Here is a 144,179-nt window from a genome sequence, read left to right on the forward strand (position 1 = left end):
ATTGTGTGTTAATTCGTCAATGTGAGGGAGCGAGGGATGCAGTAAAGGAGGAATAATGCATCGGAAAAGAGATACTCGGAACCCCAAATAAATCCTATCGTTTCCGTAGAAACGTATCTCGATTTAGAAGGACAATGCAGGGAATCCAGAGTATTTCATATGGACGCAAATTGTGTGTAAATTCGTCAATGTGAGTTAGCGAGGGATGCAGTAAAGGAGGAGTAATGCATCGGAAAAGAGATACTCGGAACCCCAAAGAAAATCCTGTCGTTTCCGTTGAAACGTATCTCGATTTAGAAGGACAATGGAGGGAATCCAGAGTATTTCATATGGACGCAAATTGTGTGTTAATTTGTCAATGTGAGGAAGCGAGGGATGCAGTAAAGGAGGAATAATACATCGGAAAAGAGATACTCGGAACCCCAAAGAAAATCCTATCGTTTCCGTAGAAACGTATCTCGATTTAGAAGGGCAATGCAGGGAATCCAGAGTATTGCATATGGACGCAAATTGTGTGTTAATTCGTCAATGTGAGGGAGCGAGGGATACAGTAAAGGATGAATAATGCATCGGAAAAGAGATACTCGGAACCCCAAAGAAAATCCTATCGTTTCCGTAGAAACGTATCTCGATATAGAAGGACAATGCAGGGAATCCGGAGTATATCATATGGACGCAAATTGTGTGTTAATTCGTCAATGTGAGGGAGCGAGGGATGCAGTAAAGGAGGAATAGATGCAGTAAAGGAGGAATAATGTATCGGAAAAGAGATACTCGGAACCCCAAAGGAAATCCTATCGTTTCCGTAGAAACGTATCTTGATTTAGAAGGACAATGCAGGGAATCCAGAGTATTTCATGTGGACGCAAATTGTGTGTTAATTCGTCAATGTGAGGGAGCGAGGGATGCAGTAAAGGAGGAAAATTCATCGGAAAAGAGATACTCGGAACCCCAAAGAAGATCCTATCGTTTCCGTAGAAACGTATCTCGATTTAGAAGGACAATGCAGGGAATCCAGAGTATTTCATATGGACGCAAATTGTGTGTTAATTCGTCAATGTGAGGGAGCGAGGGATGCAGTAAAGGAGGAATATTGCATCGGAAAAGAGATACTCGGAACCCAAAAGAAAATCCTATCGTTTCCGTAGAAACGTATCTTGATTTAGAAGGACAATGCAGGGAATCCAGAGTATTTCATGTGGACGCAAATTGTGTGTTAATTCGTCAATGTGAGGGAGCGAGGGATGCAGTAAAGGAGGAAAATTCATCGGAAAAGAGATACTCGGAACCCCAAAGAAGATCCTATCGTTTCCGTAGAAACGTATCTCGATTTAGAAGCACAATGCAGGGAATCCAGAGTATTTCATATGGACGCAAATTGTGTGTTAATTCGTCAATGTGAGGGAGCGAGCAATGCAGTAAAGGAGGAATAATGCATCGGAAAAGAGATACTCGGAACCCAAATGAAAATCCTATCGTTTCCGTAGAAACGTATCTCGATTTAGAAAGATAATGCAGGGAACCCAGAGTATTTCATATGGACACAATTTGTGTGTTAATTCGGCAATGTGAGGGAGCGAGGGATGCAGTAAAGGAGGAATAATGCATCGGAAAAGAGATACTCGGAACCCCAAAGAAAATCCTGTCGTTTCCGTAGAAACGAATCCCGATTTAGAAGGACAATGCAGGGAATCCAGAGTATTTCATATGGACGCAAATTGTGTGTTAATTCGTCAATGTGAGGGAGCGAGGGTTGCAGTAAAGGAGGAATAATGCATCGGAAAAGAGATACTCGGAACCCCAAAGAAAATGCTATCGTTTCCGTAGAAACGTATCTCGATTTAGAAGGACAATGCAGGGAATCCAGAGTATATCATATGGACGCAAATTGTGTTTAATTCGTGAATGTGAGGGAGCGAGGGATGCAGTAAAGGAGGAATAATGCATCGGAAAAGAGATACTCGGAACCCCAAAGAAAAACCTTTCGTTTCCGTAGAAACGTATCTCGATTTACAAGGACAATGCAGGGAATCCAGAGTATTTCATATGGACGCAAATTGTGTGTTAATTCGTCAATGTGAGGGAGCGAGGGATGCAGTAAAGGAGGAATAATGCATCGGAAAAGAGATACTCGGAACCCCGAAGAAAATCCTATCGTTTCCGTAGAAGCGTATCTCGATTTAGAAGGACAATGCAGGGAATCCAGAGTATTTCATAGGGACGCAAATTGTGTGTTAATTCGTCAATGTGAGGAAGCGAGGGATGCAGTAAAGGAGGAATAATGCATCGGAAAAGAGATACGCGGAACCCCAAAGAAAATCCTATCGTTTCCGTAGAAACGTATCTCGATTTAGAAGGACAATGCAGGGAATCCAGAGTATTTCATATGGACGCAAATTGTGTGTTAATTCGTCAATGTGAGGGAGCGAGGGATGCAGTAAAGGAGGAATATTGCATCGGAAAAGAGATACTCGGAACCCAAAAGAAAATCCTATCGTTTCCGTAGAAACGTATCTTGATTTAGAAGGACAATGCAGGGAATCCAGAGTATTTCATGTGGACGCAAATTGTGTGTTAATTCGTCAATGTGAGGGAGCGAGGGATGCAGTAAAGGAGGAAAATTCATCGGAAAAGAGATACTCGGAACCCCAAAGAAGATCCTATCGTTTCCGTAGAAACGTATCTCGATTTAGAAAGACAATGCAAGGAATCCAGAGTATTTCATATGGACGCAAATTGTGTGTTAATTCGTCAATGTGAGGGAGCGAGCAATGCAGTAAAGGAGCAATAATGCATCGGAAAAGAGATACTCGGAACGCAAAAGATAATCCTATCGTTTCCGTAGAAACGTATCTCGATTTAGAAAGATAATGAAGGGAACCCAGAGTATTTCATATGGACACAATTTGTGTGTTAATTCGGCAATGTGAGGGAGCGAGGGATGCAGTAAAGGAGGAATAATGCATCGGAAAAGAGATACTCGGAACCCCAAAGAAAATCCTGTCGTTTCCGTAGAAACGAATCCCGATTTAGAAGGACAATGCAGGGAATCCAGAGTATTTCATATGGACGCAAATTGTGTGTTAATTCGTCAATGTGAGGGAGCGAGGGATGCAGTAAAGGAGGAATATTGCATCGGAAAAGAGATACTCGGAACCCAAAAGAAAATCCTATCGTTTCCGTAGAAACGTATCTTGATTTAGAAGGACAATGCAGGGAATCCAGAGTATTTCATGTGGACGCAAATTGTGTGTTAATTCGTCAATGTGAGGGAGCGAGGGATGCAGTAAAGGAGGAAAATTCATCGGAAAAGAGATACTCGGAACCCCAAAGAAGATCCTATCGTTTCCGTAGAAACGTATCTCGATTTAGTAGGACAATGCAGGGAATCCAGAGTATTTCATATGGACGCAAATTGTGTGTTAATTCGTCAATGTGAGGGAGCGAGCAATGCAGTAAAGGAGGAATAATGCATCGGAAAAGAGATACTCGGAACCCAAATGAAAATCCTATCGTTTCCGTAGAAACGTATCTCGATTTAGAAAGATAATGCAGGGAACCCAGAGTATTTCATATGGACACAATTTGTGTGTTAATACGGCAATGTGAGGGAGCGAGGGATGCAGTAAAGGAGGAATAATGCATCGGAAAAGAGATACTCGGAACCCCAAAGAAAATCCTGTCGTTTCCGTAGAAACGAATCCCGATTTAGAAGGACAATGCAGGGAATCCAGAGTATTTCATATGGACGCAAATTGTGTGTTAATTCGTCAATGTGAGGGAGCGAGGGTTGCAGTAAAGGAGGAATAATGCATCGGAAAAGAGATACTCCGAACCCCAAAGAGAATGCTATCGTTTCCGTAGAAACGTATCTCGATTTAGAAGGACAATGCAGGGAATCCAGAGTATATCATATGGACGCAAATTGTGTTTAATTCGTGAATGTGAGGGAGCGAGGGGTGCAGTAAAGGAGGAATAATGCATCGGAAAAGAGATACTCGGAACCCCAAAGAAAAACCTTTCGTTTCCGTAGAAACGTATCTCGATTTACAAGGACAATGCAGGGAATCCAGAGTATTTCATATGGACGCAAATTGTGTGTTAATTCGTCAATGTGAGGGAGCGAGGGATGCAGTAAAGGAGGAATAATGCATCGGAAAAGAGATACTCGGAACCCCAAAGAAAATCCTATCGTTTCCGTAGAAGCGTATCTCGATTTAGAAGGACAATGCAGGGAATCCAGAGTATTTCATAGGGACGCAAATTGTGTGTTTATTCGTCAATGTGAGGAAGCGAGGAATGCAGTAAAGGAGGAATAATGCATCGGAAAAGAGATACGCGGAACCCCAAAGAAAATCCTATCGTTTCCGTAGAAACGTATCTCGATTTAGAAGGACAATGCAGGGAATCCAGAGTATTTCATATGGACGCAAATTGTGTGTTAATTCGTCAATGTGAGGGAGCGAGGGATGCAGTAAAGGAGGAATATTGCATCGGAAAAGAGATACTCGGAACCCAAAAGAAAATCCTATCGTTTCCGTAGAAACGTATCTTGATTTAGAAGGACAATGCAGGGAATCCAGAGTATTTCATGTGGACGCAAATTGTGTGTTAATCCGTCAATGTGAGGGAGCGAGGGATGCAGTAAAGGAGGAAAATTCATCGGAAAAGAGATACTCGGAACCCCAAAGAAGATCCTATCGTTTCCGTAGAAACGTATCTTGATTTAGAAGGACAATGCAGGGAATCCAGAGTATTTCATATGGACGCAAATTGTGTGTTAATTCGTCAGTGTGAGGGAGCACGCAATGCAGTAAAGGAGGAATAATGCATCGGAAAAGAGATACTCGGAACCCAAAAGATAATCCTATCGTTTCCGTAGAAACGTATCTCGATTTAGAAAGATAATGCAGGGAACCCAGAGTATTTCATATGGACACAATTTGTGTGTTAATTCGGCAATGTGAGGGAGCGAGGGATGCAGTAAAGGAGGAGTAATGCATCGGAAAAGAGATACTCGGAACCCCAAAGAAAATCCTGTCGTTTCCGTTGAAACGTATCTCGATTTAGAAGGACAACGGAGGGAATCCAGAGTATTTCATATGGACGCAAATTGTGTGTTAATTCGTCAATGTGAGGAAGCGAGGGATGCAGTAAAGGAGGAATAATGCATCGGAAAAGAGATACTCGGAACCCCAAAGAAAATCCTATCGTATCCGTAGAAATGTATCTCGATTTAGAAGGGCAATGCAGGGAATCCAGAGTATTGCATATGGACGCAAATTGTGTGTTAATTCGTCAATGTGAGGGAGCGAGGGATACAGTAAAGGATGAATAATGCATCGGAAAAGAGATACTCGGAACCCCAAAGAAAATCCTATCGTTTCCGTAGAAACGTATCTCGATATAGAAGGACAATGCAGGGAATCCGGAGTATATCATATGGACGCAAATTGTGTGTTAATTCGTCAATGTGAGGGAGCGAGGGATGCAGTAAAGGAGGAATAGATGCAGTAAAGGAGGAATAATGTATCGGAAAAGAGATACTCGGAACCCCAAAGAAAATCCTATCGTTTCCGTAGAAACGTATCTTGATTTAGAAGGACAATGCAGGGAATCCAGAGTATTTCATGTGGACGCAAATTGTGTGTTAATTCGTCAATGTGAGGGAGCGAGGGATGCAGTAAAGGAGGAAAATTCATCGGAAAAGAGATACTCGGAACCCCAAAGAAGATCCTATCGTTTCCGTAGAAACGTATCTCGATTTAGAAGGACAACGCAGGGAATCCAGAGTATTTCATATGGACGCAAATTGTGTGTTAATTCGTCAATGTGAGGGAGCGAGGGATGCAGTAAAGGAGGAATATTGCATCGGAAAAGAGATACTCGGAACCCAAAAGAAAATCCTATCGTTTCCGTAGAAACGTATCTTGATTTAGAAGGACAATGCAGGGAATCCAGAGTATTTCATGTGGACGCAAATTGTGTGTTAATTCGTCAATGTGAGGGAGCGAGGGATGCAGTAAAGGAGGAAAATTCATCGGAAAAGAGATACTCGGAACCCCAAAGAAGATCCTATCGTTTCCGTAGAAACGTATCTCGATTTAGTAGGACAATGCAGGGAATCCAGAGTATTTCATATGGACGCAAATTGTGTGTTAATTCGTCAATGTGAGGGAGCGAGCAATGCAGTAAAGGAGGAATAATGCATCGGAAAAGAGATACTCGGAACCCAAATGAAAATCCTATCGTTTCCGTAGGAACGTATCTCTATTTAGAAAGATAATGCAGGGAACCCAGAGTATTTCATATGGACACAATTTGTGTGTTAATTCGGCAATGTGAGGGAGCGAGGGATGCAGTAAAGGAGGAATAATGCATCGGAAAAGAGATACTCGGAACCCCAAAGAAAATCCTGTCGTTTCCGTAGAAACGAATCCCGATTTAGAAGGACAATGCAGGGAATCCAGAGTATTTCATATGGACGCAAATTGTGTGTTAATTCGTCAATGTGAGGGAGCGAGGGTTGCAGTAAAGGAGGAATAATGCATCGGAAAAGAGATACTCGGAACCCCAAAGAAAATGCTATCGTTTCCGTAGAAACGTATCTCGATTTAGAAGGACAATGCAGGGAATCCAGAGTATATCATATGGACGCAAATTGTGTTTAATTCGTGAATGTGAGGGAGCGAGGGATGCAGTAAAGGAGGAATAATGCATCGGAAAAGAGATACTCGGAACCCCAAAGAAAAACCTTTCGTTTCCGTAGAAACGTATCTCCATTTACAAGGATATGCAGGGAATCCAGAGTATTTCATATGGACGCAAATTGTGTGTTAATTCGTCAATGTGAGGGAGCGAGGGATGCAGTAAAGGAGGAATAATGCATCGGAAAAGAGATACTCGGAACCCCAAAGAAAATCCTATCGTTTCCGTAGAAGCGTATCTCGATTTAGAAGGACAATGCAGGGAATCCAGAGTATTTCATAGGGACGCAAATTGTGTGTTAATTCGTCAATGTGAGGAAGCGAGTTATGCAGTAAAGGAGGAATAATGCATCGGAAAAGAGATACGCGGAACCCCAAAGAAAATCCTATCGTTTCCGTAGAAACGTATCTCGATTTAGAAGGACCATGCAGGGAATCCAGAGTATTTCATATGGACGCAAATTGTGTGTTAATTCGTCAATGTGAGGGAGCGAGGGATGCAGTAAAGGAGGAATATTGCATCGGAAAAGAGATACTCGGAATCCAAAAGAAAATCCTATCGTTTCCGTAGAAACGTATCTTGATTTAGAAGGACAATGCAGGGAATCCAGAGTATTTCATGTGGACGCAAGTTGTGTGTTAATTCATCAATGTGAGGGAGCGAGGGATGCAGTAAAGGAGGAAAATTCATCGGAAAAGAGATACTCGGAACCCCAAAGAAGATCCTATCGTTTCCGTAGAAACGTACCTCGATTTAGAAGGACAATGCAGGGAATCCAGAGTATTTCATATGGACGCAAATTGTGTGTTAATTCGTCAATGTGAGGGAGCGAGCAATGCAGTAAAGGAGGAATAATGCATCGGAAAAGAGATACTCGGAACCCAAAAGATAATCCTATCGTTTCCGTAGAAACGTATCTTGATTTAGAAGGACAATGCAGGGAATCCAGAGTATTTCATGTGGACGCAAGTTGTGTGTTAATTCGTCAATGTGAGGGAGCGAGGGATGCAGTAAAGGAGGAATATTGCATCGGAAAAGAGATACTCGGAACCCAAAAGAAAATCCTATCGTTTCCGTAGAAGCGTATCTCGATTTAGAAGGACAATGCAGGGAATCCAGAGTATTTCATAGGGACGCAAATTGTGTGTTAATTCGTCAATGTGAGGAAGCGAGGGATGCAGTAAAGGAGGAATAATGCATCGGAAAAGAGATACGCGGAACCCCAAAGAAAATCCTATCGTTTCCGTAGAAACGTATCTCGATTTAGAAAGATAATGCAGGGAACCCAGAGTATTTCATATGGACACAATTTGTGTGTTAATTCGGCAATGTGAGGGAGCGAGGGATGCAGTAAAGGAGGAATAATGCATCGGAAAAGAGATACTCGGAACCCCAAAGAAAATCCTGTCGTTTCCGTAGAAACGAATCCCGATTTAGAAGGACAATGCAGGGAATCCAGAGTATTTCATATGGACGCAAATTGTGTGTTAATTCGTCAATGTGAGGGAGCGAGGGTTGCAGTAAAGGAGGAATAATGCATCGGAAAAGAGATACTCCGAACCCCAAAGAAAATGCTATCGTTTCCGTAGAAACGTATCTCGATTTAGAAGGACAATGCAGGGAATCCAGAGTATTTCATAGGGACGCAAATTGTGTGTTAATTCGTCAATGTGAGGAAGCGAGGGATGCAGTAAAGGAGGAATAATGCATCGGAAAAGAGATACGCGGAACCCCAAAGAAAATCCTATCGTTTCCGTAGAAACGAATCCCGATTTAGAAGGACAATGCAGGGAATCCAGAGTATTTCATGTGGACGCAAATTGTGTGTTAATCCGTCAATGTGAGGGAGCGAGGGATGCAGTAAAGGAGGAAAATTCATCGGAAAAGAGATACTCGGAACCCCAAAGAAGATCCTATCGTTTCCGTAGAAACGTATCTTGATTTAGAAGGACAATGCAGGGAATCCAGAGTATTTCATATGGACGCAAATTGTGTGTTAATTCGTCAGTGTGAGGGAGCGAGCAATGCAGTAAAGGAGGAATAATGCATCGGAAAAGAGATACTCGGAACCCAAAAGATAATCCTATCGTTTCCGTAGAAACGTATCTCGATTTAGAAAGATAATGCAGGGAACCCAGAGTATTTCATATGGACACAATTTGTGTGTTAATTCGGCAATGTGAGGGAGCGAGGGATGCAGTAAAGGAGGAGTAATGCATCGGAAAAGAGATACTCGGAACCCCAAAGAAAATCCTGTCGTTTCCGTTGAAACGTATCTCGATTTAGAAGGACAACGGAGGGAATCCAGAGTATTTCATATGGACGCAAATTGTGTGTTAATTCGTCAATGTGAGGAAGCGAGGGATGCAGTAAAGGAGGAATAATGCATCGGAAAAGAGATACTCGGAACCCCAAAGAAAATCCTATCGTATCCGTAGAAACGTATCTCGATTTAGAAGGGCAATGCAGGGAATCCAGAGTATTGCATATGGACGCAAATTGTGTGTTAATTCGTCAATGTGAGGGAGCGAGGGATACAGTAAAGGATGAATAATGCATCGGAAAAGAGATACTCGGAACCCCAAAGAAAATCCTATCGTTTCCGTAGAAACGTATCTCGATATAGAAGGACAATGCAGGGAATCCGGAGTATATCATATGGACGCAAATTGTGTGTTAATTCGTCAATGTGAGGGAGCGAGGGATGCAGTAAAGGAGGAATAGATGCAGTAAAGGAGGAATAATGTATCGGAAAAGAGATACTCGGAACCCCAAAGAAAATCCTATCGTTTCCGTAGAAACGTATCTTGATTTAGAAGGACAATGCAGGGAATCCAGAGTATTTCATGTGGACGCAAATTGTGTGTTAATTCGTCAATGTGAGGGAGCGAGGGATGCAGTAAAGGAGGAAAATTCATCGGAAAAGAGATACTCGGAACCCCAAAGAAGATCCTATCGTTTCCGTAGAAACGTATCTCGATTTAGAAGGACAACGCAGGGAATCCAGAGTATTTCATATGGACGCAAATTGTGCGTTAATTCGTCAATGTGAGGGAGCGAGGGATGCAGTAAAGGAGGAATATTGCATCGGAAAAGAGATACTCGGAACCCAAAAGAAAATCCTATCGTTTCCGTAGAAACGTATCTTGATTTAGAAGGACAATGCAGGGAATCCAGAGTATTTCATGTGGACGCAAATTGTGTGTTAATTCGTCAATGTGAGGGAGCGAGGGATGCAGTAAAGGAGGAAAATTCATCGGAAAAGAGATACTCGGAACCCCAAAGAAGATCCTATCGTTTCCGTAGAAACGTATCTCGATTTAGTAGGACAATGCAGGGAATCCAGAGTATTTCATATGGACGCAAATTGTGTGTTAATTCGTCAATGTGAGGGAGCGAGCAATGCAGTAAAGGAGGAATAATGCATCGGAAAAGAGATACTCGGAACCCAAATGAAAATCCTATCGTTTCCGTAGGAACGTATCTCTATTTAGAAAGATAATGCAGGGAACCCAGAGTATTTCATATGGACACAATTTGTGTGTTAATTCGGCAATGTGAGGGAGCGAGGGATGCAGTAAAGGAGGAATAATGCATCGGAAAAGAGATACTCGGAACCCCAAAGAAAATCCTGTCGTTTCCGTAGAAACGAATCCCGATTTAGAAGGACAATGCAGGGAATCCAGAGTATTTCATATGGACGCAAATTGTGTGTTAATTCGTCAATGTGAGGGAGCGAGGGTTGCAGTAAAGGAGGAATAATGCATCGGAAAAGAGATACTCGGAACCCCAAAGAAAATGCTATCGTTTCCGTAGAAACGTATCTCGATTTAGAAGGACAATGCAGGGAATCCAGAGTATATCATATGGACGCAAATTGTGTTTAATTCGTGAATGTGAGGGAGCGAGGGATGCAGTAAAGGAGGAATAATGCATCGGAAAAGAGATACTCGGAACCCCAAAGAAAAACCTTTCGTTTCCGTAGAAACGTATCTCGATTTACAAGGATATGCAGGGAATCCAGAGTATTTCATATGGACGCAAATTGTGTGTTAATTCGTCAATGTGAGGGAGCGAGGGATGCAGTAAAGGAGGAATAATGCATCGGAAAAGAGATACTCGGAACCCCAAAGAAAATCCTATCGTTTCCGTAGAAGCGTATCTCGATTTAGAAGGACAATGCAGGGAATCCAGAGTATTTCATAGGGACGCAAATTGTGTGTTAATTCGTCAATGTGAGGAAGCGAGGGATGCAGTAAAGGAGGAATAATGCATCGGAAAAGAGACACGAGGAACCCCAAAGAAAATCCTATCGTTTCCGTAGAAACGTATCTCGATTTAGAAGGACAATGCAGGGAATCCAGAGTATTTCATATGGACGCAAATTGTGTGTTAATTCGTCAATGTGAGGGAGCGAGGGATGCAGTAAAGGAGGAATATTGCATCGGAAAAGAGATACTCGGAATCCAAAAGAAAATCCTATCGTTTCCGTAGAAACGTATCTCGATTTAGTAGGACAATGCAGGGAATCCAGAGTATTTCATATGGACGCAAATTGTGTGTTAATTCGTCAATGTGAGGGAGCGAGCAATGCAGTAAAGGAGGAATAATGCATCGGAAAAGAGATACTCGGAACCCAAATGAAAATCCTATCGTTTCCGTAGGAACGTATCTCTATTTAGAAAGATAATGCAGGGAACCCAGAGTATTTCATATGGACACAATTTGTGTGTTAATTCGGCAATGTGAGGGAGCGAGGGATGCAGTAAAGGAGGAATAATGCATCGGAAAAGAGATACTCGGAACCCCAAAGAAAATCCTGTCGTTTCCGTAGAAACGAATCCCGATTTAGAAGGACAATGCAGGGAATCCAGAGTATTTCATATGGACGCAAATTGTGTGTTAATTCGTCAATGTGAGGGAGCGAGGGTTGCAGTAAAGGAGGAATAATGCATCGGAAAAGAGATACTCGGAACCCCAAAGAAAATGCTATCGTTTCCGTAGAAACGTATCTCGATTTAGAAGGACAATGCAGGGAATCCAGAGTATATCATATGGACGCAAATTGTGTTTAATTCGTGAATGTGAGGGAGCGAGGGATGCAGTAAAGGAGGAATAATGCATCGGAAAAGAGATACTCGGAACCCCAAAGAAAAACCTTTCGTTTCCGTAGAAACGTATCTCGATTTACAAGGATATGCAGGGAATCCAGAGTATTTCATATGGACGCAAATTGTGTGTTAATTCGTCAATGTGAGGGAGCGAGGGATGCAGTAAAGGAGGAATAATGCATCGGAAAAGAGATACTCGGAACCCCAAAGAAAATCCTATCGTTTCCGTAGAAGCGTATCTCGATTTAGAAGGACAATGCAGGGAATCCAGAGTATTTCATAGGGACGCAAATTGTGTGTTAATTCGTCAATGTGAGGAAGCGAGGGATGCAGTAAAGGAGGAATAATGCATCGGAAAAGAGACACGAGGAACCCCAAAGAAAATCCTATCGTTTCCGTAGAAACGTATCTCGATTTAGAAGGACAATGCAGGGAATCCAGAGTATTTCATATGGACGCAAATTGTGTGTTAATTCGTCAATGTGAGGGAGCGAGGGATGCAGTAAAGGAGGAATATTGCATCGGAAAAGAGATACTCGGAATCCAAAAGAAAATCCTATCGTTTCCGTAGAAACGTATCTTGATTTAGAAGGACAATGCAGGGAATCCAGAGTATTTCATGTGGACGCAAGTTGTGTGTTAATTCGTCAATGTGAGGGAGCGAGGGATGCAGTAAAGGAGGAAAATTCATCGGAAAAGAGATACTCGGAACCCCAAAGAAGATCCTATCGTTTCCGTAGAAACGTACCTCGATTTAGAAGGACAATGCAGGGAATCCAGAGTATTTCATATGGACGCAAATTGTGTGTTAATTCGTCAATGTGAGGGAGCGAGCAATGCAGTAAAGAAGGAATAATGCATCGGAAAAGAGATACTCGGAACCCAAAAGATAATCCTATCGTTTCCGTAGAAACGTATCTCGATTTAGAAAGATAATGCAGGGAACCCAGAGTATTTCATATGGACACAATTTGTGTGTTAATTCGGCAATGTGAGGGAGCGAGGGATGCTGTATAGGAGGAATACTGCATCGGAAAAGAGATACTCGGAACCCCAAAGAAAATCCTGTCGTTTCCGTAGAAACGAATCCCTATTTAGAAGGACAATGCAGGGAATCCAGAGTATTTCATATGGACGCAAATTGTGTGTTAATTCATCAATGTGAGGGAGCGAGGGATGCAGTAAAGGAGGAATATTGCATCGGAAAAGAGATACTCGGAACCCAAAAGAAAATCCTATCGTTTCCGTAGAAACGTATCTTGATTTAGAAGGACAATGCAGGGAATCCAGGGTATTTCATGTGGACGCAAATTGTGTGTTAATTCGTCAATGTGAGGGAGCGAGGGATGCAGTAAAGTAGGAAAATTCATCGGAAAAGAGATACTCGGAACCCCAAAGAAGATCCTATCGTTTCCGTAGAAACGTATCTCGATTTAGTAGGACAATGCAGGGAATCCAGAGTATTTCATATGGACGCAAATTGTGTGTTAATTCGTCAATGTGAGGGAGCGAGCAATGCAGTAAAGGAGGAATAATGCATCGGAAAAGAGATACTCGGAACCCAAATGAAAATCCTATCGTTTCCGTAGAAACGTATCTCGATGTAGAAAGATAATGCAGGGAACCCAGAGTATTTCATATGGACACAATTTGTGTGTTAATTCGGCAATGTGAGGGAGCGAGGGATGCAGTAAAGGAGGAATAATGCATCGGAAAAGAGATACTCGGAACCCCAAAGAAAATCCTGTCGTTTCCGTAGAAACGAATCCCGATTTAGAAGGACAATGCAGGGAATCCAGAGTATTTCATATGGACGCAAATTGTGTGTTAATTCGTCAATGTGAGGGAGCGAGGGTTGCAGTAAAGGAGGAATAATGCATCGGAAAAGAGATACTCGGAACCCCAAAGAAAATGCTATCGTTTCCGTAGAAACGTATCTCGATTTAGAAGGACAATGCAGGGAATCCAGAGTATTTCATATGGACGCAAATTGTGTGTTAATTCGTCAATGTGAGGGAGCGAGGAATGCAGTAAAGGAGGAATAATGCATCGGAAAAGAGATACTCGGAACCCCAAATAAATCCTATCGTTTCCGTAGAAACGTATCTCGATTTAGAAGGACAATGCAGGGAATCCAGAGTATTTCATATGGACGCAAATTGTGTGTTAATTCGTCAATGTGAGTTAGCGAGGGATGCAGTAAAGGAGGAGTAATGCATCGGAAAAGAGATACTCGGAACCCCAAAGAAAATCCTGTCGTTTCCGTTGAAACGTATCTCGATTTAGAAGGACAATGGAGGGAATCCAGAGTATTTCATATGGACGCAAATTGTGTGTTAATTCGTCAATGTGAGGAAGCGAGGGATGCAGTAAAGGAGGAATAATGCATCGGAAAAGAGATACTCGGAACCCCAAAGAAAATCCTATCGTTTCCATAGAAACGTATCTCGATTTAGAAGGGCAATGCAGGGAATCCAGAGTATTGCATATGGACGCAAATTGTGTGTTAATTCGTCAATGTGAGGGAGCGAGGGATACAGTAAAGGATGAATAATGCATCGCAAAAGAGATACTCGGAACCCCAAAGAAAATCCTATCGTTTCCGTAGAAACGTATCTCGATATAGAAGGACAATGCAGGTAATCCGGAGTATATCATATGGACGCAAATTGTGTGTTAATTCGTCAATGTGAGGGGGCGAGGGATGCAGTAAAGGAGGAATAGATGCAGTAAAGGAGGAATAATGTATCGGAAAAGAGATACTCGGAACCCCAAAGAAAATCCTATCGTTTCCGTAGAAACGTATCTTGATTTAGAAGGACAATGCAGGGAATCCAGAGTATTTCATGTGGACGCAAATTGTGTGTTAATTCGTCAATGTGAGGGAGCGAGGGATGCAGTAAAGGAGGAAAATTCATCGGAAAAGTGATACTCGGAACCCCAAAGAAGATCCTATCGTTTCCGTAGAAACGTATCTCGATTTAGAAGGACAATGCAGGGAATCCAGAGTATTTCATATGGACGCAAATTGTGTGTTAATTCGTCAATGTGAGGGAGCGAGGGATGCAGTAAAGGAGGAATATTGCATCGGAAAAGAGATACTCGGAACCCTAAAGAAAATCCTATCGTTTCCGTAGAAACGTATCTTGATTTAGAAGGACAATGCAGGGAATCCAGAGTATTTCATGTGGACGCAAATTGTGTGTTAATTCGTCAATGTGAGGGAGCGAGGGATGCAGTAAAGGAGGAAAATTCATCGGAAAAGAGATACTCGGAACCCCAAAGAAGATCCTATCGTTTCCGTAGAAACGTATCTCGATTTAGAAGCACAATGCAGGGAATCCAGTGTATTTCATATGGACGCAAATTGTGTGTTAATTCGTCAATGTGAGGGAGCGAGCAATGCAGTAAAGGAGGAATAATGCATCGGAAAAGAGATACTCGGAACCCAAATGAAAATCCTATCGTTTCCGTAGAAACGTATCTCGATTTAGAAAGATAATGCAGGGAACCCAGAGTATTTCATATGGACACAATTTGTGTGTTAATTCGGCAATGTGAGGGAGCGAGGGATGCAGTAAAGGAGGAATAATGCATCGGAAAAGAGATACTCGGAACCCAAAAGATAATCCTATCGTTTCCGTAGAAACGTATCTCGATTTAGAAAGATAATGCAGGGAACCCAGAGTATTTCATATGGACACAATTTGTGTGTTAATTCGGCAATGTGAGTTAGCGAGGGATGCAGTAAAGGAGGAATAATGCATCGGAAAAGAGACACTCGCAACCCCAAAGAAAATCCTATCGTTTCCGTAAAAACGTATCTCGATTTAGAAGGACAATGCAGGGAATCCTGAGTATTTCATATGGACGCAAATTGTGTGTTAATTCGTCAATGTGAGGGAGCGAGGGATGCAGTAAAGGAGGAATAATGCATCGGAAAAGAGATACTCGGAACCCCAAAGAAAATCCTATCGTTTCCGTAGAAACGTATCTCGATTTTGGAGGACAATGCAGGGAATCCAGAGTATTTCATATGGACGCAAATTGTGTGTTAATTCGTCAATGTGAGGGAGCGAGGGATGCAGTAAAGGAGGAATAATGCATCGGAAAGGAGATACTCGGAACCCCAAAGAAAATCCTATCGTTTCCGTAGAAACGTATCTCGATTTAGAAGGACAATGAAGGGAATCCAGTGTATTTCATATGGACGCAAATTGTGTGTTAATTCGTCAATGTGAGGGAGCGAGGGATGCAGTATAGGAGGAATAATGCATCGGAAAAGAGATACTCGACTCCCAAAAGAAAATCCTATCGTTTCCGTACAAACGTATCTCGATTTAGAAAGCTAATGCAGGGAACCCAGAGTATTTCATATGGACGCAATTTGTGTGTTAATTCGGCAATGTGAGGGAGCGAGGGATGCAGTAAAGGAGGAATAATGCATCGAAAAGAGATACTCGGAACCCCAAAGAAAATCCTATCGTTTCCGTAGAAACGTATCCCGATTTAGAAAGACATTGCAGGGAATCGAGAGTATTTCATATGGACGCAAATTGTGTGTTAATTCGTCAATGTGAGGGAGCGAGGGATGCAGTGAAGGAGGAATAATGCATCGGAAAAGAGATACTCGGAACCCCAAAGAAAATCCTATCGTTTCCGTAGAAACGTATCTCGATTTAGAAGGAAAATGCAGGGAATCCAGAGTATTTCATATGGACGCAAATTGTGTGTTAATTCGTCAATGTGAGGGACCGAGGGATGCAGTAAAGGAGGAATAATGAATCGGAAAAGAGATACTCGGAACCCCAAAGAAACTCCTATCGTTTCCGTAGAAACGTATCTCGATTTAGAAGGACAATGCAGGGAATCCATAGTATTTCATATGGACGCAAATTGTGTGTTAATTCGTCAATGTGAGGGAGCGAGGGATGCAGTAAAGGAGGAATAATGCATCGAAAAGAGATACTCGGAACCCCAAAAAAAATCCTATCCCTTCCATAGAAACATTACTCGATTTAGAAGGACAATCCAGGGAATCCAGAATATTTCATATGGACGCAAATTGTGTGTTAATTCGTCAATGTGATTGAGCGAGGGATGCAGTAAAGGAGGAATAATGCATCGGAAAAGAGAATCTCGGAACCCAAAAGATAATCCTATCGTTTCCGTAGAAACGTATCTCGATTTAGAAGGACAATGCAGGGAATCCAGAGTATTTCATATGGACGCAAATTGTGTGTTAATTCGTCAATGTGAGGGAGCGAGGGATGCAGTAAAGGAGGAATAATGCATCGGAAAAGAGATACTCGGAACCCCAAAGAAAATCCTATCGTTTCCGTAGAAACGAATCCCGATTTAGAAGGACAATGCCGGGAACCCAGAGTATTTCATATGGACGCAATATGTGTGTTAATTCGTAAATGTGAGGGAGCGAGGGATGCAGTATAGGAGGAATAATGCATCGGAAAAGAGATACTCGGAACCCCAAAGAAAATCCTATCGTTTCCATAGAAACGTATCTCGATTTAGAAGGACAATCCAGGGAATCCAGAGTATTTCATATGGACGCAAATTGTGTGTTATTTCGTCATGTGAGGGAGCGAGAGATGCAGTAAAGGAGGAATAATGCATCGGAAAAGAGAATCTCGGAACCCCAAAGAAAATCCTATCGTTTCCGAGGAAACATATCTCGATTTAGAAGGACAATGCAGGGAATCCAGAGTATTTCATATGGACGCAAATTGTGTGTTAATTTGTCAATCTGAGGGAGCGAGGGATGCAGTAAAGGAGGAATAATGCATCGGAAAAGAGATACTCGGAACCCCAAAGAAAATCCTATCGTTTCCGTAGAAACGAATCCCGATTTAGAAGGACAATGCAGGGAACACAGAGTATTTCATATGGACGCAATATGTGTGTTAATTCGTAAATGTGAGGGAGCGAGGGATGCAGTATAGGAGGAATAATGCATCGGAAAAGAGATACTCGGAACCCCAAAGAAAATCCTATCCCTTCCATAGAAACATTACTCGATTTAGAAGGACAATCCAGGGAATCCAGAATATTTCATATGGACGCAAATTGTGTGTTAATTCGTCAATGTGATTGAGCGAGGGATGCAGTAAAGGAGGAATAATGCATCGGAAAAGAGAATCTCGGAACCCCAAAGAAAATCCTATCGTTTCCATAGAAACGTATCTCGATTTAGAAGGACAATGCAGGGAATCCAGAGTATTTCATATGGACGCAAATTGTGTGTTAATTCGTCAATGTGAGGGAGTGAGGGATGCAGTGAAGGAGGAATAATGCATCGGAAAAGAGATACTCGGAACCCCAAAGAAAATCCTATCGTTTCCGTAGAAACGTATCTCGATTTAGAAGGACAATGCAGGGAATCCAGAGTATTTCATATGGACGCAAATTGTGTGTTAATTCGTCAATGTGAGGGAGCGAGGGATGCAGTAAAGGAGGAATAATGCATCGGAAAAGAGATACTCGGAACCCCAAAGAAAATCCTATCGTTTCCGTAGAAACGTATCTCCATTTAGAAGGACAATGCAGGGAATCCAGAGTATTTCATATGGACGCAAATTGTGTGTTAATTCGTCAATGTGAGGGAGCGAGGGATGCAGTAAAGGAGGCATAATGCATCGAAAAGAGATACTCGGAACCCCAAAGAAAATCCTATCGTTTCCGTGGAAACGTATCTCGATGTAGAAGGACAATGCAGGGAATCCAGAGTATTTCATATGGACGCAAATTGTGTGTTAATTCGTCAATGTGAGGGAGCGAGGTATGCAGTAAAGGGGGAATGATGCATCGGAAAAGAGATACTCGGAACCCCTAAGAAAATCCTATCGTTTCCGTAGAAACGTAACTCGATTTAGGAGGACAATGCAGGGAATCCAGAGTATTCCAAATGGACGCAAATTGTGTGTTAATTCGTCAATGTGAGGGAGCAAGGGATGCAATAAAGGAGGAATAATGCATCGGATAAAAGATACACGGAACCCCAAAGAAAATTTATCGTTTCCGTAGAAACGTATCTCGATTTAGAAGGACAAAGCAGGGAATCCAGAGTATTTCATATGGACGCAAATTGTGTGTTAATTCGTCAATGCGAGGGAGCGAGAAATGCATTAAAGGAGGAATAATGCATTGGAAAAGAGATACTCGGAACCCCAAAGAAAATCCTATCGTTTACGTAGAAACGTATCTCGATTTAGAAAGACAATGCAGGGAATCCAGAGTATTTCATATGGACGCAAATTGTGTGTTAATTCGTCAATGTGAGGGAGCGAGGGATGCACTAAAGGAGGAATAATGCATCGGAAAAGAGATACTCGACTCCCAAAAGAAAATCCTATCGTTTCCGTAGAAACGTATCTCGTTTTAGAAAGATAATGCAGGGAACCCAGGGTATTTCATATGGACGCAAATTGTGTGTTAATTCGTTAATGTGAGGGAGCGAGGGATGCAGTAAAGGAGGAATAATGCATCGGAAAAGAGATACCCGGAACCCCAAAGAAAATCCTATCGTTTCCGTAGAAACGTATCTATATTTAGAAGGACAATGCAAGGAATCCAGAGTATTTCATATGGACGCAAATTGTGTGTTAATTCGTCAATGTGAGGGGGCGAGGGATGCAGTAAAGGAGGAATAATGCATCGGAAAAGAGATACTCGGAACCCCAAAGAAAATCCTATCGTTTCCGTAGAAACGTATCTCGATTTAGAAGGACAATGCAGGGAATCCAGAGTATTTCATATGGACGCAAATTGTGTGTTAATTCGTCAATGTGAGGGAGCGAGGGATGCAGTAAAGGAGGAATAATGCATCGGAAAAGAGATACTCGGAACCCCAAAGAAAATCCTATCGTTTCCGTAGAAACGTATCTCGAATTAGAAGGACAATGCAGGGAATCCAGAGTATTTCATATGGACGCAAATTGTGTGTTAATTCGTCAATGTGAGGGAGCGAGGGATGCAGTAAAGGATGAATAATGCATCGGAAAAGAGATACTCGGAACCCCAAGGAAAATCCTACCGTTTCCGTAGAAATGTATCTCGATTTAGAAGGACAATGCAGGGAATCCAGAGTATTTCATATAGAGGCAAATTGTGTGTTAATTCTGCAATGTGAGAGAGCGAGGGATGCAGTAAAGGAGGAATAATGCATCGGAAAAGAGATACTCGGAACCCCAAAGAAAATCCTATCGTTTCCGTAGAAACGTAACTCGATTTAGAAGGACAATGCAGGGAATCCAGAGTATTTCATATGGACGCTAAATGTGTGTTAATTCGTCAATGTGTGGGAGCGAGGGATGCAGTAAAGGAGGAATAATGCATCGGAAAAGAGATACTCGGAACCCCAAAGAACATCCTATCCATTCCGTAGAAACGAATCTATATTTAGAAGGACAATGCAGGGAATCCAGAGAATTTCATATGGACGCAAAATGTGTGTTATTTTGTCAATGTGAGGGAGCGAGGTATGCAGTAAAGGAGGAATAATGCATCAGAAAAGAGATACTCGGAACCCCAAAGAAAATCCTATCGTTTCCGTAGAAACATATCTCGATTTAGAAGGACAATGCAGGGAATCCAGAGTATTTCATATGGACGCAAATTGTGTGTTAATTGGTCAATGTGAGGGAGCGAGGGATGCAGTAAAGGAGGAATAATGCATCGAAAAAGAGATACTTGGAACCCCAAAGAAAATCCTATCGTTTCCGTAGAAACGTATCTCGATTTAGAAGGACAATGCAGGGAATCCAGAGTATTTCATATGGACGCAAATTGTGTGTTAATTCGTCAATGTGAGGGAGCGAGGGATGCAGTAATGGAGGAATAATGCATCGGAAAAGAGATACTCGGAACCCCAAAGAAAATCCTATCGTTTCCGTAGAAACATATCTCGATTTAGAAGGACAATGCAGGGAATCCGGAGTATTTCATATGGACGCAAATTGTGTGTTAATTTGTCAATGTGAGGGAGCGAGGGATGCAGTAAAGGAGGAATAATGCATCGGAAAAGAGATACTCGGAACCCCAAAGAAAATCCTATCGTTTCCGTAGAAACGTATCTCGATTTAGAAGGACAATGCAGGGAATCCAGAGTATTTCATATGGACGCAAATTGTGTGTTAATTCGTCAATGTGAGGGAGCGAGGGATGCAGTAAAGGAGGAATAATGCATCGGAAAAGAGATACTCGGAACCCCAAAGAAAATCCTATCGTTTCCGTAGAAACGTATCTCGAATTAGAAGGACAATGCAGGGAATCCAGAGTATTTCATATGGACGCAAATTGTGTGTTAATTCGTCAATGTGAGGGAGCGAGGGATGCAGTAAAGGAGGAATAATGCATCGGAAAAGAGGTACTCGGAACCCCAAGGAAAATCCTACCGTTTCCGTAGAAACGTATCTCGATTTAGAAGGACAATGCAGGGAATCCAGAGTATTTCATATAGACGCAAATTGTGTGTTAATTCTGCAATGTGAGGGAGCGAGGGATGCAGTAAAGGAGGAATAATGCATCGGAAAAGAGATACTCGGAACCCCAAAGAAAATCCTATCGTTTCCGTAGAAACGTAACTCGATTTAGAAGGACAATGCAGGGAATCCAGAGTATTTCATATGGTCGCAAATTGTGTGTTAATTCGTCAATGTGTGGGAGCGAGGGATGCAGTAATGGAGGAATAATGCATCGGAAAAGAGATACTCGGAACCCCAAAGAAAATCCTATCGTTTCCGTAGAAACGAATCTATATTTAGAAGGACAATGCAGGGAATCCAGAGAATTTCATATGGACGCAAAATGTGTGTTATTTTGTCAATGTAAGGGAGCGAGGTATGCAGTAAAGGAGGAATAATGCATCAGAAAAGAGATACTCGGAACCCCAAAGAAAATCCTATCGTTTCCGTAGAAACATATCTCGATTTAGAAGGACAATGCAGGGAATCCAGAGTATTTCATATGGACGCAAATTGTGTGTTAATTCGTCAATGTGAGGGAGCGAGGGATGCAGTAAAGGAGGAATAATGCATCGGAAAAGAGATACTTGGACCCCAAAGAAAATCCTATCGTTTCCGTAGAAACGTATCTCGATTTAGAAGGACAATGCAGGGAATCCAGAGTATTTCATATGGACGCAAATTGTGTGTTAATTTGTCAATGTGAGGGAGCGAGGGATGCAGTAAAGGAGGAATAATGCATCGGAAAAGAGATACTCGGAACCCCAAAGAAAATCCTATCGTTTCCGTAGAAACGAATCCCGATTTAGAAGGACAATGCAGGGAACCCAGAGTATTTCATATGGACGCAATATGTGTGTTAATTCGTCAATGTGAGGGAGCGAGGGATGCAGTATAGGAGGAATAATGCATCGGAAAAGAGATACTCGGAACCCCAAAGAAAATCCTATCGTTTCCATAGAAACGTATCTCGATTTAGAAGGACAATCCAGGGAATCCAGAGTATTTCATATGGACGCAAATTGTGTGTTAATTCGTTAATGTGAGGGAGCGAGGGATGCAGTAAAGGAGGAATAATGCATCGGAAAAGAGAATCTCGGAACCCCAAAGAAAATCCTATCGTTTCCGTAGAAACGTATCTCGATTTAGAAGGACAATGCAGGGAATCCAGAGTATTTCATATGGACGCAAATTGTGTGTTAATTCGTCAATGTGAGGGAGCGAGGGATGCGGTGAAGGAGGAATAATGCATCGGAAAAGAGATACTCGGAACCCCAAAGAAAATCCTATCGTTTCCGTAGAAACGTATCTCGATTTAGAAGGACAATGCAGGGAATCCAGAGTATTTCATATGGACGCAAATTGTGTGTTAATTCGTCAATGTGAGGGAGCGAGGGATGCAGTAAAGGAGGAATAATGGATCGGAAAAGAGATACTCGGAACCCCAAAGAAAATCCTATCGTTTCCGTAGAAACGTATCTCGAATTAGAAGGACAATGCAGGGAATCCAGAGTATTTCATATGGACGCAAATTGTGTGTTAATTCGTCAATGTGAGGGAGCGAGGGATGCAGTAAAGGAGGAATAATGCATCGGAAAAGAGATACTCGGAACCCCAAGGAAAATCCTACCGTTTCCGTAGAAACGTATCTCGATTTAGAAGGACAATGCAGGGAATCCAGAGTATTTCATATAGACGCAAATTGTGTGTTAATTCTGCAATGTGAGGGAGCGAGGGATGCAGTAAAGGGGGAATAATGCATCGGAAAAGAGATACTCGGAACCCCAAAGAAAATCCTATCGTTTCCGTAGAAACGTAACTCGATTTAGAAGGACAATGCAGGGAATCCAGATTATTTCATATGGACGCTAATTGTGTGTCAATTCGTCAATGTGTGGGAGGGAGGGATGCAGTAATGGAGGAATAATGCATCGGAAAAGAGATACTCGGAACCCCAAAGAAAATCCTATCGTTTCCGTAGAAACGTATCTATATTTAGAAGGACAATGCAGGGAATCCAGAGAATTTCATATGGACGCAAAATGTGTGTTAATTCGTCAATGTGAGGGAGCGAGGTATGCAGTAATGGGGGAATAATGCATCGGAAAAGAGATACTCGGAACCCCAAAGAAAATCCTATCGTTTCCGTAGAAACGTATCTCGATTTAGGAGGACAATGCAGGGAATCCAGAGTATTCCAAATGGACGCAAATTGTGTGTTAATTCGTCAATGTGAGGGAGCAAGGGATGCAATAAGGGAGGAATAATGCATCGGATAAGCGATACACGGAACCCCAAAGAAAATCCTATCGTTTCCGTAGAAACGTATCTCGATTTAGAAGGACAATGCAGGGAATCCAGAGTATTTCATATGGACGCAAATTGTGTGTTAATTCGTCAATGCGTGGGAGCGAGGGATGCAGTAAAGGAGGAATAATGCATCGGAAAAGAGAATCTCGGAACCCCAAAGAAAATCCTATCGTTTCCGTAGAAACATATCTCGATTTAGAAGGACAATGCAGGGAATCCAGAGTATTTCATATGGACGCAAATTGTGTGTTAATTTGTCAATCTGAGGGAGCGAGGGATGCAGTAAAGGAGGAATAATGCATCGGAAAAGAGATACTCGGAACCCCAAAGAAAATCCTATCGTTTCCGTAGAAACGAATCCCGATTTAGAAGGACAATGCAGGGAACCCAGAGTATTTCATATGGACGCAATATGTGTGTTAATTCGTAAATGTGAGGGAGCGAGGGATGCAGTATAGGAGGAATAATGCATCGGAAAAGAGATACTCGGAACCCCAAAGAAAATCCTATCGTTTCCATAGAAACATATCTCGATTTAGAAGGACAATCCCGGGAATCCAGAGTATTTCATATGGACGCAAATTGTGTGTTAATTCGTCAATGTGAGGGAGCGAGGGATGCAGTAAAGGAGGAATAATGCATCGGAAAAGAGAATCTCGGAACCCCAAAGAAAATCCTATCGTTTCCGTAGAAACGTATCTCGATTTAGAAGGACAATGCAGGGAATCCAGAGTATTTCATATGGACGCAAATTGTGTGTTGATTCGTCAATGTGAGGGAGCGAGGGATGCAGTGAAGGAGGAATAATGCATCGGAAAAGAGATACTCGGAACCCCAAAGAAAATCCTATCGTTTCCGTAGAAACGTATCTCGATTTAGAAGGACAATGCAGGGAATCCAGAGTATTTCATATGGACGCAAATTGTGTGTTAATTCGTCAATGTGAGGGACCGAGGGATGCAGTAAAGGAGGAATAATGCATCGGAAAAGAGATACTCGGAACCCCAAAGAAAATCCTATCGTTTCCGTAGAAACGTATCTCGATTTAGAACGACAATGCAGGGAATCTAGAGTAAATCATATAGACGCAAATTGTGTGTTAATTCGTTAATGTGAGGGAGCGAGGGATGCAGTAAAGGAGGAATAATGCATCGGAAAAGAGATACTCGACTCCCAAAAGAAAATCCTATCGTTTCCGTAGAAACGTATCTCGTTTTAGAAAAATAATGCAGGGAACCCAGGGTATTTCATATGGACGCAAATTGTGTGTTAATTCGGCAATGTGAGGGAGCGAGGGATGCAGTAAAGGAGGAATAATGCATCGGAAAAGAGATACTCGGAACCCCAAAGAAAATCCTATCGTTTCCGTAGAAACATATCTATATTTAGAAGGACAATGAAAGGAATCCAGAGTATTTCATATGGACGCAAATTGTGTGTTAATTCGTCAATGTGAGGGAGCGAGGGATGCAGTAAAGGAGGAATAATGCATCGGAAAAGAGATACTCGGAACCCCAAAGAAAATCCTATTGTTTCCATAGAAACGTATCTCGATTTAGAAGGACAATGCAGGGAATCCAGAGTAATTCATATGGACGCAAATTGTGTGTTAATTCGTCTATGTGAGGGAGCGAGGGATGCAGTAAAGGAGGAATAAAGCATCGGAAAAGAGATACTCGGAACCACAAAGAAAATCCTATCATTTCCGTAGAAACGTATCTCGAATTAGAAGGACAATGCAGGGAATCCAGAGTATTTCATATGGACGCAAATTGTGTGTTAATTCGTCAATGTGAGGGAGCGAGGGATGCAGTAAAGGAGGAATAATGCATCGGAAAAGAGATACTCGGAACCCCAAGGAAAATCCTACCGTTTCCGTAGAAACGTATCTCGATTTAGAAGGACAATGCAGGGAATCCAGAGTATTTCATATAGACGCAAATTGTGTTTTAATTCTGCAATGTGAGGGAGCGAGGGATGCAGTAAAGGAGGAATAATGCATCGGAAAAGAGATACTCGGAACCCCAAAGAAAATCCTATCGTTTCCGTAGAAACGTAACTCGATTTAGAAGGACAATGCAGGGAATCCAGACTATATCATATGGACGCTAATTGTGTGTTGATTCGTCAATGTGTGGGAGCGAGGGATGCAGTAAAGGAGGAATAATGCGTCGGAAAAGAGATACTCGGAACCCCAAAGAAAATCCTATCGTTTCCGTAGAAACGAATCTATATTTAGAAGGACAATGCAGGGAATCCAGAGTATTTCATATCGACGCAAATTGTGTGTTAATTCGTCAATGTGAGGGAGCGAGGGATGCAGTAAAGGAGGAATAATGCATCGGAAAAGATATACTCGGAACCCCAAAGAAAATCCTATTGTTTCCGTAGAAACGTATCTCGATTTAGAAGGACAATGCAGGGAATCCAGAGTATTTCATATGGACGCAAATTGTGTGTTAATTCGTCAATGTGAGGGAGCGAGGGATGCAGTAAAGGAGGAATAATGCATCGGAAAAGAGATACTCGGAACCCCAAAGAAAATCCTATCGTTTCCGTAGAAACGTATCTCGAATTAGAAGGACAATGCAGGGAATCCAGAGTATTTCATATGGACGCAAATTGTGTGTTAATTCGTCAATGTGAGGGAGCGAGGGATGCAGTTAAGGAGGAATAATGCATCGGAAAAGAGATACTCGGAACCCCAAGGAAAATCCTACCGTTTCCGTAGAAACGTATCTCGATTTAGAAGGACAATGCAGGGAATCCAGAGTATTTCATATGGACGCAAATTGTGTTTTAATTCTGCAATGTGAGGGAGCGAGGGATGCAGTAAAGGAGGAATAACGCATCGGAAAAGAGATACTCGGAACCCCAAAGAAAATCCTATCGTTTCCGTAGAAACGTATCTCGATTTAGGAGGACAATGCAGGGAATCCAGAGTATTCCAAATGGACGCAAATTGTGTGTTAATTCGTCAATGTGAGGGAGCAAGGGATGCAATAAAGGAGGAATAATGCATCAGAAAAGAGAATCTCGGAACCCCAAAGAAAATCCTATCGTTTCCGTAGAAACATATCTCGATTTAGAAGGACAATGCAGGGAATCCAGAGTATTTCATATGGACGCAAATTGTGTGTTAATTTGTCAATCTGAGGGAGCGAGGGATGCAGTAAAGGAGGAATAATGCATCGGAAAAGAGATACTCGGAACCCCAAAGAAAATCCTATCGTTTCCGTAGAAACGAATCCCGATTTAGAAGGACAATGCAGGGAACCCAGAGTATTTCATATCGACGCAATATGTGTGTTAATTCGTAAATGTGAGGGAGCGAGGGATGCAGTATAGGAGGAATAATGCATCGGAAAAGAGATACTCGGAACCCCAAAGAAAATCCTATCGTTTCCATAGAAACATACCTCGATTTAGAAGGACAATCCCGGGAATCCAGAGTATTTCATATGGACGCAAATTGTGTGTTAATTCGTCAATGTGAGGGAGCGAGGGATGCAGTAAAGGAGGAATAATGCATCGGAAAAGAGAATCTCGGAACCCCAAAGAAAATCCTATCGTTTCCGTAGAAACGTATCTCGATTTAGAAGGACAATGCAGGGAATCCAGAGTATTTCATATGGACGCAAATTGTGTGTTGATTCGTCAATGTGAGGGAGCGAGGGATGCAGTGAAGGAGGAATAATGCATCGGAAAAGAGATACTCGGAACCCCAAAGAAAATCCTATCGTTTCCGTAGAAACGTATTTCGATTTAGAAAAACAATGCAGGGAATCCAGAGTATTTCATATGGACGCAAATTGTGTGTTAATTCGTCAATGTGAGGGAGCGAGGGATGCAGTAAAGGAGGAATAATGCATCGGAAAACAGATACTCGGAACCCCAAAAAAAATCCTATCGTTTCCGTAGAAACGTATCTCGATTTAGAACGACAATGCAGGGAATCCAGAGTAAATCATATGGACGCAAATTGTGTGTTAATTCGTTAATGTGAGGGAGCGAGGGATGCAGTAAAGGAGGAATAATGCATCGGAAAAGAGATACTCGACTCCCAAAAGAAAATCCTATCGTTTCCGTAGAAACGTATCTCGTTTTAGAAAGATAATGCAGGGAACCCAGGGTATTTCATATGGACGCAAATTGTGTGTTAATTCGGTAATGTGAGGGAGCGAGGGATGCAGTAAAGGAGGAATAATGCATCGGAAAAGAGATACTCGGAACCCCAAAGAAAATCCTATCATTTCCGTAGAAACGTATCTATATTTTGAAGGACAATGAAAGGAATCCAGAGTATTTCATATGGACGCAAATTGTGTGTTAATTCGTCAATGTGAGGGAGCGAGGGATGCAGTAAAGGAGGAATAATGCATCGGAAAAGAGATACTCGGAACCCCAAAGAAAATCCTATTGTTTCCGTAGAAACGTATCTCGATTTAGAAGGACAATGCAGGGAATCCAGAGTATTTCATATGGACGCAAATTGTGTGTTAATTAGTCAATGTCAGGGAGCGAGGGATGCAGTAAAGGAGGAATAATGCATCGGAAAAGAGATACTCGGAACCCCAAAGAAAATCCTATCGTTTCCGTAGAAACGTATCTCGAATTAGAAGGACAATGCAGGGAATCCAGAGTATTTCATATGGACGCAAATTGTGTGTTAATTCGTCAATGTGAGGGAGCGAGGGATGCAGTAAAGGAGGAATAATGCATCGGAAAAGAGATACTCGGAATCCCAAGGAAAATCCTACCGTTTCCGTAGAAACATATCTCGATTTAGAAGGACAATCCAGGGAATCCAGAGTATTTCATATAGACGCAAATTGTGTTTTAATTCTGCAATGTGAGGGAGCGAGGGATGCAGTAAAGGAGGAATAATGCATCGGAAAAGAGATACTCGGAACCCCAAAGAAAATCCTATCGTTTCCATAGAAACGTAACTCGATTTAGAAGGACAATGCAGGGAATCCAGAGTATTTCATATGGACGCTAATTGTGTGTTAATTCGTCAATGTGTGGGAGCGAGGGATGCAGTAAAGGAGGAATAATGCATCGGAAAAGAGATACTCGGAACCCCAAAGAAAATCCTATCGTTTCCGTAGAAACGAATCCCGATTTAGAAGGACAATGCAGGGAACCCAGAGTATTTCATATGGACGCAATATGTGTGTTAATTCGTAAATGTGAGGGAGCGAGGGATGCAGTATAGGAGGAATAATGCATCGGAAAAGAGATACTCGGAACCCCAAAGAAAATCCTATCGTTTCCATAGAAACATACCTCGATTTAGAAGGACAATCCCGGGAATCCAGAGTATTTCATATGGACGCAAATTGTGTGTTAATTCGTCAATGTGAGGGAGCGAGGGATGCAGTAAAGGAGGAATAATGCATCGGAAAAGAGAATCTCGGAACCCCAAAGAAAATCCTATCGTTTCCGTAGAAACGTATCTCGATTTAGAAGGACAATGCAGGGAATCCAGAGTATTTCATATGGACGCAAATTGTGTGTTGATTCGTCAATGTGAGGGAGCGAGGGATGCAGTGAAGGAGGAATAATGCATCGGAAAAGAGATACTCGGAACCCCAAAGAAAATCCTATCGTTTCCGTAGAAACGTATTTCGATTTAGAAAAACAATGCAGGGAATCCAGAGTATTTCATATGGACGCAAATTGTGTGTTAATTCGTCAATGTGAGGGAGCGAGGGATGCAGTAAAGGAGGAATAATGCATCGGAAAACAGATACTCGGAACCCCAAAAAAAATCCTATCGTTTCCGTAGAAACGTATCTCGATTTAGAACGACAATGCAGGGAATCCAGAGTAAATCATATGGACGCAAATTGTGTGTTAATTCGTTAATGTGAGGGAGCGAGGGATGCAGTAAAGGAGGAATAATGCATCGGAAAAGAGATACTCGACTCCCAAAAGAAAATCCTATCGTTTCCGTAGAAACGTATCTCGTTTTAGAAAGATAATGCAGGGAACCCAGGGTATTTCATATGGACGCAAATTGTGTGTTAATTCGGTAATGTGAGGGAGCGAGGGATGCAGTAAAGGAGGAATAATGCATCGGAAAAGAGATACTCGGAACCCCAAAGAAAATCCTATCATTTCCGTAGAAACGTATCTATATTTTGAAGGACAATGAAAGGAATCCAGAGTATTTCATATGGACGCAAATTGTGTGTTAATTCGTCAATGTGAGGGAGCGAGGGATGCAGTAAAGGAGGAATAATGCATCGGAAAAGAGATACTCGGAACCCCAAAGAAAATCCTATTGTTTCCGTAGAAACGTATCTCGATTTAGAAGGACAATGCAGGGAATCCAGAGTATTTCATATGGACGCAAATTGTGTGTTAATTAGTCAATGTCAGGGAGCGAGGGATGCAGTAAAGGAGGAATAATGCATCGGAAAAGAGATACTCGGAACCCCAAAGAAAATCCTATCGTTTCCGTAGAAACGTATCTCGAATTAGAAGGACAATGCAGGGAATCCAGAGTATTTCATATGGACGCAAATTGTGTGTTAATTCGTCAATGTGAGGGAGCGAGGGATGCAGTAAAGGAGGAATAATGCATCGGAAAAGAGATACTCGGAACCCCAAGGAAAATCCTACCGTTTCCGTAGAAACATATCTCGATTTAGAAGGACAATGCAGGGAATCCAGAGTATTTCATATAGACGCAAATTGTGTTTTAATTCTGCAATGTGAGGGAGCGAGGGATGCAGTAAAGGAGGAATAATGCATCGGAAAAGAGATACTCGGAACCCCAAAGAAAATCCTATCGTTTCCATAGAAACGTAACTCGATTTAGAAGGACAATGCAGGGAATCCAGAGTATTTCATATGGACGCTAATTGTGTGTTAATTCGTCAATGTGTGGGAGCGAGGGATGCAGTAAAGGAGGAATAATGCATCGGAAAAGAGATACTCGGAACCCCAAAGAAAATCCTATCGTTTCCGTAGAAACGAATCCCGATTTAGAAGGACAATGCAGGGAACCCAGAGTATTTCATATGGACGCAATATGTGTGTTAATTCGTAAATGTGAGGGAGCGAGGGATGCAGTATAGGAGGAATAATGCATCGGAAAAGAGATACTCGGAACCCCAAAGAAAATCCTATCGTTTCCATAGAAACATACCTCGATTTAGAAGGACAATCCCGGGAATCCAGAGTATTTCATATGGACGCAAATTGTGTGTTAATTCGTCAATGTGAGGGAGCGAGGGATGCAGTAAAGGAGGAATAATGCATCGGAAAAGAGAATCTCGGAACCCCAAAGAAAATCCTATCGTTTCCGTAGAAACGTATCTCGATTTAGAAGGACAATGCAGGGAATCCAGAGTATTTCATATGGACGCAAATTGTGTGTTGATTCGTCAATGTGAGGGAGCGAGGGATGCAGTGAAGGAGGAATAATGCATCGGAAAAGAGATACTCGGAACCCCAAAGAAAATCCTATCGTTTCCGTAGAAACGTATTTCGATTTAGAAAAACAATGCAGGGAATCCAGAGTATTTCATATGGACGCAAATTGTGTGTTAATTCGTCAATGTGAGGGAGCGAGGGATGCAGTAAAGGAGGAATAATGCATCGGAAAACAGATACTCGGAACCCCAAAAGAAATCCTATCGTTTCCGTAGAAACGTATCTCGATTTAGAACGACAATGCAGGGAATCCAGAGTAAATCATATGGACGCAAATTGTGTGTTAATTCGTTAATGTGAGGGAGCGAGGGATGCAGTAAAGGAGGAATAATGCATCGGAAAAGAGATACTCGACTCCCAAAAGAAAATCCTATCGTTTCCGTAGAAACGTATCTCGTTTTAGAAAGATAATGCAGGGAACCCAGGGTATTTCATATGGACGCAAATTGTGTGTTAATTCGGCAATGTGAGGGAGCGAGGGATGCAGTAAAGGAGGAATAATGCATCGGAAAAGAGATACTCGGAACCCCAAAGAAAATCCTATCGTTTCCGTAGAAACGTATCTATATTTTGAAGGACAATGAAAGGAATCCAGAGTATTTCATATGGACGCAAATTGTGTGTTAATTCGTCAATGTGAGGGAGCGAGGGATACAGTAATGGAGGAATAATGCATCGGAAAAGAGATACTCGGAACCCCAAAGAAAATCCTATTGTTTCCGTAGAAACGTATCTCGATTTAGAGGGACAATGCAGGGAAATCAGGGTATTTCATATGGACGCAAATTGTGTGTTACTTCGTCAATGTCAGGGAGCGAGGGATGCAGTAAAGGAGGAATAATGCATCGGAAAAGAGATACTCGGAACCCCAAAGAAAATCCTATCGTTTCCGTAGAAACGTATCTCGAATTAGAAGGACAATGCAGGGAATCCAGAGTATTCATATGGACGCAAATTGTGTGTTAATTCGTCAATGTGAGGGAGCGAGGGATGCAGTAAAGGAGGAATAATGCATCGGAAAAGAGATACTCGGAACCCCAAGGAAAATCCTACCGTTTCCGTAGAAACATATCTCGATTTAGAAGGACAATGCAGGGAATCCAGAGTATTTCATATAGACGCAAATTGTGTTTTAATTCTGCAATGTGAGGGAGCGAGGGATGCAGTAAAGGAGGAATAATGCATCGGAAAAGAGATACTCGGAACCCCAAAGAAAATCCTATCGTTTCCGTAGAAACGTAACTCGATTTAGAAGGACAATGCAGGGAATCCAGAGTATTTCATATGGACGCTAATTGTGTGTTAATTCGTCAATGTGTGGGAGCGAGGGATGCAGTAAAGGAGGAATAATGCATCGGAAAAGAGATACTCGGAACCCCAAAGAAAATCCTATCGTTTCCGTAGAAACGTATCTCGATTTAGAAGTACAGTGCAGGGAATCCAGAGTATTTCATATGGACGCAAATTGTGTGTTAATTCGGCAATGTGAGGGAGCGAGGGATGCAGTAAAGGAGGAATAATGTATCGGAAAAGAGATACATGGAACCCCAAAGAAAATCCTATCGTTTCCGTAGAAACGTATCTCGATTTAGAAGGACAATGCAGGGAATCCAGAGTATTTCATATGGACGCAAATTGTGTGTTAATTCGTCAATGTGAGGGAGCGAGGGATGCAGTAAAGGAGGAATAAAGCATCGGAAAAGAGATACTCGGAACCCCAAAGAAAATCCTATCATTTCCGTAGAAACGTATCTCGAATTAGAAGGACAATGCAGGGAATCCAGAGTATTTCATATGGACGCAAATTGTGTGTTAATTCGTCAATGTGAGGGAGCGAGGGATGCAGTAAAGGAGGAATAATGCATCGGAAAAGAGATACTCGGAACCCCAAGGAAAATCCTACCGTTTCCGTAGAAACGTATCTCGATTTAGAAGGACAATGCAGGGAATCCAGAGTATTTCATATAGACGCAAATTGTGTTTTAATTCTGCAATGTGAGGGAGCGAGGGATGCAGTAAAGGAGGAATAATGCATCGGAAAAGAGATACTCGGAACCCCAAAGAAAATCCTATCGTTTCCGTAGAAACGTAACTCGATTTAGAAGGACAATGCAGGGAATCCAGACTATATCATATGGACGCTAATTGTGTTTTAATTCGTCAATGTGTGGGAGCGAGGGATGCAGTAAAGGAGGAATAATGCATCGGAAAAGAGATACTCGGAACCCCAAAGAAAATCCTATCGTTTCCGTAGAAACGAATCTATATTTAGAAGGACAATGCAGGGAATCCAGAGTATTTCATATGGACGCAAATTGTGTGTTAATTCGTCAATGTGAGGGAGCGAGGGATGCAGTAAAGGAGGAATAATGCATCGGAAAAGAGATACTCGGAACCCCAAAGAAAATCCTATTGTTTCCGTAGAAACGTATCTCGATTTAGAAGGACAATGCAGGGAATCCAGAGTATTTCATATGGACGCAAATTGTGTGTTAATTCGTCAATGTGAGGGAGCGAGGGATGCAGTAAAGGAGGAATAATGCATCGGAAAAGAGATACTCGGAACCCCAAAGAAAATCCTATCGTTTCCGTAGAAACGTATCTCGAATTAGAAGGACAATGCAGGGAATCCAGAGTATTTCATATGGACGCAAATTGTGTGTTAATTCGTCAATGTGAGGGAGCGAGGGATGCAGTTAAGGAGGAATAATGCATCGGAAAAGAGATACTCGGAACCCCAAGGAAAATCCTACCGTTTCCGTAGAAACGTATCTCGATTTAGAAGGACAATGCAGGGAATCCAGAGTATTTCATATAGACGCAAATTGTGTTTTAATTCTGCAATGTGAGGGAGCGAGGGATGCAGTAAAGGAGGAATAATGCATCGGAAAAGAGATACTCGGAACCCCAAAGAAAATCCTATCGTTTCCATAGAAACGTAACTCGATTTAGAAGGACAATGCAGGGAATCCAGAGTATATCATATGGACGCTAATTGTGTGTTAATTCGTCAATGTGTGGGAGCGAGGGATGCAGTAAAGGAGGAATAATGCATCGGAAAAGAGATACTCGGAACCCCAAAGAAAATCCTATCGTTTCCGTAGAAACGTATCTCGATTTAGAAGGACAATGCAGGGAATCCAGAGTATTTCATATGGACGCAAATTGTGTGTTAATTCGTCAATGTGAGGGAGCGAGGGATGCAGTAATGGAGGAATAATGCATCGGAAAAGAGATACTCGGAACCCCAAAGAAAATCCTATCGTTTCCGTAGAAACGTATCTCGATTTAGAAGGACAAAGCAGGGAATCCAGAGTATTTCATATGGACGCAAATTGTGTGTTAATTCGTCAATGTGAGGGAGCGAGGTATGCAGTAAAGGGGGAATAATGCATCGGAAAAGAGATACTCGGGACCCCAAAGAAAATCCTATCGTTTCCGTAGAAACGTATCTCGATTTAGGAGGACAATGCAGGGAATCCAGAGTATTCCAAATGGACGCAAATTGTGTGTTAATTCGTCAATGTGAGGGAGCAAGGGATGCAATAAAGGAGGAATAATGCATCGGAAAAGAGAATCTCGGAACCCCAAAGAAAATCCTATCGTTTCCGTAGAAACATATCTCGATTTAGAAGGACAATGCAGGGAATCCAGAGTATTTCATATGGACGCAAATTGTGTGTTAATTTGTCAATCTGAGGGAGCGAGGGATGCAGTAAAGGAGGAATAATGCATCGGAAAAGAGATACTCGGAACCCCAAAGAAAATCCTATCGTTTTCGTAGAAACGAATCCCGATTTAGAAGGACAATGCAGGGAACCCAGAGTATTTCATATGGACGCAATATGTGTGTTAATTCGTAAATGTGAGGGAGCGAGGGATGCAGTATAGGAGGAATAATGCATCGGAAAAGAGATACTCGGAACCCCAAAGAAAATCCTATCGTTTCCATAGAAACATACCTCGATTTAGAAGGACAATCCCGGGAATCCAGAGTATTTCATATGGACGCAAATTGTGTGTTAATTCGTCAATGTGAGGGAGCGAGGGATGCAGTAAAGGAGGAATAATGGATCGGAAAAGAGAATCTCGGAACCCCAAAGAAAATCCTATCGTTTCCGTAGAAACGTATCTCGATTTAGAAGGACAATGCAGGGAATCCAGAGTATTTCATATGGACGCAAATTGTGTGTTGATTCGTCAATGTGAGGGAGCGAGGGATGCAGTGAAGGAGGAATAATGCATCGGAAAAGAGATACTCGGAACCCCAAAGAAAATCCTATCGTTTCCGTAGAAACGTATTTCGATTTAGAAAAACAATGCAGGGAATCCAGAGTATTTCATATGGACGCAAATTGTGTGTTAATTCGTCAATGTGAGGGAGCGAGGGATGCAGTAAAGGAGGAATAATGCATCGGAAAAGAGATACTCGGAACCCCAAAAAAAATCCTATCGTTTCCGTAGAAACGTATCTCGATTTAGAACGACAATGCAGGGAAACCAGAGTAAATCATATGGACGCAAATTGTGTGTTAATTCGTTAATGTGAGGGAGCGAGGGATGCAGTAAAGGAGGAATAATGCATCGGAAAAGAGATACTCGACTCCCAAAAGAAAATCCTATCGTTTCCGTAGAAACGTATCTCGTTTTAGAAAGATAATGCAGGGAACCCAGTGTATTTCATATGGACGCAAATTGTGTGTTAATTCGGCAATGTGAGGGAGCGAGGGATGCAGTAAAGGAGGAATAATGCATCGGAAAAGAGATACTCGGAACCCCAAAGAAAATCCTATCGTTTCCGTAGAAACGTATCTATATTTTGAAGGACAATGAAAGGAATCCAGAGTATTTCATATGGACGCAAATTGTGTGTTAATTCGTCAATGCGAGGGAGCGAGGGATGCAGTAAAGGAGGAATAATGCATCGGAAAAGAGATACTCGGAACCCCAAAGAAAATCCTATTGTTTCCGTAGAAACGTATCTCGATTTAGAAGGACAATGCAGGGAATCCAGAGTATTTCATATGGACGCAAATTGTGTGTTAATTTGTCAATGTCAGGGAGCGAGGGATGCAGTAAAGGAGGAATAATGCATCGGAAAAGAGATACTCGGAACCCCAAAGAAAATCCTATCGTTTCCGTAGAAACGTATCTCGAATTAGAAGGACAATGCAGGGAATCCAGAGTATTTCATATGGACGCAAATTGTGTGTTAATTCGTCAATGTGAGGGAGCGAGGGATGCAGTAAAGGAGGAATAATGCATCGGAAAAGAGATACTCGGAACCCCAAGGAAAATCCTACCGTTTCCGTAGAAACATATCTCGATTTAGAAGGACAATGCAGGGAATCCAGAGTATTTCATATAGACGCAAATTGTGTTTTAATTCTGCAATGTGAGGGAGCGAGGGATGCAGTAAAGGAGGAATAATGCATCGGAAAAGAGATACTCGGAACCCCAAAGAAAATCCTATCGTTTCCGTAGAAACGTAACTCGATTTAGAAGGACAATGCAGGGAATCCAGAGTATTTCATATGGACGCTAATTGTGTGTTAATTCGTCAATGTGTGGTAGCGAGGGATGCAGTAAAGGAGGAATAATGCATCGGAAAAGAGATACTCGGAACCCCAAAGAAAACCCTATCGTTTCCGTAGAAACGAATCTATATTTAGAAGGACAATGCAGGGAATCCAGAGAATTTCATATGGACGCAAAATGTGTGTTATTTTGTCAATGTGAGGGAGCGAGGTATGCAGTAAAGGAGGAATAATGCATCGGAAAAGAGATACCTGGAACCCCAAAGAAAATCCTATCGTTTCCGTAGAAACGTATCTCGATTTAGAAGGACAATGCAGGGAATCCAGAGTATTTCATATGGACGCAAATTGTGTGTTAATTCGTCAATGTGTGGGAGCGAGGGATGCAGTAATGGAGGAATAATGCATCGGAAAACAGATACTCGGAACCCCAAAGAAAATCCTATCGTTTCTGTAGAAACGTATCTCGATTTAGAAGGACAATGCTGGGAATCCAGAGTATTTCATATGGACGCAAATTGTGTGTTAATTCGTCAATGTGAGGGAGCGAGGGATGAAGTAAAGGAGGAATAACGCATCGAAAAGAGATACTCGGAACCCCAAAGAAAATCCTATCGTTTCCGTAGAAACGTATCTCGATTTAGAAGGACAATGCAGGGAATCCAGAGTATTTCATATGGACGCAAATTGTGTGTTAATTCGTCAATGTGAGGGAGCGAGGTATGCAGTAAAGGGGGAATAATGCATCGGAAAAGAGATACTCGGAACCCCAAAGAAAATCCTATCGTTTCCGTAGAAACGTATCTCGATTTCGGAGGACAATGAAGGGAATCCAGAGTATTCCAAATGGACGCATATTGTGTGTTAATTCGTCAATGTGAGGGAGCAAGGGATGCAATAAAGGAGGAATAATGCATCGGATAAGCGATACACGGAACCCCAAAGAAAATCCTATCGTTTCCGTAGAAACGTATCTCGATTTAGAAGGACAATGCAGGGAATCCAGAGTATTTCATATGGACGCAAATTGTGTGTTAATTCGTCAATGCGAGGGAGCGAGGGATGCAGTAAAGGAGGAATAATGCATCGGAAAAGAGATACTCGGAACCCCAAAGAAAATCCTATTGTTTCCGTAGAAACGTATCTCGATTTAGAAGGACAATGCAGGGAATCCAGAGTATTTCATATGGACGCAAATTGTGTGTTAATTTGTCAATGTCAGGGAGCGAGGGATGCAGTAAAGGAGGAATAATGCATCGGAAAAGAGATACTCGGAACCCCAAAGAAAATCCTATCGTTTCCGTAGAAACGTATCTCGAATTAGAAGGACAATGCAGGGAATCCAGAGTATTTCATATGGACGCAAATTGTGTGTTAATTCGTCAATGTGAGGGAGCGAGGGATGCAGTAAAGGAGGAATAATGCATCGGAAAAGAGATACTCGGAACCCCAAGGAAAATCCTACCGTTTCCGTAGAAACATATCTCGATTTAGAAGGACAATGCAGGGAATCCAGAGTATTTCATATAGACGCAAATTGTGTTTTAATTCTGCAATGTGAGGGAGCGAGGGATGCAGTAAAGGAGGAATAATGCATCGGAAAAGAGATACTCGGAACCCCAAAGAAAATCCTATCGTTTCCGTAGAAACGTAACTCGATTTAGAAGGACAATGCAGGGAATCCAGAGTATTTCATATGGACGCTAATTGTGTGTTAATTCGTCAATGTGTGGGAGCGAGGGATGCAGTAAAGGAGGAATAATGCATCGGAAAAGAGATACTCGGAACCCCAAAGAAAACCCTATCGTTTCCGAGAAACGAATCTATATTTAGAAGGACAATGCAGGGAATCCAGAGAATTTCATATGGACGCAAAATGTGTGTTATTTTGTCAATGTGAGGGAGCGAGGTATGCAGTAAAGGAGGAATAATGCATCGGAAAAGAGATACCTGGAACCCCAAAGAAAATCCTATCGTTTCCGTAGAAACGTATCTCGATTTAGAAGGACAATGCAGGGAATCCAGAGTATTTCATATGGACGCAAATTGTGTGTTAATTCGTCAATGTGAGGGAGCGAGGGATGCAGTAATGGAGGAATAATGCATCGGAAAAGAGATACTCGGAACCCCAAAGAAAATCCTATCGTTTCCGTAGAAACGTATCTCGATTTAGAAGGACAATGCAGGGAATCCAGAGTATTTCATATGGACGCAAATTGTGTGTTAATTCGTCAATGTGAGGGAGCGAGGGATGAAGTAAAGGAGGAATAACGCATCGAAAAGAGATACTCGGAACCCCAAAGAAAATCCTATCGTTTCCGTAGAAATGTATCTCGATTTAGAAGGACAATGCAGGGAATCCAGAGTATTTCATATGGACGCAAATTGTGTGTTAATTCGTCAATGTGAGGGAGCGAGGTATGCAGTAAAGGAGGAATAATGCAGCGGAAAAGAGATACTCGGAACCCCAAAGAAAATCCTATCGTTTCCGTAGAAACGTATCTCGATTTCGGAGGACAATGAAGGGAATCCAGAGTATTCCAAATGGACGCAAATTGTGTGTTAATTCGTCAATGTGAGGGAGCAAGGGATGCAATAAAGGAGGAATAATGCATCGGATAAGCGATACACGGAACCCCAAAGAAAATCCTATCGTTTCCGTAGAAACGTATCTCGATTTAGAAGGACAATGCAAGGAATCCAGAGTATTTCATATGGACGCAAATTGTGTGTTAATTCGTCAATGCGAGGGAGCGAGGGATGCAGTAAAGGAGGAATAATGCATCGGAAAAGAGAATCTCGGAACCCCAAAGAAAATCCTATCGTTTCCGTAGAAACATATCTCGATTTAGAAGGACAATGCAGGGAATCCAGAGTATTTCATATGGACGCAAATTGTGTGTTAATTTGTCAATCTGAGGGAGCGAGGGATGCAGTAAAGGAGGAATAATGCATCGGAAAAGAGATACTCGGAACCCCAAAAAAAATCCTATCGTTTCCGTAGAAACGAATCCGGATTTAGAAGGACAATGCAGGGAACCCAGAGTATTTCATATGGACGCAATATGTGTGTTAATTCGTAAATGTGAGGGAGCGAGGGATGCAGTATAGGAGGAATAATGCATCGGAAAAGAGATACTCGGAACCCCAAAGGAAATCCTATCGTTTCCATAGAAACATATCTCGATTTAGAAGGACAATGCAGGGAATCCAGAGTAAATCATATGGACGCAAATTGTGTGTTAATTCGTTAATGTGAGGGAGCGAGGGATGCAGTAAAGGAGGAATTATGCATCGGAAAAGAGATACTCGGAACCCCAAGGAAAATCCTACCATTTCCGTAGAAACGTATCTCGATTTAGAAGGACAATGCAGGGAATCCAGAGTATTTCATATAGACGCAAATTGTGTGTTAATTCTGCAATGTGAGGGAGCGAGGGATGCAGTAAAGGAGGAATAATGCATCGGAAAAGAGATACTCGGTACCCCAAAGAAAATCCTATCGTTTCCGTAGAAACGTAACTCGATTTAGAAGGACAATGCAGGGAATCCAGAGTATTTCATATGGACGCTAATTGTGTGTTAATTCGTCAATGTGTGGGAGCGAGGGATGCAGTAAAGGAGGAATAATGCATCGGAAAAGAGATACTCGGAACCCCAAAGAAAATCCTATCGTTTCCGTAGAAACGAATCTATATTTAGAAGGACAATGCAGGGAATCCAGAGAATTTCATATGGACGCAAAATGTGTGTTATTTTGTCAATGTGAGGGAGCGAGGTATGCAGTAAAAGAGGAATAATGCATCGGAAAAGAGATACTTGGAACCCCAAAGAAAATCCTATCATTTCCGTAGTAACGTATCTCGATTTAGAAGGACAATGCAGGGAATCCAGAGTATTTCATATGGACGCAAATTGTGTGTTAATTCGTCAATGTGAGGGAGCGAGGGATGCAGTAATGGAGGAATAATGCATCGGAAAAGAGATACTCTGAACCCCAAAGAAAATCCTATCCTTTCCGTAGAAACATATCTCGATTTAGATGGACAATGCAGGGAATCCAGAGTATTTCATATGGACGCAAATTGTGTGTTAATTTGTCAATGTGAGGGAGCGAGGGATGCAGTAAAGGAGGAATAATGCATCGGAAAAGAGATACTCGGAACCCCAAAGAAAATCCTATCGTTTCCGTAGAAACGTATCTCGATTTAGAAGGACAATGCAGGGAATCCAGAGTATTTCATATGGACGCAAATTGTGTGTTAATTCGTCAATGTGAGGGAGCGAGGGATGCAGTAAAGGAGGAATAATGCATCGGAAAAGAGATACTCGGAACCCCAAAGAAAATCCTATCGTTTCCGTTGAAACGTATCTCGATTTAGAAGGACAATGCAGGGAATCCAGAGTATTTCATATGGACGCAAATTGTGTGTTAATTTGTCAATCTGAGGGAGCGAGGGATGCAGTAAAGGAGGAATAATGCATCGGAAAAGAAATACTCGGAACCCCAAAAAAAATCCTATCGTTTCCGTAGAAACGAATCCGGATTTAGAAGGACAATGCAGGGAACCCAGAGTATTTCATATGGACGCAATATGTGTGTTAATTCGTAAATGTGAGGGAGCGAGGGATGCAGTATAGGAGGAATAATGCATCGGAAAAGAGATACTCGGAACCCCAAAGGAAATCCTATCGTTTCCATAGAAACATATCTCGATTTAGAAGGACAATGCAGGGAATCCAGAGTAAATCATATGGACGCAAATTGTGTGTTAATTCGTTAATGTGAGGGAGCGAGGGATGCAGTAAAGGAGGAATTATGCATCGGAAAAGAGATACTCGGAACCCCAAGGAATATCCTACCATTTCCGTAGAAACGTATCTCGATTTAGAAGGACAATGCAGGGAATCCAGAGTATTTCATATAAACGCAAATAGTGTGTTAATTCTGCAATGTGAGGGAGCGAGGGATGCAGTAAAGGAGGAATAATGCATCGGAAAAGAGATACTCGGTACCCCAAAGAAAATCCTATCGTTTCCGTAGAAACGTAACTCGATTTAGAAGGACAATGCAGGGAATCCAGAGTATTTCATATGGACGCTAATTGTGTGTTAATTCGTTAATGTGAGGGAGCGAGGGATGCAGTAAAGGAGGAATTATGCATCGGAAAAGAGATACTCGGAACCCCAAGGAAAATCCTACCATTTCCGTAGAAACGTATCTCGATTTAGAAGGACAATGCAGGGAATCCAGAGTATTACATATAGACGCAAATTGTGTGTTAATTCTGCAATGTGAGGGAGCGAGGGATGCAGTAAAGGAGGAATAATGCATCGGAAAAGAGATACTCGGTACCCCAAAGAAAATCCTATCGTTTCCGTAGAAACGTAACTCGATTTAGAAGGACAATGCAGGGAATCCAGAGTATTTCATATGGACGCTAATTGTGTGTTAATTCGTCAATGTGTGGGAGCGAGGGATGCAGTAAAGGAGGAATAATGCATCGGAAAAGAGATACTCGGAACCCCAAAGAAAATCCTATCGTTTCCGTAGAAACGAATCTATATTTAGAAGGACAATGCGGGGAATCCAGAGAATTTCATATGGACGCAAAATGTGTGTTATTTTGTCAATGTGAGGGAGCGAGGTATGCAGTAAAGGAGGAATAATGCATCGGAAAAGAGATACTTGGAACCCCAAAGAAAATCCTATCGTTTCCGTAGAAACGTATCTCGATTTAGAAGGACAATGCAGGGAATCCAGAGTATTTCATATGGCCGCAAATTGTGTGTTAATTCGTCAATGTGAGGGAGCGAGGGATGCAGTAATGGAGGAATAATGCATTGGAAAAGAGATACTCGGAACCCCAAAGAAAATCCTATCCTTTCCGTAGAAACATATCTCGATTTAGATGGACAATGCAGGGAATCCAGAGTATTTCATATGGACGCAAATTGTGTGTTAATTTGTCAATGTGAGGGAGCGAGGGATGCAGTAAAGGAGGAATAATGCATCGGAAAAGAGATACTCGGAACCCCAAAGAAAATCCTATCGTTTCCGTAGAAACGTATCTCGATTTAGAAGGACAATGCAGGGAATCCAGAGTATTTCATATGGACGCAAATTGTGTGTTAATTCGTCAATGTGAGGGAGCGAGGGATGCAGTAAAGGAGGAATAATGCATCGGAAAAGAGATACTCGGAACCCCAAAGAAAATCCTATCGTTTCCGTTGAAACGTATCTCGATTTAGAAGGACAATGCAGGGAATCCAGAGTATTTCATATGGACGCAAATTGTGTGTTAATTCGTCAATGTGAGGGAGCGAGGGATGCAGTAAAGGAGGAATAACGCATCGAAAAGAGATACTCGGAACCCCAAAGAAAATCCTATCGTTTCCGTAGAAACGTATCTCGATTTAGAAGGACAATGCAGGGAATCCAGAGTATTTCATATGGACGCAAATTGTGTGTTAATTCGTCAATGTGAGGGAGCGAGGTATGCAGTAAAGGGGGAATAATGCATCGGAAAAGAGATACTCGGATACCCAAAGAAAATCCTATCGTTTCCGTAGAAACGTATCTCGATTTAGGAGGACAATGCAGGGAATCCAGAGTATTCCAAATGGACGCAAATTGTGTGTTAATTCGTCAATGTGGGGGAGCAAGGGATGCAATAAAGGAGGAATAATGCATCGGAAAAGCGATACACGGAACCCCAAAGAAAATCCTATCGTTTCTGTAGAAACGTATCTCGATTTAGAAGGACAATGCAGGGAATCCAGAGTATTTCATATGGACGCAAATTGTGTGTTAATTCGTCAATGCGAGGGAGCGAGAAATGCATTAAAGGAGGATTAATGCATTGGAAAAGAGATACTCGGAACCCCAAAGAAAATCCTATCGTTTCCGTAGAAACGTATCTCGATTTAGAAGGACAATGCAGGGAATCCAGAGTAAATCATATGGACGCAAATTGTGTGTTAATCCGTCAATGTGAGGGAGCGAGGGATGCAGTAAAGGAGGAATAATGCATCGGAAAAGAGATACTCGACTCCCAAAAGAAAATCCTATCGTTTCCGTAGAAACGTATCTCGTTTTAGAAAGATAATGCAGGGAACGCAGAGTATTTCATATGGACGCAAATTGTGTGTTAATTCGGCAATGTGAGGGAGCGAGGGATGCAGTAAAGGAGGAATAATGCATCGGAAAAGAGATACTCGGAACCCCAAAGAAAATCCTATCGTTTCCATAGAAACGAATCCCGATTTAGAAGGACAATGCAGGGAACCCAGAGTATTTCATATGGACGCAATATGTGTGTTAATTCGTCAATGTGAGGGAGCGAGGGATGCAGTATAGGAGGAATAATGCATCGGAAAAGAGATACTCGGAACCCCAAAGAAAATCCTATCGTTTCCATAGAAACGTATCTCGATTTAGAAGGACAATTAAGGGAATCCAGAGTATTTCATATGGACGCAAATTGTGTGTTAATTCGTCAATGTGAGGGAGCGAGGGATGCAGTAAAGGAGGAATAATGCATCGGAAAAGAGAATCTCGGAACCCCAAAGAAAATCCTATCGTTTCCGTAGAAACGTATCTCGATTTAGAAGGACAATGCAGGGAATCCAGAGTATTTCATATGGACGCAAATTGTGTGTTAATTCGGCAATGTGAGGGAGCGAGGGATGCAGTGAAGGAGGAATAATGCATCGGAAAAGAGATACTCGGAGCCCCAAAGAAAATCCTATCGTTTCCGTAGAAACGTATCTCGATTTAGAAGGACAATGCAGGGAATCCAGAGTATTTCATATGGACGCAAATTGTGTGTTAATGCGTCAATGTGAGGGAGCGAGGTATGCAGTAAAGGGGGAATAATGCATCGGAAAAGAGATACTCGGAACCCCAAAGAAAATCATATCGTTTCCGTAGAAACGTATCTCGATTTAGGAGGACAATGCAGGGAATCCAGAGTATTCCAAATGGACGCAAATTGTGTGTTAATTCGTCAATGTGAGGGAGCAAGGGATGCAATAAAGGAGGAATAATGCATCGGATAAGCGATACACGGAACCCCAAAGAAAATCCTATCGTTTCTGTAGAAACGTATCTCGATTTAGAAGGACAATGCAGGGAATCCAGAGTATTTCATATGGACCCAAATTGTGTGTTAATTCGTCAATGCGAGGGAGCGAGAAATGCATTAAAGGAGGATTAATGCATTGGAAAAGAGATACTCGGAACCCCAAAGAAAATCCTATCGTTTCCGTAGAAACGTATCTCGATTTAGAAGGGCAATGCAGGGAATCCAGAGTATTTCATATGGACGCAAATTGTGTGTTAATTCGTCAATGTGAGGGAGCGAGGTATGCAGTAAAGGGGGAATAATGCATCGGAAAAGAGATACTCGGAACCCCAAAGAAAATCCTATCGTTTCCGTAGAAACGTATCTCGATTTAGGAGAACAATGCAGGGAATCCAGAGTATTCCAAATGGACGCAAATTGTGTGTTAATTCGTCAATGTGAGGGAGCAAGGGATGCAATAAAGGAGGAATAATGCATCGGATAAGCGATACACGGAACCCCAAAGAAAATCCTATCGTTTCTGTAGAAACGTATCTCGATTTAGAAGGACAATGCAGGGAATCCAGAGAATTTCATATGGACGCAAATTGTGTGTTATTTTGTCAATGTGAGGGAGCGAGGTATGCAGTAAAGGAGAAATAATGCATCAGAAAAGAGATACTCGGAACCCCAAAGAAAATCCTATCGTTTCCGTAGAAACATATCTCGATTTAGAAGGACAATGTAGGGAATCCAGAGTATTTCATATGGACGCAAATTGTGTGTTAATTGGTCAATGTGAGGGAGCGAGGGATGCAGTAAAGGAGGAATAATCCATCGGAAAAGAGATACTTGGAACCCCAAAGAAAATCCTATCGTTTCCGTAGAAACGTATCTCGATTTAGAAGGACAATGCAGGGAATCCAGAGTATTTCATATGGACGCAAATTGTGTGTTAATTCGTCAATGTGAGGGAGCGAGGGATGCAGTAATGGAGGAATAATGCATCGGAAAAGAGATACTCGGAACCCCAAAGAAAATCCTATCGTTTCCGTAGAAACATATCTCGATTTAGAAGGACAATGCAGGGAATCCAGAGTATTTCATATGGACGCAAATTGTGTGTTAATTTGTCAATGTGAGGGAGGTAGGGTTGCAGTAAAGGAGGAATAATGCATCGGAAAAGAGATACTCGGAACCCCATAGAAAATCCTATCGTTTCCGTAGAAACGAATCCCGATTTAGAAGGACAATGCAGGGAATCCAGAGTATTTCATATGGACGCAATATGTGTGTTAATTCGTCAATGTGAGGGAGCGAGGGATGCAGTATAGGAGGAATAATGCATCGGAAAAGAGATACTCGGAACCCCAATGAAAATCCTATCGTTTCCATAGAAACGTATCTCGATTTAGAAGGACAATCTAGGGAATCCAGAGTATTTCATATGGACGCAAATTGTGTGTTAATTCGTCAATGTGAGGGAGCGAGGGATGCAGTAAAGGAGGAATAATGCATCGGAAAAGAGAATCTCGGAACCCCAAAGAAAATCCTATCGTTTCCGTAGAAACGTATCTCGATTTAGAAGGACAATGCAGGGAATCCAGAGTATTTCATATGGACGCAAATTGTGTGTTAATTGGTCAATGTGAGGGAGCGAGATATGCAGTAAAGGAGGAATAATGCATCGGAAAAGAGATACTCGGACCCCCAAAGAAAATCCTATCGTTTCCGTAGAAACATATCTCGAGTTAGAAGGACAATGCAGGGAATCCAGAGTATTTTATATGGACGCAATATGTGTGTTAATTCGTCAATGTGAGGGAGCGAGGGATGCAGTAAAGGAGGAATAATGTGTCGGAAAAGAGATACTCGGAACCCCAAAGAAAATCCTATCGTTTCCGTAGAAACGAATCCCCATTTAGAATGACAATGCAGGGAATCCAGAGAATTTAATATGGACGCAAATTGTGTGTTATTTTGTCAATGTGAGGGAGCGAGGTATGCAGTAAAGGAGAAATAATGCATCGGAAAGAGATACTCGGAACCCCAAAGAAAATCCTATCGTTTCCATAGAAACATATCTCGATTTAGAAGGACAATGCAGGGAATCCAGAGTATTCCATATGGACGCAAATTTGCGTGTTAATTGGTCAATGTGAGGGAGCGAGGGATGCAGTAACGGAGGAATAATGCATCGGAAAAGAGATACTTGGAACCCCAAAGAAAATCCTATCGTTTCCGTAGAAACGTATCTCGATTTAAAAGGACAATGCAGGGAATCCAGAGAATTTCATATGGACGCAAAATGTGTGTTATTTTGTCAATGTGAGGGAGCGAGGTATGCAGTAAAGGAGGAATAATGCATCGGAAAAGAGATACTTGGAACCCCAAAGAAAATCCTATCGTTTCCGTAGGAACGTATCTCGATTTAGAAGGACAATGCAGGGAATCCAGAGTATTTCATATGGCCGCAAATTGTGTGTTAATTCGTCAATGTGAGGGAGCGAGGGATGCAGTAATGGAGGAATAATGCATCGGAAAAGAGATACTCGGAACCCCAAAGAAAATCCTATCCTTTCCGTAGAAACATATCTCGATTTAGATGGACAATGCAGGGAATCCAGAGTATTTCATATGGACGCAAATTGTGTGTTAATTTGTCAATGTGAGGGAGCGAGGGATGCAGTAAAGGAGGACTAATGCATCGGAAAAGAGATACTCGGAACCCCAAAGAAAATCCTATCGTTTCCGTAGAAACGTATCTCGATTTAGAAGGACAATGCAGGGAATCCAGAGTATTTCATATGGACGCAAATTGTGTGTTAATTCGTCAATGTGAGGGAGCGAGGGATGCAGTAAAGGAGGAATAATGCATCGGAAAAGAGATACTCGGAACCCCAAAGAAAATCCTATCGTTTCCATTGAAACGTATCTCGATTTAGAAGGACAATGCAGGGAATCCAGAGTATTTCATATGGACGCAAATTGTGTGTTAATTCGTCAATGTGAGGGAGCGAGGGATGCAGTAAAGGAGGAATAACGCATCGAAAAGAGATACTCGGAACCCCAAAGAAAATCCTATCGTTTCCGTAGAAACGTATCTCGATTTAGAAGGACAATGCAGGGAATCCAGAGTATTTCATATGGACGCAAATTGTGTGTTAATTCGTCAATGTGAGGGAGCGAGGTATGCAGTAAAGGGGGAATAATGCATCGGAAAAGAGATACTCGGAACCCCAAAGAAAATCCTATCGTTTCCGTAGAAACGTATCTCGATTTAGGAGGACAATGCAGGGAATCCAGAGTATTCCAAATGGACGCAAATTGTGTGTTAATTCGTCAATGTGAGGGAGCAAGGGATGCAATAAAGGAGGAATAATGCATCTGAAAAGCGATACACGGAACCCCAAAGAAAATCCTATTGTTTCTGTAGAAACGTATCTCGATTTAGAAGGACAATGCAGGGAATCCAGAGTATTTCATATGGACGCAAATTGTGTGTTAATTCGTCAATGCGAGGGAGCGAGAAATGCATTAAAGGAGGATTAATGCATTGGAAAAGAGATACTCGGAACCCCAAAGAAAATCCTATCGTTTCCGTAGAAACGTATCTCGATTTAGAAGGACAATGCAGGGAATCCAGAGTAAATCATATGGACGCAAATTGTGTGTTAATCCGTCAATGTGAGGGAGCGAGGGATGCAGTAAAGGAGGAATAATGCATCGGAAAAGAGATACTCGACTCCCAAAAGAAAATCCTATCGTTTCCGTAGAAACGTATCTCGTTTTAGAAAGATAATGCAGGGAACGCAGAGTATTTCATATGGACGCAAATTGTGTGTTAATTCGGCAATGTGAGGGAGCGAGGGATGCAGTAAAGGAGGAATAATGCATCGGAAAAGAGATACTCGGAACCCCAAAGAAAATCCTATCGTTTCCATAGAAACGAATCCCGATTTAGAAGGACAATGCAGGGAACCCATAGTATTTCATATGGACGCAATATGTGTGTTAATTCGTCAATGTGAGGGAGCGAGGGATGCAGTATGGGAGGAATAATGCATCGGAAAAGAGATACTCGGAACCCCAAAGAAAATCCTATCATTTCCATAGAAACGTATCTCGATTTAGAAGGACAATCCAGGGAATCCAGAGTATTTCATATGGACGCAAATTGTGTGTTAATTCGTCAATGTGAGGGAGCGAGGGATGCAGTAAAGGAGGAATAATGCATCGGAAAAGAGAATCTCGGAACCCCAAAGAAAATCCTATCGTTTCCGTAGAAACGTATCTCGATTTAGAAGGACAATGCAGGGAATCCAGAGTATTTCATATGGATGCAAATTGTGTGTTAATTCGGCAATGTGAGGGAGCGAGGGATGCAGTGAAGGAGGAATAATGCATCGGAAAAGAGATACTCGGAACCCCAAAGAAAATCCTATCGTTTCCGTAGAAACGTATCTCGATTTAGAAGGACAATGCAGGGAATCCAGAGTATTTCATATGGACGCAAATTGTGTGTTAATTCGTCAATGTGAGGGAGCGAGGTATGCAGTAAAGGAGGAATAATGCATCGGAAAAGAGATACTCGGAACCCCAAAGAAAATCATATCGTTTCCGTAGAAACGTATCTCGATTTAGGAGGAAAATGCAGGGAATCCAGAGTATTCCAAATGGACGCAAATTGTGTGTTAATTCGTCAATGTGAGGGAGCAAGGGATGCAATAAAGGAGGAATAATGCATCGGATAAGCGATACACGGAACCCCAAAGAAAATCCTATCGTTTCTGTAGAAACGTATCTCGATTTAGAAGGACAATGCAGGGAATCCAGAGTATTTCATATGGACGCAAATTGTGTGTTAATTCGTCAATGCGAGGGAGCGAGAAATGCATTGAAGGAGGATTAATGCATTGGAAAAGAGATACTCGGAACCCCAAAGAAAATCCTATCGTTTCCGTAGAAACGTATCTCGATTTAGAAGGGCAATGCAGGGAATCCAGAGTATTTCATATGGACGCAAATTGTGTGTTAATTCGTCAATGTGAGGGAGCGAGGTATGCAGTAAAGGGGGAATAATGCATCGGAAAAGAGATACTCGGAACCCCAAAGAAAATCCTATCGTTTCCGTAGAAACGTATCTCGATTTAGGAGGACTATGCAGGGAATCCAGAGTATTCCAAATGGACGCAAATTGTGTGTTAATTCGTCAATGTGAGGGAGCAAGGGATGCAAAAAAGGAGGAATAATGCATCGGATAAGCGATAAACGGAACCCCAAAGAAAATCCTATCGTTTCTGTAGAAACGTATCTCGATTTAGGAGGACAATGCAGGGAATCCAAAGAATTTCATATGGACGCAAATTGTGTGTTATTTTGTCAATGTGAGGGAGCGAGGTATGCAGTAAAGGAGAAATAATGCATCAGAAAAGAGATACTCGGAACCCCAAAGAAAATCCTATCGTTTCCGTAGAAACATATCTCGATTTAGAAGGACAATGTAGGGAATCCAGAGTATTTCATATGGACGCAAATTGTGTGTTAATTGGTCAATGTGAGGGAGCGAGGGATGCAGTAAAGGAGGAATAATCCATCGGAAAAGAGATACTTGGAACCCCAAAGAAAATCCTATCGTTTCCGTAGAAACATATCTCGATTTAGAAGGACAATGCAGGGAATCCAGAGTATTTCATATGGACGCAAATTGTGTGTTAATTCGTCAATGTGAGGGAGCGAGGGATGCAGTAATGGAGGAATAATGCATCGGAAAAGAGATACTCGGAACCCCAAAGAAAATCCTATCGTTTCCGTAGAAACATATCTCGATTTAGAAGGACAATGCAGGGAATCCAGAGTATTTCATATGGACGCAAATTGTGTGTTAATTTGTCAATGTGAGGGAGCTAGGGTTGCAGTAAAGGAGGAATAATGCATCGGAAAAGAGATACTCGGAACCTCATAGAAAATCCTATCGTTTCCGTAGAAACGAATCCCGATTTAGAAGGACAATGCAGGGAATCCAGAGTATTTCATATGGACGCAATATGTGTGTTAATTCGTCAATGTGAGGGAGCGAGGGATGCAGTATAGGAGGAATAATGCATCGGAAAAGAGATACTCGGAACCCCAATGAAAATCCTATCGTTTCCATAGAAACGTATCTCGATGTAGAAGGACAATCTAGGGAATCCAGAGTATTTCATATGGACGCAAATTGTGTGTTAATTCGTCAATGTGAGGGAGCGAGGGATGCAGTAAAGGAGGAATAATGCATCGGAAAAGAGAATCTCGGAACCCCAAAGAAAATCCTATCGTTTCCGTAGAAACGTATCTCGATTTAGAAGGACAATGCAGGGAATCCAGAGTATTTCATATGGACGCAAATTGTGTGTTAATTGGTCAATGTGAGGGAGCGAGATATGCAGTAAAGGAGGAATAATGCATCGGAAAAGAGATACTCGGACCCCCAAAGAAAATCCTATCGTTTCCGTAGAAACATATCTCGAGTTAGAAGGACAATGCAGGGAATCCAGAGTATTTTATATGGACGCAATATGTGTGTTAATTCGTCAATGTGAGGGAGCGAGGGATGCAGTAAAGGAGGAATAATGTGTCGGAAAAGAGATACTCGGAACGCCAAAGAAAATCCTATCGTTTCCGTAGAAACGAATCCCCATTTAGAATGACAATGCAGGGAATCCAGAGAATTTAATATGGACGCAAATTGTGTGTTATTTTGTCAATGTGAGGGAGCGAGGTATGCAGTAAAGGAGAAATAATGCATCGGAAAGAGATACTCGGAACCCCAAAGAAAATCCTATCGTTTCCATAGAAACATATCTCGATTTAGAAGGACAATGCAGGGAATCCAGAGTATTTCATATGGACGCAAATTGTGTGTTAATTGGTCAATGTGAGGGAGCGAGGGATGCAGTAAAGGAGGAATAATGCATCGGAAAAGAGATACTTGGAACCCCAAAGAAAATCCTATCGTTTCCGTAGAAACGTATCTCGATTTAAAAGGACAATGCAGGGAATCCAGAGTATATCATATGGACGCAAATTGTGTGTTAATTCGTCAATGTGAGGGAGCGAGGGATGCAGTAATGGAGGAATAATGCATCGGAAAAGAGATACTCGGAACCCCAAAGAAAATCCTATCGTTTCCGTAGGAACGTATCTCGATTTAGAAGGACAATGCAGGGAATCCAGAGTATTTCATATGGACGCAAATTGTGTGTTAATTCGTCAATGTGAGGGAGCGAGGGATGCAGTAATGGAGGAATAATGCATCGGAAAAGAGATACTCGGAACCCCAAAGAAAATCCTATCGTTTCCGTAGAAACATATCTTGATTTAGAAGGACAAAGCAGGGAATCCAGAGTATTTCATATGGACGCAAAATGTGTGTTAATTTGTCAATGTGAGGGAGCGAGGGATGCAGTAAAGGAGGAATAATGCATCGGAAAAGAGATACTCGGAACCCCAAAGAAAATCCTATCGTTTCCGTAGAAACGAATCCCGATATAGAAGGACAATGCAGGGAACCCAGAGTATTTCATATGGACGCAATATGTGTGTTAATTCGTCCATGTGAGGGAGCGAAGGATGCAGTATAGGAGGAATAATGCATCGGAAAAGAGATACTCGGAACCCCAAAGAAAATCCTATCGTTTCCATAGTAACGTATCTCGATTTAGAAGGACAATCCAGGGAATCCAGAGTATTTCATATCGACGCAAATTGTGTGTTAATTCGTCAATGTGAGGGAGCGAGGGATGCAGTAAAGGAGGAATAATGCATCGGAAAAGAGAATCTCGGAACCCCAAAGAAAATCCTATCGTTTCCGTAGAAACGTATCTCGATTTAGAAGGACAATGCAGGGAATCCAGAGTATTTCATATGGACGCAATTTGTGTGTTAATTCGTCAATGTGAGGGAGCGAGGGATGCAGTAAAGGAGGAATAATGCATCGAAAAGATATACTCGGAACCCCAAAGAAAATCCTATCGTTTCCATAGAAACATATCTCGATTTAGAAGGACAATGCAGGGAATCCAGAGTATTTCATATGGACGCAAATTGTGTGTTAATTTGTCAATCTGAGGGAGCGAGGGATGCAGTAAAGGAGGAATAATGCATCGGAAAAGAGATACTCGGAACCCCAAAGAAAATCCTATCGTTTCCGTAGAAACATATCTCGATTTAGAAGGACAATGCAGGGAATCCAGAGTATTTCATATGGACGCAAATTGTGTGTTAATTTGTCAATCTGAGGGAGCGAGGGATGCAGTAAAGGAGGAATAATGCATCGGAAAAGAGATACTCGGAACCCCAAAGAAAATCCTATCGTTTCCATAGAAACGTATCTCGTTTTAGAAGGACAATTCAGGGAATCCAGAGTATTTCATATGGACGCAAATTGTGTGTTAATTCGGCAATGTGAGGGAGCGAGGGATGCAGTAAAGGAGGAATAATGCATCGGAAAAGAGAATCTCGGAACCCCAAAGAAAGTCCAATCGTCTCCGTAGAAACGTATCTCGATTTAGAAGGACAATGCAGGGAATCCAGAGTATTTCATATGGACGCAAATTGTGTGTTAATTCATCAATGTGAGGGAGCGTGGTATGCAGTAAAGGGGGAATAATGCATCGGAAAAGAGATACTCGGAACCCCAAAGAAAATCCTATCGTTTCCGTAGAAACGTATCTCGATTTAGGAGGACAATGCAGGGAATCCAGAGTATTCCAAATGGACGCAAATTGTGTGTTATTTCGTCAATGTGAGGGAGCAAGGGATGCAATAAAGGAGGAATAATGCATCGCATAAGCGATACACGGAACCCCAAAGAAAATCCTATCGTTTCCGTAGAAACGTATCTCGATTTAGAAGGACAATGCAGGGAATCCAGAGTATTTCATATGGACGCAAATTGTGTGTTAATTCGGCAATGTGAGGGAGCGAGGGATGCAGTAAAGGAGGAATAATGCATCGGAAAAGAGATACTCGGAACCCCAAAGAAAATCCTATCGTCTCCGTAGAAACGTATCTCGATTTAGAAGGACAATGCAAGGAATCCAGAGTATTTCATATGGACGCAAATTGTGTGTTAATTCGTCAATGTGAGGGAGCGAGGGATGCGGTAAAGGAGGAATAATGCATCGGAAAAGAGATACTCGGAACCCCAAAGAAAATCCTATCGTTTCCGTAGAAACGTATCTCGATTTAGAAGGACAATGCAAGGAATCCAGAGTATTTCATATGGACGCAAATTGTGTGTTAATTCGGCAATGTGAGGGAGCGAGGGATGCAGTAAAGGAGGAATAATGCATCGGAAAAGAGATACTCGGAACCCCAAAGAAAATCCTATCGTTTCCGTAGAAACGTATCTATATTTAGAAGGACAATCCAGGGATTCCAGAGTATTTCATATGGACGCAAATTGTGTGTTACTTCGTCAATGTGAGGGAGCGAGGGATGCAGTAAAGGAGGAATAATGCATCGGAAAAGAGAATCTCGGAACCCCAAAGAAAATCCTATCGTCTCCGTAGAAACATATCTCGATTTAGAAGGACAATGCAGGGAATCCAGAGTATTTCATATGGACACAAATTGTGTGTTAATTCGTCAATGTGAGGGAGCGAGGGATGCAGTGAAGGAGGAAATATGCATCGGAAAAGAGATACTCGGAACCCCAAAGAAAATCCTATCGTTTCCGTAGAAACGTATCTCGATTTAGGAGGACAATGCAGGGAATCCAGAGTATTCCAAATGGACGCAAATTGTGTGTTAATTCGTCAATGTGAGGGAGCAAGGGATGCAATAAAGGAGGAATAATGCATCGGATAAGCGATACACGGAACCCCAAAGAAAATCCTATCGTTTCCGTAGAAACGTATCTCGATTTAGAAGGACAATGCAGGGAATCCAGAGTATTTCATATGGACGCAAATTGTGTGTTAATTCGCCAATGTGAGGGAGCGAGCGATGCAGTAAAGGAGGAATAATGCATCGGAAAAGAGATACTCGGAACCCCAAAGAAAATCCTATCGTTTCCGTAGAAACGTATCTCGATTTAGAAGGACAATGCAGGGAATCCAGAGTAAATCATATGGACGCAAATTGTGTGTTAATTCGTCAATGTGAGGGAGCGAGGGATGCAGTAAAGGAGGAATAATGCATCTGAAAAGAGATACTCGACTCCCAAAAGAAAATCCTATCGTTTCCGTAGAAACGTATCTCGTTTTAGAAAGGTAATGCAGGGAACCCAGAGTATTTCATATATACGCAAATTGTGTGTTAATTCGGCAATGTGAGGGAGCGAGGGATGCAGTAAAGGAGGAATAATGCATCGGAAAAGAGATACTCGGAACCCCAAAGAAAATCCTATCGTTTCCGTAGAAACGTATCTATATTTAGAAGGACAATGCAAGGAATCCAGAGTATTTCATATGGACGCAAATTGTGTGTTAATTCGTCAATGTGAGGGAGCGAGGGATGCGGTAAAGGAGGAATAATGCATCGGAATAGAGATACTCGGAACCCCAAAGAAAATCCTATCGTTTCCGTAGAAACGTATCTCGATTTAGAAGGACAATGCAGGGAATCCAGAGTATTTCATATGGACGCAAATTGTGTGTTAATTCGTCAATGTGAGGGAGCGAGGGATGCAGTAAAGGAGGAATAATGCATCGGAAAAGAGATACTCGGAACGCCAAAGAAAATCCTATCGTTTCCGTAGAAACGTATCTCGATTTAGAAGGACAATGCAGGGAATCCAGAGTATTTCATATGGACGCAAATTGTGTGTTAATTCGTCAATGTGAGGGAGCGAGGGATGCAGTAAAGGAGGAATAATGCATCGGAAAAGAGATACTCGACTCCCAAAAGAAACTCCTATCGTTTCCGTAGAAACATATCTCGTTTTAGAAAGATAATGCAGGGAACCCAGAGTATTTCATATGGACGCAAATTGTGTGTTAATTCGGCAATGTGAGGGAGCGAGGGATGCAGTAAAGGAGGAATAATGCATCGGAAAAGAGATACTCGGAACCCCAAAGAAAATCCTATCGTTTCCATAGAAACGAATCCCGATTTAGAAGGACAATGCAGGGAACCCAGAGTATTTCATATGGACGCAAATTGTGTGTTAATTCGTCAATGCGAGGGAGCGAGAAATGCATTAAAGGAGGATTAATGCATTGGAAAAGAGATACTCGGAACCCCAAAGAAAATCCTATCGTTTCCGTAGAAACGTATCTCGATTTAGAAGGGCAATGCAGGGAATCCAGAGTATTTCATATGGACGCAATTTGTGTGTTAATTCGTCAATGTGAGGGAGCGAGGTATGCAGTAAAGGGGGAATAATGCATCGGAAAAGAGATACTCGGAACCCCAAAGAAAATCCTATCGTTTCCGTAGAAACGTATCTCGATTTAGGAGGACAATGCAGGGAATCCAGAGTATTCCAAATGGACGCAAATTGTGTGTTAATTCGTCAATGTGAAGGAGCAAGGGATGCAATAAAGGAGGAATAATGCATCGGATAAGCGATACACGGAACCCCAAAGAAAATCCTATCGTTTCTGTAGAAACGTATCTCGATTTAGAAGGACAATGCAGGGAATCCAAAGAATTTCATATGGACGCAAATTGTGTGTTATTTTGTCAATGTGAGGGAGCGAGGTATGCAGTAAAGGAGAAATAATGCATCAGAAAAGAGATACTCGGAACCCCAAAGAAAATCCTATCGTTTCCGTAGAAACATATCTCGATTTAGAAGGACAATGTAGGGAATCCAGAGTATTTCATATGGACGCAAATTGTGTGTTAATTGGTCAATGTGAGGGAGCGAGGGATGCAGTAAAGGAGGAATAATCCATCGGAAAAGAGATACTTGGAACCCCAAAGAAAATCCTATCGTTTCCGTAGAAACGTATCTCGATTTAGAAGGACAATGCAGGGAATCCAGAGTATTTCATATGGACGCAAATTGTGTGTTAATTCGTCAATGTGAGGGAGCGAGTGATGCAGTAATGGAGGAATAATGCATCGGAAAAGAGATACTCGGAACCCCAAAGAAAATCCTATCGTTTCCGTAGAAACATATCTCGATTTAGAAGGACAATGCAGGGAATCCAGAGTATTTCATATGGACGCAAATTGTGTGTTAATTTGTCAATGTGAGGGAGCTAGGGTTGCAGTAAACGAGGAATAATGCATCGGAAAAGAGATTCTCGGAACCCCATAGAACATCCTATCGTTTCCGTAGAAACGAATCCCGATTTAGAAGGACAATGCAGGGAATCCAGAGTATTTCATATGGACGCAATATGTGTGTTAATTCGTCAATGTGAGGGAGCGAGGGATGCAGTATAGGAGGAATAATGCATCGGAAAAGAGATACTCGGAACCCCAATGAAAATCCTATCGTTTCCATAGAAACGTATCTCGATTTAGAAGGACAATCTAGGGAATCCAGAGTATTTCATATGGACGCAAATTGTGTGTTAATTCGTCAATGTGAGGGAGCGAGGGATGCAGTAAAGGAGGAATAATGCATCGGAAAAGAGAATCTCGGAACCCCAAAGAAAATCCTATCGTTTCCGTAGAAACGTATCTCGATTTAGAAGGACAATGCAGGGAATCCAGAGTATTTCATATGGACGCAAATTGTGTGTTAATTGGTCAATGTGAGGGAGCGAGATATGCAGTAAAGGAGGAATAATGCATCGGAAAAGAGATACTCGGACCCCCAAAGAAAATCCTATCGTTTCCGTAGAAACATATCTCGAGTTAGAAGGACAATGCAGGGAATCCAGTGTATTTTATATGGACGCAATATGTGTGTTAATTCGTCAATGTGAGGGAGCGAGGGATGCAGTAAAGGAGGAATAATGTGTCGGAAAAGAGATACTCGGAACCCCAAAGAAAATCCTATCGTTTCCGTAGAAACGAATCCCCATTTAGAATGACAATGCAGGGAATCCAGAGAATTTAATATGGACGCAAATTGTGTGTTATTTTGTCAATGTGAGGGAGCGAGGGATGCAGTAATGGAGGAATAATGCATCGGAAAAGAGATACTCGGAACCCCAAAGAAAATCCTATCGTTTACGTAGAAACATATCTCGATTTAGAAGGACAAAGCAGGGAATCCAGAGTATTTCATATGGACGCAAATTGTGTGTTAATTTGTCAATGTGAGGGAGCGAGGGATGCAGTAAAGGAGGAATAATGCATCGGAAAAGAGATACTCGGAACCCCAAAGAAAATCCTATCGTTTCCGTAGAAACGAATCCCGATATAGAAGGACAATGCAGGGAACCCAGAGTATTTCATATGGACGCAATATGTGTGTTAATTCGTCCATGTGAGGGAGCGAAGGATGCAGTATGGGAGGAATAATGCATCGGAAAAGAGATACTCGGAACCCCAAAGAAAATCCTATCGTTTCCATAGTAACGTATCTCGATTTAGAAGGACAATCCAGGGAATCCAGAGTATTTCATATCGACGCAAATTGTGTGTTAATTCGTCAATGTGAGGGAGCGAGGGATGCAGTAAAGGAGGAATCATGCATCGGAAAAGAGAATCTCGGAACCCCAAAGAAAATCCTTTCTTTTCCGTAGAAACGTATCTCGATTTAGAAGGACAATGCAGGGAATCCAGAGTATTTCATATGGACGCAATTTGTGTGTTAATTCGTCAATGTGAGGGAGCGAGGGATGCAGTAAAGGAGGAATAATGCATCGAAAAGATATACTCGGAACCCCAAAGAAAATCCTATCGTTTCCATAGAAACATATCTCGATTTAGAAGGACAATGCAGGGAATCCAGAGTATTTCATATGGACGCAAATTGTGTGTTAATTTGTCAATCTGAGGGAGCGAGGGATGCAGTAAAGGAGGAATAATGCATCGGAAAAGAGATACTCGGAACCCCAAAGAAAATCCTATCGTTTCCGTAGAAACATATCTCGATTTAGAAGGACAATGCAGGGAATCCAGAGTATTTCATATGGACGCAAATTGTGTGTTAATTTGTCAATCTGAGGGAGCGAGGGATGCAGTAAAGGAGGAATAATGCATCGGAAAAGAGATACTCGGAACCCCAAAGAAAATCCTATCGTTTCCATAGAAACGTATCTCGTTTTAGAAGGACAATTCAGGGAATCCAGAGTATCTCATATGGACGCAAATTGTGTGTTAATTCGGCAATGTGAGGGAGCGAGGGATGCAGTAAAGGAGGAATAATGCATCGGAAAAGAGAATCTCGGAACCCCAAAGAAAATCCAATCGTCTCCGTAGAAACGTATCTCGATTTAGAAGGACAATGCAGGGAATCCAGAGTATTTCATATGGACGCAAATTGTGTGTTAATTCATCAATGTGAGGGAGCGTGGTATGCAGTAAAGGGGGAATAATGCATCGGAAAAGAGATACTCGGAACCCCAAAGAAAATCCTATCGTTTCCGTAGAAACGTATCTCGATTTAGGAGGACAATGCAGGGAATCCAGAGTATTCCAAATGGACGCAAATTGTGTGTTAAATCGTCAATGTGAGGGAGCAAGGGATGCAATAAAGGAGGAATAATGCATCGCATAAGCGATACACGGAACCCCAAAGAAAATCCTATCGTTTCCGTAGAAACGTATCTCGATTTAGAAGGACAATGCAGGGAATCCAGAGTATTTCATATGGACGCAAATTGTGTGTTAATTCGGCAATGTGAGGGAGCGAGGGATGCAGTAAAGGAGGAATAATGCATCGGAAAAGAGATACTCGGAACCCCAAAGAAAATCCTATCGTTTCCGTAGAAACGTATCTCGATTTAGAAGGACAATGCAGGGAATCCAGAGTAAATCATATGGACGCAAATTGTGTGTTAATTCGTCAATGTGAGGGAGCGAGGGATGCAGTAAAGGAGGAATAATGCATCGGAAAAGAGATACTCGACTCCCAAAAGAAAATCCTATCGTTTCCGTAGAAACGTATCTCGTTTTAGAAAGATAATGCAGGGAACCCAGAGTATTTCATATGGACGCAAATTGTGTGTTAATTCGGCAATGTGAGGGAGCGAGGGATGCAGTAAAGGAGGAATAATGCATCGGAAAAGAGATACTCTTAACCCCAAAGAAAATCCTATCGTTTCCGTAGAAACGTATCTATATTTAGAAGGACAATGCAAGGAATCCAGAGTATTTCATATGGACGCAAATTGTGTGTTAATTCGTCAATGTGAGGGAGCGAGGGATGCGGTAAAGGAGGAATAATGCATCGGAAAAGAGATACTCGGAACCCCAAAGAAAATCCTATCCTTTCCGTAGAAACGTATCTCGATTTAGAAGGACAATGCAAGGAATCCAGAGTATTTCATATGGACGCAAATTGTGTGTTAATTCGTCAATGTGAGGGAGCGAGGGATGCAGTAAAGGAGGAATAATGCATCGGAAAAGAGATACTCGGAACCCCAAAGAAAATCCTATCGTTTCCGTAGAAACGTATCTATATTTAGAAGGACAATCCAGGGATTCCAGAGTATTTCATATGGACGCAAATTGTGTGTTACTTCGTCAATGTGAGGGAGCGAGGGATGCAGTAAAGGAGGAATAATGCATCGGAAAAGAGAATCTCGGAACCCCAAAGAAAATCCTATCGTCTCCGTAGAAACATATCTCGATTTAGAAGGACAATGCAGGGAATCCAGAGTATTTCATATGGACACAAATTGTGTGTTAATTCGTCAATGTGAGGGAGCGAGGGATGCAGTGAAGGAGGAAATATGCATCGGAAAAGAGATACTCGGAACCCCAAATAAAATCCTATCGTTTCCGTAGAAACGTATCTCGATTTAGAAGGACAATGCAGGGAATCCAGAGTATTTCATATGGACGCAAATTGTGTGTTAATTCGTCAATGTGAGGGAGCGAGGGATGCAGTAAAGGAGGAATAATGCATCGGAAAAGAGATACTCGGAACCCCAAAGAAAATCCTATCGTTTCCGTACAAACGTATCTCGATTTAGAAGGACAATGCATGGAATCCAGAGTATTTCATATGGACGCAAATTGTGTGTTAATTCGTCAATGTGAGGGAGCGAAGGATGCAGTAAAGGAGGAATAATGCATCGAAAAGAGATACTCGGAACCCCAAAGAAAATCCTATCGTTTCCGTAGAAACGTATCTCGATTTAGAAGGACAATGCAGGGAATCCAGAGTATTTCATATGGACGCAAATTGTGTGTTAATTCGTCAATGTGAGGGAGCGAGGTATGCAGTAAAGGGGGAATAATGCATCGGAAAAGAGATACTCGGAACCCCAAAGAAAATCCTATCGTTTCCGTAGAAACGTATCTCGATTTAGGAGGACAATGCAGGGAATCCAGAGTATTCCAAATGGACGCAAATTGTGTGTTAATTCGTCAATGTGAGGGAGCAAGGGATGCAATAAAGGAGGAATAATGCATCGGATAAGCGATACACGGAACCCCAAAGAAAATCCTATCGTTTCCGTAGAAACGTATCTCGATTTAGAAGGACAATGCAGGGAATCCAGAGTATTTCATATGGACGCAAATTGTGTGTTAATTCGCCAATGTGAGGGAGCGAGGGATGCAGTAAAGGAGGAATAATGCATCGGAAAAGAGATACTCGGAACCCCAAAGAAAATCCTATCGTTTCCGTAGAAACGTATCTCGATTTAGAAGGACAATGCAGGGAATCCAGAGTAAATCATATGGACGCAAATTGTGTGTTAATTCGTCAATGTGAGGGAGCGAGGGATGCAGTAAAGGAGGAATAATGCATTTGAAAAGAGATACTCGACTCCCAAAAGAAAATCCTATCGTTTCCGTAGAAACGTATCTCGTTTTAGAAAGGTAATGCAGGGAACCCAGAGTATTTCATATATACGCAAATTGTGTGTTAATTCGGCAATGTGAGGGAGCGAGGGATGCAGTAAAGGAGGAATAATGCATCGGAAAAGAGATACTCGGAACCCCAAAGAAAATCCTATCGTTTCCGTAGAAACGTATCTATATTTAGAAGGACAATGCAAGGAATCCAGAGTATTTCATATGGACGCAAATTGTGTGTTAATTCGTCAATGTGAGGGAGCGAGGGATGCGGTAAAGGAGGAATAATGCATCGGAATAGAGATACTCGGAACCCCAAAGAAAATCCTATCGTTTCCGTAGAAACGTATCTCGATTTAGAAGGACAATGCAGGGAATCCAGAGTATTTCATATGGACGCAAATTGTGTGTTAATTCGTCAATGTGAGGGAGCGAGGGATGCAGTAAAGGAGGAATAATGCATCGGAAAAGAGATACTCGGAACGCCAAGGAAATCCTATCGTTTCCGTAGAAACGTATCTCGATTTAGAAGGACAATGCAGGGAATCCAGAGTATTTCATATGGACGCAAATTGTGTGTTAATTCGTCAATGTGAGGGAGCGAGGGATGCAGTAAAGGAGGAATAATGCATCGGAAAAGAGATACTCGACTCCCAAAAGAAACTCCTATCGTTTCCGTAGAAACATATCTCGTTTTAGAAAGATAATGCAGGGAACCCAGAGTATTTCATATGGACGCAAATTGTGTGTTAATTCGGCAATGTGAGGGAGCGAGGGATGCAGTAAAGTAGGAATAATGCATCGGAAAAGAGATACTCGGAACCCCAAAGAAAATCCTATCATTTCCGTAGAAACGTATCTCGATTTAGAAGGACAATGCAAGGAATCCAGAGTATTTCATATGGACGCAAATTGTGTGTTAATTCGTCAATGTGAGGGAGCGAGGGATGCAGTAAAGGAGGAATAATGCATCGGAAAAGAGATACCCGGAACCCCAAAGAAAATCCTATCGTTTCCGTAGAAACGTATCTCGATTTAGAAGGACAATGCAGGGAATACAGAGTATTTCATATGGACGCAAATTGTGTGTTAATTCGTCAATGTGAGGGAGGGAGGGATACAGTAAAGGAGGAATAATGCATCGGAAAAGAGATACTCGGAACCCCAAAGAAAATCCTATCGTTTCCGTAGAAACGCGTCTCGATTTAGAAGGACAACGCAGGGAATCCAGAGTATTTCATATGGACGCAAATTGTGTGTTAATTCGTAAATGTGAGGGATTGAGGGATGCAGTAAAGGAGGAATAATGCATCGGAAAAGAGATACGCGGAACCCCAAAGAAAATCCTATCGTTTCCGTAGAAACGTATCTCGATTTAGAAGGACAATGCAGGGAATCCAGAGTATTTCATATGGACGCAAATTGTGTGTTAATTCGTCAATGTGAGGGAGCGAGGGATGCAGTAAAGGAGGAATAATGCATCGGAAAAGAGATACTCGGAACCCCAAAGAAAATCCTATCTCTTCCGTAGAAACGTATCTTGATTTAGAAGGACAATCCAGGGAATCCAGAGTATTTCATATGGACGCAAATTGTGTGTTAATTCGTCAATGTGAGGGAGCGAGGGATGCAGTAAGGGAGGAATAATGCATCGGAACAGGGATACTCGACTCCCATTAGAAAATCCTATCGTTTCCGTAGAAACGTATCTCGTTTTAGAAAGATAATGCAGGAAACCCGGAGTATTTCATATGGACGCAAATTGTGTGTTAATTCGTCAATGTGAGGGAGCGAGGGATGCAGTAAAGAGGGAATAATGCATCGGAACAGGGATACTCGACTCCCAATAGAAAATCCTATCGTTTCCGTAGAAACGTATCTCGTTTTAGAAAGATAATGCAAGAAACCCGGAGTATTTCATATGGACGCAATTTGTGTGTTAATTCGGCAATGTGAGGGAGCGAGGGATGCAGTAAAGGAGGAATAATGCATCGGAAAAGAGATACTCGGAACCTCAAAGAAAATCCTATCGTTTCCATAGAAACGTATCTCGATTTAGAAAGACAATTCAGGGAATCCAGAGTATTTCATATGGACGCAAATTGTGTGTTAATTCGTCAATGTGAGGGAGCGAGGGATGCAGTAAAGGAGGAATAATGCATCGGAAAAGAGATACTCGGAACCCCAAAGAAAATCCTATCGTTTCCGTAGAAACATATCTCGATTTAGAAGGACAATGCAGGGAATCCAGAGTATTTCATATGGACGCAAATTGTGTGTTAATTTGTCAATCTAAGGGAGCGAGGGATGCAGTAAAGGAGGAATAATGCATCGGAAAAGAGATACTCGAAACCATAAAGAAAATCCTATCGTTTCCGTAGAAACGAAACCCGAATTAGAAGGACAATGCAGGGAACCCAGAGTATTTCATATGGACGCAATATGTGTGTTAATTCGTAAATGTGAGGGAGCGAGGGATGCAGTATAGGAGGAATAATGCATCGGAAAAGAGATACTCGGAACCCCAAAGAAAATCCTATCGTTTCCGTAGAAACGTATCTCGATTTAGAAGGACAATGCAGGGAATCCAGAGTAAATCATATGGACGCAAATTGTGTGTTAATTCGTCAATGTGAGGGAGCGAGGGATGCAGTAAAGGAGGAATAATGCAACGGAAAAGAGATACTCGACTCCCAAAAGAAAATCCTATCGTTTCCGTAGAAACGTATCTCGTTTTAGAAAGATAATGCAGGGAACCCAGAGTATTTCATATGGACGCAAATTGTGTGTTAATTCGGCAATGTGAGGGAGCGAGGGATGCAGTAAAGGAGGAATAATGCATCGGAAAAGAGATACTCGGAACCCCAAAGAAAATCCTATCGTTTCCGTAGAAACGTATCTCGATTTAGAAGGACAATGCAGGGAATCCAGAGTATTTCATATGGACGCAAATTGTGTGTTAATTCGTCAATGTGAGGGAGCGAGGGATGCAGTAAAGGAGGAATAATGCATCGGAAAAGAGATACGCGGAACCCCAAAGAAAATCCTATCGTTTCCATAGAAACGTATCTCGATTTAGAAGGACTATGCAGGGAATCCAGAGTATATCATATGGACGCAAATTGTGTGTTAATTCGTCAATGTGAGGGAGCGAGGGATGCAGTAAAGGAGGAATAATGCATCGGAAAAGAGATACTCGGAACCCCAAAGAAAATCCTATCGTTTCCGTAGAAACGTATCTCGATTTAGAAGGACAATGCAAGGAATCCAGAGTATTTCATATGGACGCAAATTGTGTGTTAATTCGTCAATGTGAGGGAGCGAGGGATGCAGTAAAGGAGGAATAATGCATCGGAAAAGAGATACTCGGAACCCCAAAGAAAATCCTATCGTTTCCGTAGAAACGTATCTCGATTTAGAAGGACAATGCAGGGAATCCAGAGTATTTCATATGGACGCAAATTGTGTGTTAATTCGGCAATGTGAGGGAGCGAGGGATGCAGTAAAGGAGGAATAATGCATCGGAAAAGAGATACTCGGAACCCCAAAGAAAATCCTATCGTTTCCGTAGAAACGTATCTATATTTAGAAGGACAATGCAAGGAATTCAGAGTATTTCATATGGACGCAAATTGTGTGTTAATTCGTCAATGTGAGGGAGCGAGGGATGCGGTAAAGGAGGAATAATGCATCGGAATAGAGATACTCGGAACCCCAAAGAAAATCCTATCGTTTCCGTAGAAACGTATCTCGATTTAGAAGGACAATGCAGGGAATCCAGAGTATTTCATATGGACGCAAATTGTGTGTTAATTCGTCAATGTGAGGGAGCGAGGGATGCAGTAAAGGAGGAATAATGCATCGGAAAAGAGATACTCTGAACGCCAAAGAAAATCCTATCGTTTCCGTAGAAACGTATCTCGATTTAGAAGGACAATGCAGGGAATCCAGAGTATTTCATATGGACGCAAATTGTGTGTTAATTCGTCAATGTGAGGGAGCGAGGGATGCAGTAAAGGAGGAATAATGCATCGGAAAAGAGATACTCGACTCCCAAAAGAAACTCCTATCTTTTCCGTAGAAACATATCTCGTTTTAGAAAGATAATGCAGGGAACCCAGAGTATTTCATATGGACGCAAATTGTGTGTTAATTCGGCAATGTGAGGGAGCGAGGGATGCAGTAAAGGAGGAATAATGCATCGGAAAAGAGATACTCGGAACCCCAAAGAAAATCCTATCATTTCCGTAGAAACGTATCTCGATTTTGAAGGACAATGCAAGGAATCCAGAGTATTTCATATGGACGCAAATTGTGTGTTAATTCGTCAATGTGAGGGAGCGAGGGATGCAGTAAAGGAGGAATAATGCATCGGAAAAGAGATACTCGGAACCCCAAAGAAAATCCTATCGTTTCCGTAGAAACGTATCTCGATTTAGAAGGACAATGCAGGGAATACAGAGTATTTCATATGGACGCAAATTGTGTGTTAATTCGTCAATGTGAGGGAGGGAGGGATGCAGTAAAGGAGGAATAATGCATCGGAAAAGAGATACTCGGAACCCCAAAGAAAATCCTATCGTTTCCGTAGAAACGTATCTCGATTTAGAAGGACAATGCAGGGAATCCTGAGTATTTCATATGGACGCAAATTGTGTGTTAATTCGTAAATGTGAGGGATCGAGGGATGCAGTAAAGGAGGAGTAATGCATCGGAAAAGAGATACGCGGAACCCCAAAGAAAATCCTATCGTTTCCGTAGAAACGTATCGCGATTTAGAAGGACAATGCAGGGAATCCAGAGTATTTCATATGGACGCAAATTGTGTGTTAATTCGTCAATGTGAGGGAGCGAGGGATGCAGTAAAGGAGGAATAATGCATCGGAAAAGAGATACTCGGAACCCCAAAGAAAATCCTATCTCTTCCGTAGAAACGTATCTTGATTTAGAAGGACAATCCAGGGAATCCAGAGTATTTCATATGGACGCAAATTGTGTGTTAATTCGTCAATGTGAGGGAGCGAGGGATGCTGTAAAGGAGGAATAATGCATCGGAACAGGGATACTCGACTCCCAATAGAAAATCCTATCGTTTCCGTAGAAACGTATCTCGTTTTAGAAAGATAATGCAGGAAACCCGGAGTATTTCATATGGACGCAAATTGTGTGTTAATTCGTCAATGTGAGGGAGCGAGGGATGCAGTAAAGAGGGAATAATGCATCGGAACAGGGATACTCGACTCCCAATAGAAAATCCTATCGTTTCCATAGAAACGTATCTCGTTTTAGAAAGATAATGCAAGAAACCCGGAGTATTTCATATGGACGCAATTTGTGTGTTAATTCGGCAATGTGAGGGAGCGAGGGATGCAGTAAAGGAGGAATAATGCATCGGAAAAGAGATACTCGGAACCCCAAAGAAAATCCTATCGTTTCCATAGAAACGTATCTCGATTTAGAAAGACAATTCAGGGAATCCAGAGTATTTCATATGGACGCAAATTGTGTGTTAATTCGTCAATGTGAGGGAGCGAGGGATGCAGTAAAGGAGGAATAATGCATCGGAAAAGAGATACTCGGAACCCCAAAGAAAATCCTATCGTTTCCGTAGAAACATATCTCGATTTAGAAGGACAATGCAGGGAATCCAGAGAATTTCATATGGACGCAAATTGTGTGTTAATTTGTCAATCTGAGGGAGCGAGGGATGCAGTAAAGGAGGAATAATGCATCGGAAAAGAGATACTCGAAACCATAAAGAAAATCCTATCGTTTCCGTAGAAACGAAACCCGATTTAGAAGGACAATGCAGGGAACCCAGAGTATTTCATATGGACGCAATATGTGTGTTAATTCGTAAATGTGAGGGAGCGAGGGATGCAGTATAGGAGGAATAATGCATCGGAAAAGAGATACTCGGAACCCCAAAGAAAATCCTATCGTTTCCATAGAAACGTATCTCGATTTAGAAGGACAATCCAGGGAATCCAGAGTATTTCATATGGACGCAAATTGTGTGTTAATTCGTCAATGTGAGGGAGCGAGGGATGCCGTAAAGGAGGAATAATGCATCGGAAAAGAGAATCTCGGAACCCCAAAGAAAATCCTATCGTCTCCGTAGAAACGTATCTCGATTTAGAAGGACAATGCAGGGAATCCAGAGTATTTCAAATGGACGCAAATTGTGTGTTAATTCGTCCATGTGAGGGAGCGAGGGATGCAGTGAAGGAGGAATAATGCATCGGAAAGAGATACTCGGAACCCCAAAGAAAATCCTATCGTTTCCGTAGAAACGTATCTCGATTTAGAAGGACAATGCAGGGAATCCAGAGTATTTCATATGGACGCAAATTGTGTGTTAATTCGTCAATGTGAGGGAGCGAGGGATGCAGTAAAGGAGGAATAATGCATCGGAAAAGAGATACTCGGAACCCCAAAGAAAATCCTATCGTTTCCGTAGAAACGTATCTCGATTTAGATGGACAATGCAGGGAATCCAGAGTATTTCATATGGACGCAAATTGTGTGTTAATTCGGCAATGTGAGGGAGCGAGGGATGCAGTAAAGGAGGTATAATGCATCGAAAAGAGATACTCGGAACCCCAAAGAAAATCCTATTGGTTCCGTAGAAACGTATCTCGATTTAGAATTACAATGCAGGGAATCCAGAGTATTCCAAATGGACGCAAATTGTGTGTTAATTCGTCAATGTGAGGGAGCAAGGGATGCAATAAAGGAGGAATAATGCATCGGATAAGCGATACACGGAACCCCAAAGAAAATCCTATCGTTTCCGTAGAAACGTATCTCGATTTAGAAGGTCAATGCAGGGAATCCAGAAGATTTCATATGGACGCAAACTGTGTGTTAATTCGTCAATGCGAGGGAGCGAGAAATGCATTAAAGGAGGAATAATGCATTGGAAAAGAGATACTCGGAACCCCAAAGAAAATCTTATCGTTTCCGTAGAAACGTATCTATATTTAGAAGGACAATGGAAGGAATCCAGAGTATTTCATATGGACGCAAATTGTGTGTTAATTCGTCAATGTGAGGGAGCGAGGGATGCAGTAAAGGAGGAGTAATGCATCGGAAAAGAGATACTCGGAACCCCAAAGAAAATCCTATCGTTTCCGTAGAAACGTATCTCGATTTAGAAGGACAATACATGGAATCCAGAGTATTTCATATGGACGCAAATTGTGTGTTAATTCGTCAATGTGAGGGAACGAGGGATGCAGTAAAGGAGGAATAATGCATCGGAAAACAGATACTCGGAACCCCAAAGAAAATCCTATCGTCTCCGTAGAAACGTATCTCGATTTAGAAGGACAATGCAGGGAATCCAGAGTATTTCATATGGACGCAAATTGTGTGTTAATTCGTCAATGTGAGGGAGCGAGGGATGCAGTGAAGGAGGAACAATGCATCGGAAAGAGATACTCGGAACCCCAAAGAAAATCCTATCGTTTCCGTAGAAACGTATCTCGATTTAGAAGGACAATGCAGGGAATCCAGAGTAAATCATATGGACGCAAATTGTGTGTTAATTCGTCAATGTGAGGGAGCGAGGGATGCAGTAAAGGAGGAATAATGCAACGGAAAAGAGATACTCGACTCCCAAAAGAAAATCCTATCGTTTCCGTAGAAACGTATCTCGTTTTAGAAAGATAATGCAGGGAACCCAGAGTATTTCATATGGACGCAAATTGTGTGTTAATTCGGCAATGTGAGGGAGCGAGGGATGCAGTAAAGAAGGAATAATGCATCGGAAAAGAGATACTCTTAACCCCAAAGAAAATCCAATCGTTTCCGTAGAAACGTATCTATATTTAGAAGGACAATGCAAGGAATCCAGAGTATTTCATATGGACGCAAATTGTGTGTTAATTCGTCAATGTGAGGGAGCGAGGGATGCGGTAAAGGAGGAATAATGCATCGGAAAAGAGATACTCGGAACACCAAAGAAAATCCTATCGTTTCCGTAAAAACGTATCTCGATTTAGAAGGACAATGCAGGGAATCCAGAATATTTCATATGGACGCAAATTGTCTGTTAATTCGTCAATGTGAGGGAGCGAGGGATGCAGTAAAGGAGGAATAATGCATCGGAAAAGAGATACTCGGAACCCCAAAGAAAATCCTATCGTTTCCGTAGAAACGTATCTCGATTTAGAAGGACAATGCAGGGAATCCAGAGTATTTCATATGGACGCAAATTGTGTGTTAATTCGTCAATGTGAGGGAGCGAGGGATGCAGTAAAGGAGGAATAATGCATCAGAAAAGAGATACGCGGAACCCCAAAGAAAATCCTATCGTTTCCATAGAAACGTATCTCGATTTAGAAGGACTATGCAGGGAATCCAGAGTATATCATATGGACGCAAATTGTGTGTTAATTCGTCAATGTGAGGGAGCGAGGGATGCAGTAAAGGAGGAATAATGCATCGGAAAAGAGATACGCGGAACCCCAAAGAAAATCCTATCGTTTCCATAGAAACGTATCTCGATTTAGAAGGACTATGCAGGGAATCCAGAGTATATCATATGGACGCAAATTGTGTGTTAATTCGTCAATGTGAGGGAGCGAGGGATGCAGTATAGGAGGAATAATGCATCGGAAAAGAGAATCTCGGAACCCCAAAGAAAATCCTATCGTCTCCGTAGAAACGTATCTCGATTTAGAAGGACAATGCAGGGAATCCAGAGTATTTCAAATGGACGCAAATTGTGTGTTAATTCGTCCATGTGAGGGAGCGAGGGATGCAGTGAAGGAGGAATAATGCATCGGAAAGAGATACTCGGAACCCCAAAGAAAATCCTATCGTTTCCGTAGAAACGTATCTCGATTTAGAAGGACAATGCAGGGAATCCAGAGTATTTCAAATGGACGCAAATTGTGTGTTAATTCGTCAATGTGAGGGAGCGAGGGATGCAGTAAAGGAGGAATAATGCATCGAAAAGAGATACTCGGAACCCCAAAGAAAATCCTATTGGTTCCGTAGAAACGTATCTCGATTTAGAATTACAATGCAGGGAATCCAGAGTATTCCAAATGGACGCAAATTGTGTGTTAATTCGTCAATGTGAGGGAGCAAGGGATGCAATAAAGGAGGAATAATGCATCGGATAAGCGATACACGGAACCCCAAAGAAAATCCTATCGTTTCCGTAGAAACGTATCTCGATTTAGAAGGTCAATGCAGGGAATCCAGAAGATTTCATATGGACGCAAACTGTGTGTTAATTCGTCAATGCGAGGGAGCGAGAAATGCATTAAAGGAGGAATAATGCATTGGAAAACAGATACTCGGAGCCCAAAGAAAATCCTATCGTTTCCGTAGAAACGTATCTATATTTAGAAGGACAATGGAAGGAATCCAGAGTATTTCATATGGACGCAAATTGTGTGTTAATTCGTCAATGTGAGGGAGCGAGGGATGCAGTAAAGGAGGAGTAATGCATCGGAAAAGAGATACTCGGAACCCCAAAGAAAATCCTATCGTTTCCGTAGAAACGTATCTCGATTTAGAAGGACAATACATGGAATCCAGAGTATTTCATATGGACGCAAATTGTGTGTTAATTCGTCAATGTGAGGGAACGAGGGATGCAGTAAAGGAGGAATAATGCATCGGAAAACAGATACTCGGAACCCCAAAGAAAATCCTATCGTCTCCGTAGAAACGTATCTCGATTTAGAAGGACAATGCAGGGAATCCAGAGTATTTCATATGGACGCAAATTGTGTGTTAATTCGTCAATGTGAGGGAGCGAGGGATGCAGTGAAGGAGGAACAATGCATCGGAAAGAGATACTCGGAACCCCAAAGAAAATCCTATCGTTTCCGTAGAAACGTATCTCGATTTAGAAGGACAATGCAGGGAATCCAGAGTAAATCATATGGATGCAAATTGTGTGTTAATTCGTCAATGTGAGGGAGCGAGGGATGCAGTAAAGGAGGAATAATGCATCGGAAAAGAGATACTCGGAACCCCAAAGAAAATCCTATCGTTTCCGTAGAAACGTATCTCGATTTAGAAGGACAATGCAAGGAATCCAGAGTATTTCATATGGACGCAAATTGTGTGTTAATTCGTCAATGTGAGGGAGCGAGGGATGCAGTAAAGGAGGAATAATGCATCGGAAAAGAGATACTCGGAACCCCAAAGAAAATCCTATCGTTTCCGTAGAAACGTATCTCGATTTAGAAGGACAATGCAGGGAATCTAGAGTATTTTATATGGACGCAAATTGTGTGTTAATTCGGCAATGTGAGGGAGCGAGGGATGCAGTAAAGGAGGAATAATGCATCGGAAAAGAGATACTCGGAACCCCAAAGAAAATCCTATCGTTTCCGTAGAAACGTATCTATATTTAGAAGGACAATGCAAGGAATCCAGAGTATTTCATATGGACGCAAATTGTGTGTTAATTCGTCAATGTGAGGGAGCGAGGGATGCGGTAAAGGAGGAATAATGCATCGGAATAGAGATACTCGGAACCCCAAAGAAAATCCTATCGTTTCCGTAGAAACGTATCTCGATTTAGAAGGACAATGCAGGGAATCCAGAGTATTTCATATGGACGCAAATTGTGTGTTAATTCGTCAATGTGAGGGAGCGAGGGATGCAGTAAAGGAGGAATAATGCATCGGAAAAGAGATACTCTGAACGCCAAAGAAAATCCTATCGTTTCCGTAGAAACGTATCTCGATTTAGAAGGACAATGCAGGGAATCCAGAGTATTTCATATGGACGCAAATTGTGTGTTAATTCGTCAATGTGAGGGAGCGAGGGATGCAGTAAAGGAGGAATAATGCATCGGAAAAGAGATACTCGACTCCCAAAAGAAACTCCTATCGTTTCCGTAGAATCATATCTCGTTTTAGAAAGATAATGCAGGGAACCCAGAGTATTTCATATGGACGCAAATTGTGTGTTAATTCGGCAATGTGAGGGAGCGAGGGATGCAGTAAAGGAGGAATAATGCATTGGAAAAGAGATACACGGAACCCCAAAGAAAATCCTCTCATTTCCGTAGAAACGTATCTCGATTTTGAAGGACAATGCAAGGAATCCAGAGTATTTCATATGGACGCAAATTGTGTGTTAATTCGTCAATGTGAGGGAGCGAGGGATGCAGTAAAGGAGGAATAATGCATCGGAAAAGAGATACTCGGAACCCCAAAGAAAATCCTATCGTTTCCGTAGAAACGTATCTCGATTTAGAAGGACAATGCAGGGAATACAGAGTATTTCATATGGACGCAAATTGTGTGTTAATTCGTCAATGTGAGGGAGGGAGGGATGCAGTAAAGGAGGAATAATGCATCGGAAAAGAGATACTCGGAACCCCAAAGAAAATCCTATCGTTTCTGTAGAAACGTATCTCGATTTAGAAGGACAATGCAGGGAATCCAGAGTATTTCATATGGACGCAAATTGTGTGTTAATTCGTAAATGTGAGGGATCGAGGGATGCAGTAAAGGAGGAATAATGCATCGGAAAAGAGATACGCGGAACCCCAAAGAAAATCCTATCGTTTCCGTAGAAACGTATCTCGATTTAGAAGGACAATGCAGGGAATCCAGAGTATTTCATATGGACGCAAATTGTGTGTTAATTCGTCAATGTGAGGGAGCGAGGGATGCAGTAAAGGAGGAATAATGCATCGGAAAAGAGATACTCGGAACCCCAAAGAAAATCCTATCTCTTCCGTAGAAACGTATCTTGATTTAGAAGGACAATCCAGGGAATCCAGAGTATTTCATATGGACGCAAATTGTGTGTTAATTCGTCAATGTGAGGGAGCGAGGGATGCAGTAAAGGAGGAATAATGCATCGGAACAGGGATACTCGACTCCCAATAGAAAATCCTATCGTTTCCGTAGAAACGTATCTCGTTTTAGAAAGATAATGCAGGAAACCCGGAGTATTTCATATGGACGCAAATTGTGTGTTAATTCGTCAATGTGAGGGAGCGAGGGATGCAGTAAAGAGGGAATAATGCATCGGAACAGGGATACTCGACTCCCAATAGAAAATCCTATCGTTTCCGTAGAAAAGTATCTCGTTTTAGAAAGATAATGCAAGAAACCCGGAGTATTTCATATGGACGCAATTTGTGTGTTAATTCGGCAATGTGAGGGAGCGAGGGATGCAGTAAAGGAGGAATAATGCATCGGAAAAGAGATACTCGGAACCCCAAAGAAAATCCTATCGTTTCCATAGAAACGTATCTCGATTTAGAAAGACAATTCAGGGAATCCAGAGTATTTCATATGGACGCAAATTGTGTGTTAATTCGTCAATGTGAGGGAGCGAGGGATGCAGTAAAGGAGGAATAATGCATCGGAAAAGAGATACTCGGAACCCCAAAGAAAATCCTATCGTTTCCGTAGAAACATATCTCGATTTAGAAGGACAATGCAGGGAATCCAGAGTATTTCATATGGACGCAAATTGTGTGTTAATTTGTCAATCTGAGGGAGCGAGGGATGCAGTAAAGGAGGAATAATGCATCGGAAAAGAGATACTCGAAACCATAAAGAAAATCCTATCGTTTCCGTAGAAACGAAACCCGATTTAGAAGGACAATGCAGGGAACCCAGAGTATTTCATATGGACGCAATATGTGTGTTAATTCGTAAATGTGAGGGAGCGAGGGATGCAGTATAGGAGGAATAATGCATCGGAAAAGAGATACTCGGAACCCCAAAGAAAATCCTATCGTTTCCATAGAAACGTATCTCGATTTAGAAGGACAATCCAGGGAATCCAGAGTATTTCATATGGACGCAAATTGTGTGTTAATTCGTCAATGTGAGGGAGCGAGGGATGCCGTAAAGGAGGAATAATGCATCGGAAAAGAGAATCTCGGAACCCCAAAGAAAATCCTATCGTCTCCGTAGAAACGTATCTCGATTTAGAAGGACAATGCAGGGAATCCAGAGTATTTCAAATGGACGCAAATTGTGTGTTAATTCGTCCATGTGAGGGAGCGAGGGATGCAGTGAAGGAGGAATAATGCATCGGAAAGAGATACTCGGAACCCCAAAGAAAATCCTATCGTTTCCGTAGAAACGTATCTCGATTTAGAAGGACAATGCAGGGAATCCAGAGTATTTCATATGGACGCAAATTGTGTGTTAATTCGTCAATGTGAGGGAGCGAGGGATGCAGTAAAGGAGGAATAATGCATCGGAAAAGAGATACTCGGAACCCCAAAGAAAATCCTATCGTTTCCGTAGAAACGTATCTCGATTTAGAAGGACAATGCAGGGAATCCAGAGTATTTCATATGGACGCAAATTGTGTGTTAATTCGTCAATGTGAGGGAGCGAGGGATGCAGTAAAGGAGGAATAATGCATCGAAAAGAGATACTCGGAACCCCAAAGAAAATCCTATTGGTTCCGTAGAAACGTATCTCGATTTAGAATTACAATGCAGGGAATCCAGAGTATTCCAAATGGACGCAAATTGTGTGTTAATTCGTCAATGTGAGGGAGCAAGGGATGCAATAAAGGAGGAATAATGCATCGGATAAGCGATACACGGAACCCCAAAGAAAATCCTATTGGTTCCGTAGAAACGTATCTCGATTTAGAAGGTCAATGCAGGGAATCCAGAAGATTTCATATGGACGCAAACTGTGTGTTAATTCGTCAATGCGAGGGAGCGAGAAATGCATTAAAGGAGGAATAATGCATTGGAAAAGAGATACTCGGAACCCCAAAGAAAATCCAATCATTTCCGTAGAAACGTATCTATATTTAGAAGGACAATGGAAGGAATCCAGAGTATTTCATATGGACGCAAATTGTGTGTTAATTCGTCAATGTGAGGGAGCGAGGGATGCAGTAAAGGAGGAGTAATGCATCGGAAAAGAGATACTCGGAACCCCAAAGAAAATCCTATCGTTTCCGTAGAAACGTATCTCGATTTAGAAGGACAATACATGGAATCCAGAGTATTTCATATGGACGCAAATTGTGTGTTAATTCGTCAATGTGAGGGAACGAGGGATGCAGTAAAGGAGGAATAATGCATCGGAAAACAGATACTCGGAACCCCAAAGAAAATCCTATCGTCTCCGTAGAAACGTATCTCGATTTAGAAGGACAATGCAGGGAATCCAGAGTATTTCATATGGACGCAAATTGTGTGTTAATTCGTCAATGTGAGGGAGCGAGGGATGCAGTGAAGGAGGAACAATGCATCGGAAAGAGATACTCGGAACCCCAAAGAAAATCCTATCGTTTCCGTAGAGACGTATCTCGATTTAGAAGGACAATGCAGGGAATCCAGAGTATTTCATATGGACGCAAATTGTGTGTTAATTCGTCAATGTGAGGGAGCGAGGGATGCAGTAAAGGAGGAATAATGCATCGGAAAAGAGATACTCGGAACCCCAAAGAAAATCCTATCGTTTCCGTAGAAACGTATCTCGATTTAGAAGGACAATGCAGGGAATCCAGAGTATTTCATATGGACGCAAATTGTGTGTTAATTCGTCAATGTGAGGGAGCGAGGGATGCAGTAAAGGAGGAATAATGCATCGAAAAGAGATACTCGGAACCCCAAAGAAAATCCTATTGGTTCCGTAGAAACGTATCTCGATTTAGAAGGACAATGCAGGGAATCCAGAGTACTCCAAATGGACGCAAATTGTGTGTTAATTCGTCAATGTGAGGGAGCAAGGGATGCAATAAAGGAGGAATAATGCATCGGATAAGCGATACACGGAACCCCAAAGAAAATCCTATCGTTTCCGTAGAAACGTATCTCGATTTAGAAGGACAATGCAGGGAATCCAGAAGATTTCATATGGACGCAAATTGTGTGTTAATTCGTCAATGCGAGGGAGCGAGAAATGCATTAAAGGAGGAATAATGCATTGGAAAAGAGATACTCGGAACCCCAAAGAAAATCCTATCGTTTCCGTAGAAACGTATCTATATTTAGAAGGACAATGGAAGGAATCCAGAGTATTTCATATGGACGCAAATTGTGTGTTAATTCGTCAATGTGAGGGAGCGAGGGATGCAGTAAAGGAGGAGTAATGCATCGGAAAAGAGATACTCGGAACCCCAAAGAAAATCCTATCGTTTCCGTAGATACATATCTCGATTTAGAAGGACAATACATGGAATCCAGAGTATTTCATATGGACGCAAATTGTGTGTTAATTCGTCAATGTGAGGGAGCGAGGGATGCAGTAAAGGAGGAATAATGCATCGGAAAAGAGATACTCGGAACCCCAAAGAAAATTCTATCGTTTCCGTAGAAACGTATCTCGATTTAGAAGGACAATGCAGGGAATCCAGAGTATTTCATATGGACGCAAATTGTGTGTTAATTCGTCAATGTGAGGGAGCGAAGGATGCAGTAAAAGAGGAATAATGCATCGGAAAAGAGATACGCGGAACCCCAAAGAAAATTCTATCGTTTCCATAGAAACGTATCTCGATTTAGAAGGACAATGCAGGGAATCCAGAGTATATCATATGGACGCAAATTGTGTGTTAATTTGTCAATCTGAGGGAGCGAGGGATGCAGTAAAGGAGGAATAATGCATCGGAAAAGAGATACTCGAAACCATAAAGAAAATCCTATCGTTTCCGTAGAAACGAAACCCGATTTAGAAGGACAATGCAGGGAACCCAGAGTATTTCATATGGACGCAATATGTGTGTTAATTCGTAAATGTGAGGGAGCGAGGGATGCAGTATAGGAGGAATAATGCATCGGAAAAGAGATACTCGGAACCCCAAAGAAAATCCTATCGTTTCCATAGAAACGTATCTCGATTTAGAAGGACAATCCAGGGAATCCATTGTATTTCATATGGACGCAAATTGTGTGTTAATTCGTCAATGTGAGGGAGCGAGGGATGCCGTAAAGGAGGAATAATGCATCGGAAAAGAGAATCTCGGAACCCCAAAGAAAATCCTATCGTCTCCGTAGAAACGTATCTCGATTTAGAAGGACAATGCAGGGAATCCAGAGTATTTCAAATGGACGCAAATTGTGTGTTAATTCGTCCATGTGAGGGAGCGAGGGATGCAGTGAAGGAGGAATAATGCATCGGAAAGAGATACTCGGAACCCCAAAGAAAATCCTATCGTTTCCGTAGAAACGTATCTCGATTTAGAAGGACAATGCAGGGAATCCAGAGTATTTCATATGGACGCAAATTGTGTGTTAATTCGTCAATGTGAGGGAGCGAGGGATGCAGTAAAGGAGGAATAATGCATCGGAAAAGAGATACTCGGAACCCCAAAGAAAATCCTATTGGTTCCGTAGAAACGTATCTCGATTTAGAATTACAATGCAGGGAATCCAGAGTATTCCAAATGGACGCAAATTGTGTGTTAATTCGTCAATGTGAGGGAGCAAGGGATGCAATAAAGGAGGAATAATGCATCGGATAAGCGATACACGGAACCCCAAAGAAAATCCTATCGTTTCCGTAGAAACGTATCTCGATTTAGAAGGTCAATGCAGGGAATCCAGAAGATTTCATATGGACGCAAACTGTGTGTTAATTCGTCAATGCGAGGGAGCGAGAAATGCATTAAAGGAGGAATAATGCATTGGAAAAGAGATACTCGGAACCCCAAAGAAAATGCAATCGTTTCCGTAGAAACGTATCTATATTTAGAAGGACAATGGAAGGAATCCAGAGTATTTCATATGGACGCAAATTGTGTGTTAATTCGTCAATGTGAGGGAGCGAGGGATGCAGTAAAGGAGGAGTAATGCATCGGAAAAGAGATACTCGGTACCCCAAAGAAAATCCTATCGTTTCCGTAGAAACGTATCTCGATTTAGAAGGACAATACATGGAATCCAGAGTATTTCATATGGACGCAAATTGTGTGTTAATTCGTCAATGTGAGGGAACGAGGGATGCAGTAAAGGAGGAATAATGCATCGGAAAACAGATACTCGGAACCCCAAAGAAAATCCTATCGTCTCCGTAGAAACGTATCTCGATTTAGAAGGACAATGCAGGGAATCCAGAGTATTTCATATGGACGCAAATTGTGTGTTAATTCGTCAATGTGAGGGAGCGAGGGATGCAGTGAAGGAGGAACAATGCATCGGAAAGAGATACTCGGAACCCCAAAGAAAATCCTATCGTTTCCGTAGAAACGTATCTCGATTTAGAAGGACAATGCAGGGAATCCAGAGTATTTCATATGGACGCAAATTGTGTGTTAATTCGTCAATGTGAGGGAGCGAGGGATGCAGTAAAGGAGGAATAATGCATCGGAAAAGAGATACTCGGAACCCCAAAGAAAATCCTATCGTTTCCGTAGAAACGTATCTCGATTTAGAAGGACAATGCAGGGAATCCAGAGTATTTCATATGGACGCAAATTGTGTGTTAATTCGTCAATGTGAGGGAGCGAGGGATGCAGTAAAGGAGGAATAATGCATCGAAAAGAGATACTCGGAACCCCAAAGAAAATCCTATTGGTTCCGTAGAAACGTATCTCGATTTAGAAGGACAATGCAGGGAATCCAGAGTACTCCAAATGGACGCAAATTGTGTGTTAATTCGTCAATGTGAGGGAGCAAGGGATGCAATAAAGGAGGAATAATGCATCGGATAACCGATACACGGAACCACAAAGAAAATCCTATCGTTTCCGTAGAAACGTATCTCGATTTAGAAGGACAATGCAGGGAATCCAGAAGATTTCATATGGACGCAAATTGTGTGTTAATTCGTCAATGCGAGGGAGCGAGAAATGCATTAAAGGAGGAATAATGCATTGGAAAAGAGATACTCGGAACCCCAAAGAAAATCCTATCGTTTCCGTAGAAACGTATCTATATTTAGAAGGACAATGGAAGGAATCCAGAGTATTTCATATGGACGCAAATTGTGTGTTAATTCGTCAATGTGAGGGAGCGAGGGATGCAGTAAAGGAGGAGTAATGCATCGGAAAAGAGATACTCGGAACCCCAAAGAAAATCCTATCGTTTCCGTAGATACGTATCTCGATTTAGAAGGACAATACATGGAATCCAGAGTATTTCATATGGACGCAAATTGTGTGTTAATTCGTCAATGTGAGGGAGCGAGGGATGCAGTAAAGGAGGAATAATGCATCGGAAAAGAGATACTCGGAACCCCAAAGAAAATTCTATCGTTTCCGTAGAAACGTATCTCGATTTAGAAGGACAATGCAGGGAATCCAGAGTATTTCATATGGACGCAAATTGTGTGTTAATTCGTCAATGTGAGGGAGCGAAGGATGCAGTAAAAGAGGAATAATGCATCGGAAAAGAGATACGCGGAACCCCAAAGAAAATTCTATCGTTTCCATAGAAACGTATCTCGATTTAGAAGGACAATGCAGGGAATCCAGAGTATATCATATGGACGCAAATTGTGTGTTAATTCATCAATGTGAGGGAGCGAGGGATGCAGTAAAGGAGGAATAATGCATCGGAAAAGAGATACGCGGAACCCCAAAGAAAATTCTATCGTTTCCATAGAAACGTATCTCGATTTAGAAGGACAATGCAGGGAATCCAGAGTATTTCATATGGACGCAAATTGTGTGTTAATTCGTCAATGTGAGGGAGCGAGGGATGCAGTAAAGGAGGAATAATGCATCGCAAAAGAGATACTCGGAACCCTAAAGGAAATCTTATCGTTTCCGTAGAAACGTATCTTGATTTAGAAGGACAATGCAGGGAATCCAGAGTATTTCATATGGACGCAAATTATGTGTTAATTCGTCAATGTGAGGGAGCGAGGGATGCAGTAAAGGATGAATAATGCATCGGAACAGGGATACTCGACTCCCAATAGAAAATCCTATCGTTTCCGTAGAAACGTATCTCGTTTTAGAAAGATAATGCAGGAAACCCGGAGTATTTCATATGGACGCAAATTGTGTGTTAATTCGTCAATGTGAGGGAGCGAGGGATGCAGTAAAGAGGGAATAATGCATCGGAACAGGGATACTCGACTCCCATAATCCTATCGTTTCCGTAGAAACGTATCTCGCTTTAGAAAGATAATGCAGGAAACCCGGAGTATTTCATATGGACGCAATTTGTGTGTTAATTCGGCAATGTGAGGGAGCGAGGGATGCAGTAAAGGAGGAATAATGCATCGGAAAAGAGATACTCGGAACCCCAAAGAAAATCCTATCGTTTCCGTAGAAACGTATCTCGATTTAGAAGGACAATGCAAGGGATCCAGAGTATTTCATATGGACGCAAATTGTGTGTTAATTCGTCAATGTGAGGGAGCGAGGGATGCAGTAAAGGAGGAATAATGCATCGGACAAGAGATACGCGGAACCCCAAAGAAAATCCTATCGTTTCCGTAGAAACGTATCTCGATTTGGAAGGACAATGCAGGGAACCCAGAGTATATCATATGGACGGAAAGTGTGTGTTAATTCGTCAATGTGAGGGAGCGAGGGATGCAGTAAAGGAGGAATAATGCATCGGAAAAGAGATACTCGACTCCCAAAAGAAAATCCTATCGTTTCCGTAGAAACGTATCTCGTTTTAGAAAGATAATGCAGGGAACCCAGAGTATTTCATATGGACGCAAATTGTGTGTTAATTCGGCATTGTGAGGGAGCGAGGGATGCAGTAAAGGAGCAATAATGCATCGGAAAAGAGATACTCGGAACCCCAAAGAAAATCCTATCGTTTCCGTAGAAACGTATCTCGATTTAGAAGGACAATGCAAGGAATGCAGAGTATTTCATATGGACGCAAATTGTGTGTTAATTCGTCAATGTGAGGGAGCGAGGGATGCAGTAAAGGAGGAATAATGCATCGGAAAAGAGATACTGGGAACCCCAAAGAAAATCCTATCGTTTCCGTAGAATCGTATCTCGATTTAGAAGGACAATGCAGGGAATCCAGAGTATTTTATATGGACGCAAATTGTGTGTTAATTCGGCAATGTGAGGGAGCGAGGGATGCAGTAAAGGAGGAATAATGCATCGGAAAAGAGATACTCGGAACCCCAAAGAAAATCCTATCGTTTCCGTAGAAATGTATCTCGATTTAGAAGGACAATGCAGGGATTCCAGAGTATTTCATATGGACGCAAATTGTGTATTAATTCGTCAATGTGAGGGAGCGAGGGATGCAGTAAAGGAAGAATAATGCATCGGAAAAGAGATACGCGGAACCCCAAAGAAAATCCTATCGTTTCCGTAGAAACGTATCTCGATATAGAAGGACAATGCAGGGAATCCGAAGTATATCATATGGACGCAAATTGTGTGTTAATTCGTCAATGTGAGGGAGCGAGTGATGCAGTAAAGGAGGAATAGATGCAGTAAAGGAGGAATAATGCATCGGAAAAGAGATACTCGACTCCCAAAAGAAAATCCTATCGTCTCCGTAGAAACGTATCTCGTTTTAGAAAGATAATGCAGGGAACCCAAAGTATTTCATATGAACGCAAATTGTGTGTTAATTCGTCAATGTGAGGGAGCGAGGGATGCAGTAAAGGAGGAATAATGCATCGGAAAAGAGATACTCGGAACCCCAAAGAAAACCCTATCGTTTCCGTAGAAACGTATCTCGATTTAGAAGGACAATGCAGGGAATTCAGAGTATTTCATATGGACGCAAATTGTGTGTTAATTCGTCAATGTGAGGGAGCGAGGGATGCAGTAAAGGAGGAATAATGCATCGGAAAAGAGATACTCGGAACCCCAAAGAAAATTCTATCGTTCCGTAGAAACGCAACTCGATTTAGAAGGACAATGTAGGGAATCCAGAGTATTTCATATGGCCGCAAATTGTGTGTTAATTCGTCAATGTGAGGGAGCGAGGGATGCAGTAAAGAAGGAATAATGCATCGGAAAAGAGATACTCGGAACCCCAAAGAAAATCCTATCGTTTCCGTAGAAACGTATCTCGATATAGAAGGACAATGCAGGGAATCCGAAGTATATCATATGGACGCAAATTGTGTGTTAATTCGTCAATGTGAGGGAGCGAGGAATGCAGTAAAGGAGGAATAGATGCAGTAAAGGAGGAATAATGCATCGGAAAAGAGATACTCGACTCCCAAAAGAAAATCCTATCGTCTCCGAAGAAGCGTATCACGTTTTAGAAACATAATGAAGGGAACCCAGAGTATTTCATATGGACGCAAATTGTGTGTTAATTCGGCAATGTGAGGGAGCGAGGGATGCAGTAAAGGAGGAATAATGCATCGGAAAGGAGATACTCGGAACCCCAAAGAAAATCCTATTGTTTACGTAGAAACGTATCTCGATTTAGAAGGACAATGCAAGGAATCCAGAGTATTTCATATGGACGCAAATAGTGTGTTAATTCGTCAATGTGAGGGAGCGAGGGATGCAGTAAGGGAGGAATAATTCATCGGAAAAGAGATACTCGGAACCCCAAAGAAAACCCTATCGTTTCCGTAGAAACGTATCTCGATTTAGAAGGACAATGCAGGGAAACCAGAGTATTTCATATGGACGCAAATTGTGTGTTAATTCGTCAATGTGAGGGAGCGAGGGATGCAGTAAAGGAGGAATAATGCATCGGAAAAGAGATACTCGGAACCCCAAAGAAAATCCTATTGTTTCCGTAGAAACGTATCTCGGTTTAGAAGGACAATGCAGGGAATCCAGAGTATTTCATATGGACGCAAATTGTGTGTTAATTGGTCAATGTGAAGGAGCGAGGGATGCAGTAAAGGAGGAATAATGCATCGGAAAAGAGATACGCGGAACACCAAAGAAAATCCTATCGTTTCCGTAGAAACGTATCTCGATTTAGAAGGACAATGCAGGGAATCCAGAGTATTTCATATGGACGCAAATTGTGTGTTAATTCGTCAATGTGAGGGAGCGAGGGATGCAGTAAAGGAGGAATACTACATCGGAAAAGAGATACTCGGAACCCCAAAGAAAATCCTATCGTTTCCGTAGAAACGAATCTCGATTTAGAAGGCCAATGCAGGGAATCCAGAGTATTTCATATGGACGTAAATAGTGTGTTAATTCGTCAATGTGAGGGAGCGAGGGATGCAGTAAAGGAGGAATAATGCATCGGAAAAGAGATACTCGGAACCCCAAAGAAAATCCTATCGTTTCCGTAGAATCGTATCTCGATTTAGAAGGACAATGCAGGGAATCCAGAGTATTTCATATGGACGCAAATTGTGTGTTAATTCGGCAATGTGAGGGAGCGAGGGATGCAGTTAAGGGAGAATAATGCATCGGAAAAGAGATACGCGGAACCCCAAAGAAAATCCTATCGTTTCCGTAGAAACGTATCTCGATATAGAAGGACAATGCAGGGAATCCGAAGTATATCATATGGACGCAAATTGTGTGTTAATTCGTCAATGTGAGGGAGCGAGTGATGCAGTAAAGGAGGAATAGATGCAGTAAAGGAGGAATAATGCATCGGAAAAGAGATACTCGACTCCCAAAAGAAAATCCTATCGTCTCCGTAGAAACGTATCTCGTTTAGAAAGATAATGCAGGGAACCCAGAGTATTTCATATGGACACAAATTGTGTGTTAATTCGGCAATGTGAGGGAGCGAGGGATGCAGTAAAGGAGGAATAATGCATCGGAAAAGAGATACTCGGAACCCCAAAGAAAATCCTATCGTTTCCGTAGTATCGTATCTCGATTTAGATTGACAATGCAGGGAATCCAGAGTATTTCATATGGACGCAAATTGTGTGTTAATTCGTCAATGTGAGGGAGCGAGGGATGCAGTAAAGGAAGAATAATGCATCGGAAAAGAGATACGCGGAACCCCAAAGAAAATCCTATCGTTTCCGAAGTAACGTATCTCGATATAGAAGGACAACGCAGGGAATCCGAAGTATATCATATGGACGCAAATTGTGTGTTAATTCGTCAATGTGAGGGAGCGAGAGATGCAGTAAAGGAGGAATAGATGCAGTAAAGGAGGAATAATGCATCGGAAAAGAGATACTCGACTCCCAAAAGAAAATCCTATCGTCTCCGTAGAAACGTATCTCGTTTTAGAAAGATAATGCAGGGAACCCAGAGTATTTCATATGGACACAAATTGTGTGTTAATTCGGCAATGTGAGGGAGCGAGGAATGCAGTAAAGGAGGAATAATGCATCGGAAAAGAGATACTCGGAACCCCAAAGAAAATCCTATCGTTTCCGTAGAAACGTATCTCGATTTAGAAGGACAATGCAAGGAAGCCAGAGTATTTCATATGGACGCAAATTGTGTGTTAATTCGTCAATGTGAGGGAGCGAGGGATGCAGTAAAGGAGGAATAATGCATCGGAAAAGAGAGACTCGGAACCCCAAAGAAAATCCTATCGTTTCCGTAGAAACGTATCTCGATTTAGAAGCACAATGCAGGGAAACCAGAGTATTTCATATGGACGCAAATTGTGTGTTAATTCGTCAATGTGAGGGAGCGAGGGATGCAGTAAAGGAGGAATAATGCATCGGAAAAGAGATACTCGGAACCCCAAAGAAAATCCTATCGTTTCTGTAGAAACGTATCTTGATTTAGAAGGACAATGCAGGGAATTCAGAGTATTTCATATGGACGCAAATTGTGTGTTAATCGTCAATGTGAGGGAGCGAGGGATGCAGTAAAGGAGGAATAGTGCATCGGAAAAGAGATACTCGGAACCCCAAAGAAAATTCTATCGTTTCCGTAGAAACGCATCTCGATTTAGAAGGACAATGTAGGGAATCCAGAGTATTTCATATGGCCGCAAATTGTGTGTTAATCCGTCAATGTGAGGGAGCGAGGGATGCAGTAAAGGAGGAATAATGCATCGGAAAAGAGATACTCGGAACCCCAAAGAAAATCCTATCGATTCCGTAGAAACGTATCTCGATATAGAAGGACAATGCAGGGAATCCGAAGTATATCATATGGACGCAAATTGTGTGTTAATTCGTCAATGTGAGGGAGCGAGGAATACAGTAAAGGAGGAATAGATGCAGTAAAGGAGGAATAATGCATCGTAAAAGAGATACTCGACTCCCAAAAGAAAATCCTATCGTCTCCGAAGAAGCGTATCACGTTTTAGAAATATAATGCAGGGAACCCAGAGTATTTCATATGGACGCAAATTGTGTGTTAATTCGGCAATGTGAGGGAGCGAGGGATGCAGTAAAGGAGGAATAATGCATCGGAAAGGAGATACTCGGAACCCCAAAGAAAATCCTATTGTTTACGTAGAAACGTATCTCGATTTAGAAGGACAATGCAAGGAATCCAGAGCATTTCATATGGACGCAAATTGTGTGTTAATTCGTCAATGTGAGGGAGCGAGGGATGCAGTAAAGGAGGTATAATGCATCGGAAAAGAGATACTCGGAACCCCAAAGAAAACCCTATCGTTTCCGTAGAAACGTATCTCGATTTAGAAGGACAATGCAGGGAAACCAGAGTATTTCATATGGACGCAAATTGTGTGTTAATTCGTCAATGTGAGGGAGTGAGGGATGCAGTAAAGGAGGAATAATGCATCGGAAAAGAGATACTCGGGACCCCAAAGAAAATCCTATTGTTTCCGTAGAAACGTATCTCGGTTTAGAAGGACAATGCAGGGAATCCAGAGTATTTCATATGGACGCAAATTGTGTGTTAATTCGTCAATGTGAGGAAGCGAGGGATGCAGTAAAGGAGGAATAATGCATCGGAAAAGAGATACTCGGAACCCCAAAGAAAATCCTATCGTTTCCGTAGAATCGTATCTCGATTTAGAAGGACAATGCAGGGAATCCAGAGTATTTTATATGGACGCAAATTGTGTGTTAATTCGGCAATGTGAGGGAGCGAGGAATGCAGTAAAGGAGGAATAATGCATCGGAAAAGAGATACTCGGAACCCCAAAGAAAATCCTATCGTTTCCGAAGTAACGTATCTCGATATAGAAGGACAACGCAGGGAATCCGAAGTATATCATATGGACGCAAATTGTGTGTTAATTCGTCAATGTGAGGGAGCGAGAGATGCAGTAAAGGAGGAATAGATGCAGTAAAGGAGGAATAATGCATCGGAAAAGAGATACTCGACTCCCAAAAGAAAATCCTATCGTCTCCGAAGAAGCGTATCACGTTTTAGAAACATAATGAAGGGAACCCAGAGTATTTCATATGGACGCAAATTGTGTGTTAATTCGGCAATGTGAGGGAGCGAGGGATGCAGTAAAGGAGGAATAATGCATCGGAAAGGAGATACTCGGAACCCCAAAGAAAATCCTATTGTTTACGTAGAAACGTATCTCGATTTAGAAGGACAATGCAAGGAATCCAGAGTATTTCATATGGACGCAAATAGTGTGTTAATTCGTCAATGTGAGGGAGCGAGGGATGCAGTAAGGGAGGAATAATTCATCGGAAAAGAGATACTCGGAACCCCAAAGAAAACCCTATCGTTTCCGTAGAAACGTATCTCGATTTAGAAGGACAATGCAGGGAAACCAGAGTATTTCATATGGACGCAAATTGTGTGTTAATTCGTCAATGTGAGGGAGCGAGGGATGCAGTAAAGGAGGAATAATGCATCGGAAAAGAGATACTCGGAACCCCAAAGAAAATCCTATTGTTTCCGTAGAAACGTATCTCGGTTTAGAAGGACAATGCAGGGAATCCAGAGTATTTCATATGGACGCAAATTGTGTGTTAATTGGTCAATGTGAAGGAGCGAGGGATGCAGTAAAGGAGGAATAATGCATCGGAAAAGAGATACGCGGAACACCAAAGAAAATCCTATCGTTTCCGTAGAAACGTATCTCGATTTAGAAGGACAATGCAGGGAATCCAGAGTATTTCATATGGACGCAAATTGTGTGTTAATTCGTCAATGTGAGGGAGCGAGGGATGCAGTAAAGGAGGAATACTACATCGGAAAAGAGATACTCGGAACCCCAAAGAAAATCCTATCGTTTCCGTAGAAACGAATCTCGATTTAGAAGGCCAATGCAGGGAATCCAGAGTATTTCATATGGACGTAAATAGTGTGTTAATTCGTCAATGTGAGGGAGCGAGGGATGCAGTAAAGGAGGAATAATGCATCGGAAAAGAGATACTCGGAACCCCAAAGAAAATCCTATCGTTTCCGTAGAATCGTATCTCGATTTAGAAGGACAATGCAGGGAATCCAGAGTATTTCATATGGACGCAAATTGTGTGTTAATTCGGCAATGTGAGGGAGCGAGGGATGCAGTTAAGGGAGAATAATGCATCGGAAAAGAGATACGCGGAACCCCAAAGAAAATCCTATCGTTTCCGTAGAAACGTATCTCGATATAGAAGGACAATGCAGGGAATCCGAAGTATATCATATGGACGCAAATTGTGTGTTAATTCGTCAATGTGAGGGAGCGAGTGATGCAGTAAAGGAGGAATAGATGCAGTAAAGGAGGAATAATGCATCGGAAAAGAGATACTCGACTCCCAAAAGAAAATCCTATCGTCTCCGTAGAAACGTATCTCGTTTAGAAAGATAATGCAGGGAACCCAGAGTATTTCATATGGACACAAATTGTGTGTTAATTCGGCAATGTGAGGGAGCGAGGGATGCAGTAAAGGAGGAATAATGCATCGGAAAAGAGATACTCGGAACCCCAAAGAAAATCCTATCGTTTCCGTAGTATCGTATCTCGATTTAGATTGACAATGCAGGGAATCCAGAGTATTTCATATGGACGCAAATTGTGTGTTAATTCGTCAATGTGAGGGAGCGAGGGATGCAGTAAAGGAAGAATAATGCATCGGAAAAGAGATACGCGGAACCCCAAAGAAAATCCTATCGTTTCCGAAGTAACGTATCTCGATATAGAAGGACAACGCAGGGAATCCGAAGTATATCATATGGACGCAAATTGTGTGTTAATTCGTCAATGTGAGGGAGCGAGGGATGCAGTAAAGGAGGAATAGTGCATCGGAAAAGAGATACTCGGAACCCCAAAGAAAATTCTATCGTTTCCGTAGAAACGCATCTCGATTTAGAAGGACAATGTAGGGAATCCAGAGTATTTCATATGGCCGCAAATTGTGTGTTAATCCGTCAATGTGAGGGAGCGAGGGATGCAGTAAAGGAGGAATAATGCATCGGAAAAGAGATACTCGGAACCCCAAAGAAAATCCTATCGATTCCGTAGAAACGTATCTCGATATAGAAGGACAATGCAGGGAATCCGAAGTATATCATATGGACGCAAATTGTGTGTTAATTCGTCAATGTGAGGGAGCGAGGAATACAGTAAAGGAGGAATAGATGCAGTAAAGGAGGAATAATGCATCGTAAAAGAGATACTCGACTCCCAAAAGAAAATCCTATCGTCTCCGAAGAAGCGTATCACGTTTTAGAAATATAATGCAGGGAACCCAGAGTATTTCATATGGACGCAAATTGTGTGTTAATTCGGCAATGTGAGGGAGCGAGGGATGCAGTAAAGGAGGAATAATGCATCGGAAAGGAGATACTCGGAACCCCAAAGAAAATCCTATTGTTTACGTAGAAACGTATCTCGATTTAGAAGGACAATGCAAGGAATCCAGAGCATTTCATATGGACGCAAATTGTGTGTTAATTCGTCAATGTGAGGGAGCGAGGGATGCAGTAAAGGAGGTATAATGCATCGGAAAAGAGATACTCGGAACCCCAAAGAAAACCCTATCGTTTCCGTAGAAACGTATCTCGATTTAGAAGGACAATGCAGGGAAACCAGAGTATTTCATATGGACGCAAATTGTGTGTTAATTCGTCAATGTGAGGGAGTGAGGGATGCAGTAAAGGAGGAATAATGCATCGGAAAAGAGATACTCGGGACCCCAAAGAAAATCCTATTGTTTCCGTAGAAACGTATCTCGGTTTAGAAGGACAATGCAGGGAATCCAGAGTATTTCATATGGACGCAAATTGTGTGTTAATTCGTCAATGTGAGGAAGCGAGGGATGCAGTAAAGGAGGAATAATGCATCGGAAAAGAGATACTCGGAACCCCAAAGAAAATCCTATCGTTTCCGTAGAATCGTATCTCGATTTAGAAGGACAATGCAGGGAATCCAGAGTATTTTATATGGACGCAAATTGTGTGTTAATTCGGCAATGTGAGGGAGCGAGGAATGCAGTAAAGGAGGAATAATGCATCGGAAAAGAGATACTCGGAACCCCAAAGAAAATCCTATCGTTTCCGAAGTAACGTATCTCGATATAGAAGGACAACGCAGGGAATCCGAAGTATATCATATGGACGCAAATTGTGTGTTAATTCGTCAATGTGAGGGAGCGAGAGATGCAGTAAAGGAGGAATAGATGCAGTAAAGGAGGAATAATGCATCGGAAAAGAGATACTCGACTCCCAAAAGAAAATCCTATCGTCTCCGTAGAAACGTATCTCGTTTTAGAAAGATAATGCAGGGAACCCAGAGTATTTCATATGGACACAAATTGTGTGTTAATTCGGCAATGTGAGGGAGCGAGGAATGCAGTAAAGGAGGAATAATGCATCGGAAAAGAGATACTCGGAACCCCAAAGAAAATCCTATCGTTTCCGTAGAAACGTATCTCGATTTAGAAGGACAATGCAAGGAAGCCAGAGTATTTCATATGGACGCAAATTGTGTGTTAATTCGTCAATGTGAGGGAGCGAGGGATGCAGTAAAGGAGGAATAATGCATCGGAAAAGAGAGACTCGGAACCCCAAAGAAAATCCTATCGTTTCCGTAGAAACGTATCTCGATTTAGAAGCACAATGCAGGGAAACCAGAGTATTTCATATGGACGCAAATTGTGTGTTAATTCGTCAATGTGAGGGAGCGAGGGATGCAGTAAAGGAGGAATAATGCATCGGAAAAGAGATACTCGGAACCCCAAAGAAAATCCTATCGTTTCTGTAGAAACGTATCTTGATTTAGAAGGACAATGCAGGGAATTCAGAGTATTTCATATGGACGCAAATTGTGTGTTAATCGTCAATGTGAGGGAGCGAGGGATGCAGTAAAGGAGGAATAGTGCATCGGAAAAGAGATACTCGGAACCCCAAAGAAAATTCTATCGTTTCCGTAGAAACGCATCTCGATTTAGAAGGACAATGTAGGGAATCCAGAGTATTTCATATGGCCGCAAATTGTGTGTTAATCCGTCAATGTGAGGGAGCGAGGGATGCAGTAAAGGAGGAATAATGCATCGGAAAAGAGATACTCGGAACCCCAAAGAAAATCCTATCGATTCCGTAGAAACGTATCTCGATATAGAAGGACAATGCAGGGAATCCGAAGTATATCATATGGACGCAAATTGTGTGTTAATTCGTCAATGTGAGGGAGCGAGGAATACAGTAAAGGAGGAATAGATGCAGTAAAGGAGGAATAATGCATCGGAAAAGAGATACTCGACTCCCAAAAGAAAATCCTATCGTCTCCGAAGAAGCGTATCACGTTTTAGAAATATAATGCAGGGAACCCAGAGTATTTCATATGGACGCAAATTGTGTGTTAATTCGGCAATGTGAGGGAGCGAGGGATGCAGTAAAGGAGGAATAATGCATCGGAAAGGAGATACTCGGAACCCCAAAGAAAATCCTATTGTTTACGTAGAAACGTATCTCGATTTAGAAGGACAATGCAAGGAATCCAGAGCATTTCATATGGACGCAAATTGTGTGTTAATTCGTCAATGTGAGGGAGCGAGGGATGCAGTAAAGGAGGTATAATGCATCGGAAAAGAGATACTCGGAACCCCAAAGAAAACCCTATCGTTTCCGTAGAAACGTATCTCGATTTAGAAGGACAATGCAGGGAAACCAGAGTATTTCATATGGACGCAAATTGTGTGTTAATTCGTCAATGTGAGGGAGTGAGGGATGCAGTAAAGGAGGAATAATGCATCGGAAAAGAGATACTCGGGACCCCAAAGAAAATCCTATTGTTTCCGTAGAAACGTATCTCGGTTTAGAAGGACAATGCAGGGAATCCAGAGTATTTCATATGGACGCAAATTGTGTGTTAATTCGTCAATGTGAGGAAGCGAGGGATGCAGTAAAGGAGGAATAATGCATCGGAAAAGAGATACAAGGAACCCCAAAGAAAATCCTATCGTTTCCGTAGAAACGTATCTCGATTTAGAAGGACAATGCACGGAATCCCGAGTATTTCATATGGACGCAAATTGTGTGTTAATTCGTCAATGTGAGGGAGCGAGGGATGCAGTAAAGGAGGAATAATGCATCGAAAAGAGATACTCGGAACCCCAAAGAAAATCCTATTGGTTCCGTAGAAACGTATCTCGATTTAGAAGGACAATGCAGGGAATCCAGAGTATTCCAAATGGACGCAAATTGTGTGTTAATTCGTCAATGTGAGGGAGCAAGGGATGCAATAAAGGAGGAATAATGCATCGGATAAGCGATACACGGAACCCCAAAGAAAATCCTATCGTTTCCGTAGAAACGTATCTCGATTTAGAAGGACAATGCAGGGAATCCAGAAGATTTCATATGGACGCAAATTGTGTGTTAATTCGTCAATGCGAGGGAGCGAGAAATGCATTAAAGGAGGAATAATGCATTGGAAAAGAGATACTCGGAACCCCAAAGAAAATCCTATCGTTTCCGTAGAAACGTATCTATATTTAGAAGGACAATGGAAGGAAACCAGAGTATTTCATATGGACGCAAATTGTGTGTTAATTCGTCAATGTGAGGGAGCGAGGGATGCAGTAAAGGAGGAGTAATGCATCGGAAAAGAGATACTCGGAACCCCAAAGAAAATCCTATCGTTTCCGTAGAAACGTATGTCGATTTAGAAGGACAATACATGGAATCCAGAGTATTTCATATGGACGCAAATTGTGTGTTAATTCGTCAATGTGAGGGAGCGAGGGATGCAGTAAAGGAGGAATAATGCATCGGAAAAGAGATACTCGGAACCCCAAAGAAAATTCTATCGTTTCCGTAGAAACGTATCTCGATTTAGAAGGACAATGAAGGGAATCCAGAGTATTTCATATGGACGCAAATTATGTGTTAATTCGTCAATGTGAGGGAGCGAGGGATGCAGTAAAGGAGGAATAATGCATCGGAAAAGAGATACGCGGAACCCCAAAGAAAATTCTATCGTTTCCATATAAACGTATCTCGATTTAGAAGGACAATGCAGGGAATCCAGAGTATATCATATGGACGCAAATTGTGTGTTAATTCGTCAATGTGAGGGAGCGAGGGATGCAGTAAAGGAGGAATAATGCATCGGAAAAGATATACTCGACTCCCAAAAGAAACTCCTATCGTTTCCGTAGAAACATATCTCGTTTTAGAAAGATAATGCAGGGAACCCAGAGTATTTCATATGGACGCAAATTGTGTGTTAATTCGGCAATGTGAGGGAGCGAGGGATGCAGTAAAGGAGGAATAATGCATCGGAAAAGAGATACTCGGATCCCCAAAGAAAATCCTATCGTTTCCGTAGAAACGTATCTCGATTTAGAAGGACAATGCAGGGAAACCAGAGTATTTCATATGGACGCAAATTGTGTGTTAATTCGTCAATGTGAGGGAGCGAGGGATGCAGTAAAGGAGGAATAATGCATCGGAAAAGAGATACTCGGAACCCCAAAGAAAATCCTATTGTTTCCGTAGAAACGTATCTCGGTTTAGAAGGACAATGCAGGGAATCCAGAGTATTTCATATGGACGCAAATTGTGTGTTAATTGGTCAATGTTAAGGAGCGAGGGATGCAGTAAAGGAGGAATAATGCATCGGAAAAGAGATACGCGGAACACCAAAGAAAATCCTATCGTTTCCGTAGAAACGTATCTCGATTTAGAAGGACAATGCAGGGAATCCAGAGTATTTCATATGGACGCAAATTGTGTGTTAATTCGTCAATGTGAGGGAGCGAGGGATGCAGTAAAGGAGGAATACTACATCGGAAAAGAGATACTCGGAACCCCAAAGAAAATCCTATCGTTTCCGTAGAAACGAATCTCGATTTAGAAGGCCAATGCAGGGAATCCAGAGTATTTCATATGGACGTAAATAGTGTGTTAATTCGTCAATGTGAGGGAGCGAGGGATGCAGTAAAGGAGGAATAATGCATCGGAAAAGAGATACTCGGAACCCCAAAGAAAATCCTATCGTTTCCGTAGAATCGTATCTCCATTTAGAAGGACAATGCAGGGAATCCAGAGTATTTCAAATGGACGCAAATTGTGTGTTAATTCGGCAATGTGAGGGAGCGAGGGATGCAGTAAAGGAAGAATAATGCATCGGAAAAGAGATACACGGAACCCCAAAGAAAATCCTATCGTTTCCGTAGAAACGTATCTCGATATAGAAGGACAATGCAGGGAATCCGAAGTATATCATATGGACGCAAATTGTGTGTTAATTCGTCAATGTGAGGGAGCGAGTGATGCAGTAAAGGAGGAATAGATGCAGTAAAGGAGGAATAATGCATCGGAAAAGAGATACTCGCCTCCCAAAAGAAAATCCTATCGTCTCCGTAGAAACGTATCTCGTTTAGAAAGATAATGCAGGGAACCCAGAGTATTTCATATGGACACAAATTGTGTGTTAATTCGGCAATGTGAGGGAGCGAGGGATGCAGTAAAGGAGGAATAATGCATCGGAAAAGAGATACTCGGAACCCCAAAGAAAATCCTATCGTTTCCGTAGTATCGTATCTCGATTTAGAAGGACAATGCAGGGAATCCAGAGTATTTCATATGGACGCAAATTGTGTGTTAATTCGTCAATGTGAGGGAGCGAGGGATGCAGTAAAGGAAGAATAATGCATCGGAAAAGAGATACGCGGAACCCCAAAGAAAATCCTATCGTTTCCGTAGAAACGTATCTCGATATAGAAGGACAACGCAGGGAATCCGAAGTATATCATATGGACGCAAATTGTGTGTTAATTCGTCAATGTGAGGGAGCGAGAGATGCAGTAAAGGAGGAATAGATGCAGTAAAGGAGGAATAATGCATCGGAAAAGAGATACTCGACTCCCAAAAGAAAATCCTATCGTCTCCGTAGAAACGTATCTCGTTTTAGAAAGATAATGCAGGGAACCCAGAGTATTTCATATGGACACAAATTGTGTGTTAATTCGGCAATGTGAGGGAGCGAGGAATGCAGTAAAGGAGGAATAATGCATCGGAAAAGGGATACTCGGAACCCCAAAGAAAATCCTATCGTTTCCGTAGAAACGTATCTCGATTTAGAAGGACAATGCAGGGAAACCAGAGTATTTCATATGGACGCAAATTGTGTGTTAATTCGTCAATGTGAGGGAGCGAGGGATGCAGTAAAGGAGGAATAATGCATCGGAAAAGAGATACTCGGAACCCCAAAGAAAATCCTATCGTTTCTGTAGAAACGTATCTTGATTTAGAAGGACAATGCAGGGAATTCAGAGTATTTCATATGGACGCAAATTGTGTGTTAATTCGTCAATGTGAGGGAGCGAGGGATGCAGTAAAGGAGGAATAATGCATCGGAAAAGAGATACTCGGAACCCCAAAGAAAATTCTATCGTTTCCGTAGAAACGCATCTCGATTTAGAAGGACAATGTAGGAAATCCAGAGTATTTCATATGGCCGCAAATTGTGTGTTAATTCGTCAATGTGAGGGAGCGAGGGATGCAGTAAAGGAGGAATAATGCATCGGAAAAGAGATACTCGGAACCCCAAAGAAAATCCTATCGATTCCGTAGAAACGTATCTCGATATAGAAGGACAATGCAGGGAATCCGAAGTATATCATATGGACGCAAATTGTGTGTTAATTCGTCAATGTGAGGGAGCGAGGAATACAGTAAAGGAGGAATAGATGCAGTAAAGGAGGAATAATGCATCGGAAAAGAGATACTCGGAACCCCAAAGAAAATCCTATCGTTTCCGTAGAAACGTATCTCGATTTAGAAGGACAATGCAGGGAATCTTTAGTATTTCATATGGACGCAAATTGTGTGTTAATTCGTCAATGTGAGGGAGCGAAGGATGCAGTAAAGGAGGAATAATGCATCGGAAAAGAGATACTCGACTCATAAAAGAAAATCCTATCGTTTCCGTAGAAACGTATCTCGATTTAGAAAGATAATGAAGGGAACCCAGATTATTTCATATGGACGCAATTTGTGTGTTAATTCTTCAATGTGAGGGAGCGAGGGATGCAGTAAAGGATGAATAATGCATCGGAAAAGAGATACTCTTAACCCCAAAGAAAATCCTAATTTATCCATAGAAACGTACCTCGATTTAGAAGGACAATGCAAGGAATCCAGAGTATTTCATATGGGCGCAAATTGTGTGTTAATTCGTCAATGTGATTGAGCGAGGGATGCAGTAAAGGAGGAATAACGCATCGGAAAAGAGATACTCGGAACCCCAAAGAAAATCCTATCGTTCCGTAGAAACATATCTCGATTTAGAAGGACAATGCAGGGAATCCAGAGTATTTCATATGGACGCAAATTGTGTGTTAATTGGTCAATGTGAGGGAGCGAGGGATGCAGTAAAGGAGGAATAATGTATCAGAAAAGAGATACTTGGAACCCCAAAGAAAATCATATCGTTTCCGTAGAAACGTATCTCGATTTAGAAGGACAATGCAGGGAATCCAGAGTACTTCATATGGACGCAAATTGTCTGTTAATTCGTCAATGTGAGGGAGCGAGGGATGCAGTAAAGGAGGAATAATGCATCGGAAAAGAGATACTCGGAACCCCAAAGAAAATCCTATCGTTTCCGTAGAAACGTATCTCGATTTAGAAGGAAAATGCAGGGAATCCAGAGTATTTCATATGGACGAAAATTGTGTGTTAATTCGTCAATGTGAGGGAGCGAGGGATGCAGTAAAGGAGGAATAATGCATCGGAAAAGAGATACTCGGAACCCCAAAGAAAATCCTATCGTTTCCGTAGAAACGAATCCCGATTTAGAAGGACAATGCAGGGAATCCAGAGAATTTCATATGGACGCAAATTGTGTGTTAATTCGTCAATGTGAGGGAGCGAGGGATGCAGTAAAGGAGGAATAATGCATCGGAAAAGAGATACTCGGAACCCCAAAGAAAATCCTCTCGTTTCCGTAGAAACGTATGTCGATTTAGAAGGACAATGCAGGGAATCCAGAGTATTTCATATGGACGCAAATTGTGTGTTAATTCGTCAATGTGAGGGAGCGAGGGATGCAGTGAAGGAGGACTAATGCATCGGAAAAGAGATACTCGACTCCCAAAAGAAAATCCTATCGTTTCCGTAGAAACGTATCTCGTTTTAGAAAGATAATGCAGGGAACCCAGAGTATTTTATATGGACGCAAATTGTGTGTTAATTCGGCAATGTGAGGGAGCGAGGGATGCAGTAAAGGAGGAATAATGCATCGGAAAAGAGATACTCGGAACCCCAAAGAAAATCCTATCGTTCCGTAGAAACATATCTCGATTTAGAAGGACAATGCAGGGAATCCAGAGTATTTCATATGGACGCAAATTGTGTGTTAATTGGTCAATGTGAGGGAGCGAGGGATGCAGTAAAGGAGGAATAATGTATCAGAAAAGAGATACTTGGAACCCCAAAGAAAATCATATCGTTTCCGTAGAAACGTATCTCGATTTAGAAGGACAATGCAGGGAATCCAGAGTACTTCATATGGACGCAAATTGTCTGTTAATTCGTCAATGTGAGGGAGCGAGGGATGCAGTAAAGGAGGAATAATGCATCGGAAAAGAGATACTCGGAACCCCAAAGAAAATCCTATCGTTTCCGTAGAAACGTATCTCGATTTAGAAGGAAAATGCAGGGAATCCAGAGTATTTCATATGGACGAAAATTGTGTGTTAATTCGTCAATGTGAGGGAGCGAGGGATGCAGTAAAGGAGGAATAATGCATCGGAAAAGAGATACTCGGAACCCCAAAGAAAATCCTATCGTTTCCGTAGAAACGAATCCCGATTTAGAAGGACAATGCAGGGAATCCAGAGAATTTCATATGGACGCAAATTGTGTGTTAATTAGTCAATGTGAGGGAGCGAGGTATGCAGTAAAGGAGGAATAATGCATCGGAACAGAAATACCCGGAACCCCAAAGAAAATCCTATCGTTTCCGTAGAAACATATCTCGATTTAGAAGGACAATGCAGGGAATCCAGAGTACTTCATATGGACGCAAATTGTCTGTTAATTCGTCAATGTGAGGGAGCGAGGGATGCAGTAAAGGTGGAATAATGCATCGGAAAAGAGATACTCGGAACCCCAAAGAAAATCCTATCGTTTCCGTAGAAACGTATCTCAATTTAGAAGTACAATGCAGGGAATCCAGAGTATTTCATATGGAAAAAATTGTGTGTTAATTCGTCAATGTGAGGGAGCGAGGGATGCAGTAAAGGAGGAATAATGCATCGGAAAAGAGATACTCGGAACCCCAAAGAAAATCCTATCGTTTCCGTAGAAACGAATCCCGATTTAGCAGGACAATGCAGGGAACCCAGAGTATTTCATATGGACGCAATTTGTGTGTTAATTCGTCAATGTGAGGGAGCGAGGGATGCAGTAAAGGAGGAATAATGCATCGGAAAAGAGATACTCGGAACCCCAAAGAAAATCCTCTCGTTTCCGTAGAAACGTATCTCGATTTAGAAGGACAATGCTGGGAATCCAGAGTATTTCATATGGACGCAAATTGTGTCTTAATTTGTCAATGTGAGGGAGCGAGGTATGCAGTAAAGGAGGAATAATGCATCAGAACAGAGATACTCGGAACCCCAAAGAAAATCCTATCGTTTCCGTAGAAACAGATCTTGATTTAGAAGGACAATGCAGGGAATCCAGAGTATTTCATATGGACGCAAATTGTGTGTTAATTGGTCAATGTGAGGGAGCGAGGGACGCAGTAAAGGAGGAATAATGTATCGGAAAAGAGATACTTGGAACCCCAAAGAAAATCATATCGTTCCGTAGAAACGTATCTCGATTTAGAAGGACAATGCAGGGAATCCAGAGTACTTCATATGGACGCAAATTGTGTGTTAATTCGTCAATGTGAGGGAGCGAGGGATGCAGTAAAGGAGGAATAATGCATCGGAAAAGAGATACTCGGAACCCCAAAGAAAATCATATCGTTTCCGTAGAAACGTGTCTCGGTTTAGAAGGACAATGCAGGGAATCCGGAGTATTTCATATGGACGAAAATTGTGTGTTAATTCGTCAATGTGAGGGAGCGAGGGATGCAGTAAAGGAGGAATAATGCATCGGAAAAGAGATACTCGGAACCCCAAAGAAAATCCTATCGTTTCCGTAGAAACGAATCCCGATTTAGCAGGACAATCCAGGGAACCCAGAGTATATCATATGGACGCAATTTGTGTGTTAATTCGTCAATGTGAGGGAGCGAGGGATGCAGTAAAGGAGGAATACTGCATCGGAAAAGAGATACTCGGAACCACAAAGAAAATCCTATCGTTTCCATGGAAACGTATCTCGATGTAGACGGACAATGCAGGGAATCCAGAGTATATCATATGGACGCAAATTGTGTGTTAATTCGTCAATGTGAGGGAGCGAGGGATGCAGTAAAGGAGGAATAATGCATCGGAAAAGAGATACTCGGAACCCCAAAGAAAATCCTATCGTTTCCGTAGAAACGTATCTCGATTTAGAAGGACAATTCAGGGAATCCAGAGTATTTCATATGGACGCAAATTGTTTGTTAATTCGTCAATGTGAGGGAGCGAGGGATGCAGTAAAGGAGGAATAATGCATCGGAAAAGAGATACTCGAAACCCCAAAGAAAATCCTCTCGTTTCCGTAGAAACGTATCTCGATTTAGAAGGACAATGCAGGGAATCCAGAGTATTTCATATGGACGCAAATTGTGTGTTAATTCGTCAATGTGAGGGAGCGAGGGATGCAGTGAAGGAGGAATAATGCTTCGGAAAAAAGATACTCGGAACCCCAAAGAAAATCCTCTCGTTTCCGTAGAAACGTATCTCGATTTAGAAGGACAATGGAGGAATCCAGAGTATTTCATATGGACGCAAATTGTGTGTTAATTCGTCAATGTGAGGGAGCGAGGGATGCAGTAAAGGAGGAATAATGCATCGGAAAAGAGATACTCGGAACCCCAAAGAAAATCCTATCGTTTCCGTAGAAACGTATCTCGATTTAGAAGGACAATGCAGGGAATCCAGAGTATTTCATATGGACGAAAATTGTGTGTTAATTCGTCAATGTGAGGGAGCGAGGGATGCAGTAAAGGATGAATAATGCATCGGAAAAGAGATACTCGACTCCCAAAAGAAAATCCTGTCGTTTCCGTAGAAACGTATCTCGTTTTAGAAAGATAATGCAGGGAACCCAGAGTATTTTATATGGACGCAAATTGTGTGTTAATTCGGCAATGTGAGGGAGCGAGGGATGCAGTAAAGGAGGAATAATGCATCGGAAAAGAGATACTCGGAACCCAAAAGAAAATCCTATCGTTTCCGTAGAAACGTATCTCGATTTAGAAGTACAATGCAGGGAATCCTTAGTATTTCATATGGACGCAAATTGTGTGTTAATTCGTCAATGTGAGGGAGCGAGGGATGCAGTAAAGGAGGAATAATGCATCGGAAAAGAGATACTCGACTCCCAAAAGAAAATCCTATCGTTTCCGTAGAAACGTATCTCGATTTAGAAAGATAATGAAGGGAACCCAGATTATTTCATATGGACGCAATTTGTGTGTTAATTCTTCAATGTGAGGGAGCGAGGGATGCAGTAAAGGAGGAATAATGCATCGGAAAAGAGATACTCTTAACGCCAAAGAAAATCCTAATTTATCCATAGAAACGTACCTCGATTTAGAAGGACAATGCAAGGAATCCAGAGTATTTCATATGGGCGCAAATTGTGTGTTAATTCGTCAATGTGATTGAGCGAGGGATGCAGTAAAGGAGGAATAACGCATCGGAAAAGAGATACTCGGAACCCCAAAGAAAATCCTATCGTTCCGTAGAAACATATCTCGATTTAGAAGGACAATGCAGGGAATCCAGAGTATTTCATATGGACGCAAATTGTGTGTTAATTGGTCAATGTGAGGGAGCGAGGGATGCAGTAAAGGAGGAATAATGTATCAGAAAAGAGATACTTGGAACCCCAAAGAAAATCATATCGTTTCCGTAGAAACGTATCTCGATTTAGAAGGACAATGCAGGGAATCCAGAGTACTTCATATGGACGCAAATTGTCTGTTAATTCGTCAATGTGAGGGAGCGAGGGATGCAGTAAAGGAGGAATAATGCATCGGAAAAGAGATACTCGGAACCCCAAAGAAAATCCTATCGTTTCCGTAGAAACGTATCTCGATTTAGAAGGAAAATGCAGGGAATCCAGAGTATTTCATATGGACGAAAATTGTGTGTTAATTCGTCAATGTGAGGGAGCGAGGGATGCAGTAAAGGAGGAATAATGCATCGGAAAAGAGATACTCGGAACCCCAAAGAAAATCCTATCGTTTCCGTAGAAACGAATCCCGATTTAGAAGGACAATGCAGGGAATCCAGAGAATTTCATATGGACGCAAATTGTGTGTTAATTCGTCAATGTGAGGGAGCGAGGGATGCAGTAAAGGAGGAATAATGCATCGGAAAAGAGATACTCGGAACCCCAAAGAAAATCCTCTCGTTTCCGTAGAAACGTATGTCGATTTAGAAGGACAATGCAGGGAATCCAGAGTATTTCATATGGACGCAAATTGTGTGTTAATTCGTCAATGTGAGGGAGCGAGGGATGCAGTGAAGGAGGAATAATGCATCGGAAAAGAGATACTCGACTCCCAAAAGAAAATCCTATCGTTTCCGTAGAAACGTATCTCGTTTTAGAAAGATAATGCAGGGAACCCAGAGTATTTTATATGGACGCAAATTGTGTGTTAATTCGGCAATGTGAGGGAGCGAGGGATGCAGTAAAGGAGGAATAATGCATCGGAAAAGAGATACTCGGAACCCCAAAGAAAATCCTATCGTTCCGTAGAAACATATCTCGATTTAGAAGGACAATGCAGGGAATCCAGAGTATTTCATATGGACGCAAATTGTGTTAATTGGTCAATGTGAGGGAGCGAGGGATGCAGTAAAGGAGGAATAATGTATCAGAAAAGAGATACTTGGAACCCCAAAGAAAATCATAACGTTTCCGTAGAAACGTATCTCGATTTAGAAGGACAATGCAGGGAATCCAGAGTACTTCATATGGACGCAAATTGTCTGTTAATTCGTCAATGTGAGGGAGCGAGGGATGCAGTAAAGGAGGAATAATGCATCGGAAAAGAGATACTCGGAACCCCAAAGAAAATCCTATCGTTTCCGTAGAAACGTATCTCGATTTAGAAGGAAAATGCAGGGAATCCAGAGTATTTCATATGGACGAAAATTGTGTGTTAATTCGTCAATGTGAGGGAGCGAGGGATGCAGTAAAGGAGGAATAATGCATCGGAAAAGAGATACTCGGAACCCCAATGAAAATCCTATCGCTTCCGTAGAAACGAATCCCGATTTAGAAGGACAATGCAGGGAATCCAGAGTACTTCATATGGACGCAAATTGTCTGTTAATTCGTCAATGTGAGGGAGCGAGGGATGCAGTAAAGGAGGAATAATGCATCGGAAAAGAGATACTCGGAACCCCAAAGAAAATCCTATCGTTTCCGTTGAAACGTATCTCGATTTAGAAGAAAAATGCAGGGAATCCAGAGTATTTCATATGGACGCAAATTGTGTGTTAATTCGTCAATGTGAGGGAGCGAGGGATGCAGTAAAGGAGGAATAATGCATCGGAAAAGAGATACTCGACTCCCAAAAGAAAATCCTATCGTTTCCGTAGAAACGTATCTCGATTTAGAAAGATAATGAAGGGAACCCAGATTATTTCATATGGACGCAAATTGTGTGTTAATTCTTCAATGTGAGGGAGCGAGGGATGCACTAAAGGAGGAATAATGCATCGGAAAAGAGATACTCTTAACCCCAATGAAAATCCTAATTTATCCATAGAAACGTACCTCGATTTAGAAGGACAATGCAAGGAATCCAGAGTATTTCATATGGGCGCAAATTGTGTGTTAATTCGTCAATGTGATTGAGCGAGGGATGCAGTAAAGGAGGAATAACGCATCGGAAAAGAGATACTCGGAACCCCAAAGAAAATCCTATCGTTCCGTAGAAACATATCTCGATTTAGAAGGACAATGCAGGGTATCCAGAGTATTTCATATGGACGCAAATTGTGTGTTAATTGGTCAATGTGAGGGAGCGAGGGATGCAGTAAAGGAGGAATAATGTATCAGAAAAGAGATACTTGGAACCCCAAAGAAAATCATATCGTTTCCGTAGAAACGTATCTCGATTTAGAAGGACAATGCAGGGAATCCAGAGTACTTCATATGGACGCAAATTGTCTGTTAATTCGTCAATGTGAGGGAGCGAGGGATGCAGTAAAGGAGGAATAATGCATCGGAAAAGAGATACTCGGAACCCCAAAGAAAATCCTATCGTTTCCGTAGAAACGTATCTCGATTTAGAAGGAAAATGCAGGGAATCCATAGTATTTCATATGGACGAAAATTGTGTGTTAATTCGTCAATGTGAGGGAGCGAGGGATGCAGTAAAGGAGGAATAATGCATCGGAAAAGAGATACTCGGAACCCCAAAGAAAATCCTATCGTTTCCGTAGAAACGAATCCCGATTTAGAAGGACAATGCAGGGAATCCAGAGAATTTCATATGGACGCAAATTGTGTGTTAATTCGTCAATGTGAGGGAGCGAGGGATGCAGTAAAGGAGGAATAATGCATCGGAAAAGAGATACTCGGAACCCCAACGAAAATCCTCTCGTTTCCGTAGAAACGTATGTCGATTTAGAAGGACAATGCAGGGAATCCAGAGTATTTCATATGGACGCAAATTGTGTGTTAATTCGTCAATGTGAGGGAGCGAGGGATGCAGTGAAGGAGGAATAATGCATCGGAAAAGAGATACTCGACTCCCAAAAGAAAATCCTATCGTTTCCGTAGAAACGTATCTCGTTTTAGAAAGATAATGCAGGGAACCCAGAGTATTTTATATGGACGCAAATTGTGTGTTAATTCGGCAATGTGAGGGAGCGAGGGATGCAGTAAAGGAGGAATAATGCATCGGAAAAGAGATACTCGGAACCCCAAAGAAAATCCTATCGTTCCGTAGAAACATATCTCGATTTAGAAGGACAATGCAGGGAATCCAGAGTATTTCATATGGACGCAAATTGTGTGTTAATTGGTCAATGTGAGGGAGCGAGGGATGCAGTAAAGGAGGAATAATGTATCAGAAAAGAGATACTTGGAACCCCAAAGAAAATCATATCGTTTCCGTAGAAACGTATCTCGATTTAGAAGGACAATGCAGGGAATCCAGAGTACTTCATATGGACGCAAATTGTCTGTTAATTCGTCAATGTGAGGGAGCGAGGGATGCAGTAAAGGAGGAATAATGCATCGGAAAAGAGATACTCGGAACCCCAAAGAAAATCCTATCGTTTCCGTAGAAACGTATCTCGATTTAGAAGAAAAATGCAGGGAATCCAGAGTATTTCATATGGACGAAAATTGTGTGTTAATTCGTCAATGTGAGGGAGCGAGGGATGCAGTAAAGGAGGAATAATGCATCGGAAAAGAGATACTCGGAACCCCAAAGAAAATCCTATCGTTTCCGTAGAAACGAATCCCGATTTAGAAGGACAATGCAGGGAATCCAGAGAATTTCATATGGACGCAAATTGTGTGTTAATTTGTCAATGTGAGGGAGCGAGGTATGCAGTAAAGGAGGAATAATGCATCGGAACAGAAATACTCGGAACCCCAAAGAAAATCCTATCGTTTCCGTAGAAACATATCTCGATTTAGAAGGACAATGCAGGGAATCCAGAGTACTTCATATGGACGCAAATTGTCTGTTAATTCGTCAATGTGAGGGAGCGAGGGATGCAGTAAAGGAGGAATAATGCATCGGAAAAGAGATACTCGGAACCCCAAAGAAAATCCTATCGTTTCCGTAGAAACGTATCTCGATTTAGAAGTACAATGCAGGGAATCCAGAGTATTTCATATGGACGAAAATTGTGTGTTAATTCGTCAATGTGAGGAAGCGAGGGATGCAGTAAAGGAGGAATAATGCATCGGAAAAGAGATGCTCGGAACCCCAAAGAAAATCCTATCGTTTCCGTAGAAACGAATCCCGATTTAGCAGGACAATGCAGGGAACCCAGAGTATTTCATATGGACGCAATTTGTGTGTTAATTCGTCAATGTGAGGGAGCGAGGGATGCAGTAAAGGAGGAATAATGCATCGGAAAAGAGATACTCGGAACCCCAAAGAAAATCCTCTCGTTCCCGTAGAAACGTATCTCGATTTAGAAGGACAATGCTGGGAATCCAGAGTATTTCATATGGACGCAAATTGTGTGTTAATTTGTCAATGTGAGGGAGCGAGGTATGCAGTAAAGGAGGAATAATGCATCGGAAAAGAGATACTCGACTCCCAAAAGAAAATCCTATCGTTTCCGTAGAAACGTATCTCGATGTAGAAAGATAATGAAGGGAACCCAGATTATTTCATATGGACGCAATTTGTGTGTTAATTCTTCAATGTGAGGGAGCGAGGGATGCAGTAAAGGAGGAATAATGCATCGGAAAAGAGATACTCTTAACCCCAAAGAAAATCCTAATTTATCCATAGAAACGTACCTCGATTTAGAAGGACAATGCAAGGAATCCAGAGTATTTCATATGGGCGCAAATTGTGTGTTAATTCGTCAATGTGATTGAGCGAGGGATGCAGTAAAGGAGGAATAACGCATCGGAAAAGAGATACTCGGAACCCCAAAGAAAATCCTATCGTTCCGTAGAAACATATCTCGATTTAGAAGGACAATGCAGGGAATCCAGAGTATTTCATATGGACGCAAATTGTGTGTTAATTGGTCAATGTGAGGGAGCGAGGGATGCAGTAAAGGAGGAATAATGTATCAGAAAAGAGATACTTGGAACCCCAAAGAAAATCATATCGTTTCCGTAGAAACGTATCTCGATTTAGAAGGACAATGCAGGGAATCCAGAGTACTTCATATGGACGCAAATTGTCTGTTAATTCGTCAATGTGAGGGAGCGAGGGATGCAGTAAAGGAGGAATAATGCATCGGAAAAGAGATACTCGGAACCCCAAAGAAAATCCTATCGTTTCCGTAGAAACGTATCTCGATTTAGAAGGAAAATGCAGGGAATCCAGAGTATTTCATATGGACGAAAATTGTGTGTTAATTCGTCAATGTGAGGGAGCGAGGGATGCAGTAAAGGAGGAATAATGCATCGGAAAAGAGATACTCGGAACCCCAAAGAAAATCCTATCGTTTCCGTAGAAACGAATCCCGATTTAGAAGGACAATGCAGGGAATCCAGAGAATTTCATATGGACGCAAATTGTGTGTTAATTCGTCAATGTGAGGGAGCGAGGGATGCAGTAAAGGAGGAATAATGCATCGGAAAAGAGATACTCGGAACCCCAAAGAAAATCCTCTCGTTTCCGTAGAAACGTATGTCGATTTAGAAGGACAATGCAGGGAATCCAGAGTATTTCATATGGACGCAAATTGTGTGTTAATTCGTCAATGTGAGGGAGCGAGGGATGCAGTGAAGGAGGAATAATGCATCGGAAAAGAGATACTCGACTCCCAAAAGAAAATCCTATCGTTTCCGTAGAAACGTATCTCGTTTTAGAAAGATAATGCAGGGAACCCAGAGTATTTTATATGGACGCAAATTGTGTGTTAATTCGGCAATGTGAGGGAGCGAGGGATGCAGTAAAGGAGGAATAATGCATCGGAAAAGAGATACTCGGAACCCCAAAGAAAATCCTATCGTTCCGTAGAAACATATCTCGATTTAGAAGGACAATGCAGGGAATCCAGAGTATTTCATATGGACGCAAATTGTGTGTTAATTGGTCAATGTGAGGGAGCGAGGGATGCAGTAAAGGAGGAATAATGTATCAGAAAAGAGATACTTGGAACCCCAAAGAAAATCATATCGTTTCCGTAGAAACGTATCTCGATTTAGAAGGACAATGCAGGGAATCCAGAGTACTTCATATGGACGCAAATTGTCTGTTAATTCGTCAATGTGAGGGAGCGAGGGATGCAGTAAAGGAGGAATAATGCATCGGAAAAGAGATACTCGGAACCCCAAAGAAAATCCTATCGTTTCCGTAGAAACGTATCTCGATTTAGAAGAAAAATGCAGGGAATCCAGAGTATTTCATATGGACGAAAATTGTGTGTTAATTCGTCAATGTGAGGGAGCGAGGGATGCAGTAAAGGAGGAATAATGCATCGGAAAAGAGATACTCGGAACCCCAAAGAAAATCCTATCATTTCCGTAGAAACGAATCCCGATTTAGAAGGACAATGCAGGGAATCCAGAGAATTTCATATGGACGCAAATTGTGTGTTAATTTGTCAATGTGAGGGAGCGAGGTATGCAGTAAAGGAGGAATAATGCATCGGAACAGAAATACTCGGAACCCCAAAGAAAATCCTATCGTTTCCGTAGAAACATATCTCGATTTAGGACAATGCAGGGAATCCAGAGTACTTCATATGGACGCAAATTGTCTGTTAATTCGTCAATGTGAGGGAGCGAGGGATGCAGTAAAGGAGGAATAATGCATCGGAAAAGAGATACTCGGAACCCCAAAGAAAATCCTATCGTTTCCGTAGAAACGTATCTCGATTTAGAAGTACAATGCAGGGAATCCAGAGTATTTCATATGGACGAAAATTGTGTGTTAATTCGTCAATGTGAGGAAGCGAGGGATGCAGTAAAGGAGGAATAATGCATCGGAAAAGAGATGCTCGGAACCCCAAAGAAAATCCTATCGTTTCCGTAGAAACGAATCCCGATTTAGCAGGACAATGCAGGGAACCCAGAGTATTTCATATGGACGCAATTTGTGTGTTAATTCGTCAATGTGAGGGAGCGAGGGATGCAGTAAAGGAGGAATAATGCATCGGAAAAGAGATACTCGGAACCCCAAAGAAAATCCTCTCGTTTCCGTAGAAACGTATCTCGATTTAGAAGGACAATGCTGGGAATCCAGAGTATTTCATATGGACGCAAATTGTGTGTTAATTTGTCAATGTGAGGGAGCGAGGTATGCAGTAAAGGAGGAATAATGCATCAGAACAGAGATACTCGGAACCCCAAAGAAAATCCTATCGTTTCCGTAGAAACAGATCTTGATTTAGAAGGACAATGCAGGGAATCCAGAGTATTTCATATGGACGCAAATTGTGTGTTAATTGGTCAATGTGAGGGAGCGAGGGACGCAGTAAAGGAGGAATAATGTATCGGAAAAGAGATACTTGGAACCCCAAAGAAAATCATATCGTTCCGTAGAAACGTATCTCGATTTAGAAGGACAATGCAGGGAATCCAGAGTACTTCATATGGACGCAAATTGTGTGTTAATTCGTCAATGTGAGGGAGCGAGGGATGCAGTAAAGGAGGAATAATGCATCGGAAAAGAGATACTCGGAACCCCAAAGAAAATCCTATCGTTTCCGTAGAAACGTATCTCGATTTAGAAGGACAATGCAGGGAATCCGGAGTATTTCATATGGACGAAAATTGTGTGTTAATTCGTCAATGTGAGGGAGCGAGGGATGCAGTAAAGGAGGAATAATGCATCGGAAAAGAGATACTCGGAACCCCAAAGAAAATCCTATCGTTTCCGTAGAAACGAATCCCGATTTAGCAGGACAATCCAGGGAACCCAGAGTATATCATATGGACGCAATTTGTGTGTTAATTCGTCAATGTGAGGGAGCGAGGGATGCAGTAAAGGAGGAATACTGCATCGGAAAAGAGATACTCGGAACCACAAAGAAAATCCTATCGTTTCCATGGAAACGTATCTCGATGTAGATGGACAATGCAGGGAATCCAGAGTATATCATATGGACGCAAATTGTGTGTTAATTCGTCAATGTGAGGGAGCGAGGGATGCAGTAAAGGAGGAATAATGCATCGGAAAAGAGATACTCGGAACCCCAAAGAAAATCCTATCGTTTCCGTAGAAACGTATCTCGATTTAGAAGGACAATGCAGGGAATCCAGAGTATTTCATATGGACGCAAATTGTTTGTTAATTCGTCAATGTGAGGGAGCGAGGGATGCAGTAAAGGAGGAATAATGCATCGGAAAAGAGATACTCGAAACCCCAAAGAAAATCCTCTCGTTTCCGTAGAAACGTATCTCGATTTAGAAGGACAATGCAGGGAATCCAGAGTATTTCATATGGACGCAAATTGTGTGTTAATGCGTCAATGTGAGGGAGCGAGGGATGCAGTGAAGGAGGAATAATGCTTCGGAAAAAAGATACTCGGAACCCCAAAGAAAATCCTCTCGTTTCCGTAGAAACGTATCTCGATTTAGAAGGACAATGGAGGAATCCAGAGTATTTCATATGGACGCAAATTGTGTGTTAATTCGTCAATGTGAGGGAGCGAGGGACGCAGTAAAGGAGGAATAATGTATCGGAAAAGAGATACTTGGAACCCCAAAGAAAATCATATCGTTCCGTAGAAACGTATCTCGATTTAGAAGGACAATGCAGGGAATCCAGAGTACTTCATATGGACGCAAATTGTGTGTTAATTCGTCAATGTGAGGGAGCGAGGGATGCAGTAAAGGAGGAATAATGCATCGGAAAAGAGATACTCGGAACCCCAAAGAAAATCCTCTCGTTTCCGTAGAAACGTATGTCGATTTAGAAGGACAATGCAGGGAATCCAGAGTATTTCATATGGACGCAAATTGTGTGTTAATTCGTCAATGTGAGGGAGCGAGGGATGCAGTGAAGGAGGAATAATGCATCGGAAAAGAGATACTCGACTCCCAAAAGAAAATCCTATCGTTTCCGTAGAAACGTATCTCGTTTTAGAAAGATAATGCAGGGAACCCAGAGTATTTTATATGGACGCAAATTGTGTGTTAATTCGGCAATGTGAGGGAGCGAGGGATGCAGTAAAGGAGGAATAATGCATCGGAAAAGAGATACTCGGAACCCCAAAGAAAATCCTATCGTTCCGTAGAAACGTATCTCGATTTAGAAGGACAATGCAGGGAATCCAGAGTACTTCATATGGACGCAAATTGTCTGTTAATCCGTCAATGTGAGGGAGCGAGGGATGCAGTAAAGGAGGAATAATGCATCGGAAAAGAGATACTCGGAACCCCAAAGAAAATCCTATCGTTTCCGTAGAAACGTATCTCGATTTAGAAGAAAAATGCAGGGAATCCAGAGTATTTCATATGGACGAAAATTGTGTGTTAATTCGTCAATGTGAGGGAGCGAGGGATGCAGTAAAGGAGGAATAATGCATCGGAAAAGAGATACTCGGAACCCCAAAGAAAATCCTATCGTTTCCGTAGAAACGAATCCCGATTTAGAAGGACAATGCAGGGAATCCAGAGAATTTCATATGGACGCAAATTGTGTGTTAATTTGTCAATGTGAGGGAGCGAGGTATGCAGTAAAGGAGGAATAATGCATCGGAACAGAAATACTCGGAACCCCAAAGAAAATCCTATCGTTTCCGTAGAAACATATCTCGATTTAGAAGGACAATGCAGGGAATCCAGAGTACTTCATATGGACGCAAATTGTCTGTTAATTCGTCAATGTGAGGGAGCGAGGGATGCAGTAAAGGAGGAATAATGCATCGGAAAAGAGATACTCGGAACCCCAAAGAAAATCCTATCGTTTCCGTAGAAACGTATCTCGATTTAGAAGTACAATGCAGGGAATCCAGAGTATTTCATATGGACGAAAATTGTGTGTTAATTCGTCAATGTGAGGAAGCGAGGGATGCAGTAAAGGAGGAATAATGCATCGGAAAAGAGATGCTCGGAACCCCAAAGAAAATCCTATCGTTTCCGTAGAAACGAATCCCGATTTAGCAGGACAATGCAGGGAACCCAGAGTATTTCATATGGACGCAATTTGTGTGTTAATTCGTCAATGTGAGGGAGCGAGGGATGCAGTAAAGGAGGAATAATGCATCGGAAAAGAGATACTCGGAACCCCAAAGAAAATCCTCTCGTTTCCGTAGAAACGTAACTCGATTTAGAAGGACAATGCTGGGAATCCAGAGTATTTCATATGGACGCAAATTGTGTGTTAATTTGTCAATGTGAGGGAGCGAGGTATGCAGTAAAGGAGGAATAATGCATCAGAACAGAGATACTCGGAACCCCAAAGAAAATCCTATCGTTTCCGTAGAAACAGATCTTGATTTAGAAGGACAATGCAGGGAATCCAGAGTATTTCATATGGACGCAAATTGTGTGTTAATTGGTCAATGTGAGGGAGCGAGGGACGCAGTAAAGGAGGAATAATGTATCGGAAAAGAGATACTTGGAACCCCAAAGAAAATCATATCGTTCCGTAGAAACGTATCTCGATTTAGAAGGACAATGCAGGGAATCCAGAGTACTTCATATGGACGCAAATTGTGTGTTAATTCGTCAATGTGAGGGAGCGAGGGATGCAGTAAAGGAGGAATAATGCATCGGAAAAGAGATACTCGGAACCCCAAAGAAAATCCTATCGTTTCCGTAGAAACGTATCTCGATTTAGAAGGACAATGCAGGGAATCCGGAGTATTTCATATGGACGAAAATTGTGTGTTAATTCGTCAATGTGAGGGAGCGAGGGATGCAGTAAAGGAGGAATAATGCATCGGAAAAGAGATACTCGGAACCCCAAAGAAAATCCTATCGTTTCCGTAGAAACGAATCCCGATTTAGCAGGACAATCCAGGGAACCCAGAGTATATCATATGGACGCAATTTGTGTGTTAATTCGTCAATGTGAGGGAGCGAGGGATGCAGTAAAGGAGGAATACTGCATCGGAAAAGAGATACTCGGAACCACAAAGAAAATCCTATCGTTTCCATGGAAACGTATCTCGATGTAGATGGACAATGCAGGGAATCCAGAGTATATCATATGGACGCAAATTGTGTGTTAATTCGTCAATGTGAGGGAGCGAGGGATGCAGTAAAGGAGGAATAATGCATCGGAAAAGAGATACTCGGAACCCCAAAGAAAATCCTATCGTTTCTGTAGAAACGTATCTCGATTTAGAAGGACAATGCAGGGAATCCAGAGTATTTCATATGGACGCAAATTGTTTGTTAATTCGTCAATGTGAGGGAGCGAGGGATGCAGTAAAGGAGGAATAATGCATCGGAAAAGAGATACTCGAAACCCCAAAGAAAATCCTCTCGTTTCCGTAGAAACGTATCTCGATTTAGAAGGACAATGCAGGGAATCCAGAGTATTTCATATGGACGCAAATTGTGTGTTAATGCGTCAATGTGAGGGAGCGAGGGATGCAGTGAAGGAGGAATAATGCTTCGGAAAAAAGATACTCGGAACCCCAAAGAAAATCATCTCGTTTCCGTAGAAACGTATCTCGATTTAGAAGGACAATGGAGGAATCCAGAGTATTTCATATGGACGCAAATTGTCTGTTAATTCGTCAATGTGAGGGAGCGAGGGACGCAGTAAAGGAGGAATAATGTATCGGAAAAGAGATACTTGGAACCCCAAAGAAAATCATATCGTTCCGTAGAAACGTATCTCGATTTAGAAGGACAATGCAGGGAATCCAGAGTACTTCATATGGACGCAAATTGTGTGTTAATTCGTCAATGTGAGGGAGCGAGGGATGCAGTAAAGGAGGAATAATGCATCGGAAAAGAGATACTCGGAACCCCAAAGAAAATCCTATCGTTTCCGTAGAAACGTATCTCGATTTAGAAGGACAATGCAGGGAATCCGGAGTATTTCATATGGACGAAAATTGTGTGTTAATTCGTCAATGTGAGGGAGCGAGGGATGCAGTAAAGGAGGAATAATGCATCGGAAAAGAGATACTCGGAACCCCAAAGAAAATCCTATCGTTTCCGTAGAAACGAATCCCGATTTAGCAGGACAATCCAGGGAACCCAGAGTATATCATATGGACGCAATTTGTGTGTTAATTCGTCAATGTGAGGGAGCGAGGGATGCAGTAAAGGAGGAATACTGCATCGGAAAAGAGATACTCGGAACCACAAAGAAAATCCTATCGTTTCCATGGAAACGTATCTCGATGTAGATGGACAATGCAGGGAATCCAGAGTATATCATATGGACGCAAATTGTGTGTTAATTCGTCAATGTGAGGGAGCGAGGGATGCAGTAAAGGAGGAATAATGCATCGGAAAAGAGATACTCGGAACCCCAAAGAAAATCCTATCGTTTCCGTAGAAACGTATCTCGATTTAGAAGGACAATGCAGGGAATCCAGAGTATTTCATATGGACGCATATTGTTTGTTAATTCGTCAATGTGAGGGAGCGAGGGATGCAGTAAAGGAGGAATAATGCATCGGAAAAGAGATACTCGAAACCCCAAAGAAAATCCTCTCGTTTCCGTAGAAACGTATCTCGAATTAGAAGGACAATGCAGGGAATCCAGAGTATTTCATATGGACGCAAATTGTGTGTTAATGCGTCAATGTGAGGGAGCGAGGGATGCAGTGAAGGAGGAATAATGCTTCGGAAAAAAGATACTCGGAACCCCAAAGAAAATCCTCTCGTTTCTGTAGAAACGTATCTCGATTTAGAAGGACTATGGAGGAATCCAGAGTATTTCATATGGACGCAAATTGTGTGTTAATTCGTCAATGTGAGGGAGCGAGGGATGCAGTAAAGGAGGAATAATGCATCGGAAAAGAGATACTCGGAACCCCAAAGAAAATCCTATCGTTTCCGTAGAAACGTATCTCGATTTAGAAGGAGAATGCAGGGAATCCAGAGTATTTCATATGGACGAAAATTGTGTGTTAATTCGTCAATGTGAGGGAGCGAGGGATGCAGTAAAGGAGGAATAATGCATCGGAAAAGAGATACTCGACTCCCAAAAGAAAATCCTGTCGTTTCCGTAGAGACGTATCTCGTTTTAGAAAGATAATGCAGGGAACCCAGAGTATTTCATATGGACGCAAATTGTGTGTTAATTCGGCAATGTGAGGGAGCGAGGGATGCAGTAAAGGAGGAATAATGCATCGGAAAAGAGATACTCGGAACCCCAAAGAAAATCCTATCGTTTCCGTAGAAACGTATCTCGATTTAGAAGGACAATGCAGGGAATCCAGAGTATTTCATATGGACGCAAATTGTGTGTTAATTCGTCAATGTGAGAGTGCGAGGGATGCAGTAAAGGAGGAATAATGCATCGGAAAAGGGATACTCGACTCCCAAAAGAAAATCCTATCGTTTCCGTAGAAACGTATCTCGATTTAGAAAGATAATGAAGGGAACCCAGATTATTTCATATGGACGCAATTTGTGTGTTAATTCGGCAATGTGAGGGAGCGAGGGATGCAGTAAAGGAGGAATAATGCATCGGAAAAGAGATACTCGGAACCCCAAAGAAAATCCTGTCGTTTCCGTAGAAACGTATCTCGATTTAGAAGGACAATGCAGGGAATCCAGAGTATTTCATATGGACGCAAATTGTGTGTTAATTCGTCAATGTGAGTTAGCGAGGGATGCAGTAAAGGAGGAATAATGCATCGGAAGAGAGATACTAGAAACCCCAAAGAAAATCCTATCGTTTCCGTAGAAACGTATCTCGATTTAGAAGGACAATGCAGGGAATCCTGAGTATTTCATATGGACGCAAATTGTGTGTTAATTCGTCAATGTGAGGGAGCGAGGGATGCAGTAAAGGAGGAATAATGCATCGGAAAAGAGATACTCGGAACCCCAAAGAAAATCCTATCGTTTCCGTAGAAACGTATCTCGATTTAGGAGGACACTGCAGGGGATCCAGAGTATTTCATATGGACGAAAATTGTGTGTTAATTCATCAATGTGAGGGAGCGAGATATGCAGTAAAGGAGGAATAATGCATCGGAAAAAAGATACTCGGAACCCCAAGGAAAATCCTACCGTTTCCGTAGAAACGTATCTCGATTTAGAGGACAATTCAGGGAATCCAGAGTATTTCATATAGACGCAAATTGTGTGTTAATTCTTCAATGTGAGGGAGCGAGGGATGCAGTAAAGGAGGAATAATGCATCGGAAAAGAGATACTCGTAACCCCAAAGTAAATCCTATCGTTTCCGTAGAAACGTATCTCGATTTAGAAAGACAATGCAGGGAATCCAGAGTATTTCATATGGACACAAATTGTGTGTCAATCCGTCAATGTGAGGGAGCGAGGAATGCAGTAAAGGAGGAATAATGCATCGGAAAAGAGATACTCTTAACCCCAAAGAAAATCCTATCTTATCCGTAGAAACGTATCTCGATTTAGAAGGACAATGCAGGGAATCCAGAGTATTTCATATGGACGCAAATTGTGTGTTAATTCGTCAATGTGAGGGAGCGAGGGATGCAGTAAAGGAGGAATAATGCATCGGAAAAGAGATACTCGGAATCCCAAAGAAAATCCTATCGTTTCCGTAGAAACGAATCCCGATTTAGAAGGACAATGCAGGGAATCCAGAGAATTTCATATGGACGCAAATTGTGTGTTAATTTGTCAATGTGAGGGAGCGAGGTATGCAGTAAAGGAGGAATAATGCATCAGAACAGAGATACTCGGAACCCCAAAGAAAATCATATCGTTTCCGTAGAAACATATCTCGATTTAGAAGGACAATGCAGGGATTCCAGAGTATTTCATATGGACGCTAATTGTGTGTTAATTGGTCAATGTGAGGGAGCGAGGGATGCAGTAAAGGAGGAATAATGTATCGGAAAAGAGATACTTGGAACCCCAAAGAAAATCGTATCGTTTCCGTAGAAACGTATCTCGATTTAGAAGGACAATGCAGGGAATCCAGAGTACTTCATATGGACGCAAATTGTGTGTTAATTCGTCAATGTGAGGGAGCGAGGGATGCAGTAAAGGAGGAATAATGCATCGGAAAAGAGATACTCGGAACCCCAAAGAAAATCCTATCCTTTCCGTAGAAATGTATCTCGATTTAGAAGGACAATGCAGGGAATCCAGAGTATTTCATATAGACGAAAATTGTGTGTTAATTCGTCAATGTGAGGGAGCGAGGGATGCAGTAAAGGAGGAATAATGCATCGGAAAAGAGATACTCGGAACCCCAAAGAAAATCCTATCGTTTCCGTAGAAACGAATCCCGATTTAGCAGGACAATGCAGGGAACCCAGAGTATTTCATATGGACGCAATTTGTGTGTCAATTCGTCAATGTGAGGGAGCGAGGGATGCAGTAAAGGAGGAATACTGCATCGGAAAAGAGATACTTGGAACCCCAAAGAAAATCCTATCGTTTCCATAGAAACGTATATCGATTTAGACGGACAATGCAGGGAATCCAGAGTATTTCATATGGACGCAAATTTTGTGTTAATTCGTCAATGTGAGGGAGCGAGGGATGCAGTAAAGGAGGAATAATGCATCGGAAAAGAGATACTCGGAACCCCAAAGAAAATCCTATCGTTTCCGTAGAAACGTATCTCGATTTAGAAGGACAATGCAGGGAATCCAGAGTATTTCATATGGACGCAAATTGTGTGTTAATTCGTCAATGTGAGGGAGCGAGGGATGCAGTAAAGGAGGAATAATGCATCGGAAAAGAGATACTCGGAACCCCAAAGAAAATCCTCGCGTTTCCGTAGAAACGTATCTCGATTTAGAAGGACAATGCAGGGAATCCAGAGTATTTCATATGGACGCAAATTGTGTGTTAATTCGTCAATGTGAGGGAGCGAGGGATGCAGTGAAGGAGGAATAATGCATCGGAAGAGAGATACTCGACTCCCAAAAGAAAATCCTATCGTTTCCGTAGAAACGTATCTCGTTTTAGAAAGATAATGCAGGGAACCCAGAGAATTTCATATGGACGCAAATTGTGTGTTAATTCGGCAATGTGAGGGAGCGAGGGATGCAGTAAAGGAGGAATAATGCATCGGAAAAGAGATACTCGGAACCCCAAAGGAAATCCTATCGTTTCCATAGAAACGTATCTCGATTTAGAAGGACAATGCAGGGAATCCAGAGTATTTCATATGGACGCAAATTGTGTGTTAATTCGTCAATGTGAGGGAGCGAGGGATGCAGTAAAGGAGGAATAATGCATCGGAAAAGAGATACTCGGAACCCCAAAGAAAATCCTATCGTTTCCCTAGAAACGAATCCCGATTTAGAAATACAATGCAGGGAATCCAGAGAATTTCATATGGACGCTAATTGTGTGTTAATTCGTCAATGTGATTGAGCGAGGGATGCAGTAAAGGAGGAATAATGCATCGGAAAAGAGATACTCGAAACCCCAAAGAAAATCCTATCGTTTCCATAGAAACGTATCTCGATTTAGAAGGACAATGCAGGGAATCCAGAGAATTTCATATGGGCGCAAATTGTGTGTTAATTCGTCAATGTGATTGAGCGAGGGATGCAGTAAAGGAGGAATAATGCATCGGAAAAGAGATACTCGGAACCCCAAAGAAAATCCTATCGTTTCCATAGAAACGTATCTCGATTTAGAAGGACAATGCAGGGAATCCAGAGAATTTCATATGGACGCAAATTGTGTGTTAATTTGTCAATGTGAGGGAGCGAGGTATGCAGTAAAGGAGGAATATTGCATCAGAACAGAGATACTCGGAACCCCAAAGAAAATCCTATCGTTTCCGTACAAACATATCTCGATTTAGAAGGACAATGCAGGGAACCCGGTGTATTTCATATGGACGCAAATTGTGTGTTAATTGGTCAATGTGAGGGAGCGAGGGATGCAGTAAAGGAGGAATAATGCATCGGAAAAGAGATACCCGGAACCCCAAAGAAAATCCTATCGTTTCCATATAAACGTATCTCGATTTAGAAGGACAATGCAGGGAATCCAGAGTATTTCATATGGACGCAAATTGTGTGTTAATTCGGCAATGTGAGGGAGCGAGGGATGCAGTAAAGGAGGAGTAATGCATCGGAAAAGAGATACTCGGAACCCCAAAGAAAATCCTATCGTTTCCATAGAAACGTATCTCGATTTAGAAGGACAATGCAGGGAATCCAGAGTATTTCATATGGACACAAATTGTGTGTTAATTCGTCAATGTGAGGGAGCGAGGGATGCAGTAAAGGAGGAATAATGCATCGGAAAAGAGATACTCGGAACCCCAAAGAAAATCCTATCGTTTCCGTAGAAACGAATCCCGATTTAGCAGGACAATGCAGGGAACCCAGAGTATTTCATATGGACGCAATTTGTGTGTTAATTCGTCAATGTGAGGGAGCGAGGGATGCAGTAAAGGAGGAATACTGCATCGGAAAAGAGATACTCGGAACCCCAAAGAAAATCCTATCGTTTCCATAGAAACGTACCTCGATTTAGACGGACAATGCAGGGAATCCAGAGTATTTCATATGGACGCAAATTGTGTGTTAATTCGTCAATGTGAGGGAGCGGGGGATGCAGTAAAGGAGGAATAATGCCTCGGAAAAGAGATACTCGGAACCACAAAGAAAATCCTATCGTTTCCGTAGAAACGTACCTCGATTTAGAATGACAATGCAGGGAATCCAGAGTATTTCATATGGACGCAAATTGTGTGTTAATTCGTCAATGTGAGGGAGCGAGGGAAGCAGTAAAGGAGGAATAATGCATCGGAAAAGAGATACTCGGAACCCCAATGAAAATCCTCTCGTTTCCGTAGAAACGTATCTCGATTTAGAAGGACAATGCAGGTAATCCATAGTATTTCATATGGACGCAAATTGTGTGTTAATTCGTCAATGTGAGGGAGCGAGGAATTCAGTAAAGGAGGAATAATGCATCGGAAAAGAGATACTCGGAACCCCAAATAAAATCCTATCGTTTCCGTAGAAACGTACTCGATATAGAAGGTCAATGCAGGGAATCCAGAGTATTTCATATGGACGCAAATTGTGTGTTAATTCGTCAATGTGAGGGAGCGAGGGATGCAGTAAAGGAGGAATAATGCATCGGAAAAGAGATACTCGACTCCCAAATGAAAATCCTATCGTTTCTGTAGAAACGTATCTCGTTTTAGAAAGATAATGCAGGGAACCCAGAGTATTTCATATGGACGCAAATTGTGTGTTAATTCGGCAAAGTGAGGGAGCGAGGGATGCAGTAAAGGAGGAATAATGCATCGGAAAAAAGATACTCGGAACCCAAAAGAAAATCCTATTGTTTCCGTAGAAACGAATCCCGATTTAGAAGGACAATGCAGGGAATCCAGAGTATTTCATATGGACGCAAATTGTGTGTTAATTCGTCAATGTGAGGGAACGAGGAATGAAGTAAAGGAGGAATAATGCATCGGAAAAGAGATACTCGGAACCCCAAAGAAAATCCTTTCGTTTCCGTAGAAACGTATCTCGATTTAGAAGGACAATGCAGGGAATCCAGAGTATTTCATATGGACGCAAATTGTGTGTTAATTCGTCAATGTGAGGGAGCGAGGGATGAAGTAAACGAGGAATAATGCATCGGAAAAGAGATACTCGGAACCCCAAAGAAAATCCTATCGTTTCCGTAGAAACGTATCTCGATTTAGAAGGACAATGCAGGGAATCCAGAGTATTCCATATGGACGCAAATTGTGTGTTAATTCGTCAATGTGAGGGAGCGAGGGATGCAGTAAAGGAGGAATTGATGCAGTAAAGGAGGAATAATGCATCGGAAAAGAGATACTCGACTCCCAAAAGAAAATCGTATCGTTTCCGTAGAAACGTATCTCGTTTTAGAAAGATAATGCAGGGAACCCAGAGTATTTCATATGGACGCAAATTGTGTGTTAATTCGGCAATGTGAGGGAGCGAGGGATGCAGTAAAGGAGGAATGATGCATCGGAAAGAGATACTCGGAACCCCAACGAAAATCCTATTGTTTCCGTAGAAACGTATCTCGATTTAGAAGGACAATGCAAGGAATCCTGAGTATTTCATATGGACGCAAATTGTGTGTTAATTCGTGAATGTGAGGGAGCGAGGGATGGAGTAAAGGAGGAATAATGCATCGGAAAAGAGATACTCGGAACCCCAAAGAAAATCCTATCGTTTCCGTAGAAACGTATCTCGATTTAGAAGGACAATGCAGGGAATCCAGAGTATTTCATATGGACGCAAATTGTGTGTTAATTCGTCAATGTGAGGGAGCGAGGAATGCAGTAAAGGGGGAATAATGCATCGGAAAAGAGATACTCGGAACCCCAAAGAAAATCCTATCGTTTCCGTAGAAACGTATCTCGATTTAGAAGGACAATGCAGGGAATCCAAGGTATTCCATATGGACGCAAATTGTGTGTTAATTCGTCAATGTGAGGGAGCGAGGGATGCAGTGAAGGAGGAATAATGCATCGGAAAAGAGATACTCGGAACCCCAAAGAAAATCCTATCGTTTCCGTAGAAACGTATCTCGATTTAGAAGGACCATGCAGGGAATCCAGAGTATTTCACGTGGACGCAAATTGTGTGTTAATTCGTCTTTCTTAGGGAGCGAGGGATGCAGTAAAGGAGGAATAATGTATCGGAAAAGAAATACTCGGAACCCCAAAGAAAATCCTATCGTTTCCGTAGAATCGTATCTCGATTTGGAAAGACAATGCAGGGAATCCAGAGTATTTCATATGGACGCAAATTGTGTGTTAATTCGTCAATGTGAGAGAGCGAGGGATGCAGTAAAGGGGGAATAATGCATCGGAAAAGAGATACTCGGAACCCCGAAGAAAATCCTATCGTTTCCGTAGAAACGTATCTCGATTTAGAAGGACAATGCAGGGAATCCAGAGTATTTCATATGGACGCAAATTGTGTGTTAATTCGTCAATGTGAGGGAGCGAGGGATGCAGTAAAGGGGGAATAATGCATCGGAAAAGAGATACTCGGAACCCCAAAGAAAATCCTATCGTTTCCGTAGAAACGTATCTCGATTTAGAAGGACAATGCAGGGAATCCAGAGTATTTCATATGGACGCAAATTGTGTGTTAATTCGTCAATGTGAGGGAGCGAGGGATGCAGTAAAGGAGGAATAATGCATCGGATAAGCGATACACGGAACCCCAAAGAAAATCCTATCGTTTCCGTAGAAACGTATCTCGATGTAGAAGGACAATGCAGGGAATCCAGAGTATTCATATGGACGCAAATTGTGTGTCAATTCGTCAATGTGAGGGAGCGAGAAATGCAGTAAAGGAGGAATAATGCATTGGAAAAGAGATACTCGGAACCCCAAAGAAAATCCCATCGTTTCTGTAGAAACATATCTCGATTTAGAAGGACAATGCAGGGAATCCAGAGTATATCATATGGACTCAAATTGTGTGTTAATTCGTCAATGTGAGGGAGCGAGGGATGCAGTAAAGGAGGAATAATGCATCGGAAAAGAGATACTCGACTCCCAAAAGAAAATCCTATCGTTTCCATAGAAACGTATCTCGTTTTAGAAAGATAATGCAGCTAACCGAGAGTATTTCATATGGACGCAAATTGTGTGTTAATTCGGCAATGTGAGGGAGCGAGGGATGCAGTAAAGGAGGAATAATGCATCGGAAAAGAGATACTCGGAACCCCAAAGAAAATCCTATCGTTTCCGTAGAAACGTATCTCGATTTCGAAGGACAATGCAAGGAATCCAGAGCATTTCATATGGACGCAAATTGTGTGTTAATTCGTCAATGTGAGGGGCAAGGGATGCAGTAAAGGAGGAATAATGCATCGGAAAAGAGATACTCGGAACCCCAAAGAAAATCCTATCGTTTCCGTAGAAACGTATCTCGATTTAGAAGGACAATGCAGGGAATCCAGAGTATTTCATATGGACGCAAATTGTGTGGTAATTCGTCAATGTGAGGGAGCGAGGGATGCAGTAAAGGAGGAATAATGCATCGGAAAAGAGATACTCGGAACCTCAAAGAAAATCCAATCGTTTCCGTAGAAACGTATCTCGATTTAGAAGGACAATGCAGGGAATCCAGAGTATTTCATATGGACGCAAATTGTGTGTTAATTCGTCAATGTGAGAGAGCGAGGGATGCAGTAAAGGAGGAATAATGCATCGGAAAAGAGATACTTTGAACCCCAAAGAAAATCCTATCGTTTCCGTAGAAACGTATCTCGATTTAGAAGGACAATGCAGGGAATCCAGAGTATTTCATATGGACGCAAATTGTGTGTTAATTCGTCAATGTAAGGGAGCGAGGGATGCAGTAAAGGGGGAATAATGCATCGGAAAAGAGAAACTCGGAACCCCAAAGAAAATCCTATCGTTTCCGTAGAAACGTATCTCGATTTAGAAGGACAATGCAGGGAATCCAGAGTATTCCATATGGACGCAAATTGTGTGTTAATTCGTCAATGTGAGGGAGCGAGGTATGCAGTAAAGGAGGAATAATGCATCGGATAAGCGATACACGGAACCCCAAAGAAAATCCTATCGTTTCCGTAGAAACGTATCTCGATTTAGAAGGACAATGCAGGGAATCCAGAGTATTTCATATGGACGCAAATTGTGTGTTAATTCGTCAATGTGAGGGAGCGAGAAATGCAGTAAAGGAGGAATAATGCATTGGAAAAGAGATACTCGGAACCCCAAAGAAAATCCTATCGTTTCTGTAGAAACGTATCTCGATTTAGAAGGACAATGCAGGGAATCCAGAGTATATCATATGGACGCAAATTGTGTGTTAATTCGTCAATGTGAGGGAGCGAGGGATGCAGTAAAGGAGGAATAATGCATCGGAAAAGAGATACTCGACTCCCAAAAGAAAATCCTATCGTTTCCATAGAAACGTATCTCGTTTTAGAAAGATAATGCAGGGAACCCAGAGTATTTCATATGGACGCAAATTGTGTGTTAATTCGGTAATGTGAGGGAGCGAGGGATGCAGTAAACGAGGAATAATGCATCGGAAAAGAGATACTCGGAACCCCAAAGAAAATCCTATCGTTTCCGTAGAAACGTATCTCGATTTAGAAGGACAATGCAAGGAATCCAGAGTATTTCATATGGACGCAAATTGTGTGTTAATTCGTCAATGTGAGGGAGCGAGGGATGCACTAAAGGAGTAATAATGCATCGGAAAAGAGATACTCGGAACCCCAAAGAAAATCCTTTCGTTTCCGTAGAAACGTATCTCGATTTAGAAGGACAATGCTGGGAATCACGAGTATTTCATATGGACGCAAATTGAGTGTTAATTCGTCAATGTGAGGGAGCGAGGGATGCAGTAAAGGAGGAATACTGCATCGGAAAAGAGATACTCGGAACCCCAAAGAAAATCCTATCGTTTCCGTAGAAACGTATCTCGATTTAGAAGGACAATGCAGGGAATCCAGAGTATTTCGTATGGACGCAAATTGTGTGTTAATTCGTCAATGTGAGGGAGCGAGGGATGCAGTAAAGGAGGAATAATGCATAGGAAAAGAGATACGCGGAACCCCAAAGAAAATCCTATCGTTTCCGTAGAAACGTATCTCGATTTAGAAGGACAATGCAGGGAATCCAGAGTATTTCATATGGACGCAAATTGTGTGTTAATTCGTCAATGTGAGGGAGCGAGGGATGCAGTAAAGGAGGAATAATGCATCGGAAAAGAGATACTCGGAACCCCAAAGAAAATCCTATCGTTTCCGTAGAAACGTATCTTGATTTAGAAGGACAATGCAGGTAATCCAGAGTATTTCATATGGACGCAAATTGTGTGTTAATTCGTCAATGTGAGGGAGCGAGGGATTCAGTAAAGGAGGAATAATGCATCGGAAAAGAGATACTCGGAACCCCAAAGAAAATCCTATCGTTTCCGTAGAAACGTACCTCGATTTAGAAGGACAATACAGGGAATCCAGAGTATTTCATATGGACGCAAATTGTGTGTTAATTCGTCAATGTGAGGGAGCGAGGGATGCAGTACAAGAGGAAGAATGCATCGGAAAAGAGATACTCGACTCCCAAAAGAAAATCCTATCGTTTCCGTAGAAACGTATCTCGTTTTAGAAAGATAATGCAGGGAACCCAGAGTATTTCATATGGACGCAATTTGTGTGTTAATTCGACAATGAGAGGGAGCGAGGGATGCAGTAAAGGAGGAATAATGCATCGAAAAAGAGATACTCGGAACCCAAAAGAAAATCCTATCGTTTCCGTAGAAACGAATCCCGATTTAGGACAATGCAGGGAATCCAGAATATTTCATATGGACGCAAATTGTGTGTTAATTCGTCAATGTGAGGGAACGAGGGATGCAGTAAAGAAGGAATAATGCATCGGAAAAGAGATACTCGGAAACCCAAAGAAAATCCTATCGTTTCCGTAGAAACGTATCTCGATTTAGAAGGACAATGCTGGGAATCCAGAGTATTTCATATGGACGCAAATTGTGTGTTAATTCGTCAATGTGAGTTAGTGAGGGATGCAGTAAAGGAGGGTAATGCATCGGTAAAGAGATACTCGGAAACCCAAAGAAAATCCTGTCGTTTCATTAGAAACGTATCGCGATTTAGAAGGACAATGCAGGGAATCCAGAGCATTTCATATGGACGCAAATTGTGTGTTTATTCTTCAGTGTGAGGGAGCGAGGGATGCAGTAAACGAGGAATAATGCATCGGAAAAGAGATACTCGGAACCCCAAAGAAAATCCTATCGTTTCCGTAGAAAAGTATCTCGATTTAGAAGGACAATGCAGGGAATCCAGAGTATTTCATATGGACGCAAATTGTGTGTTAATTCGTCAATGTGAGGGAGCGAGGGATGCAGTAAAGGATGAATAATGCATCGGAAAAGAGATACTCGGAACCCCAAAGAAAATCCTATCGTTTCCGTAGAAACGTAACTCGATATAGAAGGACAATGCAGGGAATCCGGAGTATATCATATGGACGCAAATTGTGTGTTAATTCGTCAATGTGAGGGAGCGAGGGATGCCGTAAAGGAGGAATAGATGCAATAAAGGAGGAATAATGCATCGGAAAAGAGATACTCGACTCCCAAAAGAAAATCCTATCGTTTCCGTAGAAACGTATCTCGTTTTAGAAAGATAATGCAGGGATCCCAGAGTATTTCATATGGACGCAAATTGTGTGTTAATTCGTCAATGTGAGGGAGCGAGGGATGCAGTAAAGGATGAATAATGCATCGGAAAAGAGATACTCGGAACCCCAAAGAAAATCCTATCGTTTCCGTAGAAACGTATCTCGATTTAGAAGGACAATGCAGGGAACCCTGTGTATTTCATATCGACGCAAATTGTGTGTTAATTCGTCAATGTGAGGGGCGAGGGATGCAGTAAAGAAGGAATAATGCATCGGAAAAGAGATACTCGGAACCCCAAAGAAAATCCTATCGTTTCCGTAGAAACGTATCTCGATTTAGAAGGACAATGCAGGGAATCCAGAGTATTTCATATGGACGCAAATTGTGTGTTAATTCGTCAATGTGAGTTAGCGAGAGATGCAGTAAATGAGGAATAATGCATCGGAAAAGAGATACTTGGAACCCCAAAGAAAATCCTATCGTTTCCGTAGAAACGTATCTCGATTTACAAGGACAATGCAGGGAATCCAGAGTATTTCATATGGACGCAAATTGTGTGTTAATTCGTCAATGTGAGGGAGCGAGGGATGCAGTAAAGGGGGAATAATGCATCGGAAAAGAGATACTCGGAACCCCAAAGAAAATCCTATCGTTTCCGTAGAAACGTATCTCGATTTAGAAGGACAATGCAGGGAATCCAGAGTATTCCATATGGACGCAAATTGTGTGTTAATTCGTCAATGTGAGGGAGCGAGGGATGCAGTAAAGGAGGAATAATGCATCGGATAAGCGATACACGGAACCCCAAAGAAAATCCTATCGTTTCCGTAGAAACGTATCTCGATTTAGAAGGACAATGCAGGGAATCCAGAGTATTTCATATGGACCCAAATTGTGTGTTAATTCGTCAATGTGAGGGAGCGAGAAATGCAGTAAAGGAGGAATAATGCATTGGAAAAGAGATACTCGGAACCCCAAAAAAAATCCTATCGTTTCTGTAGAAACGTATCTCGATTTAGAAGGACAATGCAGGGAATCCAGAGTATATCATATGGACGCAAATTGTGTGTTAATTCGTCAATGTGAGGGAGCGAGGGATGCAGTAAATGAGGAATAATGCATCGGAAAAGAGATACTCGACTCCCAAAGAAATTCCTATCGTTTCCATAGAAACGTATCTCGTTTTAGAAAGATAATGCAGGGAACCCAGAGTATTTCATATGGACGCAAATTGTGTGTTAATTCGGTAATGTGAGGGAGCGAGGGATGCAGTAAACGAGGAATAATGCATCGGAAAAGAGATACTCGGAACCCCAAAGAAAATCCTATCGTTTCCGTAGAAACGTATCTCGATTTAGAAGGACAATGCAAGGAATCCAGAGTATTTCATATGGACGCAAATTGTGTGTTAATTCGTCAATGTGAGGGAGCGAGGGATGCAGTAAAGGAGTAATAATGCATCGGAAAAGAGATACTCGGAACCCCAAAGAAAATCCTTTCGTTTCCGTAGAAACGTATCTCGATTTAGAAGGACAATGCTGGGAATCACGAGTATTTCATATGGACGCAAATTGAGTGTTAATTCGTCAATGTGAGGGAGCGAGGGATGCAGTAAAGGAGGAATAATGCATCGGAAAAGAGATACTCGGAACCCCAAAGAAAATCCTATCGTTTCCGTAGAAACGTATCTCGATTTAGAAGGACAATGCAGGGAATCCAGAGTATTTCATATGGACGCAAATTGTGTGTTAATTCGTCAATGTGAGGGAGCGAGGGATGCAGTAAAGGAGGAATAATGCATCGGAAAAGAGATACTCGGAACCCAAAAGAAAATCCTATCGTTTCCGTAGAAACGAATCCCGATTTAGGACAATGCAGGGAATCCAGAATATTTCATATGGACGCAAATTGTGTGTTAATTCGTCAATGTGAGGGAACGAGGGATGCAGTAAAGAAGGAATAATGCATCGGAAAAGAGATACTCGGAACCCCAAAGATAATCCTATCGTTTCCGTAGAAACGTATCTCGATTTAGAAGGACAATGCTGGGAATCCAGAGTATTTCATATGGACGCAAATTGTGTGTTAATTCGTCAATGTGAGTTAGTGAGGGATGCAGTAAAGGAGGGTAATGCATCGGTAAAGAGATACTCGGAAACCCAAAGAAAATCCTGTCGTTTCCGTAGAAACGTATCGCGATTTAGAAGGACAATGCAGGGAATCCAGAGTATTTCATATGGACGCAAATTGTGTGTTAATTCTTCAATGTGAGGGAGCGAGGGATGCAGTAAACGAGGAATAATGCACCGGAAAAGAGATACTCGGAACCCCAAAGAAAATCCTATCGTTTCCGTAGAAAAGTATCTCGATTTAGAAGGACAATGCAGGGAATCCAGAGTATTTCATATGGACGCAAATTGTGTGTTAATTCGTCAATGTGAGGGAGCGAGGGATGCAGTAAAGGATGAATAATGCATCGGAAAAGAGATACTCGGAACCCCAAAGAAAATTCTATCGTTTCCGTAGAAACGTAACTCGATATAGAAGGACAATGCAGGGAATCCGGAGTATATCATATGGACGCAAATTGTGTGTTAATTCGTCAATGTGAGGGAGCGAGGAATGCCGTAAAGGAGGAATAGATGCAGTAAAGGAGGAATAATGCATCGGAAAAGAGATACTCGACTCCCAAAAGAAAATCCTATCGTTTCCGTAGAAACGTATCTCGTTTTAGAAAGATAATGCAGGGAACCCAGAGTATTTCATATGGACGCAAATTGTGTGTTAATTGGTCAATGTGAGGGAGCGAGGGATGCAGTAAAGGATGAATAATGCATCGGAAAAGAGATACTCGGAACCCCAAAGAAAATCCTATCGTTTCCGTAGAAACGTATCTCAATTTAGAAGGACAATGCAGGGAATCCAGGGTATATCATATGGATGCAAATTGTGTGTTAATTCGTCAATGTGAGTTAGCGAGGGATGCAGTAAAGGAGGGTAATGCATCGGAAAAGAGATACTCGGAACCCAAAAGAAAATCCTATCGTTTCCATAGAAACGAATCCCGATTTAGGACAATGCAGGGAATCCAGAATATTTCATATGGACGCAAATTGTGTGTTAATTCGTCAATGTGAGGGAACGAGGGATGCAGTAAAGAAGGAATAATGCATCGGAAAAGAGATACTCGGAACCCCAAAGAAAATCCTATCGTTTCCGTAGAAACGTATCTCGATTTAGAAGGACAATGCTGGGAATCCAGAGTATTTCATATGGACGCAAATTGTGTGTTAATTCGTCAATGTGAGTTAGTGAGGGATGCAGTAAAGGAGGGTAATGCATCGGTAAAGAGATACTCGGAAACCCAAAGAAAATCCTGTCGTTTCCGTAGAAACGTATCGCGATTTAGACGGACAATGCAGGGAATCCAGAGTATTTCATATGGACGCAAATTGTGTGTTAATTCTTCAATGTGAGGGAGCGAGGGATGCAGTAAACGAGGAATAATGCATCGGAAAAGAGATACTCGGAACCCCAAAGAAAATCCTATCGTTTCCGTAGAAACGTATCTCGATTTAGAAGGACAATGCAGGGAATCCAGAGTATTTCATATGGACGCAAATTGTGTGTTAATTCGTCAATGTGAGGGAGCGAGGGATGCAGTAAAGGATGAATAATGCATCGGAAAAGAGATACTCGGAACCCCAAAGAAAATCCTATCGTTTCCGTAGAAACGTAACTCGATATAGAAGGACAATGCAGGGAATCCGGAGTATATCATATGGACGCAAATTGTGTGTTAATTCGTCAATGTGAGGGAGCGAGGGATGCCGTAAAGGAGGAATAGATGCAGTAAAGGAGGAATAATGCATCGGAAAAGAGATACTCGACTCCCAAAAGAAAATCCTATCGTTTCCGTAGAAACGTATCTCGTTTTAGAAAGATAATGCAGGGAACCCAGAGTATTTCATATGGACGCAAATTGTGTGTTAATTCGTCAATGTGAGGGAGCGAGGGATGCAGTAAAGGATGAATAATGCATCGGAAAAGAGATACTCGGAACCCCAAAGAAAATCCTATCGTTTCCGTAGAAACGTATCTCGATTTAGAAGGACAATGCAGGGAATCCAGGGTATATCTTATGGACGCAAATTGTGTGTTAATTCGTCAATGTGAGTTAGCGAGGGATGCAGTAAAGGAGGGTAATGCATCGGAAAAGAGATACTCGGAACCCCAAAGAAAATCCTGTCGTTTCCGTAGAAACGAATCCCGATTTAGGACAATGCAGGGAATCCAGAATATTTCATATGGACGCAAATTGTGTGTTAATTCGTCAATGTGAGGGAACGAGGGATGCAGTAAAGAAGGAATAATGCATCGGAAAAGAGATACTCGGAACCCCAAAGAAAATCCTATCGTTTCCGTAGAAACGTATCTCGATTTAGAAGGACAATGCTGGGAATCCAGAGTATTTCATATGGACGCAAATTGTGTGTTAATTCGTCAATGTGAGTTAGTGAGGGATGCAGTAAAGGAGGGTAATGCATCGGTAAAGAGATACTCGGAAACCCAAAGAAAATCCTGTCGTTTCCGTAGAAACGTATCGCGATTTAGAAGGACAATGCAGGGAATCCAGAGTATTTCATATGGACGCAAATTGTGTGTTAATTCTTCAATGTGAGGGAGCGAGGGATGCAGTAAACGAGGAATAATGCACCGGAAAAGAGATACTCGGAACCCCAAAGAAAATCCTATCGTTTCCGTAGAAAAGTATCTCGATTTAGAAGGACAATGCAGGGAATCCAGAGTATTTCATATGGACGCAAATTGTGTGTTAATTCGTCAATGTGAGGGAGCGAGGGATGCAGTAAAGGATGAATAATGCATCGGAAAAGAGATACTCGGAACCCCAAAGAAAATCCTATCGTTTCCGTAGAAACGTAACTCGATATAGAAGGACAATGCAGGGAATCCAGAGTATATCATATGGACGCAAATTGTGTGTTAATTCGTCAATGTGAGGGAGCGAGGGATGCCGTAAAGGAGGAATCGATGCAGTAAAGGAGGAATAATGCATCGGAAAAGAGATACTCGACTCCCAAAAGAAAATCCTATCGTCTCCGTAGAAACGTATCTCGTTTTAGAAAGATAATGCAGGGAACCCAGAGTATTTCATATGGACGCAAATTGTGTGTTAATTCGTCAATGTGAGGGAGCGAGGTATGCAGTAAAGGATGAATAATGCATCGGAAAAGAGATACTCGGAACCCCAAAGAAAATCCTATCGTTTCCGTAGAAACGTATCTCGATTTAGAAGGACAATGCAGGGAACCCTGTGTATTTCATATGGACGCAAATTGTGTGTTAATTCGTCAATGTGAGGGGCGAGGGATGCAGTAAAGAAGGAATAATGCATCGGAAAAGAGATACTCGGAACCCCAAAAAAAATCCTATCGTTTCTGTAGAAACGTATCTCGATTTAGAAGGACAATGCAGGGAATCCAGAGTATATCATATGGACGCAAATTGTGTGTTAATTCGTCAATGTGAGGGAGCGAGGGATGCAGTAAAGGAGGAATAATGCATCGGAAAAGAGATACTCGACTCCCAAAAGAAAATCCTATCGTTTCCATAGAAACGTATCTCGTTTTAGAAAGATAATGCAGGGAACCCAGAGTATTTCATATGGACGCAAATTCTGTGTTAATTCGGTAATGTGAGGGAGCGAGGGATGCAGTAAACGAGGAATAAAGCATCGGAAAAGAGATACTCGGAACCCCAAAGAAAATCCTTTCGTTTCCGTAGAAACGTATCTCGATTTAGAAGGACAATGCAAGGAATCCAGAGTATTTCATATGGACGCAAATTGTGTGTTAATTCGTCAATGTGAGGGAGCGAGGGATGCAGTAAAGGAGTAATAATGCATCGGAAAAGAGATACTCGGAACCCCAAAGAAAATCCTTTCGTTTCCGTAGAAACGTATCTCAATTTAGAAGGACAATTCTGGGAATCACGAGTATTTCATATGGACGCAAATTGAGTGTTAATTCATCAATGTGAGGGAGCGAGGGATGCAGTAAAGGAGGAATAATGCATCGGAAAAGAGATACTCGGAACCCCAAAGAAAATCCTATCGTTTCCGTAGAAACGTATCTCGATATAGAAGGACAATGCAGGGAATCCAGAGTATTTCATATGGACGCAAATTGTGTGTTAATTCGTCAATGTGAGGGAGCGAGGGATGCAGTAAAGGAGGAATAATGCATAGGAAAAGATATACGCGGAACCCCAAAGAAAATCCTATCGTTTCCGTAGAAACGTATCTCGATTTAGAAGGACAATGCAGGGAATCCAGAGTATTTCATATGGACGCAAATTGTGTGTTAATTCGTCAATGTGAGGGAGCGAGGGATGCAGTAAAGGAGGAATAATGCATCGGAAAAGAGATACTCGGAACCCCAAAGAAAATCCTATCGTTTCCGTAGAAACGTATCTTGATTTAGAAGGACAATGCAGGTAATCCAGAGTATTTCATATGGACGCAAATTGTGTGTTAATTCGTCAATGTGAGGGAGCGAGGGATTCAGTAAAGGAGGAATAATGCATCGGAAAAGAGATACTCGGAACCCCAAAGAAAATCCTATCGTTTCCGTAGAAACGTACCTCGATTTAGAAGGACAATACAGGGAATCCAGAGTATTTCATATGGACCCAAATTGTGTGTTAATTCGTCAATGTGAGGGAGCGAGGGATGCAGTAAAAGAGGAAGAATGCATCGGAAAAGAGATACTCGACTCCCAAAAGATAATCGTATCGTTTCCGTAGAAACGTATCTCGTTTTAGAAAGATAATGCAGGGAACCCAGAGTATTTCATATGGACGCAATTTGTGTGTTAATTCGACAATGTGAGGGAGCGAGGGATGCAGTAAACGAGGAATAATGCATCGGAAAAGAGATACTCGGAACCCCAAAGAAATTCCTATCGTTTCCGTAGAAACGTATCTCGATTTAGAAGGACAATGCAGGGAATCCAGAGTATTTCATATGGACGCAAATTGTGTGTTAATTCGTCAATGTGAGGGAGCGAGGGATGCATTAAAGGATGAATAATGCATCGGAAAAGAGATACTCGGAACCCCAAAGAAAATCCTATCGTTTCCGTAGAAACGTATCTCGATTTAGAAGGACAATGCAGGGAATCCAGGGTATATCTTATGGACGCAAATTGTGTGTTAATTCGTCAATGTGAGTCAGCGAGGGATGCAGTAAAGGAGGGTAATGCATCGGAAAAGAGATACTCGGAACCCAAAAGAAAATCCTATCGTTTCCGTAGAAACGAATCCCTATTTAGGACAATGCAGGGAATCCAGAGTATTTCATATGGACGCAAATTGTGTGTTAATTCTTCAGTGTGAGGGAACGAGGGATGCAGTAAACGAGGAATAATGCATCGGAAAAGAGATACTCGGAACCCCAAAGAAAATCCTATCGTTTCCGTAGAAACGTATCTCGATTTAGAAGGACAATGCAGGGAATCCAGAGTATTTCATATGGACGCAAATTGTGTGTTAATTCGTCAATGTGAGTCAGCGAGAGATGCAGTAAATGAGGAATAATGCATCGGAAAAGAGATACTCGGAACCCCAAAAAAAATCCTATCGTTTCTGTAGAAACGTATCTCGATTTAGAAGGACAATGCAGGGAATCCAGAGTATATCATATGGACGCAAATTGTGTGTTAATTCGTCAATGTGAGGGAGCGAGGGATGCAGTTAAGGAGGAATAATGCATCGGAAAAGAGATACTTGACTCCCAAAAGAAAATCCTATCGTTTCCATAGAAACGTATCTCGTTTTAGAAAGATAATGCAGGGAACCCAGAGTATTTCATATGGACGCAAATTGTGTGTTAATTCGTCAATGTGAGGGAGCGAGGGATGCAGTAAAGGAGTAATAATGCATCGGAAAAGAGATACTCGGAACCCCAAAGAAAATCCTTTCGTTTCCGTAGAAACGTATCTCGATTTAGAAGGACAATGCTGGGAATCCAGAGTATTTCATATGGACGCAAATTGTGTGTTAATTCGTCAATGTGAGGGAGCGAGGGATGCAGTAAAGGATGAATAATGCATCGGAAAAGAGATACTCGGAACCCCAAAGAAAATCCTATCGTTTCCGTAGAAACGTAACTCGATATAGAAGGACAATGCAGGGAATCCGGAGTATATCATATGGACGCAAATTGTGTGTTAATTCGTCAATGTGAGGGAGCGAGGGATGCCGTAAAGGAGGAATAGATGCAGTAAAGGAGGAATAATGCATCGGAAAAGAGATACTCGACTCCCAAAAGAAAATCCTATCGTCTCCGTAGAAACGTATCTCTTTTTAGAAAGATAATGCAGGGAACCCAGAGTATTTCATATGGACGCAAATTGTGTGTTAATTCGTCAATGTGAGGGAGCGAGGGATGCAGTAAAGGATGAATAATGCATCGGAAAAGAGATACTCGGAACCCCAAAGAAAATCCTATCGTTTCCGTAGAAACGTATCTCGATTTAGAAGGACAATGCAGGGAACCCTGTGTATTTCATATGGACGCAAATTGTGTGTTAATTCGTCAATGTGAGGGGCGAGGGATGCAGTAAAGAAGGAATAATGCATCGGAAAAGAGATACTCGGAACCCCAAAGAAAATCCTATCGTTTCCGTAGAAACGTATCTCGATTTAGAAGGACAATGCAGGGAATCCAGAGTATTTCATATGGACGCAAATTGTGTGTTAATTCGTCAATGTGAGTCAGCGAGAGATGCAGTAAATGAGGAATAATGCATCGGAAAAGAGATACTTGGAACCCCAAAGAAAATCCTATCGTTTCCGTAGAAACGTATCTCGATTTAGAAGGACAATGCAGGGAATCCAGAGTATTTCATATGGACGCAAATTGTGTGTTAATTCGTCAATGTGAGGGAGCGAGGGATGCAGTAAAGGGGGAATAATGCATCGGAAAAGAGATACTCGGAACCCCAAAGAAAATCCTATCGTTTCCGTAGAAACGTATCTCGATTTAGAAAGACAATGCAGGGAATCCAGAGTATTCCATATGGACGCAAATTGTGTGTTAATTCGTCAATGTGAGGGGGCGAGGGATGCAGTAAAGGAGGAATAATGCATCGGATAAGCGATACACGGAACCCCAAAGAAAATCCTATCGTTTCCGTAGAAACGTATCTCGATTTAGAAGGACAATGCAGGGAATCCAGAGTATTTCATATGGACGCAAATTGTGTATTAATTCGTCAATGTGACGGAGCGGGAAATGCAGTAAAGGAGGAATAATGCATTGGAAAAGAGATACTCGGAACCCCAAAAAAAATCCTATCGTTTCTGTAGAAACGTATCTCGATTTAGAAGGACAATGCAGGGAATCCAGAGTATATCATATGGACGCAAATTGTGTGTTAATTCGTCAATGTGAGGGAGCGATGGATGCAGTTAAGGAGGAATAATGCATCGGAAATGAGATACTCGACTCCCAAAAGAAAATCCTATCGTTTCCATAGAAACGTATCTCGTTTTAGAAAGATAATGCAGGGAACCCAGAGTATTTCATATGGACGCAAATTGTGTGTTAATTCGTCAATGTGAGGGAGCGAGGGATGCAGTAAAGGAGTAATAATGCATCGGAAAAGAGATACTCGGAACCCCAAAGAAAATCCTTTCGTTTCCGTAGAAACGTATCTCAATTTAGAAGGACAATGCTGGGAATCACGAGTATTTCATATGGACGCAAATTGAGTGTTAATTCGTCAATGTGCGGGAGCGAGGGATGCAGTAAAGGAGGAATAATGCATCGGAAAAGAGATACTCGGAACCCCAAAGAAAATCCTATCGTTTCCGTAGAAACGTATCTCGATTTAGAAGGACAATGCAGGGAATCCAGAGTATTTCATATGGACGCAAATTGTGTGTTAATTCGTCAATGTGAGGGAGCGAGGGATGCAGTAAAGGAGGAATAATGCATAGGAAAAGATATACGCGGAACCCCAAAGAAAATCCTATCGTTTCCGTAGAAACGTATCTCGATTTAGAAGGACAATGCAGGGAATCCAGAGTATTTCATATGGACGCAAATTGTGTGTTAATTCGTCAATGTGAGGGAGCGAGGGATGCAGTAAAGGATGAATAATGCATCGGAAAAGAGATACTCGGAACCGCAAAGAAAATCCTATCGTTTCCGTAGAAACGTAACTCGATATAGAAGGACAATGCAAGGAAACCGGAGTATATCATATGGACGCAAATTGTGTGTTAATTCGTCAATGTGAGGGAGCGAGGGATGCCGTAAAGGAGGAATAGATGCAGTAAAGGAGGAATAATGCATCGGAAAATAGATACTCGACTCCCAAAAGAAAATCCTGTCGTTTCCGTAGAAACGTATCTCCTTTTAGAAAGATAATGCAGGGAACCCAGAGTATTTCATATGGACGCAAATTGTGTGTTAATTCGTCAATGTGAGGGAGCGAGGGATGCAGTAAAGGATGAATAATGCATCGGAAAAGAGATACTCGGAACCCCAAAGAAAATCCTATCGTTTCCGTAGAAACGTATCTCGATTTAGAAGGACAATGCAGGGAATCCAGGGTATATCATATGGACGCAAATTGTGTGTTAATTCGTCAATGTGAGTTAGCGAGGGATGCAGTAAAGGAGGGTAATGCATCGGAAAAGAGATACTCGGAACCCCAAAGAAAATCCTGTCGTTTCCGTAGAAACGAATCCCGATTTAGGACAATGCAGGGAATCCAGAATATTTCATATGGACGCAAATTGTGTGTTAATTCGTCAATGTGAGGGAGCGAGGGATGCAGTAAACGAGGAATAATGCATCGGAAAAGAGATAATCGACTCCCAAAAGAAAATCCTGTCGTTTCCATAGAAACGTATCTCGTTTTAGAAAGATAGTGCAGGGAACCCAGAGTATTTCATATGGACGCAAATTGTGTGTTAATTCGTCAATGTGAGGGAGCGAGGGATGCAGTAAACGAGGAATAATGCATCGGAAAAGAGATACTCGGAACCCCAAAGAAAATCCTTTCGTTTCCGTAGAAACGTATCTCGATTTAGAAGAACAATGCAAGGAATCCAGAGTATTTCATATGGACGCAAATTGTGTGTTAATTCGTCAATGTGAGGGAGCGAGGGATGCAGTAAAGGAGTAATAATGCATCGGAAAAGAGATACTCGGAACCCCAAAGAAAATCCTTTCGTTTCCGTAGAAACGTATCTCGATTTAGAAGGACAATGCTGGGAATCACGAGTATTTCATATGGACGCAAATTGAGTGTTAATTCGTCAATGTGAGGGAGCGAGGGATGCAGTAAAGGAGGAATAATGCATCGGAAAAGAGATACTCGGAACCCCAAAGAAAATCCTATCGTTTCCGTAGAAACGTATCTCGATTTAGAAGGACAATGCAGGGAATCCACAGTATTTCATATGGACGCAAATTGTGTGTTAATTCGGCAATGTGAGGGAGCGAGGGATGCAGTAAAGGAGGAATAATGCATAGGAAAAGAGATACGCGGAACCCCAAAGAAAATCCTATCGTTTCCGTAGAAACGTATCTCGATTTAGAAGGACAATGCAGGGAATCCAGAGTATTTCATATGGACGCAAATTGTGTGTTAATTCGTCAATGTGAGGGAGCGAGGGATGCAGTAAAGGAGGAATAATGCATCGGAAAAGAGATACTCGGAACCCAAAAGAAAATCCTATCGTTTCCGTAGAAACGAATCCCGATTTAGGACAATGCAGGGAATCCAGAATATTTCATATGGACGCAAATTGTGTGTTAATTCGTCAATGTGAGGGAACGAGGGATGCAGTAAAGAAGGAATAATGCATCGGAAAAGAGATACTCGGAACGCCAAAGAAAATCCTATCGTTTCCGTAGAAACGTATCTCGATTTAGAAGGACAATGCTGGGAATCCAGAGTATTTCATATGGACGCAAATTGTGTGTTAATTCGTCAATGTGAGTTAGTGAGGGATGCAGTAAAGGAGGGTAATGCATCGGTAAAGAGATACTCGGAATCCCAAAGAAAATCCTGTCGTTTCCGTAGAAACGTATCGCGATTTAGAAGGACAATGCAGGGAATCCAGAGTATTTCATATGGACGCAAATTGTGTGTTAATTCTTCAATGTGTGGGGCGAGGGATGCAGTAAACGAGGAATAATGCATCGGAAAAGAGATACTCGGAACCCCAAAGAAAATCCTATCGTTTCCGTAGAAACGTATTTCGATTTAGAAGGACAATGCAGGGAATCCAGAGTATTTCATATGGACGCAAATTGTGTGTTAATTCGTCAATGTGAGGGAGCGAGGAATGCAGTAAAGGATGAATAATGCATCGGAAAAGAGATACTCGGAACCCCAAAGAAAATCCTATCGTTTCCGTAGAAACGTAACTCGATATAGAAGGACAATGCAGGGAATCCGGAGTATATCATATGGACGCAAATTGTGTGTTAATTCGTCAATGTGAGGGAGCGAGGGATGCCGTAAAGGAGGAATAGATGCAGTAAAGGAGGAATAATGCATCGGAAAAGAGATACTCGACTCCCAAAAGAAAATCCTATCGTTTCCGTAGAAACGTATCTTGTTTTAGAAAGATAATGCAGGGAACCCAGAGTATTTCATATGGACGCAAATTGTGTGTTAATTCGTCAATGTGAGGGAGCGAGGGATGCTGTAAAGGATGAATAATGCATCGGAAAAGAGATACTCGGAACCCCAAAGAAAATCCTATCGTTTCCGTAGAAACGTATCTCGGTTTAGAAGGACAATGCAGGGAACCCAGTGTATTTCATATGGACGCAAATTGTGTGTTAATTCTTCAATGTGTGGGGCGAGGGATGCAGTAAACGAGGAATAATGCATCGGAAAAGAGATACTCGGAACTCCAAAGAAAATCCTATCGTTTCCGTAGAAACGTATCTCGATTTAGAAGGACAATGCAGGGAATCCAGAGTATTCCATATGGACGCAAATTGTGTGTTAATTCGTCAATGTGAGGGAGCGAGGGATGCAGTAAAGGAGGAATAATGCATCGGATAAGCGATACACGGAACCCCAAAGAAAATCCTATCGTTTCCGTAGAAACGTATCTCGATTTAGAAGGACAATGCAGGGAATCCAGAGTATTTCATATGGACGCAAATTGTGTGTTAATTCGTCAATGTGGCGGAGCGAGAAATGCAGTAAAGGAGGAATAATGCATTGGAAAAGAGATACTCGGAACCCCAAAAAAAATCCTATCGTTTCTGTAGAAACGTATCTCGATTTAGAAGGACAATGCAGGGAATCCAGAGTATATCATATGGACGCAAATTGTGTGTTAAATCGTCAATGTGAGGGAGCGAGGGATGCAGTTAAGGAGGAATAATGCATCGGAAAAGAGATACTTGACTCCCAAAAGAAAATCCTATCGTTTCCATAGAAACGTATCTCGTTTTAGAAAGATAATGCAGGGAACCCAGAGTATTTCATATGGACGCAAATTGTGTGTTAATTCGTCAATGTGAGGGAGCGAGGGATGCAGTAAAGGAGTAATAATGCATCGGAAAAGAGATACTCGGAACCCCAAAGAAAATCCTTTCGTTTCCGTAGAAACGTATCTCGATTTAGAAGGACAATGCTGGGAATCCAGAGTATTTCATATGGACGCAAATTGTGTGTTAATTCGTCAATGTGAGGGAGCGAGGGATGCAGTAAAGGATGAATAATGCATCGGAAAAGAGATACTCGGAACCCCAAAGAAAATCCTATCGTTTCCGTAGAAACGTAACTCGATATAGAAGGACAATGCAGGGAATCCGGAGTATATCATATGGACGCAAATTGTGTGTTAATTCGTCAATGTGAGGGAGCGAGGGATGCCGTAAAGGAGGAATAGATGCAGTAAAGGAGGAATAATGCATCGGAAAAGAGATACTCGACTCCCAAAAGAAAATCCTATCGTCTCCGTAGAAACGTATCTCTTTTTAGAAAGATAATGCAGGGAACCCAGAGTATTTCATATGGACGCAAATTGTGTGTTAATTCGTCAATGTGAGGGAGCGAGGGATGCAGTAAAGGATGAATAATGCATCGGAAAAGAGATACTCGGAACCCCAAAGAAAATCCTATCGTTTCCGTAGAAACGTATCTCGATTTAGAAGGACAATGCAGGGAACCCTGTGTATTTCATATGGACGCAAATTGTGTGTTAATTCGTCAATGTGAGGGGCGAGGGATGCAGTAAAGAAGGAATAATGCATCGGAAAAGAGATACTCGGAACCCCAAAGAAAATCCTATCGTTTCCGTAGAAACGTATCTCGATTTAGAAGGACAATGCAGGGAATCCAGAGTATTTCATATGGACGCAAATTGTGTGTTAATTCGTCAATGTGAGTCAGCGAGAGATGCAGTAAATGAGGAATAATGCATCGGAAAAGAGATACTTGGAACCCCAAAGAAAATCCTATCGTTTCCGTAGAAACGTATCTCGATTTAGAAGGACAATGCAGGGAATCCAGAGTATTTCATATGGACGCAAATTGTGTGTTAATTCGTCAATGTGAGGGAGCGAGGGATGCAGTAAAGGGGGAATAATGCATCGGAAAAGAGATACTCGGAACCCCAAAGAAAATCCTATCGTTTCCGTAGAAACGTATCTCGATTTAGAAAGACAATGCAGGGAATCCAGAGTATTCCATATGGACGCAAATTGTGTGTTAATTCGTCAATGTGAGGGAGCGAGGGATGCAGTAAAGGAGGAATAATGCATCGGATAAGCGATACACGGAACCCCAAAGAAAATCCTATCGTTTCCGTAGAAACGTATCTCGATTTAGAAGGACAATGCAGGGAATCCAGAGTATTTCATATGGACGCAAATTGTGTGTTAATTCGTCAATGTGACGGAGCGGGAAATGCAGTAAAGGAGGAATAATGCATTGGAAAAGAGATACTCGGAACCCCAAAAAAAATCCTATCGTTTCTGTAGAAACGTATCTCGATTTAGAAGGACAATGCAGGGAATCCAGAGTATATCATATGGACGCAAATTGTGTGTTAATTCGTCAATGTGAGGGAGCGAGGGATGCAGTTAAGGAGGAATAATGCATCGGAAATGAGATACTCGACTCCCAAAAGAAAATCCTATCGTTTCCATAGAAACGTATCTCGTTTTAGAAAGATAATGCAGGGAACCCAGAGTATTTCATATGGACGCAAATTGTGTGTTAATTCGTCAATGTGAGGGAGCGAGGGATGCAGTAAAGGAGTAATAATGCATCGGAAAAGAGATACTCGGAACCCCAAAGAAAATCCTTTCGTTTCCGTAGAAACGTATCTCAATTTAGAAGGACAATGCTGGGAATCACGAGTATTTCATATGGACGCAAATTGAGTGTTAATTCGTCAATGTGAGGGAGCGAGGGATGCAGTAAAGGAGGAATAATGCATCGGAAAAGAGATACTCGGAACCCCAAAGAAAATCCTATCGTTTCCGTAGAAACGTATCTCGATTTAGAAGGACAATGCAGGGAATCCAGAGTATTTCATATGGACGCAAATTGTGTGTTAATTCGTCAATGTGAGGGAGCGAGGGATGCAGTAAAGGAGGAATAATGCATAGGAAAAGATATACGCGGAACCCCAAAGAAAATCCTATCGTTTCCGTAGAAACGTATCTCGATTTAGAAGGACAATGCAGGGAATCCAGAGTATTTCATATGGACGCAAATTGTGTGTTAATTCGTCAATGTGAGGGAGCGAGGGATGCAGTAAAGGATGAATAATGCATCGGAAAAGAGATACTCGGAACCGCAAAGAAAATCCTATCGTTTCCGTAGAAACGTAACTCGATATAGAAGGACAATGCAAGGAAACCGGAGTATATCATATGGACGCAAATTGTGTGTTAATTCGTCAATGTGAGGGAGCGAGGGATGCCGTAAAGGAGGAATAGATGCAGTAAAGGAGGAATAATGCATCGGAAAATAGATACTCGACTCCCAAAAGAAAATCCTGTCGTTTCCGTAGAAACGTATCTCCTTTTAGAAAGATAATGCAGGGAACCCAGAGTATTTCATATGGACGCAAATTGTGTGTTAATTCGTCAATGTGAGGGAGCGAGGGATGCAGTAAAGGATGAATAATGCATCGGAAAAGAGATACTCGGAACCCCAAAGAAAATCCTATCGTTTCCGTAGAAACGTATCTCGATTTAGAAGGACAATGCAGGGAATCCAGGGTATATCATATGGACGCAAATTGTGTGTTAATTCGTCAATGTGAGTTAGCGAGGGATGCAGTAAAGGAGGGTAATGCATCGGAAAAGAGATACTCGGAACCCCAAAGAAAATCCTGTCGTTTCCGTAGAAACGAATCCCGATTTAGGACAATGCAGGGAATCCAGAATATTTCATATGGACGCAAATTGTGTGTTAATTCGTCAATGTGAGGGAGCGAGGGATGCAGTAAACGAGGAATAATGCATCGGAAAAGAGATACTCGACTCCCAAAAGAAAATCCTGTCGTTTCCATAGAAACGTATCTCGTTTTAGAAAGATAGTGCAGGGAACCCAGAGTATTTCATATGGACGCAAATTGTGTGTTAATTCGTCAATGTGAGGGAGCGAGGGATGCAGTAAACGAGGAATAATGCATCGGAAAAGAGATACTCGGAACCCCAAAGAAAATCCTTTCGTTTCCGTAGAAACGTATCTCGATTTAGAAGGACAATGCAAGGAATCCAGAGTATTTCATATGGACGCAAATTGTGTGTTAATTCGTCAATGTGAGGGAGCGAGGGATGCAGTAAAGGAGTAATAATGCATCGGAAAAGAGATACTCGGAACCCCAAAGAAAATCCTTTCGTTTCCGTAGAAACGTATCTCGATTTAGAAGGACAATGCTGGGAATCACGAGTATTTCATATGGACGCAAATTGAGTGTTAATTCGTCAATGTGAGGGAGCGAGGGATGCAGTAAAGGAGGAATAATGCATCGGAAAAGAGATACTCGGAACCCCAAAGAAAATCCTATCGTTTCCGTAGAAACGTATCTCGATTTAGAACGACAATGCAGGGAATCCACAGTATTTCATATGGACGCAAATTGTGTGTTAATTCGGCAATGTGAGGGAGCGAGGGATGCAGTAAAGGAGGAATAATGCATAGGAAAAGAGATACGCGGAACCCCAAAGAAAATCCTATCGTTTCCGTAGAAACGTATCTCGATTTAGAAGGACAATGCAGGGAATCCAGAGTATTTCATATGGACGCAAATTGTGTGTTAATTCGTCAATGTGAGGGAGCGAGGGATGCAGTAAAGGAGGAATAATGCATCGGAAAAGAGATACTCGGAACCCAAAAGAAAATCCTATCGTTTCCGTAGAAACGAATCCCGATTTAGGACAATGCAGGGAATCCAGAATATTTCATATGGACGCAAATTGTGTGTTAATTCGTCAATGTGAGGGAACGAGGGATGCAGTAAAGAAGGAATAATGCATCGGAAAAGAGATACTCGGAACGCCAAAGAAAATCCTATCGTTTCCGTAGAAACGTATCTCGATTTAGAAGGACAATGCTGGGAATCCAGAGTATTTCATATGGACGCAAATTGTGTGTTAATTCGTCAATGTGAGTTAGTGAGGGATGCAGTAAAGGAGGGTAATGCATCGGTAAAGAGATACTCGGAATCCCAAAGAAAATCCTGTCGTTTCCGTAGAAACGTATCGCGATTTAGAAGGACAATGCAGGGAATCCAGAGTATTTCATATGGACGCAAATTGTGTGTTATTTCTTCAATGTGTGGGGCGAGGGATGCAGTAAACGAGGAATAATGCATCGGAAAAGAGATACTCGGAACCCCAAAGAAAATCCTATCGTTTCCGTAGAAACGTATTTCGATTTAGAAGGACAATGCAGGGAATCCAGAGTATTTCATATGGACGCAAATTGTGTGTTAATTCGTCAATGTGAGGGAGCGAGGAATGCAGTAAAGGATGAATAATGCATCGGAAAAGAGATACTCGGAACCCCAAAGAAAATCCTGTCGTTTCCGTAGAAACGTAACTCGATATAGAAGGACAATGCAGGGAATCCGGAGTATATCATATGGACGCAAATTGTGTGTTAATTCGTCAATGTGAGGGAGCGAGGGATGCCGTAAAGGAGGAATAGATGCAGTAAAGGAGGAATAATGCATCGGAAAAGAGATACTCGACTCCCAAAAGAAAATCCTATCGTTTCCGTAGAAACGTATCTTGTTTTAGAAAGATATTGCAGGGAACCCAGAGTATTTCATATGGACGCAAATTGTGTGTTAATTCGTCAATGTGAGGGAGCGAGGGATGCTGTAAAGGATGAATAATGCATCGGAAAAGAGATACTCGGAACCCCAAAGAAAATCCTATCGTTTCCGTAGAAACGTATCTCGGTTTAGAAGGACAATGCAGGGAACCCAGTGTATTTCATATGGACGCAAATTGTGTGTTAATTCGTCAATGTGAGGGGCGAGGGATGCAGTAAAGGAGGAATAGTGCATCGGAAAAGAGATACTCGGAACCCCAAAGAAAATCCTATCGCTTCCGTAGAAACGTATCTCGATTTAGAAGGACAATGCAGGGTATCCAGAGTATTTCATATGGACGCAAATTGTGTGTTAATTCGTCAATGTGAGGGAGCGAGGGATGCAGTAAAGGAGGAATAAAGCATCGGAAAAGAGAAACTCGGAACCCCAAAGAAAATCCTCTCGTTTCCGTAGAAACGTATCTGGATTTAGAAGGACCATGCAGGGAATCCAGAGTATTTCATATGGACGCAAATTGTGTGTTAATTCGTCAATGTGAGGGAGCGAGGGATGCAGTAAAGGAGGAATAATGCATCGGAAAAGAGATACTCGGAACCCCAAAGAAAATCCTATCGCTTCCGTAGAAACGTATCTTGATTTAGAAGGACAATGCAGGTAATCCAGAGTATTTCATATGGACGCAAATTGTGTGTTAATTCGTCAATGTGAGGGAGCGAGGGATTCAGTAAAGGAGGAATAATGCATCGGAAAAGAGATACTCGGAACCCCAAAGAAAATCCTATCGTTTCCGTAGAAACGTACCTCGATTTAGAAGGACAATACAGGGAATCCAGAGTATTTCATATGGACGCAAATTGTGTGTTAATTCGTCAATGTGAGGGAGCGAGGGATGCAGTAAAAGAGGAAGAATGCATCGGAAAAGAGATACTCGACTCCCAAAAGAAAATCCTATCGTTTCCGTAGAAACGTATCTCGTTTTAGAAAGATAATGCAGGGAACCCAGAGTATTTCATATGGACGCAATTTGTGTGTTAATTCGACAATGTGAGGGAGCGAGGGATGCAGTAAAGGAGGAATAATGCATCGGAAAAGAGATACTCGGAACCCAAAAGAAAATCCTATCGTTTCCGTAGAAA

The sequence above is a fragment of the Schistocerca nitens genome, chromosome 2 (assembly GCF_023898315.1).
Source record: "Schistocerca nitens isolate TAMUIC-IGC-003100 chromosome 2, iqSchNite1.1, whole genome shotgun sequence".
Classification (NCBI taxonomy): Eukaryota; Metazoa; Arthropoda; class Insecta; order Orthoptera; family Acrididae; genus Schistocerca; species Schistocerca nitens.